The sequence below is a fragment of the Brachyhypopomus gauderio genome, chromosome 9 (assembly GCF_052324685.1).
Source record: "Brachyhypopomus gauderio isolate BG-103 chromosome 9, BGAUD_0.2, whole genome shotgun sequence".
Classification (NCBI taxonomy): domain Eukaryota; kingdom Metazoa; phylum Chordata; class Actinopteri; order Gymnotiformes; family Hypopomidae; genus Brachyhypopomus; species Brachyhypopomus gauderio.
In genome coordinates, this window is record NC_135219.1 from 20324107 (window position 1) to 20458419 (window position 134313).

Below are 134313 nucleotides of genomic sequence, written 5' to 3' on the forward strand. Positions count from 1 at the left end.
ACTCAGTCTATGTGAAACGAATGAACGTGAATGACTATATACTCTCAGCATGATGATGGATACATACATACATACATACATAACATGCCTTACATACATTACATACATACATTGAGAACATATTCTCATCTACAACTAAGGCAGGGCTTTGTAGATGCATGTCTGGAATAGCCAGGAGTAAAAGGGTCCTAGCACTGCTTGGCTAAGCATGGTGGCTTCCACAGATCAAACCAGATGCCTTCTTCAAACTAGACACCATAGCAGAGAGATGATAAATGCTTGAGAAGAAAAATGATCCATTATACTATTACTGCACAGGCTTGAGGAGCATATAGCCCAGATCTTGTTTTTATTTTGTCATTATCAAGTAATTCAGTGTCTTAGCATCGAACTGGAGGTCAAATCGAAATGCCTTTTGAGGGCCATGGACTTTCATGTAATTCATATTACCTCACATAATTTTCTGTGAACCCATACCAGGAGAAGAAACATATCTTCACCTCTACCTCACCAAAACACCAGTGCCCCTCAACCTAAGGACCCTGTAAAGCAGGTTGTGAGTTGTGTTATGTGATAGGCTGCTCTGTTGAAAGCTCATTAACCCTAACCGCTCTATTCGCAACACACGCTGCTCTGGCGGCCACATCTGAGCCGGCGGTCTTGAAGTCATTAGACTCTTATTCAAATGACTGGACTGCCCCCGCAGCTCAAAGCTTCCCTCTGCCAACACACACGACAGCCTGCTAGTGAAATTAACAGAACTCTGTTGATCTGAACTCACTCTTTCTCACCTCTTATTGAGGCAGAGAGCAGCTTAACTTCTCAGTGTGCCAGCATTCTGACATGCCTCGCGCTTGTTAAGTATGGCAGGTACACGATGGTCTATTTATTTTTATTTTTGGGGTGGAGATGGTGGTGGAAGGGGTGTTCCTTCATATTTTAAGTAAACCTTTATTGCAAAAGTTTGTAATTTACACATTTACACATTTCTTAGGCCTAAGTGTAATACATTTTCAGGATATGTAATAAACCATATCACAGTTTGTGAAATCAGCTTTCTATCTGGATCTGGATGCAAAATGTTTGTAAACAATTTTCAAAATTTACATTTGAGTATACATGTGAACATGTTGTTGACTCCAGAGGTTCCCTTGTAGTTAACAATATGATTAAGACCATGTGTTATGTTCAAGTCTACATGCCCCAATGCCACGAATAACAGGTTAAAAATAGTGGCCCCAGAATTGAGGCCAGCTGGGGGGCTGCCATTGTATTCTTCCTCCCCGCACTCTTCCTCACAGAACACTGCCCGTTAACTGCCACTTTTGTAATAATTTTCTTGGATTATTTAATTTTATTATTGTATTTTATAGAAGTGTGTGGTACCTCACAGGACTTTTTTTAACTGAATGGAATTCTTAGCGCTTCCGAGATCGAGATGCCTCTGGACTGAATCAAGAACAGTTTGCTCAGAACTGTTTCCAACAATCTAGCAGAAGAACATCTTGTAATGTTTATATACTGTATATATTATATATATTTTCATGTACACACTGGTTCTTCCTATTAAATCAGAATAGAATAGAATTCAACTTTATTGCCATTGCACATGTCGCAAGTACAAAGCAACGACATGCAGTTTGCAACCACCCAAAAATATAAATATCTATATTAGAAATGTACAGTAGCTTGAGTGTGCTGTGACTAAGTATCATAATATACAGATTATGAATGTACTGACTATGAACAGGTTATAAATATGAAAGGTATAAACAGAGTATAATAAATAATATAAGTATGTACTTTACACAGTATACAATAGTGGGCAGTATATACAACAGATGAAAGAGCCGGTAAGTGGTGTTTAAGTCTGTGTGTTATAGGTGTATGTTACAGTCCATTGTTATTGTTCAGATATCAGCAGGCAGAGTTCAGGAGTCTGACAGCTGTGGGAATTAAGCTGTTCTGGTACCTGGTGGTCTTAGTCTAGAGGCTCCTGTAGCGCCTCCTACAGGGCAGGAGAGTCTGTGGTGATTTTCCCAGCCCTTTTCAGACAGCACTTCCTGTAGATGTCCTCTATGACAGGAAGTGGTGCCATATGACAGGAAGAGGGGATGACTGAACTGAAGTTTATGAACTATGAACTAAGTCTATGAACAGCATCTTGACGGAGGATTATCGAGGTGTGAGAGGACAGAGGACAGTGCTATGGGCACTGCATCCTCAGTGCTCTTTTTCTGGCAGTATGTAAATTAGTGGGGATCCAGTGTGAGGAGATGTAGGCTTTGAGGTGTGCTAGGACCAGCCGCTCAAAGCACTTCGTGAAGAAGGGGGCCACCGGGTGGTAGTCACTGAGTCTTGACGGGTTAGAGGTTTTGGGTATCGGGACAATGGAGGTGGTTTTGAAACAGCTTAGTACCACAGCATGAGCCAAGGTCAGGCTGAATATGTAAAGAAGCACTTTACACAAAGTACACACACACACACATACACACACACACACATATAAAATCCACACACATAAAACCATAAAATGTATATATATAGAATGTGTGTGAGTGTGTGTTAACTTTTTTCTGAGGAGTGTGTGTGTGTGTGTGTGTGTGTGTGTGTGTGTGTGTGTGTGTGTGTGTGGCCCTAAGGATTGGTTACAAATGTAGTCATTTGTGTAAATCTATAACATGCAAACTCTTTTCCTGTCTCGTCATTTCAAACATGCTTTCCTGTTTTTGTTTATGGTTTTGTTTGACTTTGGCTCTGTGAGAGAAGAAGGGATGGAAATGTTTTGGCTGAAGGGGAAAATAACCTCCTCCTTAGCAGAGAGCTGGCCTGAAGACCCTAAACCAGCAGAACTTCACCTGCTCTCCTAAAGCAGACCTTTCTAAGGAGGAGTTTATTACCCCGTTGAACTCCCCACATCACCCCCTACTTTATGGAGTTACATATTGTATGCTTTCAAACTTTCAGTTTGGAATGACGTCGTCAGTGAGTCGGTATAGATCTGTGTGCAATTTGCAAGGACAAAACAGACACAGAAGACCAGACATTTGAGTAATTTCACCCATGTTTCTCCCTCTTCCTGATCCCAAATTAGTTCTGCAGTATTTTGCATCTAATTGAACTACTTACAAATATATACTCTGAAAGACCGAATGTCTCTCGTTTACTACAAGGCTAAATCACAGAATATTGTTTGTTTTGGTAATCATTGACAATAATTAGAGTTACTATCTCGTAATAATGAGATATCAAGTCAAAATTATGAGAAGGTAAGTCATAATTATGAGATACTAAATAATGCTATGAGATACTAAGAAATGCTGACTTACTATCTTGTAATAATGGCCTAGCACACCAGTACATCAAAGCAAGTTATGATGTACATACATAATAACGTGATTGTATAGATATATTTAACATGAACCTGATATGTTGTTTGCATACCTGATATGTTGTTTGTCAGCATGTGTTGAAGTGATATATTGTCCTCTGTAACACAAATGATGTAAAACAGAATATTTTAATCCTTGCATGATCTGAAGCTAGAAGACAAAATTTATGTTGTTTTTCCCATCTTGCAAATGCTGAGAGTTGAACTGTAAATGCTTGACCCTGTTTCAAAATGATAAAACTGCATTGGGACTGATGACAAGCGTTTAAACATTGAGAGTAACAGTTTTATTATTCCTGGATTATAGTGACAAACTGTATGAATGCAGCTTTCTTAAGTGTTGAAGTGATATTTGATTTCATAGTTCACAATATTGTGATACATTGTGGTCGGTGGTGACAGACTTCAGTTCCATAATGGTTTTAAAATAGGGTTGTTGAAGTATACAGTGCTGTTTTTGTTTTTCTCCAGTAAACATCTGTGTGTGTGTGTGTGTGTGTGTGTGTGTGTGTGTGTGTGTGTGTGTGTGTGTGTGTGTGTGTGTGTGTGTGTGTTGATCTGTATCAGTGAATCCAGAGCGTTTGCATCATTTCAGAAAGTCTTGAATTTTTAAAGACTCCATATACAAACCGCATAAGTCAAAGAGGCTTGATTGGCTTTTCATTCTCTGATGTGTGAACATCACGTGCTTGATGGTCAGAATTATTTCTTTAATATATTACCACAATTTATATAATCCACGGTTTCATGAGCCAAACGTGGCTGTCTGTCAACTTGAACTAGAGTCTGTGTCCAATTTCCATCATGGAATGTGATCACATTCTTCTTGCCATATCTTTGTGTGCTCTGTAATCCGCATCTGCACATCTACTAATGGGTATTAGCGACTGATCGCTTGTATCTGTCTTCTGCACAACAGTGGATAGTGACCTGTGGAATGCCAAGGAGACGTCAGTTGGCCGGGGCCACAGATCGGAGTGATAGGAGTCTCGGCAAACGTGCTATTAGCGATTCTGCGGAAGATCAAGGTGTCTGTCCTGGCCTATCCAGACATTTGTTAGCAATTAGGTCAGGACATAGGACTGGTGGAAAGAAACATATGCACTCTTTCTCCCCTCCCTCCTCTCCAACTCTCCCTCCCTTTTCCTCTGTTCTCCTCCCACAGAGGAACATACACTCCCTCTGCCCTTTATGTCTCTCCACACCACACATGGTTACTGGGCTACTTCTGGTCTTCAAGGGAAGACGTAACATGTTCCAGAGGGGCTTCTCCATATAAACCGCCTGTAACATGTAGCGTGCCTGTCGTCTTCCCGTGGTCTTTGACTTTGGCTGACTCTGTGAACTGTTTTTTTTTTTTTGATTATGCTGAAGTGCTCAGGGCACTTGCTCCAAATATAAACAAACCTTCAAGTTGCAAGAATGCTGAAGCAAACAGCTGGATTTTAATCAAAGGGACTGCTGCAACTGTATTTTTAGACAGATGACAAAGGACCTGTAAAGTGACACCTCAAAACAGCCTGTTTTTCACCATCCCTGCCAAAGCATCTTTATACAGACAGCATGAAAGGTAAAGAAAGTCTCTCTTGGTTGAAATGTACTTAAAAAATATGTCCTGTTGTGTCACTGCAAAACCACATCTATTACTTCAAACTCTTTAAACGTCTGCTCACACTCACAAACCTGCATACAGCTTGCTTTAAAGACCGCACCTCTCACCGTGCAGGGAAAACCAGGCTTTGTTGATCTTGGATGGGAGACGGTCTTTCCTTGCCTTTAAGAGAGACTTCACCATTGAACCTCCCCGTTTTCCACACAAACACATTTGCTTTTGCGTTTCAAAAACGGATCTTACATTAATGCGAGTCATAGGGTAATATTTTGGATCCAGGTTTTTCCCTAACATTACTTGAAATGGGAAAATGGCCTATGGATTTTGAATTAGAAATTAAACTAAACAAGTGAACCCTTTTGAGAGGCAGCAAACGGACTTTGCTGAGATGTTTAGGTATTTATTTGAAATCTTGCAGGCAGGGGGCCTGTTTTGTTTTCTCGAGCCCACACACCACAGAGTGCCAGCAGAGGTGTGAGTCCTGCACTGTTGCACGCCCCCCCCTCCCCCAGACAACAGGTGCTGCCCGGTTCTCCCAGACACCTGGTGCGAGGGCTGCAAAGCAGGCCTGCCCTAGGGAGAATGCTTCAGTAAAAGAGGTGATCAGTTTGGGCCTGACGGGACATATTTGACAAATAGGGAAACCATGTGGGTCGTGTGTAGTGTCGTTTACACGCGTCGGAGGGAAGCGCGAATGTGTGTGTGTGTGTGTGTGTGTGTGTGTGTGTGTGTGTGTTTATGTGCACGGGTGAGTGCATGCACTGTATATTTGCACAGGTGTGTGTGTGTTATTGTATAGAATAACTTTTTAAAGAGCGTTATTGCATAGTTTGATGGCACTGGAAACAATTAATTTTATATAGGCCTACTTTTAAATGTCAGCATAGAAGTCTGTGTGCGACTACTAACATAAAGCATATACTCCTGGAGTGTGAAAGGAAGATCAAAGCACACTGACGTGTCTATCCTTCAGCTGAGGCCCTCTAGATTAGGGTTTCATTCTTTTGAATGTCACCACAAATTCCTCTTTATGTCTGGATGAGTTGTTTGTCAACTCTTGATTGCATTTGTTTTTTGTTATTTGTGGTCAGGCATCATTGTGCGGTTCTGGAATCTGTGTAAAAAAATTTTCCTTCCTGCCACAGACAAACTAGACAAACAACTGTCCGTTTTGCCGTGTATCATACTTGCTGGTTTGGAGATTTGCCGTAGTAGCTCATCTCAGACGAATATTTAGACTCATACAGATGACAGGCCTGGCAGATGAGCTGTTCTTTATTAGATTTGATCACTTTTGAGGGAATCCCAGGATGCCTTTAGCCAGACCCAGTGCATGAGAAACGGTCAGCACCTAACCTCTGACATCCTCAAGGTTTGTGGATCCCTGGGTCTTTGCTGGTTTTATGTCCCTGTGCTGTGCAACCTGCAGTTCAAAATAACATTTTGTGATTGCTTTAAACAAAAGGGCTGTATTGCATTCAAATATTAGCTTTCTGTCAAAATATTATACATATATACTTTTATTTATTGAAATGAAGAACTTGGAGAGAGAGGGCTCCAGATTTGATGGTAACATGCTATGATTATATAAACTGTCCCATTAAAGTGGTTCGTTATGGTCCTTGAACACTGAAGTAATCCAGAAAATGTGAACTGAAATGAATAAGCAAAGAAACATTAAAACATTTGACTTTTTGTTTTGTTTTTTGTCAAGTTTTATTTGAGACATTTGCCTTTTTCCTAATTCTTTTTTATACACCTCCACTGAGTTCTTTCTTAAAGAAAACAGTTTACCTGTGGTTCCTGTAAAGACATTACCATGGGCCATCTCGTATGGGTAGAGTTCTTCACTCAGCACTCTTCTGAGGTAAGCTGAAGGAAGCAGGTATGAAAACCACCACTTCTGATGTTCTTACTGTGGTGTTTGGGCAGAGCACAAGCCCTCATGTTTATTCAGAAGTGGGCTGTGCACCATAAAACATCTGGCTGAGGAGACAAATGACCTTCACTGCTCCCCACCACCTTCACCTGAGAATTCAACCGCCAAGGTTTCGACGTTTTGCCGTCTACATACCGGCTTGTGTATTGTGCCTGTGTCTGTATACTACACTGTTAGCGTACTGTATACTACACTGTTAGCGTACTGTATACTACACTGTTAGCGTACTGTGTACTGTACTGATCCTTTTCCATCCTTTGCAGCTGTCCTCTTTTTGTCCACAATGGCCAATTTCATCAAAGTCCTTACGGGTCAAAGGTCATGTTTTATGGACCAGAGCTAGACACATGGTGTTGTAACTCCATGTCTCTTTCCACTGAATTAGTCTCTGATCCGATATATAGGTTTCACACGTACGTCTCAAGAGCTTGACGATAAGATCAGTAATGCTGCTCCAGGAACCCATAGAAGTGTACAAGTCTTCATGGGCTGCATTACTGAATTCAGAAAGTAAGTATTACAACAGTGCTAAAACATTTCGATGCTCAACCCAAACTTCCCCGGATCCAGCATATCTCAGGAGTAAACAGTTTACCTTCAAACAGATTATAGTGTTCTACCTCGGCGTGTCCTTCGGTATGTTGGCCCGTTCCCTAGTACACGAACCTGTTCCAGTGCTTCAGACATGGTTCTGTTCAGTGGGCAGAAAGCTGAATGTGTTCACTTTCCTGCTGACTCACCGCACCGGTTACACTCTGGTAAATTCACCTTATGCTTCTCCGACTTCAGCAAACCCTTCGAAAACTTTCCATGTTTTGCACTTCACTGGGTGCCCTTTCCATCTAACTAAACATCCTGCCACCTTTGGTACGGAGTTTTGGGCGGTGCTTCTACGTGTCCGACCTTGGCGCTCAGCTTCTTGGCGGACACCAGAGACATGTTCTTGCGGACAGGATGGCAGTCACCCAGACCAGAGGCTCCTTCGCCTGTTCCTCCAGCGTAGGCTGGTGTTGCCTACAGCGCTGCTGGGCCATCTCAGGTCTGGCCGTTTCTCCAAGGCACCTGTGTAGCTGTGGAGAAAAACTGCAGTCATTTCCTGCACTTTGAGCAGTCTGGTTCCAGGAGGCATCACTGCTGCACACCCACGGCTGTCCTGCCAACCGTGCCTCTCTGCACCCCAGCATACAAACAAGTCTGGAAAATAGTTCCATCAGCTGAATTTAATATATGCAGAAGGTGACTAAGGAAATCTCCTCAGAAAAACAAGACTGCTGGACTGAATGCATGTTTGCTGCTGTTGGTGGAAAATAAGAAACCCGGTTTCTCTACAAGGCACTGCATTAATATCAAATGAAGGCCTTTAAAAATGGTTCTCGACCGGAAAAGGGTAGCTTGCTCCCTTCAGGTGGGTGGAGAAGTCCTGCCTCAAGTGGGGGAGTTTAAGTATCTCGGGATCTTGTTCACGAGTGAGGGAAGAATGGAGCGTGAGATCGACAGACGGATTGGTGCAGCTTCCGCAGTAATGCGGTCGCTGTACCGGTCCGTTGTCGTGAAGAAGGAGCTGAGCCAAAAGGCGAAGCTCTCGATTTACCGGTCGATTTATGTTCCTACTCTCACCTATGGTCACGAGCTTTGGGTAATGACCGAAAGAACGAGATCGCGGATACAAGCGGCCGAAATGAGTTTCCTCCGCAGAGTGGCTAGGCGCACCCTTAGAGATAGGGTGAGAAGCGCGGTCACTCGGGAGGAGCTCGGAGTAGAACCGCTGCTCCTCCACATCGAGAGGAGTCAGTTGAGGTGGCTTGGGCACCTGTTTCGGATGCCCCCTGGGCGCCTTCCTAGGGAGGTGTTCCAGGCACGTCCCCCGGGGAGGAGGCCCCGAGGGAGACCCAGGACACGTTGGCGAGACTATGTCTCTCGACTGGCCTGGGAACGTCTCGGTGTTCCACCCGAGGAGCTGGCTGAGGTGTCTGGGGAGAGGGAGGTTTGGGTTTCCCTGCTCAGACTGCTACCTCCGCGACCCGGCTCCGGATAAGCGGTAGATAATGGATGGATGGAATGGATGGGCCTTTAAAACAGTAATGTTGAAAAAGCATAAGAATAAATTGGTGTTGGTGATAGTTATATTATGAATGATATAAAGGGATTGTTGTTAGATGTTTCAATCAGGTTCCATAAGGCCAGTCTTTGGTATTTGTTGGAATGTGCCTTGGACTAACTCACTCAGTGTAACAGGATCCAGAGGCTTTGCTGTTCTAGCTTGTAATGTGTTCGAATAATAAGCCTAACTGTGCTATTTCTCTTCTCGTGGGGTTTTTCATCTGACAACCCACTCAGGTTATTCTAATGCTTGTTTGTCCCCACCCCCAAGAAGAGATGTTATTCCGAGGAGTCGGTTAAACTCCAAGTAACACACTCCCCTCTGTGATTTCTTGTAATTGTATTAGTGCAAGTTATATGCCAACAATGACCTCACGTTTGCAAATGATCCCGATTCAAATGGTTTGTGTCATGGAGGGCAGAAGGGGCAGGAATGGGAGAGTTGTGCATTTCAACTTACACTTTGTGATTTATGGCTTCAGTGACTGGTTGGGTGGTGCTCCTTTGGACTGGTTTATATTTCATACTGTTGATTGTAATGAGTGAACACATAATTCATCCCGTGCTGATTCCCTCTCTTCCAGAGAGCTATTGTGGCTACGAGAATCAGCTCTTCAAAGGTAGGATCTTCCAATTCTTTAACCTTTTTGCATTTTTCTCATTTTTCTGGACTCCACTGGGCTATTAGTTAGAATGAATGCTGAAACTGATCCATCTGGCCTGCTTCGAAATGTCTCATTAAAGCCAGCGATTTTTACATGTTAATAATTCTGTGCTCTTGTTCCACTGGGGAGAAGGAAAGAGAGCATTTAATGAGTCACGAAGGGAAAATGGGGTTTTCACCACCAATAATGAGCAATCATTTCATCTGTTCATGCTGTTATTCACCTACAACGCTGTACACCCTCACAGATGAGACTCATTCATCTTATGTGTTCACAGAGGAGGAGTTGCCCGGAGAAGAGGAGGAGACACCTCCCTTCAGAGGTCAGAGACACTCGCTTCCTCAACCTGTTTCTGAGTTCTCACTATTACAAATGGCCGTACCTGGAACCACTACCGCCGATAACAGCTTAAGGAGGACAGAGCTGCACACACCCCGTGTGCACGAGTCAACATACATTTGCGGTCGCAGCACTGTTTATGCACCAGACCCGTTGCCTGTGCTCCAAATATCTCAGGGCTTGTGCAACACTGTTTGAAACCAGTGCTGTGCGAACTCTAATAAGCTTCATTTGACTTAGCAAAGTTTTGGGCATGTTAACTCTGAGCGGAACAGGAACCTAAAGCATGTCTCTTTCAGATGTGCTTGAGTGTTGGTAAAAAATCATTTGTCCTGGTTTGTACGTGCACACTGTGTGCACGTGCTTATCTAATTCTCAGAGTAACAGTGATAACCATAGGTAAGATTTTGTCGTTTATCCTATATTGATATTGATATGACCAGTATGTTAATATGAGTGCAGAGATCGCCATGGAATGTTGGACCTATAGAGTGTTCTGCGGTGAACGTGGGTTTGGGTTTGTGTCTGCAGGTAGGAACCGGGGAGGCTGTGCGAAGTGTCAGCAGGTTTGCTCCCTCCGGCTGGCTGTCAGGGTTCTCTATGGATTCTTCGCCTTCATCATCATCACTGTGGCAGTCCTGGCCTCCATGGGTGAGTTTACACCACCCTAAATCAGATCAGCTACCAGACCAGGTCATGACGATGGGCTTCGCCATTGGATTTCGCAGTGTTTTCCGTATGGTCTTTAAATTCACGTTGAAGGTCAAAAGAATGAAGGAAAACATCCTTCCTGCATTTGAAAACTCACGCTGGGGCCATTGAGTGAGAACTCATACCATCCATCCTACACAGCCTCCGCCAAACAGCATGTTTATGAACATAATCATTTCCAGACTCATTCACAGAAGCAGACCAGCTTTTGAAAAGAGTTCCTCAGCCACAGTGAAAAGTCTCATAACGACATGCAGTTCACGTGGTCAGAGCCTCCCACGTTTGACATGCTTGACTCCACCGTGTGCAACACTAAACACAACACTAACCCATGTGATTATAAACAGCATGAGCCAAAATGAGCCGGTCCCTGTGCTGAGGAGTCCGGTGTGCTAGATAATCACCATTGATCACCCCGGGAAGCTGTCTCACCATATTACCTGTCTGCCACCGCAGAGCTCACAAACGGTTCTCTGCAGACATTGCTTGGATTTCACCATATCACAGGATTATTGAGCAATAAATCCATGCTTACAGATATACAGACAAGAGTGTCGGAGGTGCACATAGAGGCGAAATAACCCCCCAGTTCGCTCAGATGACTACAGTGCCAACTTTGTGGCAGCGCAGATTTTTACTAGCAGGACAGGAAACTGCCTCATATTATATTAGCTTGCAAAACAGCTACACTGTAGCCAAGCAAGCAGAGAACAAAAGAACTTTAAAGGCCAGATTGAGAAATTACAAAAATATTTACTGTCAAAGCTAAATAAAACCCAAGGTCATGAGTCAGAAGCATATATACCATGGCACATGCATCTGTTGCATAATTCATGCTACCCCAGACCTTCAGCCTTCCAACTACAATCAAATAAGGAACAAGATTTTCCAAAAACAAGATGTTTAATTAATAATCTGTGTGTTTTTGTAACCACAGTAACTTTTATTATTGGCACCAGAGAAATATTTACTGTAGACTGTCATTATGAATCATTATAAATCTGTTAAATTTGCTAAAGCCATGTTCAGCACTTTACAGAAATAAAACATTACAGGTTTAAATGTTATTCAATTTAAACACATGTAATGTTTATGATTTCAATGAAGCAGAGATCTATAATGGGCTTTATTACTCCTAAAATGTAGTTTCAGTTTGGGTTTCCATAAAGGAAACATAAACCAGATCACCACTGGTCTCTTAGGAAAATATATCACAGCTTTATTTACCATTCTGCTTCATTTTTTGTTGAGTGAAGAATCTTGCTAGTAATAAAACTCCATGTCTTTTATTTCTTCAGTTTGCAATGAAGATGTGTCTGCAATGCTTTTTGAACACGATTTCGTAATCACTGAAATCTGTGATTAATGATTTTAATTTTTTTTGCCTGTAGTTTTTAGGAAAGTTGACAGCTTATCGGAAGAGGAATTGTTATTTCATAAAAAGATTGCCAGGGTCCAGGAGAGTGTACAAGGTAAGCCTGCAATACTTTGCAAGACCGAAAATGTCAATTCCCAAGGGGAACATCTTCCCCTGAAGCATTGCCTTTGTTTTAAATAGGTCTTCTGGGTTGAGCAAGATTGTTTTTCTAATCCCATGATTTACCTCCCAGAGTGGGTCTTGTCCTCAGAGACTAATAACTTAAGAATAATTGTCTTGTGAAACAGCTGCAACAGCGTACGCTTCTCGGTGTGTGGAGACTCAGCTGTTCTGGGCTCGCTGATGCTTCATCTGGTCGGCGCCTTTCGAATTTTGCTTTCTTTTTGTGCAGATCTCAACGCTGCAAGCAACTGCACGGAGTGCTATCATCTGACACATTTCCGTGAGGAGATCGCCAGACTGAAAAGGGAATTTGAGGACATACAAAAGATGGTACTGGGCCAAGAGCAGTTGTTGGACCAGAGCTCACAGTCTCAGAAGACCCTATCACAGTCGAATAGCAGAATCATGAGAGACGTCCAGGCTTATGGGGTTTCCATCAAACGAATTAACCAGTCTCTCGAACAGTATCTTGGTCAAGTAAACGGATGGCAGGTTGTGATCAACGAGACTGATCAGGGCATGAAATCCCTGATCCAGGATCAGTATGATCTGAAAGGTACAATGCAGCAGGTGAACACAACAGTGGCGCTTAGCGCCGTGTGGATAGACGCTCTTCGGAGGAAGACCGAAGAAGATACGTTGGTGCTGCAGAAAATGTCGTCAGACTGGCAGAACTACAGCAGGACGCTGAGCGGGCTGAAGTCCAACTCCAGCGCGGCCACCCAGACCATGCGAAGCATCCAGACTGGCATCGCCGCCACCCACCAGAGGATCAGCATGAGCTCGGACATGGTCCACGATCTCACCCTGCAGGTCATCAACCTGCAGATGCAGCTGGACAACGTGTCCTCCTTCATCGACGAGCATGAGGAGAACATGCACGACCACCGGTACCACTCCAGGTACTACGAAAACAGGACCGGGGAGAGGTTCGTGACACTGGACACGAGAATGAGCTCCATCGAGCTGGAGATCGACACCATCGCCTCCAGCATTAACGCCACAGTCAGCCACGTTCAGAGCATGTACAAGTACATCAACATGGAGAGCTCCTCTTGCCAGTCCAAGCTGGGCAGCCACACCGAGAACTTGCAGAACTTGAACAGCACCGTTTTGCTTCTCTTAAACCTTGCCGATTCTCTGAGGACACAGTACATGCTGCTGAGCGTGCGACTCGACGTTGACGTGAGGAACCTTTCTATGGTGATGGAGGAACTGAAGCTGGTGGACACCAGGCACTCCCAGCTGATCCAGAACTTCACCATATTAAAAGGTAGCAGGTTCTATCATTAAATTAGTCCTCCACAGCAAACAGTGTGGTAAACTAAACTGAATTTAACCAAGTTCTGTGATCTTCTATTGCCTTGCAGGAGCTCCAGGTCCACCGGGTCCAAAAGGGAACAGAGGTGAAGCAGGATCCACAGGACCTGCGGGGTCCAAAGGGATCAAGGGAGACCGGGGAAATTCAGGACCACCTGGGCCTATAGGGTCTAAGGGCATTATGGGACCTAAAGGAGCTCAAGGGGAATCTGGACCTTCTGGAAGCAAAGGGAGTCAAGGATTAAAAGGAGCCAAAGGGTCTTTAGGACAACCAGGACCTCGTGGTGAGAAGGGACAGAAAGGCGACATGGGAGTTGCAGGCAAGGATGGATTACCTGGCCCTAAAGGACCTCCAGGAATCCAAGGGCAAGCAGGACTCCCTGGTGTCCATGGGCTTGCTGGACCTAGAGGGAAGCCTGGTCCTGTTGGGCCGCCCGGTCCTGTTGGGCCGCCTGGCCCACCTGGACCTCCAGGGAATTACACTCTGCGATAAGAAACCATTTATACCAGTCTGTCTTTGTATGTTTTTGAAATCATACAAATACTTAATCTTATGGCTGTTCCCTCAATACCAACATTACTGGAAATGTTCACTAAGTATGGATAGTGGAAGTGAACTATGATCTCATTCAGAGTTTGATTTAGGGAACTCACCAGAGTTTACGTACCTGAAAACTGAGCAGTACCCGAACCATCACCAATCAAGGAGGTTCACCTCAAAGTAGCTCTCATGAGACAGATAATAATCCCACTTTATGCTGACCCCATGTTCCTCAGGCTTTAAACTGCACACATTCTCCCAGCACCATGCAGGCCACGCCATGGCCCATTGCCATAGCATTGTGTTTTCGTCTTAAGAGAAACAGCTGATTATTTTTCCTAAAGAATCAACTCATATCGTGATAAGAAATCTGAAGGAACTTTAATGTTTGTCTTTCTATCTTTTTGGGAGTTTTTTTTCTTTTCTTTCTTCTATTTTTTCAAAGAAAATCATTGTTGTATATTCTCCATAGTTTATCCAGAGCAGGAACTCTGAATAAGAAATAAGATGAGAAACATGAGATTGTGAAATTTTAGGAATCCTGGATATTTTCAGTGACTAAAGTATTCTGGATCAAACTTCACAATGCAGCGCACACATTAGGAAAAGCACAAGTGAATGGAGAGATGTAGCAGACTTTGGCAGTTAGAATTGTAGCAAGGTCCGTATGTACAGAGCATAACTGTTGTTGGCTCTTTGTCACTGAATGGTACATCCATATTATGCTCTAGACTGAATGTAAACGTTTTGTTTATACGTCTGGTTTTCTCATGCGTATTCCTGTTAATCGTTTGTATAGCATTCTTGAGGGATAAACATCTAGTGTTATCACATTATATTCTTTGTGCAACATTAGACAAAGGTTTTATAGGAATTTTATTGAGGAAAAAAAGCAATTTTTATACTATATTGGAAGAAAAAGTATTTGATACCATGCATTATGTAAATAGCTCATATTATTGCTCTAAGTACTGACACTCAAGTGTCTTCTGTGCTTTTTCAGATATGACGTGACACTGAGCTCCGTCTGCTCTTGACAGAAATCAAAGGATCTGGTAGTGTGTTGAGCTCATTTGAAACTTCTGAATCTAACTGAAAACAGTAATCATACTCATAGCTCATAGCTCTTCCTAAACACTCCCGAGGTATGCTCATCCAATTAAACACCTTTTATTAAAGGCAAGCATGCAAAATAATTCATAAGATAATGTTTTGCTCACTTCTAATCAACGCCATAAACGTTCCGTCTCCTCCTTCAACTAGAGCATGTGTTTTACTTCATACAAACTCAGCACATTTGTAGCAGACTAGCAGTTGCGTGCTGAGAAACAGACCCCAAGTTAAGCCACAGCAAAAAGGAAAGGAGACATTCTTTCTGCTTTTAATGTCAAACGGTGTGGCATGATGCCCCTTGAACTGCAGATTAAGGTTTGGTTTTCATATTGAACGGATGACAGTGTTAGTACTTGGGTGTATGCTCTGTCCATGGATGTATAACAACCTGAGGAAACGATTGTTTTGAACTAATACCATGTGTAAACATATATCAACATTACATCACCTGTGCAAGAGGCAGGGAGTTCGCAACATGTGTCCATCAGTCTATAAAGTGCACAGCGACTCAAAAATGATCCTTTTACCAACCTGCAGCTAAATCTGCAGTCTTGAAAAAACACCTCATAACGTTTAGTGACAGCAGTTTGGCAGTGAGCATTCTAACCCTTCCATCTACCACTTTACTGTAGTTGTCGTTCGCAATGGGGCCTGTACGTTTGGTGTAACTGTGAATTTGGGTCTGTCGATTTTTCGGCATTCCCACAAAATGCGCAATCTGGCTGGCATGAGGCTACCATGGAGTTTGGTGTGTAACCTCTGCATGGTCAAAAGCCTCCCAACCAGTTCCCACAAGTTTGTTTACAATGACTCAAGTTTAAACACCTTCAGTAAAGTTTCCATGACGGTTATTTCAACCAGCCAGATCAATTGTGGGAATAGCTTCATTACAATGTGTGATGGGGTTTTTTTTTGTTTGTTTGTTTTGGTCAACCCTCACCCTCATTTAATGACTTTTAAAGGAACTTGGATTTGGTCGTAATTACGTGCTGGCTGTGAAAACAGCATGCGGATTGTTTCAGCCATTTATGAGCTCACTACTGGTGCTTTCTCTCACCCTCTGTCTCTGCACACAGGACAAAAAATAAGAAAGAAAACAAAACTGTGTAGTTCTGCAGCTGGTAGTCAGACCACAGAGGACCAGGCCACGATATTCGGCCCTGCATCAAAGGAAAACATCGTAGCTTCAGGGATAGACCAACAATGTCAGTCACATGTTCAGATTTACTCAAGAACATTTGGAATGGTGAATAATAATGACACTAAGACAAGCTAAATTCTGAGACTGGCTGCCTGAAGCAAAGCCTAGCTGTGGTTCACAAACCTCACTCCCATGGCCACGCTCCACGGGAGACCGAGCAGTGTGTCTGCAGTAACGGACTCCATCACTGGAGAACTGTGTTGTAGCTAAGGGCTGCTTAGATCCAAAACAAGAAAATCAGAAAGCTATCACCATATTTCTATTGAAATTGCCATACCTGCCAGGATAAACTACACCAGATGGTGAGCTAGGCCCTGGGTCCAGGCGGAACATATTTTGGGCATATATCTGAAGATGAGAGTTTTTTATAAAGCTCTTATGGCACCTTCAGATTTTCCATCTGCACTGATGAACAATTTTAAAATCCATCTGCCACAATGTAGCTATATTTTTAAATCCACCCAAAGTACAAAGAAGGCAAATTTACTTACTTAGATGTACGCTTACAATCATACAAGCATGTTTTAAAAATTCTGCTAATCAGTGGTCAAGTTGTCACAGTTACTAAGGCTTACTAAATGCTAGCATGTAATCATCACCTGTGTCAGCTGAATGTCAGTACTGTTGCATCTTATTTTGGTCTTTCAAATGCAGACAGTTGTATATAAACACTTATACACATCAAAGATATAGAGGGAGAAAAAAACAGAAGCTCAAAGCAGCATGTTGCGATAATGAGTTGAGAAACTGGACCACATCAAGAACAGATGAAAACAGTTAAACGAGGTCTAGCCATGGCCAAAAGAAAGGTCAGTCAAGATGTAGACATTAAAACAATGAGAGAAAGTATAACTAGGAAGGTTTCAGGATTTGTGTGTGTGTGTGTGTGTGTGTGTGTGTGCATGCGTGCGTGTGTGTCTGTGCGTGTTTGTGCTTGCATGTGTACGCATGCGTGCGTGTATGTGTGCGTGTGTGTGCGTGTGTGCATGGGTGTGTGTGTGGCACTTTGCACCTCATTTTCCTTCCTCGGGCAGTTTCTCCTTCTCTGAAATATGGATTCATATTTTTTAAATTTTCCTTTAAATGCTGTGACTAGCACACATTTCTTCTTTTCACCATAACTGGGATGTCTCACCTTGGACTTCAAGAGTTATAAATTTTCTTGTTCTGTTTCACAGATGTACAACACTCATAAACCCACATATACACACACGTAAACCATGTGTGTGTGTGTGTGTGTGTTTATCGATAACAACCAGAAGAGTGCTGGCTGAGCAGTCCTAGAGATCTTGTGGTATTTTGTTGGCCATGTCACCACAGAACTGATAAACAGCCAATGTTTTTATTTGATTTCTCACCCTGATCAAACATGGGACACATATGACTCCCGACAGATTGATTTCCCTGCACCATCACCATCTCAAGGTTCCATTTTACAGAACATTCATTTTCATATGCGCAACCTCCATTTATATGCCAGTGGCCGGTTAAATTAATAACAGAAACATCCTCTCCTAGTTATCACGTAACCTTGCTTGCGTTCTAACTCTAAGATGTTAACCCTTAGACGACCTGCCCTTGATTGAACACTGATTTAGTCATTCTTATTGCAGGCTGAAATTACATCACTTTATTCCAGACTGAACCATGACGGTACCAGAGAACCCAACAGCACAATACAGCTGTACAAACAGGCAGCCCCTGAGAATGTCTTCAGGTGCCCACATCGTTATTAGCAGTTATATTCCACTACACCAGCATTCACTCTCTCTTCATTCTGGGTCTGGGCTGAGGGCAGCGTCACATCTGGCATCTGTGCAAGGTCAGAATCCAGACCCTGACAACACCTTGAGACGCTGTAAAATATCCCGTTCAGCACAGCAGTCCGTTTTGAGGTAGAGCTCGGGGACCTGTAAGAACGTGCAAGACGGGGCCTTCTCAAACTAAGAAAGCAAACTTTTATCAAACACATATTAAACACTTACGAGATACTGAAAAACATGAAGGCAAAAGTGTTGGCAGGATGGGAATATGTATCATGGTCAGAAAGTTTAGCTTCTTCTGTTTGACGACTGTACCATTCTTTGGTATCATGCATGTTATTAAATGAGTCTAAATGCAAACAAACGATTAAACAAACTGAATTGCATAACTTGGTGTGATATTATTTGTAGTATGACAAACATGTTTGTACCCATTACTGTATTTCTCACCCACACACAAAATTCAGAGCTCTAGATTAGTTCCATAAGCAATATTTATGTGGTTGCCAACATATATGCATGACCATGAACCTCTTTGAAATCCTTATGAAATAATCTTGAACTCATTCAGGAAAACAGGACATGATTAGAATGGTTCTAATTAATCGTCTAACATCAAATTATGCCCACAGCGGCATTCTATCAAAGCACCAGAAGCTTCGGTATCATTGCAGAGACGACATGCCCTATAAACATACGCTGAGACACTAGCCACCAGAAAATACTGCTGCCATGGAGTTTATTTCTTATGAACCCACCCGCTGCAGCACAAGAGACTGAGTGGAGACAGCAGAGGCGTTTTAAATGGTCAGGAGCCCCTTAGCCAAACCCTCCCAGCGCAATTAGAGAAGAATGGAAGTGTGGGAGCAAACAGAGGGGCCTGGCCGGCTCAGCCTTTCTGCTGAGTTCATTATCTGCGGTTGCATGAGAGGAATTGGGGGGGGGGGGGGGGGGGGGGGGGGGAATTACAGGACATGACTGGCAACCCTAGCTAACAGGCTCCAGATGGTGGGGCAGCACTGGGGAAGAGGGGCGAGGTGGTGTTACTACAGCTGCAGGTGGAGAAAATGGTATTTTGTTAATATTGTTTTAAAGCTGAAGGTTTTGAAAACACCAAGAACCCCATGAGAGTGGGATGAGATGGCAACGGATTGGCTGTGAAGAAAAGAAATGAGACCCATGAGAAATGTAAAGAGCAAGAGACGAACGCAAGCGCCACCAACCACAGGCGGGTCGACTAGGATTCGTTAAAATTCCATCCAAAAATAACTTTTGCTGATGGGACGTTACCATGTCCATGTAGTACATATAACAGGTGGACAAGCAGAATTACTGGCTGTGGATTCCGTGAGCTCAGATTGGAGAGGGTGGAGGTATTGCTTTTAGTTTGCACCTGACCCGTGTTTATTCTGGCTTAAAATGCACGAAAGACAACAAAATCCAACTGAAGACGTGGAAGAGGCGTGTTGGCTAAAACACATAAGCCACATTCTTACAGTCTGTATTAAAAGGTCATGTGGTGAACATGCTGAGAGTCTTAAATCTTACTGATAACACTTTCTGGTGTCAAGGCCCAACTATAGATGAGCTCAATCTAGTGTGTATCAAACACTTAAAATTTATAAACTATGCCTCAATGCACTGATGCATCTAAATGTTCTGGAAACTGGCAAACCACTCCAGTAAAGAGTCCTAAACTCCTGAAGTCCTGAAGTGAAAAAGGGAACAAGAATGCAATTCAAACAGAGACTGGCCGGCAGTCAAAATCCAACCTTCATCAAGCCCTCTATGAAAAGCATTATACTGTATGTTTGTTTTGATTAACGACTATATAACACTGTCTGTGCAGTTTGGAGGAATAATCCAGTTTTACACTTTACACTACCCAACCTGAAATAAGTTTCCAGCTAAAGGAATCTGGTAGGAACGTACTGCTTTACATATCTGCATATTTGCTATAAAAATAAGGGCAAGCTCTCTTAGGAATGCTTCCTAACATCTGTTCAGTTGTCATCATTTCAACGAGGCTGCAGGTTTTCAAGAGATGTTGGAAAGTTGCCCTTTGAGTGGAAACACAGATGCATGAAATATTGTGAATTAGCATATCTGTATGTATACGGTCTTGAGGCTGTTCTCTGCAGATATAACAGTCACATATAGCTCCTCTCCAATATGAACACCCTGCAGGAATACGTATCATCAAAAACATATGGCAGTGCACACTTCATACAGTTAGTCCACTTGAATTGTCTTGCACAGACCTTTCACCCATATATAAAGCTCTTATGGCACCTTGATACAGAAGCACTCCCATGTTCTTTTGTTATTCAGCAATGGAACCATAGTAAAACTGCTTTATTTCACAATGTATAAAAATAAATCAGCTTATTTGGTATTTTGAGAATTGTCTCCATGCTACAGAGATTTCACTAACGCCTCTTTGTGACAATTTCACAACCACAGACAGGGGCTGGATTTCTTATTGGCCAGCCCAAATAATGCTGCTGTTTTAATTAAGCTGCACATCTGACAGCTCATATTTGCATCAGGCTGAGAGATGGAGACATGAATGTTTACTCATTTAAAATGCTGACGCTGAGGGCCTCAGTTCATACAATATTGTGCACAAATACGCAAGCTCTCTATTTGACAAACAAGTGAAGAGCTATTGTGGCATTGTGAAATTCCCCTATACTTACATACTTATACTTACTTATGTTTATACTTACATATATACTTATACTTATATACATATCTGAATCAGATAAATCATTAAACTCCCATGATTTCAGAAAGAGGCATGATGCCTCTGAAATTTACCCCAGCCTGACTGAGATTCAGAGTCACATGACCTGTGTGTATCATGGCTCGAATGAACCGTGACACTAGGGGGTGTTTTTGGATGGCAGGAGCGCAACATGTCACAGGAATTGATGTGCTCTCTCTGGTGCGATCCACATGTTTTCCCCTGTGTGATCCACATGGTGCGATCCACATGTTTTCCTGTTTGCAACCCATGGCTGACCCGTTTCACACATATTTATGAGACAAAGCCTACACGAAGATTATTTTTTTGCCCTCCTTAAAATTACCTGTACATGTTTCAATGCCAACAAGACCTGTTTTTATTAAACATGATTAAATCACGTCTCAGACATTACTTTCTATTCTTTCAGGACACAAAACGCAGAAATGATCCACGTAAACCTTCACCTTACTTAGTTTTATTGATTTACTACAAGAAAAACAACAGGATTTACTGTAAAGATGGAAAACATGTATCAGGATGATGAATAGTAATCAAGCCAATATCTCATGCCCCTGCAGAAAGCTGCCTTCATACCTCAGTGCTGAAGGACGTAATGGTGCCAGCTGGCCCGGACTGAGAGCCTCACTGTTGATCCGCTATAATCGCTGTGTCACGGGCCTCTCGCGTGAGTCAGCAGGGTGACGAATGCTGACAGTAAATGCAGTACGAAGTCTACTAATAACATTGCGATTGGGAATTGTGAAATCCATCATTCAAGACCAGAGGTTTTCAGCTCTTGGGGATCTTCTGCCCTTACGCAGTTTCAGGTTTGCTCTGCTTCCAACATGACCGATCCAGCTGATTACAAGCCCTTTGTGAGCTGGATCAGATATGTTGGGGTAGAGAAACCTGAAACCATGCAGTGCAGACCGAACAGGCTGGAGTTGACCTCCTGCTCAAGAGAGCCTCATATATAAAGTTTTGAATATGGGATAGTCTCCAACAGCCCGTTTCTTTGTTTGGGGTTGTATCTCACAGCCCTTCCCCTTTAGTGCAGGCGCTGTACCATTGGCTCCATGTGCACCATACTTCCTTACATTGCAGGGAAGCTTCTGCCTGCATCATTTTCATGGCTTTATTTGCTTTTGTTAGAGCCTCCAACCAGAGAGAGACCACAGTCCAGAGGCCTGTCCTAGTTTATGTGGCACTTTGCGTGCCTCGCCATCCTGCACTGGTGTTCCTTGGCATTCCTATAAATTTAATATGTTCCTGAATATGTGTGTGGTCCTCCACAGAGCATGCAAAGCTGTAAGGTGAGGCACATCTGACCAAGGTTGGTGTGTGTTTCTGCTGCTAAAGAGACCTTGGGTGCTTGTCTTTTTCTAAACAAGAAGTTAATGGACCAGTGGGGTGTGGTTGGGCCACCGTGTGGAATCTCTGCACCACTGTAAAGCAGAAGGCCTGACTGACCCTAACAGCATGTGCTTTACAGATTGGTTTGCAGGCTGGACATTTCAGTTGATAGACGCCAACATTCAAAGACCATAACATTCACTAACATTAAAGGGCATTTTGTTCAGTTATCAGTTATCTTGAGGGGGGAAAATGTAAAAGGAAAAAAAAAAGTTTGCCAGAAATGCAAACATGCCACTTTTATTTATTTATTTATCTATTTTTGGTGAAGAGCTCCAGTCTAATAACTCTGTAATATCACAACAATCACCATCAGCTTTCCAGTCAACTGATGTTTACTACATACAAAATCCTGCTGCTTGAGATGCTGGTTAAAAGAGCGATGTGTTTGGAGAAGGCTCTTAGGACCAAGATAGCTGGGTCATGTCATGGGCTTGGCAGTGACAGAATCTTTCCTATAAACACGAGCAATCCACCCAGACAGGACATCTGAGGTGGCAGGATGATGGTCATAGTTTCCAGACTGGCCTTGAGTGCTGCCAGACACCTCCTGCTTCAGGACAACTCCTGTCCGTCCTGTCAGCACCACAACAAATGCTGCAGTATTCCAGCTATTTTGGCTGAATTACACTCTAAATTGGACTGTCACAGAAACTGGTTCACATGTCCAGTTGTTTCTGGTTCAAAAACAAGTAGCCTACTCATATTTCATCATTGTAAATTGTTGAATTTTCGGTGTAATGTAGGGAGTGGGGGATGTTCGGGTGAATAACAACTGTTTAAAACTTTATAAACTGAGTATGAGCACACATCTAAACTCCGAAACGAATTACATAATTAAATATAAACCCAGATTTAGACATGGTCCTTGCTTGTTTTTGAACTAAATGGCTATCGTGGCGGTCCATTTAAGTTTGAAATAAGATTTTATTGTATGAATAAACTGCGCGGTAACTAGCTAGCACAGGCTTAATAAATTAAAAGATATCCACTGACGGTCAGAAAAAGCGGTTGTGCGCCGAAATGTCCGATATGTGCAGAACGTGGCTGACACCTGGTGGTGTGCAGAGATATCGCAGGATCAGAAGATCTGGAAGTGTCAAGTTCTTCCTCTACTCTTCACGGAGTGGCCCAACATACAGTACTACAAAGAATAGTAGTACTGTCAATTATTTTAAAACCAAAACTTAATACAATAGAAAAGGCAATGTGCAAACATACGTGGCCAGTAAAGCCTGATAATGATTCTGGGCAATTTTAAGTTAAATCAAAGTTCAGATTTAATCTCGAATTCCTTTTTGACTAAAAGTTTTGCAGTTACCAGTGTTCCGAGTTGGGTTTTGTTTGCACGTTATCACAAATGCCCAAAGTGTGTGGTTTACTGCCTTCCACTGCCTATTTAATACCACGATAACGTTTTACTGAGATCCACTTTTTTATGAAACTGGCCCGGTGTCTGCACCGCTGTGAAAGTTAACTGAAATGTAAGTGTAACTGTCAGGTCAGATATGGCCTTCGTTTTTCCCACTTAATCTGTCTTTATTTGCTGATATTCCGATTTTAGAAAGCCCCAGCTGTGAACAAAGTTGTTCGAATATATATAAAAGACAGTAATTTAATGAACTATCTAGACTAACTAACAGAGAAAATGCTTAAGATGCATCTGGTGACAAAACAGACAGGAACAGAGCCTGAGGTAAAACTGAGGCAAAAAAGAATAGCCTCGTCTTTTACAAGTGGCACGTTGGGACTAAATATAATATCTATGCTGAACATGCAAGTTTAGTCTATTACTTTGATTAACGCACCACAGCCATACATTACTTACCCAGTTTCAAATCACACCATACAATCTAGTATTTTGTTAGGGTAGCTTACTAAAGTTACAGTGCAGACTATCTACAATTTGTCCTGCCATTCTGAAGTGTCCAAGCATGGTGCACAGCAGCATGAAGCAGGTCGGTTTGCTTAGCGATATTACACGAACCAAATAACGTAACACCTTTTAGCTATTTTATTTTCCATGAAATCTCGCTAAAGCAAATAACACTATAACACTACCTGGCTCGTATAATACATGTGAACACAAGTTGATTTAATATTAAAACGGTTACAAAACAAACATGCTAAATGTTCTTCCATGTGTGGATTACACGCTTCCACCTGAGGGCCAAATTTCCTAAATGTCAGTCTTCAATGCTGCAGTCTCTTTCAAGGACACGTTAGCTAATCTATCTTCCCATCATAACTGAAGGAATTATCTTGCTGCAGCAGCTACTAAGACCCAGCTCCCAACCAACAAAACATGATATATAATGTATTTGCATCAAATTCTAAAAGAAAATGGAATCTCCAACAAATTTATTGGGCTGAGAATACAAGATGTTTTATATACTGACGCAAAGTGCTTGTATTAGCATCTTGCTTTCATACCCAACAAGAAATCCAATTATACAGGCTAGGCCAAGGTTGCCAACACTATTAGGCTATATGAAGAAGCCAGCCAGTCTGATCTAAAAACCTGGAAATGGTGAAACAGGATCATTTCAAGGAATAAAAAGGAGAAAAAAAAGTTTTGCGGAGACTAAATTCAGATGTATAAACAGCATCTTAATGTATGAACAGCCCCATATCTCCTCAGCAGATGCACCTTGATATGCAATTCAACCAATGTTACTTTAGGTCAGTTTACTTTTAGGAAAGCAAGACAATCCAGTCCTGTCATTATTGGCACAAGTACAGGTTTAAAAGTATAGTGAGCGAGTTCCTTTATTGCAACCAACAGGAGTGCACACTATAGCATTCCTCTGAGCATGTGCAGTGTCCAGGACTGTGTAATTGTGGGGAAAACTGTTGACCGCCCCTGGCAGGTCCCTTTTTCCGGTTACATGAAGTCATCTGAATCATAACCATCCTGTGAAAAGATCAGTCAAGTACAATAGCACATTGGCTAAAACGAATAATGTTTTGGTGTTAAATATATGTATAAATATATCATGTATTTGGATAATTATGTATAAAATCCAGAAATGGTGAAGGAACAGAAAGTGCTACCTCGTTTGTGGTCATGTTGTCACTCTTCATAAGTGATGAGTAACTCCTATAATACAAACAACCATTTCAGTGGCACATTTGATTAAAAAGCATTACACTGACATTACGTAGACAAACAAGTGAATGCTTATTTTCAGATCACCGATACCTCATATAAATCATGTGATAAAATTCCATCTGCATTAACAGGTTAGCCTTGAAGTAAGAATACCTTAAGTCCTCAAGGTCTTTTTTCCTCTTCATTTCATCTTTTTCCTTTTTTTTCATTTCTTGTATCTGAGCCTTTTTCTCATTCCTCTCCTCTCTGTCTCGTGACTCTTTCTCAGCTGCAAGGTCAGGATATCGCTCATCTTTCGTCTTTTCCAATCGATTGACGACTTCGTTTATTTTCTTTTCTACTGCCACAATTTTGACCTGTCAATTATATGTGAGCCATCGTAAATTAATACATAAACCATCTTAAATTAAAATTTTTACTATTTTTTACTATAAATCTTTACTATTTCTACTGCAGTCACATTCTTGGTTAAGATCTAAATGTACCTCTTTCTGGCGATGAAAACCTATCTGGCCGACTTCCATGTCTCCAGTTTTCTTCAAGTTGCCCCATGGAGTGTAAACAACATTTATGTTGTTCATTTTACACCCTGTCAGTGCCAGTGCAATTGTCCATTAAATGAAGCCACAATATGTTCAAACACAGCTTGGTGTTCACGCTCTCCGATAAGCATTACCTTGAATGCTATTATTCTTAACTAGCTGGGCACAGTCGATCAAGACCTCTTTTGGTATGTCATCTATCGTCTTCCCCTATACGAAGGGAAACGAACAAGCCTTGTTAAAATGCTTTGGTCAGTGGAACAATAAGCCGATGGTGATAAAAATAATTATATGTGATAAACAGAATCCCTACCTTGGGCATTCTAAGGTAAACATGGGCAGAGGAGAGTTTATCCACATGAAACCTAAAGTTTAAGATTTGTGAAAGAATTGATTATTGCAACTTTTGAGCACCTTGTGCCCCTTTTGTCAGTCAGTCACATAACTACAGTGAGCCAAACCTGTCAAGTCTCCCGATTTGGCCAGGAAACTAGCGTATATTACCCCTCTTTCCCGTCGTCCTCCCGTATTAATATTTTCCCGTATTGTAATATAATATATATATATTTAAAGCATTCAAGTGCCTCTCTAAACTGAATTATGTCGCTAGTCTCGCGAGAATGGCAACCTGCAGTAGCTCGAGTGTCAGTTCTCGCGAGATTAGCGCTGACAGCGGGAACAACAAACGAATGTAACGAGAGAGAGAGAGATGGCGTTCCTACCAAAAAGTGAAGACTTTGTGTAAAATATAAGGGGTCCTGGACCTTGGGTGGGCTGGTGGGAATGCTCGCAGCAACGAGCAGAAATGTTCCCTTATTTTTAAATCAAAAACTTGGCAGGTATGCAGTGAGCAGTACAGTCACAGAGTACAAATCCATGGGTTACATGGGGTACTCATTGCTGGCCCGTAAATGCACAATCTAGTGGTTATAATTCTGCTATTGGAGAGCTATTCAAATCACAGGTTGAGTTCCAGTTCCTATAGATCTGCCACCTTCTCAATCCCTTGGGATTATGGCAATGCCAAAGTGACCATCAAGTTTGATTAACTATTTGAATAAGTAGACCATCATTAACGTTCAGTTTACCGGTGATGACCCAAAATTCAAGACTAGATTTGTATTTAAGGGCTGGAGCCAGGTACTGTGGTTCCAGATTCTCCTTACCAAATATCCTCAGGCCACCCGTACTTTATGAGATCTTCATCTGTTAAGAAAAGATGCAAATAATATTAGCTATGTCTGTTGGAGGATGTTCATACGAAACTATGTGCGAGTGAACGAGCACTTACTTTCATATTTATCTTTGCCCATGTAGATGGTATAGGGCGGTGTGATGACTGCAAAACATGAAATAACACCACCATTACTTAAAAAACTAAACAAAAATGTCAGATACTTAAATGAATTTAACCAACTATAAAAACATATATAGATTGGTAGACACATTTTGTGAAATTTGTGGATTTATCGAGATTTTTGTTTAATATGCGTCATTAAACCTAACTATAGCTGGCTATCAGACTGCATACGACAGGGTTAGTAAACCAATGTACATGTTTTAATGCATTTTATTAAGTTGGCTGGCTATAATAATATGTCAGTTAGCAAGATGCTACATTTAACGTTTGAAATGAACATTGGCTCACCGGCGCTGGTGAAGTAGAAGACCATTTTCTCCGCTTCTGGGGAAAATGTTCTCCTGGTCTAACAAAACGGATCTGATCGCAGGAAATATGTTTTAGAGATACGCATCCAACATCATATTACTTCGTCAGCTAACGTTGCAGGTTCGGTGTTTTCATGCGCTATGATCGAAACGGGTCACTCGTCAACATGGTGACACGAGCTGGGGCGAAAGCGGCAAAGGCGGAAGACTTTTCGGACACGACGTCATACAAATGCGCCGGTGTTTTTCTTTTTGTCGCATAAATAAATCGAAAGTATTGTTTATTGAAGATTCAAGTTAAAACGTAAACGTTAAAACACTGAAATAAAATAATATTATTGTAAAATAATAGTGTGTATTTTTTTCTTAGTAGGCATTCTAATTGTTTTTTTTTTCGATTTTTAACGTTTTTTTCACGAGCTTAGCAGCTGAATCAAATAATTAACGTAGCCAACCTACTCTTTATGGTGGGTAACGGGTTTCTTATCAGAAACCGTTTTCTTTGGTTGTTTTGATGCTTACTATTCACATGTTATTCTCAGATATAAACGTAAAGAGCACTAACGCGAATGAGACGTCTAAGACGTGCTTTGTTGACTTGAGAAATGCATCATGTTTGTCCAACTTTAACAGTGGATCTTAATCATGCTCATGACCAGGGCTCTCAAGTCTCACGCATTGAGCGTGTGACACGCGCATTTGACCGTCTTCACACGCTCACACGCCACACTTCCGATTTCACACGGCGAGAAAAAAAATCTAGTTTATTTACCTCCGATCCATATCTATGTCGCCCTCCACTGGCGATCGATCGCGATATACAAACTCCCATCCCGCTCAACAACTTACGTTCGCCACCCCCCCCCCCCCCCCCCCCCACCCCCCGTCAACAACTCTCACACTCTGACATGAATCCAAAACTTGAGAGCCCTGCTCATGACACTCACCGCCATGACACAATTTCAACTAATTTATTGAAATTATTTATTGTATTCAATATGAATACAAACCGGGGCGGACTGGGGAGAAAAAGTGGCCAGGGAGTTCCTGACAGACTGGCCCACTATATTATATATATATTACAAAGCCATATAGTGGCACATCAAAATAACTAACAAACTTAAAAACTTGACCCTGAGAAAGTATAGGGGGAAAACAACTGGAAAGCTATTGAAACCTACATTGTTCACTCAGTGAGTAACCTCTGCAGCTTTTCTTTATTTCTCTCAGCTTTTCAGTGCCACCTTTACGTTTCATAGTTTGTTTAGACCAGAGGTACCCACACCTTTTCAGCTTGTGAGCTACTTATACGATGACCAAGTCAAAATGATCTACCTACTATAAAAATGCAAAACAAATGTATTTCTTCTATATTATAATTATTATATTATTTAAGTTATTATTACTATTTAATAGTATTACTATTTAATAGTGTATTAAACCAAGGACAAAATCAAGGTCCAGGACCCCTTATATTTTACACGAAGTCTTCACTTTTGGTAGAAACGCCTTCTCTCTCGTTACATTCATCCATCTCTGATTAATTTTTCGGGTTTGTTGTTCCCGCTGTCAGCGCTAATCTCGCGAGAACTGACACTCGGCTACTGCAGGTTGCCACTCTCGCGAGACTAGCGACATAATTCATTTTGGAGAGGCACTTGAATGCTTTAAAAAAATTATTACATTATATATATATTATATATTATATCATAATGATTGTAACATGGTCAAGTCAAGTCAAATTTATTTATATAGCGCTTTTTACAACACATTTTGTCACAAAGCAGCTTTACAATTGTATGGATCCAAATCCCTAATGAGCCAGCCAGAGGCAACAGTGGCGAGGAAAAACTCCCTATGATGGTGGGGATTAGGAAGAAACCTCGGGAGGACCAAGACTCAAAAGGGAACCCATCCTCCATTGGGCGGCCCGTTAGCAGAAGTCTGTGTTTATAATCCAAATGTAGTTCTATAGTTATAGTTGTAGTTCTAATTCCAGGCCAAGTAGTCACAGTCTCTTCAGTGCAGATGGTGAACCTCTGGTAGGAGTTGGTATCAGCACGTCCTCTGTGGCAATGGCACATCCAAACAAAATTAAAAAGTTCATAAAATGTGTTTCTTATTATTATTATTATTATTATTAAATGCCATAATATTATTTATAATCTTTCTAGGGCACAGGTTTGTTTACTAACCTTTCTGTAACGTACTAATCAGGCAGACAAGGATCCAAGTGCAGATAATAGCCGTCTTTATTGAAACAATGATCACAGAGCTATCAAACAGGTCAGTTACTCCGTTCAAGGTGTGTTGTGGAGGAGTGTTGTAATCGTGGTCAGGACAGTCCAGGGTCACACCGGTGAGACAGAAGCCAGGAGGTACAGAGGGACTAGGCGGGGGACGAGGTCTAGGAGGAGAGCAGAGGTTGGTACACAGGGAGGCAGTAACATGGAGAGAACGCTTGGTACGTGGCATGGCACCAATACTTCACAACCCTGAAGAGTGAGGGGGAAGCTTAAATAGATGCGAAGGGGAGGCGTGATGAGCGGCAGGTGAACTCTTGGACGCTGCTCTCATGGCTCCTGCAGTGCTCATGGTTCTCATTTCAGGCCAAGTAGTCAGAGTCCCTTCAGTGCAGATGGTGAACCTCTGGTAGGAGTTGGTATCAGCACGTCCTCTGCGGCAATGGCACATCCAACCCGGGTATCAGCACATCCACTGGCAACCCAGACCATCTCCTAGGCGCTTGTATGGAATCGTCTTGGGTAGAAGCATGCAAGAAAAGATATAAAATGCTAGTTGAGTATGTGAACATCAATCTAAACAACCGTTTATTTAAACATACATAGCTCACGTGCCAGTGATTAGCATGAGTCTCCGGCAAGCTAATCATGGTGTGTACATGGTGTATTGTCATTGAATTTCAGTGAATAAAACAAAAATGAATAAGTTCATAAAATGTGTTTATTATTATTATTATTATTATTATTCAATGTCATAATATTATTTATAATCTCTCTAGGGCACAGGTTCGTTTACTAACCTTTCATTTCAGCGCTTAAACCATTTTTGCCATATGCTCTTCTTTCTCGTCTCCTTTCCTCGGTCTGCAGAGCTATGACTCTCTGGGTTGCTTCTGCCGGGGCAGGACGAGAGTTCTGCTGTATTAGCTGAGCTTTTGTCTTGGTCCTTTTGGACGCTGCTCTCCTGGCTCCTGCAGTGCTCATGGTTCGTCTTCTTCCAACTCTTCCACCATCGTCCCAGCGTTCTCTTCCAAGAGCCCTCAGGTTTTCCATCTTTTTTAACTTCCATCTTTTTTATCGTACTAACCATCATTTGCTCCACCTTCAGGAGGTATAAAACCTTCTCTCTTGTCAACTCTTCTTGCTCTCTCTTCCTTTCATCCCTCATCCTATTCCTTTCTTGCTCTATTTCCCACTTCATCTTATCCACCTCTTTCCGACATTTCACCAGTGTTTTTCTCTCCTTCTCCCGCTCTTGCTGCCTCACCTTCTCTCTTTCTTCAAGCTCCCTCTTTATCTTTTCATTCTCCTTCATCTTTTCCACTTGTTTGTCCAACTTTTGCCGAAGTTCTTCTATTTCCCTCAGCCTTGCCTTTTCATTTTCTTGGTACAAGTAGATCTCCTGCCTAAGTTTGATCTTCTCCAGCTCCTCCCTCGTTGTGTACTCAGCCATCTTTCCGATCTCTTTTATACACTCCTCCTCCATTAGCTTCCTGTCCTTTTCAATGACCCTCTTTTCATCCTCCATCCATCCATCCTCATGTCTGTCCTTCATTTCTTCTCTCTTTTTTGTCCACTTCCTTTCTATCTTCTCGAATTTACTGACCAACTCTCTGGTTTTTATTTTCTCTGTCATTATTTCATTTGTGGCTTTGTTTATCATGGATATCATATTCTCAACTCTCATATTGAACACCTCCTCCTGTTCACTTAGCATCTGTGTGTCCTCCTTTGTTTGTTCCTGTCCACTTCTTCTCAGATTTTCACTTTCCATTGCATTCTTTATACTGCAGTCCATCTTCTTTCTTATCCCACTCTCCACTGTCCACTACTGTATTAATTGGTTGAATGTTCAGCTGTGATGCTGTACAATGTTTCCTCTTTCTCAACAAATATCTTACTGGTGTGGACTACCTTGCCTTACGGCCTTATATACGTTCGGTTATGTTGTGTTATGTCGTTACTATAGAAACGGAATTCTACTAATTAACAACGTCATGTATTGTGACGTCATTTAGATTCTTCAATTCATAACGTCTAAGTAAAAAAATTAAAAACATAGGCCTACTGTGGTTATAGAATTTTATTACGCATATTACTAAAAATATTATTTCAGTAATAAAGTTATTCCCTTTAATAATAAGTTCATTATTATACATTTATTTTTTTAAAGAAAAAATATGCAGAAGTACCGCAATAAACCGCAGCATGAATGAATTTACATTTGAGACTGTTCGTATCCCTGATAGCACATATACGTCTCCAATACCCGTCTGGAAAAGGTCGTAACATCTTAAATGCGTCTGTTCCATTTGGATTGATCTTACAACGGTCTTATTATCATCGTGTTGCAGACGTCTACGCATATACGTCTTCCTTACATCTTCACCCGATCTGCAATTTGACAGCTAGCACACTTACATCTCCAATACATCTGGAAAAGGTCGTAACATCGTGTTCCATTTTAAATTGAACCACGCCGCCGACTTTCGTAGTGTAGCAGCGAAACACCACAACAAGAATCTCCGTGGCGAATTTAAAAAGCTAGCGCGAGCTAACCAGTTAACGGACGCTCAATGGTTTTGTGAGCTATAGCCGATGACACCGACTACTCTGACCTGTTCACCGTTTACAAAAGTAAGTAACTTTGCTAACTGGCTAACATTTACTGTCTGTGGCCAAATTTCCTGAAGAACACTAGCGTTCGTTTTTAGGAGCAGTTTTTATATTCATAGCTAGAAATGTGTCAATTCATACTAACAAATACAATATGAATTTAGCATTAACTGGCTGCCGTTTACCGCTATATCACAAATGTAATTCACGAGCTAACTCACTAACAACGTTAGCGTCACTGTTAGCATACTGCCTCGAGAATGGTTATCGCCGGCTAGCCATTAACCTAGCCTCATTTTAGCTTTGGCTAACGCTAGGAAACATACTCATGGAAACACACTTGGCTTGTCTTGGCCTGTTGTGAATAAGTTTGAACAGCCGTGAATACAAATATGCAGATTCAATTGAGGCACTAAAGGGCCAAAAGGATCAAAATTAATTGTATTGGCAAAATGATTTAGATCATAGAACTAAATCACATGCTGAGATTAGCTTTGTGTGTGTGGTCTTTCATGTAAGGTTTTCAGTATTCCAGTATTTGGCCAGTAGCATCTTCATCACCTCTGCTGATACATCCAACTAGTGCAGAATCATCAGAAAACTTCTGGAGGTGGCAGGTCTCTGTGCAGTAGTTGAAATCAGTGATGTAGAGGGTGAAGAGGAAGGGAGACAGAACAGTTCCTTGTGGGGCTCCTGTGTTGCTGACCACTCTGTCTGACACACAGTGCTGCAGATTGCAGACTACCTGACTGTGGTCTGCCAGTCAGGTAGTCAACAACCAAAGATGATTAAATATATAAAAGTTCATTATCTAGAATGGCATATATTAAATCTTGAGATCTTGAGGCAGACAAACTGATATGACAGAAGTATATGATCAAACTGTTTATATCTCTCCCATAAATATTCTGGATCCCTCTCAAAATACAGCTATAAACAAGATTATCACAAGTAGCATATGACAATTGACTCCAAACATTTCCTGGTATAATAATAATAATAATAAACATTTTATTTAAAAGCGCCTTTCAAGCCACCCAAGGTCACTCACTGTACATAAAGCAAAAATATAAAACAATACAAAAAGATTAAAGTAAAAGAAATAAACATCAGCAAAAATAAGTAATGGAACAGAAGCTCAAGTAGGATATGCTAATTGAAATAGGTGAGTCTTAAGGCCAATTTTAAACATGGACAACGACGCACAGGCACGGAGCTCTGGTGGACGGCCATTCCACAGCTTGGGACCAGCAACACTGAACGCCCTATCCCCAACAGTACGCATCTTAGAAAACAGAATTTTAAGTAGATTTGTGTCCGAGGAGCGTAGAGTACGAACTGGAGAGTAAACATGGAGTAAACTACATAAATAGGGAGGAGCAGTGCCATGTATGGATTTATATACCAGTATCAACAACTTATACTGTATTCGATACTGCACAGGAAGCCAGTATAGGTGTTTCAATATAGGAGTAATATGAGCCCAAGATTTCGAGTGCGTCAAGACTCTCGCAGCTGAATTTTGCACAGCTTGCAAGTGATTCAGTACTCGAGCTGGTAGACCATACAAAATAGCATTGCAATAATCGATTCTGGATGTTACAAATGAGTGAATAACTTTTTCAGCAGCTGTAGTAGAGAGGAAAGGGCGAATCTTCGCAATGCCCCTTAGATGGAAAAAAGCTGTCTTGCATAGATGTTTAATATGAGGTTCAAAAGACATGGCAGAGTCGAAATTAACACCCAAGTTTCTGATCTGACTTGATAGTGAGACAGAAAGATTTGGGACAGAGAAGACAGCACCAGCAAATTATTTCATAATTGCTTGTGTAGATATTAACATAACCTCGGACTTGCTCATGTTCAGGCTCAGGAAATTCTCCTTCATCCATACCTGAACATCAGTCAAGCAGTCACTCAAAATAGATGGCGAGGGATTAAGAGTTGGTTTGGTACATAAATAAATCTGAACATCATCAGCATAGCAGTGAAATTGCAATCCATGCCTCCTAATGATATCGCCAAGGGGAAGTAAATACAGTCACGGTCACGGTACTGATCCAGAATGCAGCAGCAAGGCTTGTCTTCAATCTACCCAAGTTCACTCGTGTCACTCCACTGCTGCGCTCCCTTCACTGGCTTCCCATGGCTGCTCGCATACAGTTTAAAATTCTGATGCTTGCCTACAAAGCCAAAAATGGACCAGCTCCTTCATACCTTATGGCAATGGTCAAGAGTCGATCTGCACCTCGAGCCCTTCGCGCTTCAAGTACGGCTCGGCTTGACCCGCCATCCCTCAAGATTCATGGAAGACACGCGACAAGATGCTTCTCTGTCCTGGCTCCCAGATGGTGGAACAAACTTCCACTGGCTATCCGAACAGCGAACTCTCTCACGGTTTTCAAACGCAGACTGAAGACCCATCTCTTTGTAAAGCACTTATAAGCACTAATCTACTGAAGCATTGGTATAAATCATAATTGCGCTTTATCTCTGGGAACACTTGCTAATGTAGTCTTGTAGGTATTTCAGTCTTGCTAGGTAGTGCTCTATGTCTAATCTTATATTTTGTTGTCTTCTTTCTAGGTATCAGCACTGGCAACTGTTTATGGCAGTGCTTGAGCTCGTGTAGTTTGGACTTAAACCTGTTTATACTAGATAGAGATGCATATTCTGACTAAACACTTTGCACTTTTGTAAGTCGCTCTGGATAAGAGCGTCTGCTAAATGCCGTAAATGTAAAATGTAAAATTTGGAGAGCTGTATGGCCCTAAATTTGTCTCCTACAATGTTCACAATTTAGTGCATCTTGCACAAGATGTAAAAAACCATGGTGCTCTCGACAGCTTCAGTGCTTTCCAATATGAAAACAACCTGAATAAAATTAAAAAGCTCATTAGGAAACCTAGCTGTCCTCTGAGTCAGATTGTAAAGAGACTATCAGAGAAACCATGGAGTGACAGCATGGAGAAAAAGACAAGGGTGACAAAAGAACATACCTCTGGTCCTCTTTCACCACCTTCCTGTGGTGCAACACAGTACAAAGAACTGGCAACCTCACTCTTCACTGTCAAACTTGACCAAGCCAACAGTCAACTTTATTTGAGAGGAAAAGTTGTCAAGGTTAAAAATATTGTGTCTTACAGGAATGAAGTATATGTTGCATACAGTACATTTGAGCAGCATGAACCATTCTTTCAATATCCACTGTCATCATCGACATTTGGCATACATTTGGTCCATGGACAGACAAGAATGATAAATTACTGCAAAGTAAATCAAATAGAGGGGAAGGCCTTTGTTATTCCATACAAAGACAAATTTGTGTCAATTCCACTTTTGCATGCAAAAAAGCAGTAAATCGCCCTTCAGAACTTGGAATCATATGTTATATATATATTTTTGCAGATAGTACTGCAAGCTACACATCAAAAGGTTCTGATATGTTCTAAAATACTAATATACTTTTAGTATTTTGTGATCAACAATGAGATCAAAAATAATTTATTAGATCATAAATCTAATTTTCGTATTACCTAATTTTATGCCGCAATATCTGATAATGAAAAATGTTGTTATAGATAATCATTATAACTAGGGATGCAAATGATTAATCGACTTTCGATTAATTGTCGATTAAGACGTTACTCGATCAAAATGTATTAATCACGATTAATCATTAGAGAGCGCTCCTGTATTAACTTGAACAGAGCGTAAGAACGAGAGGTGAACACGTGTCGCGAAAGACCAGAGTGGAAAACAAAATGAAGCGGGCGAAAAGACGTGCGGTGTGGGACCATTTTGAAGCGTGTTCGGGAAACGAGGCAGAAACTGCGTAATCCAGAAAATCCCAAGGAGGGAAACTTTATTTTCCACGCAACTCAAACAATAGCACTGTTCTCTTCCCCTCCCCTGGCGCGCGCAGGCGCCGCTCTCCCAGTGTCACTTAAAGGGCCAAGTGCCTGTCTGTTAGGGAACTCGCTGCGAGGAGTAGTAGTCGCTACAATTTCAACATTGTTAATTTAGGCAAAGAAGTCAAATGTTCTGTGTGTAATGCGGTATTGAAGTACAACAGTTCCACTAGCTCACTCAATTATCATTTGAACACCATGCTTGCAGCTGTCCTGCATATCACCAGTGCACCTGGTCAACCTAAAATCACAGCTACACTGGGAAGGCGAGCGTTTTCGAAGCTCGCTACAAAAAATACGAGTGAGCTAAAAACAAAGCTATCTACTGCTACTACTGTAGCCCTTACAACAGATTATTGGACGGCTCTAACAACAGAAAGTTACATTACTGTGACGTGCCACTACACTGACGAGAACTGGCAGCTAAAATCTGCAGTGCTGATTACGACGAACATGTCGGGTAGACACACCGCTGACAGTTTAACTGACAAGCTCAATGATGTTGTGGAAACTTGGGCACTCTCCGGTCGCGTTACAGCATGTGTTCACTACAAAGCTAGAAACATTGTCCAAACATGGGCTCAATAATATTCTGTTTGGCTCTCTATTTAATTTCTTCTTTTTTTTAAACATTTTTTTAAATGTTTAATGTTTCAAATTGAACTGAGCCAGTCCTTAATTTATTCCTTTTTTAAAATGAATGTATTTTGTTATACCATAAAAATTTCCTCATGCATAATTACTTGAGCAATATATAATATAATACAATATCATTATCATAATATAATATATACTTTTTGAACAAAGTGTTTTAACTACACTGCTCAAAAAAATAAAGGGAACACTTAAACAACACAATGTAACTCCAAGTCATCCACACTTCGTGTTCAGATAGGAAGCAACACTGATTGTGAATCAATTTCAACTGCTCTTGTGCAAATGGAACAGACAATAGGTAGAAATGAGAGATTTTCAACTGATTTCAAAGATTTTTATTAATTGAGATCTAGGATGTGTTATTTTAGTGTTCCCTTAATTTTTTTGAGCAGTATATTTAGCTGATATTTTTAAAAGCCCTATTGAAACACTGAAATTCAGGTGAAAAACCCCGCTTATCGATTAATCGAAAGTCAATCGATAAGATCAGTCAACTAACGATTAATGAATTAATCGATAATTTGCATCCCTAATTATAACAAATGATGTTATAGATAATCATTATTCTTGATGCGCTACATGTCATGGTACAGAGGGCCCATACCGTGAGATGTAGAGCATCAAGAATAATGATTATCTACAGCAGGGGTCGGCAACCTTTGAGACACGGAGTGCCAACTTTAACATGTCTAGTCAATGAGTGTGCCGAGTGGCGAACGTAACTTGTTGAGCGGGGGGGACATAAAAATCTCTGTCTGAGATTTTTTGCTGATGCTGGTCCAGCGTGACGCGTGCCATAGGTTGCCGACCCCTGATCTACAGTATAACATCCATTTTTTTAAATTAAAACATTGATTTCAAGCTTTTGAATGGTTGTCTAGATGGAAGATTATTTATTTAGGTATTATCCGACAGAACACATTTAATTTTCGGGTCTGGGGTCTGGCTTCACAGTACAGCTTACAATGTACCTCATAGTGGAGTTTGTTAAGGAGGGGCAAACTGGACCAGTGGCAAAGTCCTGGTATATGGATGGGTTCTCCTGGTGGCCTCCCTATAAAGATCAAAGCCGACTTTTAAAAAGTGTTAAAAAAGCTGAGGTTCCCCAGCCAGATAAAGGGTGGAAAAAACACAGTGTGCGAATCCTTTATGAATCAGGTAATAAAGACATGCATATGTTAACATATACAATACAAAATATTATTAGTGTCATGTGGTCCTGCCTCCCCCCTGTCAGTCTTGTCTTTTGTTTTGTTCTCTGTGTGTTTGAGTGTCTTTTATTTTGACATTCCTAGTTGTCTCCTAGTTTCACACCCCTGCTGTGTTCTCTGCCCCTCGTTATCACTGTCAGGTGTGCCTTGTTGTGTCTAGGGCTGTTGCGATAACCGCAGTATAGCAATACCGCGCTATTGACGAGAAAATCGCAACGTACGGGAATTAACCGCAACAACCGCAATATTTGTGTTTTTTCCCATGCGAAAGTGCCTGTGCAAGAGTTAAAGTCATTTTCCCATCAACCCCCTGTTATCATCCGGTGCAGCTGATCAACAATCCGTCTCCTTTTTTCAAAGATGGAAACTACGGCAGATGCTCTGGTCAAAAAACAAAACGCGACTTCGCCGGTTTGGGAGCATTTCGGGTTCAAGTCAAATCCACGCAGATCCACTCGCCTGGTGGCGCGTCAATGAGGCTACATGTGCTACATTTGTGCAACAAGCACACCATCAGAGCGAGTTTTTAGTACTGCCGGGAATATTGTTAGCCCTTTCCGCTCCTCACTGAAACCACATAAGGTGAATATGTTGGTTTTCTTAGCGCGCAACAGGGACGTGACAACTCAGGTTTAAGCTGAGACGTTATTCTTCTGGTTAAGGAAAGATTTCGTTTAGAGATGGAACAATAGATCGGACATGGATCGGAATCGGCCGATATTTAATAAAAAATAAAAGATCGGGATCGGCGATATCTCTCCATTTTGACCGATCTCGTTAAACAAATTCATAACCGCTTCATAACCGCAGCTTGATGAAGAGTCAAGAATTACATCATTAGTCTTGTGTAATACCTTATCTGACCACTAGACAGAGACATACTGTATTATACTTTCATCTTCAACAGAACACACGAGAACAAGTCAATCATTTTACCGCATGTGCTGACAAAAATGTCGTGTGTCTGGCAGTTTTTTACAATAAGTAACACGGACTCGTCCGTGGCATTTTGTAATACGTGCAAGAGTAAGGTATCTCGTGGTGGATTGAAGAAGGCAGCATTTAACACAACTAATTTAATTCGGCACTTAAGAGTGCACCATGCCGCTTTATATAGCGAGTTTGAGCGAACAGCAAATGAAGCGCGAGCGTCTTCTAGCAAAAAACAAATAACCCAGCGAACTGTGCAGACTACATTTGACCGGTACGAAAAGTACAGCAGCAACAGCCAAAAGGCCAAATCAATAACAGCTAAAATGATAGAATTTATAGCGCTAGATAATCAGCCCTTCTCAGTTGTGGATGACGTGGGATTCCGACGTTTAATATCCCACCTGGATCCACGATATGATATTCCCAGTCGGAAATACTTTTCAGATATTGCTCTTCCAGAGCTGTATCAAGTGGTTTACGGCCACATAGACCAACTTATGAAAAGTAATATCACATCACTGAGTTTCACAAGTGATATATGGAGTTCCGACGTCAGCCCCTCCTGCATGTTAAGCTTAACAGCGCAGTGGATTGATGCAGACTTTGAGCTACGTAGCGTCGTTCTGCATGCACGTGAGTTCACAGGTTCTCACACAGCTAGTGCTCTGATGGCAGAGTTCGACAGCATGTTCCAAATGTGGTCAATTCCAAAAAATAAAATACATGTTATCTTGAGAGACAATGCACGAAACATCACAAAAGCAATGCACGATGCTGAACTGCCGAGTTTGCCCTGCATGGCACATTCAATACAGCTAGTAGTGAATGAAGGGATTTTGTCACAACGCAGCATCAGTGATATTGTGGCAACTGGAAGACGGATTGTTGGCCACTTCAAACACTCATCTTTGGCTTATTCACGCCTTCAGAGTATACAAACTCGGCTGAACCAACCGGTCAAAAAGCTTCAACAGGATGTTCCGACAAGATGGAACAGCACCTATTATATGTTACAGAGTCTATTGGAACAAAAACATGTGTTGGGTGCTTACGGAGTTGAATATGATTTACCGGCCACTTTCACCACCAGTCAGTGGGGGGTTATTGAAAACATTGTGTCGTTACTCTCACCATTCGAAGAACTAACTAAAGAAATTAGTGCTTCCACCGCTACAGCTGCCGACGTGATACCCGCAATCGGAGCTTTAAAACGTTTTTTACAGAGTAGTTCTGAAAAGGATCACGGTGTAAAAACATCAAAAGCTACCCTTTTGGAAGCAACCGAACAGCGGTTCAGCACCATAGAGGCAGAGAGGCTGTACAGTGTGGCTACACTCCTAGACCCGAGGTGAGATGGGGAAATAGCTATTTAAATAGTATTTTTAATACACTATGCTTTTTATGCCTGAGTATAACATACACAGAAACGTTTTAATATAAAGTATAAAGTATATATAAAGTTTCCGCACCATAATGCACCGGCTTATATTAACTTCACTCTGGTCATTAGATTATTGTCGTCAGAAACTGTGACGTACATGAAATGAGCCACTAGTTCATTGTAGTCATTAAACTGTTGTTTTTATTGATTGAGGGAAATGAGGGTTAAATAAGTAAACAGAAAATTGTAAATAAAACACATAATAACGTACACAGTACATCGACATAACGAGCGCACGTACGGTGCGTGTTACGTAATGTTCTATACGGATTTTAGAACTCACAAGAATTATAAAACGCAACACAGATTTTTGAGAAAATGTAAAGGCTTTTAGGTTCGTATTATAGTGCGGAAAATAATACAATCAACATTTTTCATTAGTCAGATTTAACGTTTACCTTGTGTTATTTTTAAATGTCAGATACAAGGACCGGTATTTCTCCGCTGAATTAAAATCAAGGGTAAGGGATGAGCTCATGGATGTGTTGAGTGCACAGACAACCCAGTGTTCCGGTGAAGAAATGCCAGGACCCAGTCAGGACAACACTGAGAGACCAACAGAAACACCACGAAGGCCGTCATTATCTACATTTTACAACGCAATGCTGGAGGAAAGCAGAGAGGTCAGAGAGAACAACAGTCCGATAGCATCCCAAGTGCGTTGCTATCTTTCAGAGGCTACGATTCCGCGGAGTGCGCAACCATTTTCGTATTGGAAAATTAATAAAGAGCGTTTCCCTGCACTTGCCGAAGTCGCACGTGATTTCCTCTCCGCACCCTGCACAAGCGTGGACAGTGAGCGTTTGTTTAGCGCTGCTTCAAACATTTTGACCGAAAAGAGGAACAGATTATCCACGGATAAGGCTGAAATGTTACTCTTTATAAAGCGTAATTTGCCTTTATATTTAAGCATTACGAAGCATTAAGCATAAGCATTATGCAAACTTAAGCATTAAGTATTTTTTTTTATTTTTTTATAAGTGTTCAATAACGGCAGTTTTGACCGCATTATAATTATTTTAGCACTTTAATGATTGCAGTCTTGGCAATATTTGATTGATTGTTAATTTTTTATAAGATTTGGTATGTTTATGTAGATAAGTTGTAGTTTATTTGGATGGTTTGTTTATAATGGTAATAAATATGTTTCAACCATGCTTCATTGTTTGCTTATGGTAATATGGTAATACTGGTATTTAGCCCCGCCCAGCATCGGGATCGGGATCGGATCGGCAGATCTCACTGAAAGGAAATCGGAAATCGGGATCGGCCTCAAAAAGGCAGATCGGTGCATCTCTAATTTCGTTTTATTGATTTATTTATTAAATTCTCTTTTTGTGTTTAAAATCTCGTTTTAAATATTTACCCTACACTTTTAAGAAAGCGAAAGAGCATGGGTTCTTACTGCATCTCATTTGACTTCTGTGTTCTCTATTTGACAATAAACACATATTTAACTGCTCTTAAAACTGTGTCTTCTTTGCAATTTAAAAACAATAAGAACCCCTTTACAATAAAAACAATAAAACAATTATATAGCTCTAAAATTAAGATTTTAGACGACAAATTACGCATATCGCGTCATACCGCATATCGCGGTGTTGAGCCACCATAAATAACCGCAGGGGAAATTCTTTCACCGCGACAGCCCTAGTTGTGTCCCTTGTTTAGTTGGTATATTTAAGTCCTGTGTTTGGTCTTTGTGGTTGTGGGTTATTGAACGTTCTAAGTTGTACGTCATCAGTAGTAAGTTGTGAGAGATATGTTCTGGTTGTAAGTTCTGGTTTGTTGTTTATGATTTTTGTAGTACATGCTCTTTGTGTCTTTTCATGTTTAGCCGTTCTTGTCACCTCAGTTCTTTGTAATAGTATGTGTTTTTGTGTTAGTTATTTTGATTAAAGCTCCAAATCTGCAACTGCGTCCTACCTGCCCAGCCAATCTGTTACAATTAGGACATAATCATAGCATGACAGATGGTTCTTTTTCATGGCTGTCATTATTTCCCCCCCCAGAATCATTTGATAAGGTTTTTTCTAAATGGAAAAAGTCGTGCTATACATCAGATGTTAACTCTGACACAGAGGTTCTAGGAAAGAGGTCAGCTGTGCATTCTGTACAATTAATGTTTTAAAACAGTTCTGTGATAGAATCAGTTATTAACATACTTTTACTTGTAGAAGAAAAGTATACTCTTCATCGGACGAAGATGAAACACCACCTATGAAGAAAACAAATTCCTTCTGCCCCAAGACCCCCAGCCCCACCACAGACATGTAGACAGTCTGGACCAACATATAATGGTACTGCATTTAACTTCACAATATGAATCACAGATTTCAAATGGGCATGACATGCAAGAGATATGCAACAACATACTAAATATGACTGCTTTAATGTATATATCATTGCCATTTATCCAAAATAATATGGTGCCTTGAAATGAGGGGGGACTGGGTTAAAAAGAGTTCTAATTTCAACATAGTGAAACCGAAATGTAAGTCTGGAATGTGTACTTTAATTACATCTGATTTGTTTGAGATCATTTTAACTGTGGAGCAACAACTACGTAAGGTCTCAAACTTAATTTTTTTTGCATCCTCAGCATTGGGCAGCACCTTCCAGTCAGGAGCAAGAGCAGAGCAAGAGGGGTGCAACAAACCATCAGATGTTCATGGTATAATGCAGGATGTATTTAAATAAATACTACAGCATCTATAGCACAAACCATTAGATGTTCATGGTATAATGCAGGATGTATTTAAATAAATACTACAGCGTCTATAGCACATGGCCAAATGAACAATCATTTAAACAATTTCCTGTAATTATAAAAAGCACAATATAAACATATATAAAAACAATATATTTTAACATTATATTTAGGAAGTCCACTTTCTCCATGGGAACACTCAGGCCATCATATGTCACAGAGTAAGTTTCATAAAATGTTACAAAGGGTTTGTTACGGTCCTTTGTGCAAGATAGCTCGTTCTAAAAGGACGCAACATAAATAACCAAAACATCACACAGCAAGGTTCATTCATACATGGTTCTTTTATCTTATTTGTGTTGTAATGTCCATATTCCATTTTCCAAGTACAATCATACAACATCATACAAATGAAATAACTTATGGAGACAACATCGAACGGGCTCGTGCCAAAATAACAACCAGAACAAGCTAAAGCCCTCCCCCGCTTTAACTACCCTAAACCAAAAGAAATAAACAAAAACACAATTCAATCGTCCCTAACTCCCTATTCTCTCACAAAACAGGAGAAAACGACGATTAAAATAAATAGGCACTTACCCAAACCAAAAATACAAATGAAACAACTACTTAGAAAAGAACATGGCCCCACAAGGTCTGATATGTCTGTAATAACTCATAAGGCGCATTAAAACACCTAAGCAGCTCTTAGTGCCTCGAGTATGGAGTAGCTATATCTCGAGTCAGCAGTAAACGTACAAACACAAATCAGAAACCAGAGACCCACTCTACACAGCCTTGGCAATGTAACATCTCGTAAGGTGCGCTAAAACACCTATCTAGCTCTCAACGACCGTAGTAGGGAGTAATATCTCAAATCGGCAGTAATATCTCGTAAGGTGCGTTAAAACACCTTTCTAACTCTCAACAACCGTAGTAGGGAGTAATATCTCAAATCGGCATTAACCCGAACATACACAAAACCACAATTCAAAACCCCACTGTAATGCATTGGTTAAAGAGGACCGCGTGGTGAACTGTCAAACAATACACCACGGGCCACCATACGAAAGGCACAGACTCTTTAAAAAGGGGAACCAATTACAAAACAGCCAATCCCGTTGTTCCGTCATCAGCAGCACCTGTCTTCCATTTCGTCTCCAAACTCGCCCTGCAGTGGAAAACCTGCAAAAGAACACGCTAGCACACAACAAGCACTCCAGGCACGTAACATGGTTAAATGTTAAATGCGTTTCAAAAGTTGTTGTCATTGTTCCTTTCCATTTCATGTTCTATCTCTCCATCTGTAACCCTTATTCCCTAACTATCTACCAACCTATCTATAACTCTAACCATCTATCTACCTATTAATCTACCTACATCTCTCTTTCTATCTATAACCATTGTGTCCTATCTATCTATCTATCTATCTATCTATCTATCTATCTATCTATCTATCTATCTATCTATCTATCTATCTATCTATCTATTTCTCTATCTCTATATCTCTATCTATATATCTCTATATCTATATATCTCTATTTCCATCTATCTCTATCTCTATATCTCTGCGTCTATCTCTATCTAGCTCTATCTCTATCTCTCTCTCATTTCCATGTTAACAGCACCTACACCACAACAAGGGCAAACAAGGTGGAACATGCCCAATACGTACACATGGCCATCTCACAAGATAAGGCCAGGATGTTCTTCATCATACAAATGGTGAGTTTACCTTAAACTTTACAAGCCATATACACACATGCACCTCCTTGTATCTATGCTTACTGTCTGTTTTATCAGCTCCATTTTGGAGCATGTTATAGTTTGTATAGATATTTGTCAGTATGTATAAATAAACACTCATATTTACAATCTGGATTACTAAAATTAATGTTTATTTAAACCTTGTACTGTAAACAGCACCCACTGCACAACAGGGAACCTCAAGGCGGTTCATCAATAATCAGTGCACATGTAAGTTTGGTCTTTTAAGACAAAGTAGTTTATAAATTGCTTACAATGAGTAAAAGGATAACTTCTATCTTATTTTTGCAGCTGTAGACAGAACAGTGTTAGAGGCAGTGAGAGAGATGGACCTGAAGATTACTTACCTCACATCACTTGTTGAGTCTCTTGTGGGTGGCCGGCGAATTTTGCCCCCACAACAGGTCCAGGATGAGGAGGAAAGTTTTCCCACTAAATTCAATGGAGGCCCTAGAAGATTTAGAGAAAAGACTGTTAGACAATGGACTGAAGCAGAGGATGGTAAGTTCATTTATAGATGATTTCCCATTACAGTTTTTCTCAGTCGATTTGGTTCATTTCTCAGATCAGAATTGAAATTCTCAAAACTGTTCATTCAGTCTCCACATCTCCTTGTCACTTGTGCACATCATAATTGCATTTCTCATTGTGTTTCACATTTTACAAATGCTTTTGTACATTTTGCAAATGGACATAGACAATTGTCTGTTGTTTTTTACATTATCAATTGCTTATGTTATGTACAATATTTTAAATCGTGTACTCAGCTCCAGCTCAAACTGTACGACTAAATCGCAGGGTTTAATCGCAGAGAGTCGGCTCGTGGAGCTGCTTCAACAGTGCGATACTCTCACGAGGAGCGATTTGAATTTATTTCTTACATGCAGTTTAATGTATTCAGGGTAATACAGCTGATAAATGTGTAGCCCTTATGCGTCTTTAAGGATAGTAATAGGCCTAATATTCTACATTTTGACACACAGCTGCCGCAGTGAAGAACCCGGCGCTACCAGCTCCCACGGAAGCAGAGGCCGAAAAATGCCTAAGAGTGTCACGCTACGGTCCCCGAACCCTTCCTTTGGGGCGTGTGTTAATGTTGTCTGCGTCTATTCGTCTGCGTCTGTGTACCTCCGTGGGTGTGGGTGCGTCTTGTCATTATCCGTCTCACCTGTGGCTCGTCTCGTCATCACGTGGGGTTGATGTGGTCTGTCTATTTAATGTGCGTTCGCGCAGTGTCTTGTGCTCGTCGTTGTCTATGTTGGAGTCTGCACGTTGTGTGTGCTTGTTTTCTGTGCGCTAAACAAAGCGCTTGACACGTAATAATAAAAGTGACGTCTGTCGCAACAAGGACTCTGTGTCTTGTCCGTCTGCCGCCGCCCAGCGTCACAGAACGACGAGCCGTCAGAGACACAACAAGCCATGCCAGGCTACACCACCCGGCCAAAGAAGGGCAAGAAGCCCAGCAAGCGCCGCCATGCCTCTGCTCCTGCCCAACACCGCGCGGCCACCGTAACTCCCGAACTGATGGAGCAGGACCCGTTATGCAGCATCATGCTGCTTCGGTCTCGGGAGGCCAAGACGGTGGAAATGGCGGAGTATTTCCGCCAGACCGCGGTGCGGATGTGGAAGGAGCGACACCCCTGTCCCACCAGAGACCTCTCGCCCCTGAGGGTAGGCTCCCTCGAACTCTGCTCCACAGAGAAGACTCCTGAGAGCGAGTTCGAGGGGGAGGAATCGGAGGGCGAGGAGGAAGAGGAAGATCAGGCTCCCTCGGTTTGTTCCGCCTCCACCGTGGACTACGGTGAGGAGGAGGACTACCCTCCATCCGTTTGCTACGCCCCCATGGTGGACTATGGTGGGGGAGAGGGGAACGAGGAGGACTACCCTCCATCCGAGTGCTCCGCACCTGCCGTGGGCTACGGTGAGGAGGAAGAGGAGGAAGACTACGATTACCCTCCGTCCGAGTGCTCCGCACCTGCCGTGGTCTACGGGGAGGAAGAGGAGGAGGAAGACGACGAATACCCTCCGTCAGACTGCTCCGCACCAGCCGTGGGCTACGACGAGGAGGTGGAGGAGTTAGAGTCGGAGGAGGAAGGCAGTCCGCCTCCCTCTGAGTGTTCCGCTGGGACTGTAAAGGGGAGGTGGACACCAGAGACGGTCCCATCCTCCGATCGTTCCGGAGGAGAGAGGATGGACTGCTCCCGGGGTGGCAGCCCGGAGCAGTCCATGGAGTGGGACCAAGGAGAAGAGGAGGAGGAGATGGAGACCGCAGGGGATCTCCCAGGCGGTCCGCTCGGGGCGTCTACCGGTCGCGCAGCACCCGGCAGGTTCGCCGATCGCGCAGCACCCGGCAGGTTCGCCGATCGCGCAGCACCCGGCCCGTCCGCCGGTCGCGCAGCACCCGGCACGTCCGCCGGTCGCGCAGCACCCGGCACGTCCGCCGGTCGCGCTGCACCCAGCGGAGGGTCCGCAGCAAAGACCGGAGGAGGACCGTCCGCTGCAGCACCGGCAGCTCCCGATCTCTCTCCCCTTATCGCTCTACTCCTGGCGCGTAGTCTGGCGCCTGTTTCATGTTTGTGTATGCCAGTGTTCGTAAGTCTTCCCATTTGTGTGCCTAACCCGTTTTTCCCTTTCGTTCCACTATGTGTAAGTGTACCTGTGTGTGTGTGTTAGGGGTGCACGATATGGACTAGAATTACGATGTGCGATAACATTGTTGGATATCCCGATATCGATGTGAACCACGATAAATTAAGATTAAAATACAGAGATGTAGTGTCTCTCTGAACAGCAGCACGTTAATTAGTTTTTTTTTTACTGTGTAATGAATCCAGAATAATTCCAAATATTTTGCAGGTTCATGGACGTAGTTTTGATTTCACAAGTGGGGGGGACACAACCTGGGGTGGCGAACTGTTAAGCGGGGGGGTGCTGCATGATCCTAGTGCTAGATTTGTCGCTATTTGGATATTGGTTTTTTTACCGTTAAAAAGTGGGGGGGACATGACTTTGTCACTACTTAAATATTTGGTTTTAACTGTAAAAACTGGGGGGGACCAAAACCGGCTTTTGAAAAAGTGGGGGGGACATGTCCCCCCCGTACCCCCCCAAAACTACGTCCGTGTGCAGGTTTATTCAACAATAGATTCAATCTAGGTTTATACTTTCACGAGTGACCGTAGCGCGACTCCGCACACCTCGCGTAAACCTCCGCGAACGACGGAAGCGTTTAATCATGCCATGTCACATTCTTTGCAGTGTTGTCCGAAACGATATGTAGGCCTAGTAGTATAGAAAAAACACCCCTCAAATACAGGGGAATGAACATTTACCTGACCAATTTTAATGTTGCTTTGTGTATCAGGTTTGAAAAGTGCTGGAATTTAGGCTAAAGTACTTGAAATTGTAACTACTTCGTTTCACAACAAATATCTGTCTGACTGAACAGTTCTCTTAATTACATTAACAAATACGAGCCTCTTGTAATTCCAGGACGAAACATGAAAGAACGTGAAGACGTTAAGATTGGGCGTTTTGAAAATAAACAACCATTAAATAATGTGATTAAAAAAAATTAAAAAATAAAAATTATTTCAAATCATTTAGAGTATATGTATAAATATTTAACTCAATTAAGTTTAACGAGCTGGGAATTATTGAAATGGACCTTGAAAGTGACGTACAAGTGCTTTAATTCCACCTTGTATAGGTGTATGAACCCGGCAAACATGACTGTTCTCATTGCGCTGAGACGCGGCGCGCGCGAACTTACAAAATTCGAGAGGTGCACGACCTCGTGAATTGACAGCGCGCGAGACCATCGCACACGGGCGAAGCCACCGTGATTACGTTATTTTCGCCTTGCGGACCCTCGCGCTGCATCAAGTGTAAACCAGACTTAAACCAAATCGCGTGTCTGATGAGCGCGTTCACCTCACTCTGCCTCTTGCCTACTTACGTCACGTGATCATAGTCTGCAGCGCGAATAGCTCCCTCTATTGCTGGACGAGGATAATGCAATTTGAGTTTGCTGTTATTCAAGGAGTTATCGTGGCTCTTTCGATGTGTTTATCGTGAAACTTCACATCGCGATAACGATAAAAATACGATTCATCGTGCAGCCCTAGTGTGTGTTTGTGAATGTCCCGTTAAATGTGTCTAACGTGTTTTCCCCCGTCTTCCCAGGGAGGGTGTTCTAGACTGTGTGTGGCGGACTCTCTGCCGAGGGCGGTCATCTCCCAGACGCAGGACTGGGCGCTTCAGATCCGCCCATTGACGTGGGTTCGGGGCACTCAGTCCTGTTGGCACCCCGGGACGGGTAGTGCCCTTGGTGGGGGCGTCTGTCACGCTACGGTCCCCGAACCCTTCCTTTGGGGCGTGTGTTAATGTTGTCTGCGTCTATTCGTCTGCGTCTGTGTACCTCCGTGGGTGTGGGTGCGTCTTGTCATTATCCGTCTCACCTGTGGCTCGTCTCGTCATCACGTGGGGTTGATGTGGTCTGTCTATTTAATGTGCGTTCGCGCAGTGTCTTGTGCTCGTCGTTGTCTATGTTGGAGTCTGCACGTTGTGTGTGCTTGTTTTCTGTGCGCTAAACAAAGCGCTTGACACGTAATAATAAAAGTGACGTCTGTCGCAACAAGGACTCTGTGTCTCGTCCGTCTGCCGCCGCCCAGCGTCACAAAGAGACTACCTCTGCCTGGCACCAGCAAGACGCTAATCTTTTTAATTTGTTAATTACACGTTTGTTGCATATTGTTGATTTTCTGTTAAATAAACATTTTAAAGGAAAATCCCTTTCACTTAATTTTGTTTTGGGGTAATAGTATTAATATTATTTAATTACATAAAATAATATATCATAATTTTTCCAGTGTAGATTTCTGTTTGAGTCTTTAGGCTTCTTAATGGCTCATACGTACTCGCTGTTTGTGTATTACATAGCTTTAACTTAGGGAGGAAGAAGAATATAAAATCTAGCTTTAAATGTAATTTAATCTAAGAAGGTTTGACTTTAAATGCCGCATTCAGGTATTTTCAGATGCTGCATTTTAGCTATACTGTACATATAAGTCTGGAATGCAGCGTATGAACGTCATTTTGGCATCCAAGCCTGCCGTTTAAAAGATGTACTGCAGATAAATAAACGCTGTATTAATAGTCTAGTAGAGATCTCATAAGCGTCTCCAAGACGCAGGCGCGATCATGACGCAACCAGATGGGTTTGGAATGCAGCTGCTGAAGGTCTTTCACGATCCACCAGAGACGTATCAGAGACGTATTGCCGATGAGCACACGCTCTATTAAATACATATTCCAGACGAACTGTGTTACATCCAGCAGACGTCTCTGAGACGTATATGTGCTATCACTGTTATAGGAGGAGTAACTACAGAGTAGGAATCAACCCCAATAATCCCCAAGGACACAGTTATAGGAAGAATAACTACAGAGTAGGAATCATCCCCAAGGACACAGTTATAGGAGGAACAACTACAGAGTAGGAATAATCCCCAAGGACACAGTTATAGGAGGAATAACTACAGAGTAGGAATAATCCCCAAGGACACAGTTATAGGAGGAATAACTACAGAGTAGGAATAATCCCCAAGGACAGTTATAAGAGGAACAACTACAGAGTAGGAATAATCCCCAAGGACACAGTTATAGGAGGAATAACTACAGAGTAGGAATAATCCACAAGGACACAGTTATAGGAGGAATAACTACAGAGTAGGAATAATCCCCAAGGACACAGTTATAGGAGGAATAACTACAGAGTAGGAATAATCCCCAAGGACAGTTATAAGAGGAACAACTACAGAGTAGGAATAATCCCCAAGGACACAGTTATAGGAGGAATAACTACAGAGTAGGAATAATCCACAAGGACACAGTTATAGGAGGAATAACTACAGCGTAGGAATAATCCCCAAGGACACAGTTATAGAAGGAATAACTACAGAGCCACTGTATATGCTGAATAGGAAAGAAGATGGGCTTTTTGTCACCATATAATCTGTTCTACTTGTGGCAAGAAATCTTAAAGGCATTTTATTTTATTTTTAAATGACCCCTTACCTTCAAGTCCAACAGACAGCATTGTTTATCTCACGGTGGTGGTCTTCAGTCTTGTTAGTATGTGATACCTGGTTTCTAAGAGGTTAAGTGATTTTGTTACAGATGTCATGTGGTAGTAAGCGGAGTGGAGTTTTATGCAGGTCAAATCCAATGGTTTAATCAGATTACCAGAAAAAAAAATCCAAAACAGAGTCCAGGTCAAAAGCCAAAAACGAGCAATTAGGCAGATTACGCAGACGGGGCAAGGTGAAACACAACAACAGGAAGAGCAAGCTAAGATCAGTAACCATAACAACCAGATACAAAGACACCCAGAATGAATTAAAATGGCTTAGAAACACTGGGCAAAATCTGAGCGAGCATTAAACAGCAGACACTGGTGGGTTTAAATAGACCAACATGTTAAGAAAACTAGACACGGGTGATGATAATAAACAGAAGATTAGGAACAAATGGGGATTATGGGGAATGTAGTCCTCTTGAGATGGGCTGGAAGAACTCATTTCACCAGGACCAGGATAAACTCAATACAATGTAGTCTTTCCCCAGATGTGGCTATACTCAGTTGAAGTCATTAGAGGATAGTAATAATTTGCAATTGGCAGAAACCAGTATTCACATTTCCATAAAAACATTTTTACCAACCAAATGACTGCCAGTCACTTCAACTGATCATGTGCTGGATGAAGGCAGTGGTATCCTTGTGTGTATTGTTGCTTATAAACCAATCACCAATCTCTCAGGGGAATAAAGTCATTCGTCATACTGAAGCCACAGTCTCTCATGATGTTTGGTACAATATACAGTAATAAATAAATAAAAATAAACTACTATGTATGAATGAATGAATGAATGAATGTTCGATTTATATAGCACCTTTCCAAACTCCCAAGGCGCTTTACAATTTAACACAGGTACAAGTCACAGACAACCAATTACACACACACCAGGGAGAAGCGGCAGCCAATTGCACACAGCGTACTCTCTACCGGGATCCACAGCCCCCTGGGGGACTGAATGGGGTGCAGGAAGGGGAGAGAGGACAGACCCTAGTGACAGAGCACCATCCACCACTGGGCATACAAGCAAACAATGCACACTATGGTACTATGATTCTTCCTTCTATTCATTTAGTAGCACTTTGCTTGTGTGTGTGTGTGTGTGTGTGTGTGTGTGTGGTTTGTAAAAAAAAAAAAAAACACTTAAAAAAACACTGGGGCATCTTGCTAATAAGTGACTTTGGTGACTTTGCAGAATAAAAGTCCTGACCTCGGACTTAGTTCTGTCTTTCGTTTATCGATGAATCGGTATAATGCAGTTTGACTGGACCACTGCTGTTCCCATTCAAAAAGTCATTTCTCAGTTTCTTCAAATATTTATACAATCGCTGATGGGCCATTGAATAAGAAACACATTTCAAAATACAACTTAACATCAAAGATGACTAATCGTGGACTCGCATGTTCGTGTTGAGACAAAATAACTACACACAGAAGGTCTACAAGCCCCAGCATGAGGGTGATGTGCAGGAGGGGTGAGAGTTTCATCAGCCTGCAGCATCTGCGGAAAACACCGGCAACACGTGGGCCGATGGAAACAAACACACTGATCTTCAGTTAGCGAAATGTTAAATCTATCAACGAGAGACCAACACCAGCACCAAAAAAAACTCGTCTTGTAGCAATCGCTAAGGATGTGGCGTCTTTACCTTGTGGCGATTTCATGTTCAGATCTCTCGCGTTTCTCTCCATGAGTCCTGACGGTAGTTCCGATCAGGGGCGATTTTAGGATCTGGTCTTTAGGGGTGCCCAGCCCCCAGTGCTCACAGAGGCACAATACCAAAGTATTGCGCAGGTGCAGAGCAAGGTTTTTGCATAATATAATATTTAAAAAATGTGTTGAGCCAGGGGGTGCTGAGCAACTTCACGGTGGTGCTCTAGCACCACTAAAAATACCATAGCCTCGCCCCTGGTTCCGATGAAGCTGCCTCCATTGCTGGACGTGGCCCGTCGTATCTGGGGCCACAAAAACCCACCGCTCGTCCCCACGGGCGTCTTCCGTGGACTAAACACTTTCGTGGACCTGTGCGTGTTTGTCTGGCTCCGATAGGCATGGCGAAAAACGGCGGACAGTCTCATGATGTGTTCGCCAAGGACGGAGAAAGTTTCTCCTCGCTCGTGTGAGCAGCTGGGGTGCTGGACGGGAGCGAGCATGAGCGCGCTCATGCGTGGCATTCGGACTGTAATTACGCTGAGAGTCATTTACATAGTATATTAGCACTAAATGTGTTATCATAACGACTGTGAATAAGCATTTTATATCACCCTTTATATCTATGCAATATATTATATATCACGACTCTCATGTTGTTTTAATCTCTCATGTACGATCAATGTAACTAAGGTGGATAAATGACTTCGTCTAATTCTAAATGCGGATATAGATAAAAAACAGTAACAACGGCAAAATCAATAACCTTCTAAACACATGCTCTTTTATACTTTATGTGTATAATGTATATGTTATGTATAATGCATTCGTTGAATCTGGTGCTTTGCTGTCTATCATAATTAGTATATTAGCTGCAAATCCAATGTAAATATGAAAAGTATAGGAAAAACGGTTATGGTTCGGTTTCATTTAAACTTTTGGTAACAAAATGTTCACATCACCTATTTAACTTATATGAAGAGTATATATTTTTTTGTTAAATAAATCATTGGTCGGAATCAAACCCACACCAAGTTTAGGCTATAACTACAACAATACGATCAGCTATAAAATAATAATTTTACTTGCAGGAAATCAAGGTGAGGAAATGGCTGTAAAGTACGTGTGTGTGTTTGGGCTAGACTAGATGACTAAACTAGATCTATAAAACCTTTCCAATGCACATGTCAAAATTTGTGTTCTTATAAATGCACGTGATTTTCAAAGAAAGGTGACCCAATAATACAAGAATAGAGTTTTTAGAATGAACATTTTCTCGGACTAGAGCACGGGAACTATATTTTACACAGGGCTAGTTATTTCTGAATCTGAAACAAATATATAGTTTGCCACAATGCATCATATACCAAAATAGTACATCATGCTGGATTACAAAAACAACACAAAAAAGAACAAAATGGCCTACTGAATAACCAAAAATCATAGTGGTATTAGTAATGGTAACTCCAGAAAATGTGTCAAAAGACTCCATTTGTATATAATTTCACAGATAACAAAAGATACGACCTGCTATATCATTGATTTCCCAACTGCAACTGTGTTCCACGTTTAAATTTTTAAATGTTTTTATTTTATTTTTTGGAGGGGGGGAGTGGAATCATTGAGACAAACGTCTTACAACGATGCGAAGGAGCAGTGTATTGATTTCCTTTGATTAGATTAGTTTCCTCTTTCTTTATGTATCACCACCACAGAGACTGTGTTTGAAATAGCCTACTACATACTACTGGCGTACAGCTTGGGCCCCAAATCAGTATCCAGTATGCAGTATGCGACTAAACATTTCGGTAGATGAGAGAACATAAGCGTTTGGCGCCCTCTGCTGGCACATTTAGAATTACATGAGTGTATTATCCTAATCTCGTTAATGTTTTGTTTTCAACTGATGCAATATTTTTCACTTGTGACCAGCAGAGGGCGGTAATACCAATCTTTCCACAAGGTTGTATTGCTTTTAGGTTTCGATATAACTGATTTAGACAGCAAGATATTCATTGAAATATGTTCGCTGTTTGCCTAAAGTAGTGTGCACCATTAACCTTTTAAACTCTTAATAAACCAACCCAATTTTAAATTTTATTTCCAAAGGAAAAGCTTTTGAGTGCGGATTTGCACACCTGTCGAGTTTTTTATTTTAAAATGAGGTAAATTTTCCGCTGGTTGCTGCGAGCATTCCCTCCAGCCCAATCAAGGTCCAGGACCCCTTATATTTTACACGAAGTCTTCACTTTTGGTAGAAACGCCTTCTCTCTCGTTACATTCATCCATCTCTGATTAGTTTTTCGGGTTTGTTGTTCCCGCTGTCAGCGCTAATCTCGCGAGAACTGACACTCGGCTACTGCAGGTTGCCATTCTCGCGAGACTAGCGACATAATTCATTTTGGAGAGGCACTTGAATGCTTTAAAAAAAATATTACATTATATATATATATATTATATATTATATCATAATGATTGTAACATGGTCAAGTCAAGTCAAATTTATTTATATAGCGCTTTTTACAACACATTTTGTCACAAAGCAGCTTTACAATTGTATGGATCCAAATCCCTAATGAGCCAGCCAGAGGCAACAGTGGCGAGGAAAAACTCCCTATGATGGTGGGGATTAGGAAGAAACCTCGGGAGGACCAAGACTCAAAAGGGAACCCATCCTCCATTGGGCGCCCTGTTAGCAGAAGTCTGTATTTATAATCCAAATGTAGTTCTATAGTTATAGTTGTAGTTCTAATTCCAGGCCAAGTAGTCACAGTCTCTTCAGTGCAGATGGTGAACCTCTGGTAGGAGTTGGCATCAGCACATCCTCTGTGGCAATGGCACATCCAAACAAAATTAAAAAGTTCATAAAATGTGTTTCTTATTATTATTATTATTAAATTCCATAATATTATTTATAATCTTTCTAGGGCACAGGTTTGTTTACTAACCTTTCTGTAACGTACTAATCAGGCAGACAAGGATCCAAGTGCGGATAATAGCCGTCTTTATTGAAACAATGATCACAGAGCTATCAAACAGGTCAGTTACTCCGTTCAAGGTGTGTTGTGCAGGAGTGTTGTAATCGTGGTCAGGACAGTCCAGGGTCACACCGGTGAGACAGAAGCCAGGAGGTACAGAGGGACTAGGCGGGGGACGAGGTCAAGGAGGAGAGCAGAGGTTGGTACACAGGGAGGCAGTAACACAGAGAGAACGCTTGGTACGTGGCATGGCACCAATACTTCACAACCCTGAAGAGTGAGGGGGAAGCTTAAATAGATGCGAAGGGGAGGCACGATGAGCGGCAGGTGAACTCTTGGACGATGTTCTCATGGCTCCTGCAGTGCTCATGGTTCTCATTCCAGGCCAAGTAGTCACAGTCCCTTCAGTGCAGATGGTGAACCTCTGGTAGGAGTTGGTATCAGCACGTCCTCTGCGGCAATGGCACATCCAACCCGGGTATCAGCACATCCACTGGCAACCCAGACCATCTCCTAGGCGCTTGTATGGAATCGTCTTGGGTGGAAGCATGCAAGAAAAGATATAAAATACTAGTTGAGTATGTGAACATCAATTTAAACAACCGTTTATTTAAACATACATAGCCTACAGGGTTGCCAACTCTCACGCATTGAGCGTGAGACACACGTATTTGACCGTCTTCACACGCTCTCACGCCACACAACCGATTTCTCACACCAAAAAAAATATCTAGTTTATTTACCTCTGATCCACATCTATGATTCAACGAGTTACTAGTTCGCTCTGGCGCCAACCACTGGCGATCGATCGATCGCGATATAATACTTAATTTGTGTCCATTTTACTCCACCCCGGTAACAATTTACACTCGCCACATCCTCCAGGTTCAAATCTCACTCCAAGCGAACTTGAATAAGTTCATAAAATGTGTTTATTATTATTATGAAATGCCATAATATTATTTATAATCTCTCTAGGGCACAGGTTCGTTTACTAACCTTTCATTTCAGCGCTTAAACCATTTTTGCCATATGCTCTTCTTTCTCGTCTCCTTTCCTCGGTCTGCAGAGCTATGACTCTCTGGGTTGCTTCTGCCGGGGCAGGACGAGAGTTCTGCTGTATTAGCTGAGCTTTTGTCTTGGTCCTTTTGGACGCTGCTCTCCTGGCTCCTGCAGTGCTCATGGTTCGTCTTCTTCCAACTCTTCCACCATCGTCCCAGCGTTCTCTTCCAAGAGCCCTCAGGTTTTCCATCTTTTTTAACTTCCATCTTTTTTATCGTACTAACCATCATTTGCTCCACCTTCAGGAGGTGTAAAACCTTCTCTCTTGTCAACTCTTCTTGCTCTCTCTTCCTTTCATCCCTCATCCTATTCCTTTCTTGCTCTATTTCCCACTTCATCTTATCCACCTCTTTCCGACATTTCACCAGTGTTTTTCTCTCCTTCTCCCGCTCTTGCTGCCTCACCTTCTCTCTTTCTTCAAGCTCCCTATTTATCTTTTCATTCTCCTTCATCTTTTCCACTTGTTTGTCCAACTTTTGCCGAAGTTCTTCTATTTCCCTCAGCCTTGCCTTTTCATTTTCTTGGTACAAGTAGATCTCCTGCCTAAGCTTGATCTTCTCCAGCTCCTCCCTCGTTGTGTACTCAGCCATCTTTCCGATCTCTTTTATACACTCCTCCTCTAGCTTCCTGTCCTTTTCAATGACCCTCTTTTCATCCTCCATCCATCCATCCTCATGTCTGTCCTTCATTTCTTCTCTCTTTTTTGTCCACTTCCTTTCTATCTTCTCGAATTTACTGACCAACTCTCTGGTTTTTATTTTCTCTGTCATTATTTCATTTGTGGCTTTGTTTATCATGGATATCATATTCTCAACTCTCATATTGAACACCTCCTCCTGTTCACTTAGCATCTGTGTGTCCTCCTTTGTTTGTTCCTGTCCACTTCTCAGATTTTCACTTTCCATTGCATTCTTTATACTGCAGTCCATCTTCTTTCTGATCCCACTCTCCACTGTCCACTACTGTATTAATTGGTTGAATGTTCAGCTGTGATGCTGTACAATGTTTCCTCTTTCTCAACAAATATCTTACTGGTGTGGACTACCTTGCCTTACGGCCTTATATACGTTCGGTTATGTTGTGTTATGTCGTTACTATAGAAACGGAATTCTACTAATTAACAACGTCATGTATTGTGACGTAATTTAGATTATTCAATTCATAACGTCTAACTGTGCGTTCACACCGAAAGCGATAAAATCGCTCTCCGTCGCCGAGTCGCCAGCATCGCGTCGCGTGGGGGCGTGTCCAACATCACGCTGGCATGCAGCACGTGACAGATATGCAAATCACGTTTTTAAAGCAGGACGCAGTATTTATTTTAATCTATTGATTACAGGACACACGATTATAAAGGAGTGCGTGTATAAAACAATAGTGTGTGTATAAAACACATATAGTATATAAACCTAAAATGTTTATGTATTTTTTTTATTTTTACCCCAGACCCGAAGATCAAACAGGAATTTAAAAAATCATAACCAATAATAGGGTATACGCTAATTTATTGCAGATGTTTTTTAACAAATGAACAGTATTCCCTCCAAAAATAAACATCGTAAAGTGCGGGACATCCAGAGACAGCCTTTTGCAATCGGAACAAATAATCAGTAGGAACCAAAGTCAGAGGTGCGGTTTCGGAGGAGGGTGCAAACATACTTTCTGATTTGTAGTCGCCGCCGCGCGTCACTGCTCATTTGCATAAAGTTGAGCCAAGCTCAACTTGTTCGCGTCGCTCGAATCGCTCACTTCGCGTCGCGCCGCGCCGCGTCGCGTCGCTGGGTGTCGCTCACTCTCTTTTTTTTTTTTTTTTTTTTTTTTTTTTTATTGGCAATATTCAAATACAATACAGGTATACAAAACAGGTATACAAACATGAGAACAAACGACCAGGGGTGTTAATTAAACAAAAACATGTAAATAGGTACATATAGAAATTGTCCTTTGAGCCTTTTCATTCGTAGAGTCTGATATTGATTTCACATATAATTCCACATCTTTGATAAAGTGAGGAAAACATGGTGTTTTATTAGCAAATTTGCATTTATGAATATAAAATTTAGCAAAAAGAATAAGCAAATTTATTATAAAAAAACATTTTGCATCCTTTCTGGGGAAACTATAGAAGCAAAATAAGACATTTTCCCAGCATAAGGTGAAATTCCTTAAAATGTGGTTATTAATAAATTTACTAAACTCCTTCCAAAACCTTTGTGTGAAGGAGCAAAGCCAAAAAAGATGTGTTACAGATTCTGGAGGGCCATCACAAAAACTGCAATTAATATTTATGTCTTTTTTAAATTTTGTCATATAGTGCTTAGCAGGGTAGATTTTATGGAGAATTTTAAAAGACACTTCCTTCACCTTGTTTACAATTAAATATTTATTAGGGATCAACCAAACCATTCTCCAGTGGATATCTGGGACATAACGGTTCCAATAGAATGTTATATATGGACGAGATATGATAATTTCTTGGAATAGCCTGCGTATTCCCTTATTACTCTTCTCGTTCTCCTGTGAAAAGCAGATTTTCCCTATAGGGGATTCAGATAGGTCAGGGAGACTGAGTGGAACAGACAGAGTATAATTAGTGTTTTTCAACAGCATTAAAGTGCCCGAGGGTATCGCATCAATTACCATGGAGAATTCCTGGAGACTAACTGGAAAATTATATAATGAGCAGAATTCACTGTAATTGAGTAAACGTCCTTCCTTATTAACAAGTTGAGCCACTAGTAGGATTCCATTTTGAAGCCAAGCCTCAAAGAAAAGTGACTTGTTTTTAAACAAAATATCTCTGTTGTTCCAGATAATGTATTTGTGTGGGGAGAAGTTGTGTTTATAAATGAGGGTCCACGCTAGGAGTACCTGCTTATGGAAAGAGGAGAGTTTTACAGGAAGTTTCTCAACATTGTAACTACAGTTAAAAATGAAGTTAAGGCCACCAACACGCAGGAAAACATGATATGGTATAAGGTTCCAGATAGAAGTCGGGTTCTTAAAGAAGTGTTTAGCCCAATTAATTTTGAAAGCGTGATTGAGGGTAGAGAAATCCAGAAAATTAAGACCACCTGAATCATAGTTATTCATAACAACAGTTTTTCTAATATAATGTGTACGGTTTTTCCATATAAAATTAAAGAGCATGCAATCAATATCTTTAGCAATTTTGTTATCTAAGTGTAAGGAGAGAGCAGCATATGTTAATCGAGATAATCCTTCAGCTTTAGTGATCAATACTCTACCTTTAAGAGATAAGTCCCTCTGCAGCCACTGGTTTAGTTTATTTTTGGTTTTCTGTATAATTGGTGTAAAGTTTGAAGAGCACCTTAAATTTTGGTCTTTAGAGACTAAAATTCCTAAATAAGAAACTTCTTGTTTAACAGGGATGTTGCAAATAATATTTGCTGGGCTATCTTTAATTGCCAGCAATTCGCACTTGTTCAAATTTAGACATAAACCAGAGGCCTTGGAAAAGGCACTAATCATATCTAAGGCGAGAGGGATCTGGTTTGCATTCCTTAAAAAGATTGTGGTGTCATCAGCCAATTGACTGATTAGAAGCTCTTTATCGGCTATAGTGATTCCTTGTACAGCACTATTGGAGACATGAGTTGCAAGAATTTGTGAACAAAGTAAGAATAAATATGGTGAAATGGGACATCCTTGGCGAATACCTAGTTTCAGGTCAAATCTAGGGGTGGAGCCATATGGCATTTTGATAGAACTATTACTATTGGAGTATAATGTTTTGATAGTGTTACAGAAGAAGGGACCAAAACCAAATTTTTCCAGAGATTGAAAAATGAATTGATGTTCAATTGTATCAAATGCCTTATAGAAGTCCAGCAAGAGAATAAAACTATCATCAGGCAACAAATATGAGTAATCGAGTAGGTCTAGAACTAGTCTGATATTGTTAGAGATGTGCCTATTCCTCATAAAGCCTGACTGTGTCTCATCAATAATTGTGTCCAAAACCTCTGTAATTCTGTTAGTAAGTATTAAAGCTAAAATCTTATAATCATTATTGAGTAAACATATAGGTCTCCAATTATCAATAGAGAGTAAATCTTTGTTAGGTTTCGGAATGAGCGTTATTAGACCTTGAGTCAGGGTAGGAGGAAGAGTGTTATTCTCTATACTTTCTAGAAAAACCTGCAGGAGAAAAGGAGCTATATGATTAGAGAATGATTGATAAAACTCAGCAGATAAACCATCTGTGCCGGGAGATTTATTGGCCTTCAATGCATTTATGCATTTAGAGATTTCCTCCATGGTCAAAGGGCTGTCACAATAGTTTTTATCGTCTACATTAATAGTTTTTAAATTTTGAATATTGTTAAGAAATGGTACAGAAATCTCTTCATTATATTTCGAGCTGTATAAGTCAGAGTAAAATTTTGCACAAAATGTAGCAATCATGGACGTAGTTTTGATTTCACAAGTGGGGGGGACACAACCTGGGGTGGCGAACTGTTAAGCGGGGGGGGGGGGGGGGGGGTGCTGCATGATCCTAGTGCTAGATTTGTCGCTATTTGGATATTGGTTTTTTTACCGTTAAAAAGTGGGGGGGACATGACTTTGTCACTACTTAAATATTTGGTTTTAACTGTAAAAACTGGGGGGACCAAAACCGGCTTTTGAAAAAGTGGGGGGGACATGTCCCCCCCGTCCCCCCCCAAAACTACGTCCGTGGTAGCAATTTGTCTAGGATTGTTGGAGATAGTGTCATTAATGTTTAGTTGATAAATAGAGTTTGATTTTGATCTGTATTTTTCAAGCCTGAAAAAGTAAGCAGAGTTTTGCTCTCCCTCCTCTAACCATCGTTTCCTAGATCTAATGAAGGCGCCTTCAGCCTTATGTTTATATAAGACATCCAGTTTGTTTTGAAGTTCGATTAGATTCAACTTATCTTCCTCCATTATTTCTTCTGGGGATTTACGGTAATAAGAGGTAATCTTACTTATAATATCTGCTTCTTCAGCTTTCCTCAGTTTAGAAATTCGGCTCCCATATTGTCTTAAGAATTTTCCGGTTTCAAACTTGAAGAGTTCCCAATTGCTGCAGAAGGACCCCTCCTTGATAGCCTTATTCCAATAATATATAATCAATTTATTAATTTGAACCTTCACCATATCATGCTTTAGCAAGGAATTATTTAGTTTCCAGTAAGAACATTTATAATGTGTGTTATCAGGAGCACAAATTTGGATGGTAATGTGAATAGCTCTATGATCCGTAAGAGGGGTGGCCAGAACATTAACAGCTATATTGTCTTTATTAACATAATTAGAGATAAGCCAAAAATCTATACGGGATTGCCTAGATCCTGTTTTATTGCTCCATGTAAAGATTTTGGCATCTGGGGATTTTTCTCTCCAAATATCAACAACACTGAATTTCTCCATAAAATTTTTTAAGTTGGCACTGTATGAGGTTTGTTGCCTTGGAGGCACTCTATCGATCGTATCATCTAAGGCAATGTTAAAGTCCCCGCCAATTATAAGGATTGAGTCTGGGTATCTAGAAAGCCATAAAGTAATTCTTTCTTCTAAAGACTCAAATAGTTTGTCATTTTCAGTTTTATTATTGTAACCATATATATTAATTAGAATAAAGGTATTGTGATGGCAACCAATTACTGAGCATATGTAGTGTCCTAGGGTGTCGCAGTCAGAGTGTAATATAGCTCCAGAGAAATTATTTTTAAATGTGGCAACACCCGCGGAGCGCTCAGAACCATGAGACAACCAGATTTCATTTCCCCATTGAGATTTCCAGAAATTATTGTCTGCAGAAGTGGAATGACTCTCTTGAAAGAAACAAAAGTCAGTTTTAAGTTGTTTAGCAAATAAGAATAATGCTTTGCGTTTACAGGTTTGTCTTAAACCCCTGGCGTTAAGAGAAACTAATGAAAGAGACAAAGTTACTAGTGAAAATTAACAAAGAGAACAAGTAATAAGTCTTTAAAGCTAAGGCTGTGTTCACAGAACAGGGAAAAAGGGGACCGGGTGCTGCACACTTTAAGAAATCGAGCAGTGAGTAACCAGACTAAATAGCCAACAAGGTAAGTATTTTTTTTTTTTTTTAAACAGAATGATATAATAACTAAGGGCAGATATAAATTGTTAAAAGAGAATCAAAAGTGTAGTCAAAAGTATAGACCAGGTTCATTGTGTAAATAAGTTCACAGAATTGTTATCTTTAAAGCTAAAGAGAATGCTTATTGAGGAGGTAGGACTTCTGCTCCGCTGATAAAACCGCGACCTCCAATGAAATAGGCTGGCTTACCCTCCTTGCGGGCTTTATCTATCATGGGCCATAGTTTATTGCGTTGTTCCCTGTCCTCCTTAGATAAGTCCTCAGTGAATCTCAGGTGGTTGTCCTTCAGGTAGGATGATGTCTTGGCAGCTTTCCATGTTGCATCTCTGAGGACTCTAGAGGTGAACTGAATGATGATTCCTCTGGGTTTGGTGCTTCCTGGTCGCTTGGCTCCAAGTCGGTGAACTGTATCGATGGCCTCGGTCAGCTTATGTTTATGTTCTGGCAAAACTGACTGGCAAATGTCTATCACTTTTCTTCGCACATCTTCTTTCTCCATTTCCTCAGCTCCTTGTAGTCTGAGATTCCATCTCCTGGAGTATCTTTCCAACTCAGCTAACCTCTGCTGACAGTTATATACCCGCCCTTCCTCTCTTGTTACTTTTTTTTCCAGGTCCTTCACTTTTCCCTTCACCTCCTTCACTTCAGCGCAGACAAAGTCAATAGTTTTTTTGAGACCCTCAATCCTTAGCGTATTCTCTTTCACCATGCTCTCGATGTTATCAGATCTGGTGTTTATTAGCGCAGACAGACTGGATATTATCTCGTTAGTGGCAGACGGATTAGGGCAGCTGCGTTCGTACATCATCTTCTTAGGAGCTGGAGATTTCAGAGGTGTAACAGGGAGGTCAGGAAAGTTGTCAACTTCCTCGTCATTCATTGTCAGTGTTATCGGAGATGCCGCGTAGTCGTGGCAGCTATCAAATAACGCGTTACCGGTTGTAGCATTGGCCTCATTGGCATTCTCTGATGCGGATCTGGATTTGGAGGTTTCTAGCCCTCTTTTTGCTCCCTTCTGGTTGGGCATTCTGCTGTAATTGTTGTGTCTGTTATCTTTTAAAGAGCTATTTGTGCCAGCGATCAAATAGTCAGGGTTATACCGCGTTTCATGAACTTTTTTGTGCAGACCTCGGTAGAAAGCGTCTACTCACTCCGCCATCTTGCACGGATCCCCTGTCGCTCACTCTCATTGAAAATGAATGACTTCCGGTCGCCGTGTCGCTCTCGTCGCTTTCGGTGTGAACGCACAGTCAGTAAAAAAATTAAAAACATAGGCCTACTGTGGTTATAGAATTTTAGTACGCATATTACTAAAAATATTATTTCAGTAATAAAGTTATTCCCTTTAATAATAAGTTCATTATTATACATTTATTTTTTTAAAGAAAAAATATGCAGAAGTACCGCAATAAACCGCAGCATGAATGAATTTACATTTGAGACTGTTCGTATCCCTGATAGCACATATAATGGGTCCAGATCCCTAATGAGCAAGCCAGAGGCAGAAGTCTGTATTTATAATCCAAATGTAGTTCTATAGTTATAGTTCTCATTCCAGGCCAAGTGGTCACAGTCTCTTCAGTGCAGATGGTGAACCTCTGGTAGGAGTTGGTATCAGCACGTCCTCTGCGGCAATGGCACATCCAACCCAGGTATCAGCACATCCACTGGCAACCCAGACCATCTCCTAGGCGCTTGTATGGAATCGTCTTGGGTAGAAGCATGCAAGAAAAGGTATAAAATACTAGTTGAGTATGTGAACATCAATTTAAACAACCGCTTATTTAAACATAAATAGCTCACGTGCCAGCGATTAGCATGAGGCTCCGGCAAGCTAATCATGGTGTGTACATGGTGTATTGTCATTGAATTTCAGTGAATAAAACAAAAATGAATGAGTCCGCGGCCGCGCTCAGCAGGTTAGTCTGACTGGAACGGGGGAGGTAATAACACCGTTAAACAGCAGCGTGACTACGGGCCGGGGCCGCAGTGCGCGGCAATGGCTCCTCCACGGGCCGAGTTAAACCACCAGCGGCCCACTAACCCATCGGCCCACCGGGGAAATGTATGCCAGTCCGCCCCCGAATACAAATAATCCAACACGTGAATAGTTGATACGCGGATCAGGGCCCTGGTTCTGTAAGGAAAAAGAAATCTAAAGGTGAATAACTTAATGTATCAACTTAATGTTTTTCAGGGAGACTGTGGGAAAGCAGGAGTAAGGAGGCCTCAGTGGCCTTGAGGAGAACAAGGGGCCTATTCAGTGCAGGATGTGTAGCAAGCAGTTTTTAGATAACCAGGCAGACAGGCTAGGAGAGAGGAGCAGGTGAATTTCCATGGAGAGCAGCCAGGATTGGGGAGTTATCGAAACTTAGAGACAAGGAGTATGAAAGGGAGGACATCGCCCAGCACGGGAGGCTTTTCGCTTGGACACTGCTGAGATCCACTTGGGTTAGGTAGATTCCTAGGCAACTAGCACCAGTGCACTGATGAGTTTGTACCACGTGTATTTTGACTATTTTATACTCATTTATATTTAATTTATTAATTAATTTTATTTTATTAATTAATCTAAAAGAGCTTTTGGTGTCAAGACTTTGTTTGGGCCACTCAGTCAAAACCAGTCGGTTCATCGGGGCGGTGTTGGGGCCCGTCTGGGTCCGGAGAAGAAAATCCCAACAAATTGGTAGCAGAGGATGGTTTTTGGCTGGAGTCGAAGTCTGCAATTAGGACGAGAGAGGAGGTCAATCCGTCCGTGAGGTGACTGAACTAAACCGCGCGGTCTGTCAAAGGTAATGAGCCATTCTCTCCTATTGGCTGATGTTACTACGTCATAGGCTAAATTAAAGTTCAGTCACTGAATGGTCGAGGCGAAATACTCTCTGTAAATTTAGTATTGAAATTGTATACGTGTTACAAACTCGATTTATAGACAGGATTGCGCTTCGACTCATAAAGTCGATAGGAGGACGCCCTGTTACTGCAGTAAACGGTTAAAGCGCTTGCGAGCACGACGATAAGGTGATAAAGTTTACTGAATTAATTCTGGGGTATTAAAGCGCTAGCGAGTACAACGAAAAAGTGGTCAAATTTACTGAATTAAATTTAAGCAAAAGTAGATTGGAAGTAGTTTAAAAATCGGAGTTACATCATGGATAATATTAAGGGTTTGGAGGATTATTTGGTTGATACTATGGAGAAACGTGCTGTGCCGAAAATGAGGTCGGACACGGTGGTGTATGTAAAAAAATGTTTTGAGAAGATGCGATCCGAAGGGTTGTGGCCAGACCCGGACGATCGTGGCGTGTGTCAGGTTGATTGGGAGCACATCGAGAAGCATTGGGTCACACAAGTCAATAAAGAGAAAAAAAGATTAGAGGCTAGCGGACCTTTAACTAAGCAAAAGCGCAAAAGCCAGCTGGAAGAAGCTGAAACGTATTTGTCGTATGTGAGAACATTTCGGAAAATATGTCAGAAGACTAACGATAAAGAACGAGTTGAAACCAAAACAACAGAACCCCCAGTGCCCCCTCCCAATGCAGCGATGATAGCGCCTGCGTCTGTGGGAGAAATGAGTGACGTCGATGTGGACGGGGTTTCTGCACGTCCAAAATCAGTGAGAGAGCGTGAATGTGAAGAGGGGAGACAAGTGATTAAAGTTGTCAGTGATGTGGCTATGGATAAAATGGAGGATAGACTGACGAGGCTTGAAGACTGTGTGGGCGAGAAAACTAGAGAAACCGAGTTAGATAATACATTGCAAAGAATTGAACGGCATATGGCTGAGAGTTTGAGTCTGAGTGGCCTCACCCGATTAGAACAGACGTTGGACAGAGCGGAGAGAGTGTTCTGTGATGTGGAGAAAGCCATAAGGCATGTGAGACAGTTAGAGAAATGCGCTGTGGATGATAAAAGGAGAGATAGAGGTGTGTCTGACTGCAGAAATAAACTGATTGTGACTGGAAAAAATTTAGAATGGGAAATGGAGAGTGGCGAGGGTGGGGCGAGCAGACGAGTAAAAACTCCCCCTCCAGAGAGGAGCGAAGTGGGAGATGAATGTCTTAACCTGACCGACTCCGAGCAATGGGTGAGGGTGTACACAGCTGGGGATAGGTTGGGTTTGGGAGATATAAAGACATTGTTTAAAGCTATGGGAGTTTTGAATATACTGTCCACAGCCCACGAGGCCCCGTTCGGTAGAATAAGAAGTGCTTTGTGGGGACAGCTGAGATTGCAGAATCAGGACACGTTTGACACGGCAGCCTTGTCAGGGGTCAAACCTAAAGAAGATGAAGACCCGATGTCGTACTTAGACAGGTGCAAAGAGACCTGGCAAGCTAAAACTGGCGTTAGGCATGATAAATCAATCCCAGTGCGGGCTATGTACAGAGCAGCGGTCGTGGCGAGTTTATCTGAGGGAGTGCAAACGAAACTGAAAGATGTGGTCGCGCTGGCTCAAAAGCAAGAATATGAGTGGGAAGCTACAATTACACACCATATGAAGCGTGAGGCAGAGAAGGGCGAGAACACCGATAAGTTGATGAAAGATGCATTACTCAAGTTGTTAAAAGATAAGGATAATTCAAAGCCTAAAAAGCCATTGGTGTCAAAGGAAGACACTTCTGTACAGGTAGCGGCCGTAGAGCCGCCCGCACAATCAGTGATGCAACCCATACAACCCATAATGCAACCTTATGTTATGCCACAACAGGTCAACAGCTGGGCGGTGCAACCACAGCCCGGGTACTACACCCAGACAGGCCCATACCGAGGCAGAGGCAGGGCCAAAGGTAGGTTCAGGGGAGGCAGAGTAGGGAACTTCCAAACCACACAAGGCAACGGCTGTTTTGGTTGTGGCCAGATGGGCCACTGGGCAAGAGACTCCCCGATGACGCAGCAGCAACAGCCAATGCAGTACCAGCAACCAATGCAGTATCAGCAGCAGCAACCAATGCAGTACCAGCAACCAACGCAGTACCAGCAGCCAATACAATACCAGCAACCAATGCAGTACCAGCAACCAACACAGTACCAGCAGCCAATACAATACCAGCAACAAATACCCCAAAATTTAAATTACCCGCAGAAACCCGCCCTCACTCAAGGACAACAGGTTGTGCCTCCTGGAATGCAGTACATGCCAGCGCCACCTGGTGGCCAATGAAGCTGCCCGATGTCCGGTTCCCCCACATGCAGTGAACCAGTTGTATGTCTATTGGTAGAGGAGGGGCCAGTGGAGTTTTTAGTCGACACGGGAGCCACCACGTCAGTCTTAACAGACAGGAAGTGGAAAGGCTACTTGTTGAAAATGTCACTATCCACTACTGGATTTCAGGGAAAAACCACACTGCAGCCACTGACTGTGCCCTTAAAGGTGTCAGTGGGCTCAGGCCCACAGGTCGAGCACACATTTTTATTTTCAGAACAACGCCCAAGCAATCTGTTAGGTAGAGATTTATTATGTCAATTTTCAGCTATTATTGAATTGAATGCACACCGAGTGAAGGTAAATTAGCTGTCTCTGTCACTAACCACGATGAGCACCTCAGAATACTCAACAAGCAGCAGACGGCCGAGCTCACATTTACTGGGCTACATTACAACACCCTGAGGAACAAGCAACTGCTAAAAATTTGCTTTACACGTTCAATTTATGGAAACCATGGTTTATGTCAATTCAGAGTATGACACCACCAATAGACAGTACACACTGCACTTTTAATTATGTAAGAGGGGAAGATGGGGTTTATGGACAGCTGTGGAATAACATTGAAGGTCAATTACAGAATATAATTTGTGAGTCAAGGATTGTTGGACCTGAAGGTGTGGCTGCACTAGTTGTGTTAACAGGAGAGCAGATGACGTATTGGAGAAACCCGGACCAGCAGGATTCACTACCACATGTCTCACTGTTGGTCTCGGCTGGACACGAACCTCGTGAGCTGGGTCCCATGCTGGCCACTGCCATTAAAGAACAGTTTCGCCCAACCTGTCTGCCAGGGGTAGAGGGTACGTCGGATGGTAAGTACTGGAGAGTCGCATGTGACACCAGTGACTTGGCGTACTTCTGTAAGCAGCCCCTGTCAGCCACACACGGCAGAGCACTGTTGGATCACCCCCAGGCCAAGGAACAACTAGAGACGGTCCCAGACAACTTGTGGACCACAACAAAGGTAGGTGTAGGATGTGCATCACACCACATGGCTCCTATTAGGTTAAAGCCAGGCGAAGCAATCATTAATCAGCCACAGTACCGAATCAAGCCAGAAGCCATGGCAGGTATTACAGAAACTATTGAAGATTTGATTAAAGGTGGAGTTCTGAAACCCACAACGTCACCATGGAACACGCCCATATTACCTGTAAAAAAAAACCTGGAAAAGATGAGTACCGTATGGTGCATGACTTGAGGCGCATTAATGATGTCACTGTAACTGAGAACATACCAGTACTTGACCCCTATCGATCTTTGCAGAACCTGTCGACTGAACACTGCAGCTTTTCATGTATTGATTTAGCTAATGCTTTCTTTTCTATACCAATAGATGAGAATGTGCAAGACATTTTTGCTTTCACTTTCAAAGGCCAGCAGTACACATACAACAGGCTACCTCAAGGTTACAAAGATTAGACTGGAGAACTGCGGGGTAGCCAATGCCTCATACAGAGGATGTGATTTGTACATATGCTGGACCTATCACGTTAATGCGGCCTGTCAAGGAAGGGGAAGTTTCTATAGCGCAGACTGGTGCCCTGGTTGGGGGTCAGTGATAAAGTACTCTGGGAGATGGAAGCCGACATTAGGAGATAAGAAGGGTAACCCGTCCACGACCTCTCTGAGGAAATGGTGGGACGGTGTGTCGTTTCAGCGAGATTATCACATGTCCCAAAATCCAGTAACTTTGTCTGTCAAATGGAATGGACAGATATGGGGTAATAACAGACCGCTGTACTTCACCCTGGGGGTGGAACAATCAGGACGTGACATATGGGGAATAATTAAGATCAGCTATTTAGCCAAAGCCAAGCCGCTCAGCCCAGCAAAACCAGAGGCAGAAATAGAAGAGGTGGAACATTCAGCAGACAAATTCACTCTAACCACAGACTTTACTAAATTATCATCACAACAGTTAATAGAATTAGCAACCGGTTACAGTGGCTCCAACTTGTGGTTGTCATGGCTAGAACAAAACAGTAGAGAAAATGGGTTAGAAGGTTGTGTGTGGCCTGTGCAGCGGCCCGACCCGCGTTGATGACCTCACCAGCCCCGCTGAATCCTGAAACAGATCCAGTAGGATATCAGTGCATGTTGAATTTAACTAAGGTGAAAAGTATTACGACCCCAAATTGTTCCAGGCTGGACAGTATTTTTCCGTACGTCAAAAATTTGCTCCTTTCGTGCTAGTGAAACTTACCGGGCAGTGCCAATGTTATAACTTGACCGAGAAAGACACAATCATGAGTGTGGGAGAAATAGAGCCTGACTGGTGCAACGCCACAACGAAGGTGCCGGGGATAGGGAGAGTAGCCCGGGCAGGGATCTGGTGGTATTGCGGAGGGCATACTCTGTTGGCATTAATACCAGTAAAAGCTAGAGGAATCTGTGCCATGGTTAGACTAATCACACCAATAACAATGATAGGGCTGAGGGAAATCACACCGCAACCAGTCACAGCCCAAGGGAGAAAGAAGCGTGATACCTTTGATTTGTCCATAGGATCCCCAACGTACATCGACTCCATAGGAGTGCCTCGGGGGGTTCCCAATGAATACAAGCTAGTTGATCAAATAGCCACGGGCTTTGAGAACATTCCAATCATATCAGCCTTATTTCCAGTAACACCGAACAAGAATGTAGATAGGATCAACTTTGTCCATTACAATGTACTGAGATTAACCAACCTAACGAGAGACGCAATAGAGGGGCTGAGCGAACAACTGAGAGCTACCTCACTGATGGTCGTACAAAACAGAATGGCTCTAGACATGCTCCTGATGGAAAAAGGGGGTGTATGTTTTATGTTTGGCGACAACTGTTGTACTTTTATTCCCAATAACACGGCGCCGGATGGGTCGGTGACCAGAGCCCTGGACGGCCTGAAGGCGTTATCTAAGGAGATGCAGGAGGCCTCAGGTATCAGTAACCCCATGGAGGAGTGGTTCACGAAGGTGTTTGGGAAATGGAAAGCACTAATTATGTCCTTGTTCATGTCTGTAGCAGTGTTTACTGCAATTGTTGTTATTTGTGGATGTTGTTGTATACCGTGTATCAGATCTCTCGCCCAAAGGTTGATCACAGCCACGATAGAGAAGGGGGACACGAAGAACCCACCGCCACTGATGACGGCAGATGATGATGACCAATCATCCGAAGAAGACCATTCTGTGTGAAAAACTTGTTGTTTTTTCTTAATTATGCTTGCTTTGTAGGTATTGGCAGCGTCTACGACTGATGAAGAATGAAGACGCACCACACATTAGAGCACAACCAACAGCACATGAAAGTCAATCCACTAGTTTAAGAAGTAATTTGCATGACACATGGGCACATTAATAGCACGGGTCGAGGTGATCTCCCACCAGGCGGGACCTGGGCCTCGTGGACTACGTCAAGTCACGAGACCGTGGGAGATGAAGGGGGGCATCTCCAAATAGTCTGAAAGGTCTCGGCCGCACGACTGGGGAGTGATCCAGAACCCACAAATCACGTAAAAGGACACATAGACATTGTACTAACTGAAACAGTCACACTATGAATGTATACACATACAGGGATTTTTATGATTGTCTTTCTTTAAAGAAGTGCACTGGGCTAGATAAAATTTTGTATTAGACTAGAGTTAGACCAATGTTTTGGTCTACAAGGGGGAATGTAAGGAAAAAGAAATTTAAAGGTGAATAACTTAATGTATCAACTTAATGTTTTTCAGGGAGACTGTGGGAAAGCAGGAGTAAGGAGGCCTCAGTGGCCTTGAGGAGAACAGAAGGGGCCTATTCAGTGCAGGATGTGTAGCAAGCAGTTTTTAGATAACCAGGCAGACAGGCTAGGAGAGAGGAGCAGGTGAATTTCCATGGAGAGCAGCCAGGATTGGGGAGTTATCGAAACTTAGAGACAAGGAGTATGAAAGGGAGGACATCGCCCAGCACGGGAGGCTTTTCGCTTGGACACTGCTGAGATCCACTTGGGTTAGGTAGATTCCTAGGCAACTAGCACCAGTGCACTGATGAGTTTGTACCACGTGTATTTTGACTATTTTATACTCATTTATATTCCATATAAATTAATCTAAAAGAACTTTTGGTGTCAAGACTTTGTTTGGGCCACTCAGTCAAAACCAGTCGGTTCATCGGGGTGGTGTTGGGGCCCGTCTGGGTACGGAGAAGAAAATCCCAACAGTTCCCAAATACATCGTTGTGAGAGTGAGTGGGGTCAGTGTGATACTCTTACCATTAACAATTCTCTATGTCTTAATACTTCTTGAAAACCAGACCTTGATCTGGAGCAGGTATTGTGAAGGGCAGTGTGTCCCCAGAAACGGAGAAGAAAGCTATTCTGAATATATGTTCTTAAGTATCCATCACTGAAAGATAGGCATTACATTTGGATAGATTAAAATGTGCAGTGAAACAGAATGATGCAGTAGCACCATGATTTTGTTAATTACTCTATTTCAAACCATAACACACTGCTGATATAAAAGAACAAACTAGATTTATATTTTCGGTACCTCATGTGGTACCTAGATAGTGTGAGAAGACACTGGTTCATATTTCTACTCCTGTAATTCACATTCTGTTTTTTGTGCATTTCTTCCCTCAATGAAGAGGGAAGCTTAAAATATCCTGCAGAATTCTAAGAGCAAGAATGTGTGCAGCATTGCTACAATACTGCAACCCTCAAATGCAAGACAAATAAGAACTATTCATGTTCTTTTTAATCATGATCATTTTAATTTGTACACCATTATTTCAGATGGAGTGTTATCGACTTGTATCAAGGAGTTTTTACATCCCGCATACAAACGTCCATGACATAGACCACCGACTTACACAGAAGTTGATCAGAATCAGAAACCTCATTATCTTTCTACTCAACCATACTAAACTTGAGAACATTGAAATGGATTTTCAGGTAGCAGGATGTCAGAGGCGGGATGGGTGCCAAATTAATTTTCAACTTAACTTTTTTTGACAAGGATGTACCTGAAATTAATTTCTCGTCTATTCACTAATCCTCACATAAACAGTTCTATAAAGAACGCTACAAATTGTAATTGTTTATTTTATAAACACGAGATTGTTTATATCGCATCACACGTAACTTTGTGTTACATTTACCTTTGGGCCCACACACCGCAAAGTGGCTGGTAGTCTAAACATGACACTATACACATTACAACAGAGTGGGATTTTGGACATACCGTATATTGATAAAAGTAACACAGGAAGTGAATAAACATCAGCTGACGTAAAAAAGCAGCACGTGGCTGACGTCATTTCCGCCCATCCCTCCCCCCCCGCGTCTGAGAACGTTGCATTTGGCGCGCGGTTCAAAACAAACCCTCAAACCGCGGGTAAGAGGGCTCGAGACGGGTTCGGGAGTCCTGATAGTTGACACCCAGAAGAACAAACAAAGTATAAAGATTATTTATTCCGGTGAGTGCCTTATGTTTAGCAAGGATTATTTCTGGCTTTTCTGATTTATCATCGACACGTCTGAAGGATGTTAATTGTTGACATTCGCGCGCTTAATTGTCTCGAGACCAGTGCTAGGTAACTCGGTAGCAAGATGGCTACTCATTTATTAGCCAAGTGTTAATCGTAGGCTGAAGTCCTGTTATCTAAAGTGTTTTATATAGCGGTTTGGTTTTACATACTTATTTGAGGAAATTATCAGTGTGTACATGTCGAGGTATAAAATAAAAAATGAAATAGTCAGCTGTCTAGCTAGCTAAGCAACATGTCTAGCTAAGTGGGACTACTTAAAAGGTAAGAAATAGCTGACCTAGGTTAGTTTTACACAGAATGAACATTTGTAGTTCACTTTTATTTGTGCAACCGACTCAACAAGTCTTCAAAAACTTGTCAAAGATCTTGCTGGATGGTCATCTTAATCTAAATCCAGCTCGCTAATTTTATACTTTCCTATTTCAGATCACACAAAATGTCCAATTGTACAGCAAAGAAAAGAAAGCACTGTTCCCCTGATTCTGGAAGGTATGTGCAAGTGAAAAGTAATGCTATTGTGCATGTGTGCTTTGTATTTTACATTCCCGTTTAAAATGAAACATGTTCTCCCAGTAACCCAGCTAAGAAGAAACCAATGAGACAGGAGAATTATACAAGGAGAACATCATCTCGACAAAAGGAGAATTTGCAATCCCCACTTGAATCACCTGAAAGGACCCGTGCATCATCACGGTCTCCCAGAACACCCAGAAAGATGCCAAGGATGTCCGCATTGGAATCCCCTCCTAAAAAAGCCTCACCTTTGAAACCCACAGTGGTAGCAGGGTCTTTTTACAGCAAACAGAAGCCCCTTTATCTCACACCCATTGAAAGAAAGGTGTTGAAGGAAACCAAATCACCTCCCTCCAAACCCAGCAATGGCCAGTCCTCACACTCTGTGACTGCAAGGAGGCCCATCAAATCTAAGACACCTAAAAACAAGCTTAATGCAAGTGGCAAAAACTCTGCCTTAAAAGACTACTTTGCATCCAAGACGAACACTAGCAGTTCTTCCAGAACACAGGAGGACCCGTCCATGAAGGTGGTTGATGACAAACCACACGGCTCCGTCATCTTTGGCAGTTTAAAGTCCAAAAGCAAGTTCCGGGTCATTGTGGGTGCTGCCTTCTTCAGCACTGGAAAAAAGCCCACTTCGATGTACAAAGTGCACACGCAGAAGACGAAACCCAAACAACCCGCAAGCGTGCAGAAGCCCACCACCCAGAAAACTGAAACGAAGACAGAAACAGCTGTAACGCTGAAGGATCGTTCCCCAGTGCGACACGCCGTCTTTGTGAACAAAGCAAGATCGGCTTCTAGTTTGCCCCCTGTAGTTGACCATGATGCTGCTGAGTGCAGTGAACAGATTCCGTCAAGCCCTTCTGACCCTAATGTCCTTCTGACATACGGCATTACAAAAGAATTAAGAGTCCTTGTACGGAAATCGGTGTCTCCTGTAAAATCCTGTGGCTCCAGCACTGATAACCATGTAAGTTCCAAGTTATGTTTATTAAACATTTGTTTTTTTCTTGTCATTTTTTAAAAATGCCATATTTGTTTCAATATCTAAAATATATTTTTGTAGGGCTTGTCCAAATGTCCAGCTTCTGACACACAATTCAACTGGAATGAAATTAGCCCCCCAGGCCAGGACAACTGTTCAGACAATGGTAAATAGGTGTGTGTGTGTGTGTGTGTGTGTGTGTGTGTGTTCATTCATGAGGTAATCTATGCGTCTTCCTGTTTTCTCAGAAATGTCAGAACTGTACCCAATCTTTGGGACCAAAAGGTAAAATCCATTTCTTGCATATTGTTTAGACTTAGAACTAGACAACTGATTTTTTCGTTATCGTCCTGAGCAGTCCATCATTGAAGAAAATAAGGACACATTTTATTTACATTTTGTTTCCTGTTTTAGGCTTCAGAAGAAAGGTGGCCTTCCGTCCCCGTTGAACTGCAGCACGCCATCCGCCCTCAATGACACCCCAGCTCTCTTGGCCAAAGAGAGGAGTGCTCGCAGGAGGAAGGAGCTGAAGAAACAGTGTGATGATCAGCTCATTATTGTGAGTAGTGGAGACTGTAAGGTGCATGGCCCTGAACCCGCCCCCAGCCATGGGGCTGCTGTACAGACTGACGGGGGAATTGTTTCCTACGCAGGATGCTGGGCAGAAGCAGTTCGGTGCCACCACGTGCAGCTCCTGTGGCATGCTGTACAGTGCAGACAGCCCAGAGGACAACTTCCAGCACACACAATTCCACCAGCGCTTCCTGGACACCATCAAGTTTGTGGTGAGGGCGTGATCTCCCTATAGCCACTCCCATCTCCTTCCCTGCTTAATACTGATTTATAATATATTCCTCTTTTTCTTTTCTGGTCTATGAAGGGCTGGAAGAAGGAGAGAGTTGTAGGTGAATTCTGGGATGGGAAGATCATCCTCGTCCTTCCCGACGACCCTAAATATGCGACTAAAAAGGTGCCTGGCTGTCCTTTGATATTTCACGTGTCCGTGTTGAGAGTGGCTTTCTGTGGAGTGGGTTAATTAGGATTAGCTCGTGCGTTAGTACGTGACCATGGATCTGCTGTTTCAGGCGGAGGACGTGAGGCGTATTGCAGATAGTGAGCTGGGCTTCCAGCAGGTCTCTCTCAGTAGCTCCAACACTGCCAAAACCTTTCTGTTCATCAATAGCGATAAGATGGTCGTGGGTTGCCTGGTGGCTGAGCCCATAAGACAGGTGAGCTTCCTCTTGATGAATAAAAAATATAATAGTTATAATTGTATTATTGTTTAAATTAAAGTTCATTTATTGAATTTGACACCGAGTTTTCATAAATTGGCATCTGCTTCTTGTGAATATTGAGTTATGAAAATTACATAAATTATGAAGTCAGTTCATGTGAAGAATAAGTTTCTACTTAAATAGCTACTGTATTTGTTTTGGTTGTTTCTCAACAAGGTCACTGAACAGCTGGTTATTTCTTGTTGTTGGCCAGGCTTTCAGAGTTCTGGACCAGCCCGAGAAGCCAAAGGACTTGACCAAGGAGGACTTCATGGAACGCCACCGAACCTGGTGCTGCTCCACTGTGCCAGAGCGAGCCATCTGTGGAGTGAGTCGTATCTGGGTCTTCAGCCTGATGAGAAGGAAGGGCATTGCCACCTGCCTTCTAGACACAGTGAGGTGCGTTTGATGTACACCGACGTGTGCACACATACATGTACAAAGCAGGAGCAGGTTAACTGAATGGGCCATCTTTGTTTTTATGCAGGAATACATTCATGTATGGATGTCACCTAACAAAAGAAGAAATTGCCTTCTCTGATCCCACCCCGGATGGAAAGCTGTTTGCAACTAAGTATTGTGGAACACCAACATTTTTGGTGTATAACTTCGTGGGCTAAGATTGGCAGTTTTGGACTCATGCTTTAATGTCCGTTGGCATTTTCAAATGCTTTTTAGACAGCAGCTACTTGCTACTTATTTTTAAACCCATTATGTTCAGTACTTTAGGCTAGGGTTCCTGGTACATGTTGAGTCCAGTCAGTCTCCACCAACTCAAGGGATGTTGGTAGACCGATTTGATTAAATTTACTCACATTAGTTGTTTCAAGAAAACCTGTTCCTTCAAAAAAAATATTCTGGTTGTAACTACTCATTAAGTGAGATGTTTTACATTTTATTAGCCAACTTATTTTAATGTTTTGAGTTTAACCTGCTTGCAGGTGTTTGACATGTTAATGATGCAGTTTAAACTGAAATATTCCCTGACTATTGAATAGCCAATGTTAAAGGCTGTGTTTATGAATTACACATTAAATATTGCTGTTATGGGCATTGCGTCTTTGTCCGTCCGTTCACATAGGGTTGCAAACTAAAGTGAATAAAAGCCTTAAACTATTTGAATGGCAGATATTGGTTCAAAACAGACTGTAAAATGCATAGGAAATCTCAATTGTAACGAACATGATTTGATATACAAAACTTTAATTAGAATTTAACAAGAAACATCTATATCCAGACAAAACAACAGTCAGAAATCCCAACTAGTTATCACAAATTGTGAACTTCCAGTTGGGTACAGTGTTGATGTGAACTTTGTATTGTTGCATATAATGAACTGCAATATTACTAATAAGGAAGAAATTTACAGCACAAATACAGACAGTACAATAAAAAAGATTAAAGTCCAAAAAGACTCACTGCTTCAGCGATGAGACGTTAATCTATCACTATGACTTCACTGGTGTTGTCACTGAGCTGACTATTGAACTCTAGTGCTTGAACAATGTGTGTAGCTGAAGGTCTTCTGGAAGGATCCTCTTCCGTGCAGAGACAGAAAAGCTCTACCATCCTCTGGTACTCACCACTGAGACTGGCCGTGTCCAGGGGAGGCCGTGTGCCCAGCTTCTCATAATAGGCATCTTCATCAAAGTTATCCTCATCAAAAGAGTCATCTAGGAGAAAAAGTTTTTGAACATTTGAAAAAATGCAGGAACCAATCTAACCGATCCGTTCATTTCTCAGTTCTTTACCACTACTATATTTTTGGCATCTTCTTGAAACTTAAATTATGAACACTTTGGTTCGGTCATGTTCAGTTAAAATTTAAGTGGTAAAAGGTATAGACTAAAAATTGGTATTCTGGACAATACAATGTCTATTACCATCACCCTCACAGTCCAGCATCTCCAGGTGGGGTGCAGATAAAGTCATCATCTCCCAAATAGTGAGTCCATATGCAAATATATCAGCTCTGTCTGTGATTATTCCGTCCTCCAGGGCCTCTTTGGGATTCCATGGTTCTGTTCCAATGTACCGGGCCTTTGGGTCGGTCACTAAAGAGATTGGGGTTTATTTAGAATTAGGAATCAGTATTATTAATATTACTTAGGCAATTAGAATAGTATTGAGTATTACTTTGACAATACATAGAAGAAAGATATTTAAGACAGTACAAGTAACCAGAACCCTTGATGCTTACCCTGCATATTCTCATCCAGCTGAAGTGACACACCAACATCACATATTTTGATGGTTTCAAAGTATCCCATAATGACTACGTTACATGATTTCATATCTCCATGTAAAAGCTTTTTCTCACAGTGCAGGTACTGAAAAAACAGAAACGGGTATTTACCACCAGCAAGGGGTTTCCTTTCTTTTTATGTATTGCTAAAATACCTCAACTGCAAAATTGTTTAAAATGAACAACTCAAAAACAACGAGAGGGGGCAGGATGAGATGAGAACGTCCTGTACCTGTAAGCCACGGGCTACGTGAAGGGCAACTTTCTCAATAATAGAAGCTGGAAACGCCCGTAATCCCATCTCTCTCCTCCTCTCGATCAGGTCATTGAGAGACTGCTCTCCACCATACTCCATAGCCAAGCATTTAGAGCCATCATTTGCTGTAGTGAAGGCTCTGAAACCTGGTGTTCAGAAATCACAACTCTTTTTGTACCTTTTATTTATTATTTTTTGCTTTTTTATTTTATAAAAAGTTTAGTACTGGCCAAATTAATTGGCATCGGTAAGGCATAAGTATAATTACCAACAATGTTGGGATGCTGTAGTTCTTTTAAAATCTTTGCCTCTTCGGACAGTCGCTTCTCATAGATGTTTGTTTTTGCACACTTGCTGTTGATTTTCTTTATGGCCCAAGGTGAATGAATGTGATTGTGACTTCCATTTCTGAAAGTAAATTTGACAGAGTCAGGCTACACACAGCCATCAACACTATAGCATTTATTCACATGAAAACACCACTGTAGATGTTAAAACATTGTATTATACCTATTCATGAGATACACGTTAACTCCAGTACCACAGCCGAGCTTCTTCATGAATGGAGATAGTGGGATAGTGACTGGGGTTCCACAAGCACTTCCTGCAAAGACCCAAGAGAACATTCTTTAGGAACCAGTACCACTTTTAGTGCCCAACACATACTATAGCACAGAGCAAGATTTTTTATATATATATATATATATATATATATATATATATATATATATATATATATATATATGATTATGACTGATTCACTATTAATTCACGATACTATTGTGCCTTAGGCGGCTTATCTAACGGAAAGATTTGGTCACAAGACCCCAGATGACAAACTAGCAAGCTGGATAGGTTTAGCTTTAACCTAATTAACTTAACACACCGCTAATGTTCACAGTTGTCGACTCAAGACGAGAATAATATTAACCTCACCCGGACTCTTGGCTTTAGCCGGTTTGAGTGGAGTTTTGAAAGCGTCCGGTGTTTTCCTCACGGCCTCCATTTGACGGTCTGAAAAAAACAAACTAACGTAGATGCCGACGAATGCGCTGTTGCTGAACCGTATTTGAGAAAATTATGATCTTTTTAATTTTAAAAATCGTTGAACAAACACATAAGCCAGAATGTCGGTTGCTAGTTAGCTTATTTAGGCGAAATAAAATATAGTTTAGACTAGCTACAAACCTGTGTTCCAGCAGGTCTCGCGCAGCTGTTCAGAAATGCGTCTTTCAAATTTTACCGGTCTATCGGTTGGTACTGCGGAACTACGGAACACCCAATGCATCAAACACCTAACGCGTTTCGAAAATTAGCATGAGCGATATATTCGTGGATGTTTTCCAGGGAAATGCAGATTTGTCCTTGTCATAGTTAAAGGGCAACATCTAAGATATTGGTTCTGGCGTTTACAAGTGTGTCGGTAAAACAGTGAGTGTTTTGTATATAGACCCACTGTTTGAATTAATGACCGAGGGTAACTGTTTTGTTAAGATCAGCCGACCAGTGTCCGCTAGGTGGCGCTTTATCACCACAGGAACTCTGCCTGCTGAGCTGTATAGTAGCAGTATACTATACACTTAGTGTATACTGGTGTGGGCTCGATCAGTACCATGACAGAGTGGAGAAAGGAAAAAGATGCCGACCGTGGCTAAAATCTGATTCTGTTTCTGCTCCAACAGCTTCTCGTAAATTTCCAGCAGGATCATAATAGGAAATAATCTCATTTTCAGACTTGCGTCTAGTGACCCTGCACCCCAGTTTTTGCACAAGCATAGTCTGTAGCTAAAAACACTAATGAAACATTGTCTTTATATGTCAGATGTCAATCAGACTTTAGTCTTTTAAGAGTTTTCTTAGTTACATGTCTTACTTGTAATCGCAGAACACTAATTTCTACATCTAAGGAAATAAGGTGGTGGACGGCCTTTGCATCAGGACCATACTTTTTCAGCACTGTGCCCTATTTTATGGCAGGAAGTGAAGGATTTCTGAAGCCACGGTTTGCTTCGTGCATGCTGAGCTGAGGAAACGTCGGACTGATGTTTTACTGCTGCTACAGGATCATGCGTTTTGATGTAGCTTTCCATACCCAGTTTGCAATCCTCTCAGAAGTTCTCTCTGCTGGACTCCTGCCACAGATGTGAGCAGCACATAGACTGACATTGTTCAGATGCTTTTGCCGGAATACACATTTTGAAGAGAAATAGAACATATTTCCTGCATTGAATTCAGACATTATCGTATTATTCGGTTTCCAATCCAGATTATTCTCCCATCCATCAGAGCTACAACCTCATAGGACAAGCAGGCAGCTTTGTTTATGTCTAACACCCATATGCTCATTTTGGCATATGGACTATAGGATTGCACACAAAATCAAAGCTTCTAGCAGCTTAAGTTTTGATCAAGCGGAAAAGCATGCATCCTAAAGACAACCCAATTTCACCTTGGTCAAAATGGTCCTTTAATGGGAGACTGTCCTATATTTGCCCAAAAAAAACAATACACAGAAGTGGCTCCCTGACGTTTGACTCCTCGTCATTTGGGCGTCTAACTACCTCGATGGTTTTGTGTGTGTGTGTGTGTGTGTGTGTGTGTGTGTGTGTGTTGGAAGAGTGGAGTGAGTGACTTCCAGATATGTTTGTACCCAATGACCTTGCAAGACCATGATCTGTCCTTGACAAAACTGTTGCTATTCCCATACGAAAGAGCTGTATGCTACATAGCTATGTAGCAGCTGAATTTATTTCACTTCCCAGTAGTCTCTGGTAGTAATCCCAATAAAATCCCCAATAGCTCCTGGTACATTGTTTATTTACAAAATAGGTCAAGTAGCTTAGGTGTCTAAAGAATAAATGTGTGAAGCAACTTGCATTCCAGCCTCTACAGTAGAAATGAGCTAGAAAAGGAAATTAAACTATGAAAACAGGCACCCCACACTGCCATCAGTGACCTGTGACAGTGATGAGCTGAACATGCTTTAACACAAAACTGGCATTAAATGACTTTAACTGTCAAGAATATGTTAATATTTTATGGTCCTAGGATGTTTTTCTAAGTAACACTGAGGCTAACTTTTCTTTTAATTAATTTTTCATGTGTTTGGCTTCAAGGCCTTTTGCCATTTTGGCTATGCTAAACAAACCTTTCATAATGTGACCTGAGCAAAACAATTGTCATAAAAAACAAAACAAAAGTCCCTTTTATTGAGCTCTTACACACTAGGTCAAAAGCTCCAGCTGCAGACAGCAGTTGGTAGAGTAGAGCTGAAGCTTGAATTTAAGGATGTGGTGACAGTTAACCTGTGGGATTAGGCACTGCACATGTGCAATGTGAAAAGAACAGCAACGGAAATAATGCAGGACATCAAAACAAAGATGTTACTAGACAAGAGTTGATTTCATTCACTCTGGTTTTCAGTAAGATTTAAATCATATGTTTGATGCGTGAAGTTTGAATGTTTCACATGGGTTCTCCGCTGTGACAAACGTACCTCTATTTTACAACAACTCTCAGGTACTTACTTACAACTTACAACTCTGAGGTATTTACTGAGTAAATACACATTTTATTGATATGGTGCACTATTCTCCTTTCTACGTGACATTGACAGTAATTTTGCCATTTCTCTTGGCTTCTGAAATGGAAATGTTAGTTTTTTCATTAGCCTGTAATCACGTTGAGGATGTTCCCCATTTCCCAAATTAAAGCATTTCACAGGGACTTTGTACGTGTTTCTGTTCAGCTAAAATGCTGATTAGACCTGTGTTTACTGCTTGTGTCTCACTGCTTACAGGCACACCAGATAAGCAAATCGACTGTGTGAGTGTTCAGATGAAAGTGAGGTTTAAGAACGGCTTGAAAGCACTAATAATTCATATATACACTCTTTTAATCATGAAGACATCCCTTTGCACAGAACATAGTAAATTCCTTTAGAGGTTTTACCATTTGGAAAGGCTTGCAGTGCAGTTCCTCATGATCCCAGATGTTTTCTAACGTTCGTTGTCTGTAACCGCTAAGCTGTACAAACTGAGGTTAATACATGCAGCAACGACAATGACTTCAACATAAATGATAACATCATCTTTTAGCCCCAGGGTAGATCTTTCAAAGTCAATCTGCATTGCTTCCCTGTTAAGTGAACTGTATCACTATCATCTATTGGCAAATAAAAACCATTCATCAATGACAGGCCAACCCAGGATAGCTTATCTTATACTGTATAAATACCATACCATTAAAGCTGACATCAAGCATTACCATTGACAATGTATTTTTTATTACTTTGCACAACTTTACATTTAAATAACAATTATTTTTATATATTTTAAACTGATCTTGAAATATAGACACTACATGCAAAATATAGTTAAAAAAGGAACTCTGGTAAAATTTCAAATCCAGTACATTTCCTTATTTCATATATGTACCATATGTATTACAGTAAATCAGAATTTTCAATTTGTTATTTTGTAAATTAGAGGGTTGTTTCATTAGATTGGATCAGTTGGTTGCCTTATAAGGCTCTGGAAAAAAAACTGATGATTCAACACATCTTTAAAGCAGTAGAGTTTTCAGCCAATATACAAACAAAGAAACATTTTTTAAAAAATACTTTCATTAAAACCACTTTTAAGAAAGCGAGAAAAAGGCAAACATTTCTCGTTCATACTGTCAGTCTATGACAATACTTTAACCTGGCATGCAGCTCTCACACGGGACACCCCCCATTAAGGACTCTGCACCTCCATGTTGTCAAGTAAAGTGTCTTTTTTGAAGAACTTCAAAGTGCGAACTGATCTCCACACGTCGACGTAATTCTCACTTAAAGACCCCTTCGCAGGTTCACTGTCTGATGAAAACGCGGACCTTTCTAATTCTATGGACTCTGCGACTTTGTCCTCATGCTCGGGCCCAAGGCCATTGGCATGAACAGTGCTAGTCAGGTGGCCATTGGGAAATCCGTTCAGGTCTCCATCAGGTTTGGGAGGCGGATCCACGTACGGCTCTCCTGCCGGTCCATCGTCCTTGGCTGCTTCATCCATATCCTGATACTTGAGTTTCTTGTTTGTCTCATAGTACTTAACCACACAGTAGGTGATGGAGCCAACTGTGTTGACAACCACCCCAGCCACAAACAGGTTGGTGGGCTCCACGTCACTGAAGGCCAGCATGCCCACGGTGATGGTAGCGATGCTTTTCACGACACCCACAAAGCTCGTGGTCACCGCCGAATTGATGTACGTGCAGTGCAGCGTGGTGAAGTTCATAGCGCAGCCAATGAAAATGCAGGAGCAGAAGATACCAGTGATGAAGGGATTCTTCCAGCCCTCGTATGTCCACATGTCAATGGCGTCCATGCTCACAAAGGAGCAAATCAGTAGCACAGGGGAGGCCACTACCGCAATGGTGTATTGAGCTGTTAGGGGGCCGTATTCACTTTCAGCACTGGTCTTCTGGATGAGCACCAGGTAGGATGCATGGATAATTACAGCTAAAATGCCAGTTACGTAACCAAAAGGGTCACCTGTCAGGTCTCCTGCACCTGTGGACATGAAAAAAGAATAAATATCAGTACAGACAAAAGGGGGGGTTTGTGGGTGTTTCAACACCCCCACTTTTGCTGAGACACGATTCCCCCCTCCCCGCCCCCCCTCACTTTTGTCAGATTAGAACTATGCTAAAATATGATTAAAACTATGCTAAAATATGCTACGCGTGCTATTACATCCCAGAACACCCTCACTTTTGAAAAGCTTGATACACCCATGTTTCATATTATGGTAATATGAACCGATATAGCTTAATGATATATATATATATATATATATATATATATATATATATATATATATATATATATAAACATACATTTTGATAGAACTGCAACTGGACAAAAGTTAACTTTAACATCAAGCTGATTCAATTAAATAAAGCTTGTGTTATTAAGGTTGCCCCATACAGTTAATCACGTTACTGGAGATGGCATTATGTGTCAAAGAAAACGGACACATTTTAATCATATATTAATTTTAATGGGTGTAAAACCCAAGATGAAAAGATTTTGCGGGTAACAAGACTATTGAAGGCACTGGTGCATTTTCCAGGTGACAGGGACGTTTTTACCTGCCAAGGCTGCGCCTCCGGTTGTGATGAGAACCGCCACCACGACCCCGACAGACGGAACCCCGTTCCTCAAAACACAAACCCCAATTCCCAACGTAACCAGAGGCAGACATCGTTTAAAAACCACATACATGGGCAAACTCAGTCCTCTCAACGACCACAGGGTCAGCGTAGATTGTAACGTCGCTAAAATACACACGCTCGCAAAAACTTTGGCTAACTGAAAGCTGAAAGGAGGTATATCTACTTTGCCCAGTCTTCTCAACACCTCCAGCGTAATGGCCGCGGTCCCGCTGGTCAGGCACTGGATCAAAGTCAGGTATGTGAAATGATAAGTTGTTATTAGAAATTTCAACAGAATATTCAACGATCCCGAGAAAATTCCGTGAGCGATAGCCACTGTAATGCCCAGCAGCCGTCCCTTGCAAACTTCCATGGTTTCTCTAAATTTCTTTCACGTGTGCCAAACCCGACTATAATAATATGAATATTATCCTCTGTGGTCCAGGTGCGTATCCGTGTCTCTATGTCCAAGTTGCCGAACTGACCTTACGATAGCAAACACTCCGAAACCTCCAACCGTAAATGTCCTTGGTATCAGTAACAATTAAAAACTCAGTTCATGAATGAAGACAGGGATGTTCCTGATGGTCCTCCTATATCACATTTGTATTGCCCACCCTGTGTGAGAAGAGGGAACTCTGCAGGAGATTCACCAGCTGCGTCCTGCTCTGCGTAACGGGGACGCCGGAGTCTGCGCTGGACTTACTGAAATGAATGCGACATTGGCCGCTGCTCCGACTGTATCTGTGACTGTACACTATAAGCTGATTGCTTGGGACTCCATTGCAGCCAATCCTCTTAATTTGATGTATTTCTTTCACTTTTCCCCTCCTGAAGTAGCTTTCATATGTATCTGTATCAGCTTGTTATCTGAAACGGATGCTTGGGATGCTTTTTACATTTTTTTGATCAATTCCATTTTCGATGTTTCTCATTTAGCATTGTATCAACTCAGTGGAAGGTAGAAATAAAATAAATTATGATCTAAATGTATTACATGTAATATTAGTAATGTGTGTGTGTAGAGCGAGGCGCAAAATTCTGGAGCAAGAGGCAGTGACAGCTTCTTTTTAAGGTTTTTATTATTTTTTTATTTATTATAACTTGACACCTCCCCACACACACACACACACACACACACACACACACACACACACACACACACACACTGCGTTCAAGTAGTGTGTATCCTTCCCCTACACCAGTGAGTACTCACACATTTACACAAACAGGATGCTTTGCCCAGAGGTCCTTCATCAGGTCTGAAAGTGCTGCAGGATAAATCTCAAACACACACACAGCTCACACAAACCTTAAACACACACACACACACACACACACACACACACACACACACACACACAGCTCACAAAATCGGACCTTGATGAACAAAAGATTCAAGTAGAAAATCTTTACTGGTATACAGTGTACTTCATTGAGAACAAGATATGTCAATGGAATACAAGATCATCAATTCGTTGAGGACTGGATTCAAAATACCACAGAGAATCAACAGAAAAAAATAAAAATGTATGAATTTCACCACAGTCATTCATAATATGACTCAGTGGTGTGCATGGTCCCCACGTGCCTGTATGCAGTCCTGACGTCTGGGCATGCTCCTGATGACAACCAGATGGTGTCCAGGGGGAACTCCTCCCAGTCTTGAATCAGGACATCAGTGAGCTCCAGGACAGTCCGTGTCAGATGCACTGATGCGTAACGTCCCACAGATTCTCAGTAGGATTCAGGTCAGGGGGATGTATTGTACGGGCCAGTAAATGGCATCAGTGCCTTCGCTGTCCAGAACCTGCCAACCCACACTGGCCAAATGAGGCCAGGCTTTTTCTGTCCGTGGAGGAACCCAAGGCCCACCGCACCAGCATAAGATCTGACAACGACTTTGAAGACTTCATCCTGGTACCTAACAGCAGCCAGAGTACCATCACATGCGACCATCACTGACCCACCACAAAACTACCCATGCTGCATGATGTTGCAGGCACAGTGTCTCCAGACCCCTTCACATCTGCCACACGCTTGTGTGCGGAGCTGCCTGCTCTCATCTGTGAAGAGGACGGGGTGCCAATGGCAGTCAGGCTTCTAACAGTTTGGGCAGAAACATGCACACCTGCTGGAGGTCATATCCTAGGTCTGTGGCAGTTCCTCTCCTGTTCCTCCTCGCACACAGGAGCAGACATTGGTCCTGCCGGGTTGATGTCCTTCCACAGCCCTGTCCAGCTCTCCTTGTATAATGTCCTGGTATCTCCTTCATGCTCCATGTTGGGAGACACAGTAAATCTTGTTGTGAGTTCACGTACGTCTGTGGCGTCCTGAACGAGCAGGACCACCTGTGCAACCTAAGTGGGCTGCCGAAAATCGTTTCATGCTACCAGCAATGACCAGGACACTAGCGAAATGCAAAACTACAGTACCTGCAGAACCGCTGCCTTCACATTCATTTGTACCAAAGCAGGGGAAGTGGATTCATAATAGCTTTTGTCCCCTAACTGACCTGTCTGACATTTCTGAAACATAACTGAGTTTTATACTATGACGGATAAGTATATGCAAATATGCACACACACACACACGCACGCACACACACACACACACACACACACACACACACACACACACACACACACACACACACACACACACACACACACACACACACACACACACACACACACACACACACACACAGAAGGGGAGAAAGAGAATCTTTAAATATTGTTTTTAAATCAAATTTCATGTGCCTTTTTGTGCCATTTTTGCCTGTGTGGGGGAGGCAGAATATCTTTATTACATTATCATTTTATTGGCTAAGAATCATGGAATCAGGAGCATTCAGAACGTGACGGTAAACAAAGCTTTATTCAGCGCTTCCGAGACATTAACAACATTTCAGCATAAGTTATGGAACCGGTAAATGAATTAACATTTTCGAGAATTAGTTTTAAACAAATTTTACACAAGCGTGTGTAGGCACTCAATTGCCACAACAAACCCACTCAGGTTTGAACACCAACTTTTTCAGTTTCCGTTTTGCCACTCCGTGGCAGAGAGCGATTTCGGGACCCGTTATCCGCAATGAGATTACATCGGCATCCAGATTGTGGGGGGTTCTGAAGACACGCTCATCGAACCCTCCTTTAAAAGCATCATTAGGGTAGAGCACAGAGGGGTCTTGGCAAACTCCGTGTCGGTGAGTGAAACGAATCGTCCCGGCCACCCCTACCGCAGTGCGGTGATTAAATCCTCTACGACGGGCCTGGCTGAGGTGCGACCAGGCATGGAGGAGTGTAGATCTTTACAGTCTCATCCCAAGAGCAATCCACCACCTGCAGTAAACAAACACACCACCAGACCGCATTAGACTATTAAATTCATTTAGAATAAATCACAAGGAACCAGGAACCAAGCGGCGGTCCAACAGCACTCAATTAGACGTTTACATTGCCGTGAAAACATGTTTGCCGCCCTAAACTTGTACGATGAGCTCTCGCAGGGACAGAAAGGAGATATTTGATTAAGCAGGATCTTTTCAAAAATAATTGTAAGGAAAATAAACATGAACTCAAAATAATGATGATAATACAGAAAACAAAACTGACACTAATAAAAGAAACTGTAAAAAAAAAAAAAAGAAATACAACAAAAAACATCCCATTAAGGTATTTCTGTTAAGTGACTAAATTATTCCCTAAAAGTGCACATCACACTGCAACATGACCGTAGAAGGGAGGCCAAACGCCGAAAAGGCCATGCAGTCCCCGACTGGTCTTCTCAGAGACAACTGGCCATGGGTGACACATGGCACAATTTGGGTTTAAACCCGAATCGTAGTTTAAACCTGGAAGCATCCCAGCAAGCTCGATGCCTTTGAATGTCCATGCGGAGGTTCGCGTGTTTGTTCGGACTCCCTATGCTGTAAATGTAAGCATATGCTGCAGAGACCATTTCATGGATCAAGGACCGTCACGGTAGACTACAAAAATCCAACCTCAGTTTTACTGTACTGCCCCTTTACTTTAAAAGGGCTCTGGGCTTTCATGCGCTGAATCAAGGAAAAAACCTTTGCTGGATGAAACGGACAATAATGTGTTTGGCTTAATATGCTGCATGTAGGATTACATCAGTGAACAAAGCCCCTAGTATGTTGAGCCTATTTGTTTTGAAGCATCAAAGAACGTGGAGTTTTCAAGGGGAAACTACAGTTCTGCACGGCTCACGTATTCTGATGACACCGATTTGGGTCGTGTTCCCATCGCTGACAGCAACAAACAAGCAACAAGTCATTTCAAGCAGGGAAATAACCGCCATTTTAATCTCTTGCCCATGAAAATATGTCGTTCTGTTCTGGATTTTGCTATTAAGAAGCAGCAGGATGAAAATGTTGATCGAGTTAAAAACCTGAACATCACTTTTTAAATCACCAAACGAATGACAACAAAAACAATTAGTCCTGTTCTTGTATAAATTTCCCTTTCAAATGACCAACCGAATGCGGTTTCCTTTTTACATATGCAAATGATGCAACAGTGCATATAAGACAATGTGGAAGAGAGGGGGGGGGGGGGTGGCTGTAGCCAGACTTGGGTAGTGAAGTCAGACCAAAGATATAGAGCCGAGAGCACTTTCACCGCTGTCGCTCGCTGGCCCCTCTGCCGGAGGAAGGAGGGGAGCTCATTATTCCTGAGTAAAGAAAGAGCGCTGACCAACACGGCTGCCTGGACACGAGCCCATGATTCACTCACTGGAGGGTAAAACGCCCTCCATTAATTACTTCACTACACAAGTGAGACGGAGCACCACGGAGATGCCAGTGGAGGAGGGGGGTGGTGGTGATGATGATGATGATGATGAGAGTAATGACGCACGAGAGAGGGTGTGGACGGGTGGCCAGCAGGTAACAGAAAGAGAGGGTGAGGGGTGGGTGTGAGTGGTGGGGGGTGGGGTGTGAGGGGTGGGGTCTGCTCCTCCTTAAGGAGCTGCTGGGATATGATTACACTGTGTGGAGGGTGCAGGATGCTTGCAGCGATGCAGCTGTTGAGTGTAAAGCGGTCCATGTCACACCCTAATAAAAGGTGCTTAAGAGCCCGGCGTAACAGTTCGGCGGTGGGCTGGAGGGGCGTCGGGTGGGTGTTGGGAAACTGGGAGGAATCTGTGCTGTTGCCACACTCGTTGGAGCGAGTGTTATATTGTGCGCGAGTACCTGTACAACGCTGTAGTACTGTGATATAAGCGGGAGCGAGAATATGGATGTAGGAGTGTGTTTGTGTCTGTGAAAAGAGACACTGCCCTGTGCCACTGTCAGAGGGAGGGAGGGAGTGTGTGTGTGGCACCGAGCTGAGGGAGTACAATACGTAGAGGCACTTACACTACACTATAAACTCAGTCTGTACTGAACAGCCCACGCCATGAAGAGCTGCCAACAGCTGTGCTTTCAAATGTGGCTCTAACAATAACACACACACACACACACACACACACACACACACACACACACACACACACACACACACACACACACACACACACACACACACACACACACACACACACACACACACACACACACACACACACACACACACACACACACACACACACACACTTCCAAGCCATCATGCAGCACTGTGATGCTACAGGCATAAGGTATACTTTTAGACCACAACACAAAGCTTATAGAGTGCAATGTTTAATACAGAGTGTAATACCAACATATTCCAGTCCCACAGCTGGAAATACAGGTAAATATGTCTGCAATTTGTAGCACATTGCCAGACTGAATTCTGAAGTGATACTAAGGAGTCTGTGCAGGGTTAGCAGCGTGCTCTCAGAGTGCTGCCCCAATCCAACAGGAGCTGATGTGTGTGTGTGTGAGCTGATGTGTGTGTGTGTGAGCTGATGAGTGTGAGCTTCCCCACTTCAGCCCGCCTCATTGAGCGCTCACACCCCCCCCCCAAGCTTCCTCTCAATCAGTGTGAGTGCTGGTGTCAGGCGGAGCCTTCTCCCCAGAGGCCGGCCCCCTGTTTCCTGGCCCCGCCCCCTGTATCCCAGACTGCTCTGTCTGCGGGACGCCTCGTCTCGACCTGGGTGCGTCTGCTGCCAGCCAAAGACACTTCAGACTCATCAAGCAACCGGTGTGTGTGTGTGTGTGTGTGTGTGTGTGTGTGTGTGTGTGTGCACATTTGTGTACATGTGGGTGACTAGCTTTTTCCAGGAATGCCAATCAGAACGTCACAGTGGGTAGAGTCTCTCGTCATTACTACTAGGCGGAGAGATTCAGAGGGCGTGATGGAAACAGTGACACAGGTCTGAAAATTAAGGATCGTTTCAACATCAACTGAAAAACAAAAAAGTTCTGACCAAGCATGTTCTAGAAGACCTCAAATCAAACTGAATTCAGTCATGGATGTACTCGACCAGCTAATGTTAACTGATAGAAACTATCCGGCACAATTTGAGAAAATGAATAAAATAATAATAAAAAGTATTTTGTTGACTAATATTAGACATTATTGCCGTAAGTCAGAAGTTGCCGCAGCTGTTGTGCTTCGCCCAAACAATCTCCAGGCATTTTACCTGGTTGGGAACGTGCAGGTTGAAATCCAGACCGTACACGAACTCCGAGTGGTGCTCCACGGTCTCGAGCAGCGCCGGACTCCTGGAGTAATCCCAGAACCTGCGGGCGCAGAGCAGTACGGGGCAATCAGGCTAATTGAGTGGCTGCCTCCCCCATCCTCGCCAGCGCTGCAGCCCAAAAGCCCTGACACAGGCCCGGCTCGCCGGGCCCAACCTCATCCATCCAGCAAACCCAATTAAATCACCTCCCCGAAAAACGCTGGCCGGCCACAGGAAGACATTAGGTGAGCATTAATGCTAGCGCTGGCCCATCCAGCAGGATCAAAGCGCATTAGTTAAGAGCGTCCCGTGACGGCCACGGACGTGAGGAGGGCTGCCTTTTAAGACGAGCCTGTGGAATGAATTATGGACGTAGCAGTATTGTGGATGCAGGTCCTGGCTTCAGAAGGAATGGTGGGGATGCATTAAGAGGCCGTGCTTACAGACGACTATTCATTAGGCAAAAAAAGAGGTCAGATTGCAATTATTCAATGCATAGATTTTGTGCCAAACAGTAAATCAATCATGCAATTACATAAGGACGAGGGGGGGGACAGAATGCCTTCTTGACCCAGTGGTATGGACAGGACAGTGCAACCAATATCCTTTCCTCATTAACCCTCCAGCAATGTGATGCAACACATAATTTTCGCTCTGTAACTAATCCTATATAAACAGTCGTTTCTATTAACCTCCTACATAGCAACTGGATGTACCGGCGGTTTATTGTGATCGGAATGGGACATTTTATCTCTGGCAAACATGGAGGGCTGGTGGGTTTGAAAGAGGCCAGAACAGACCTGTGTAAGCAAACAGTGCAGTGTGTGTGACAGCAGGTGCCTCTCGCGCCCTCATGCACGTCATCCGTTTAAAAGAAAAGGGGGCTGGCCAAACACACTCAATTCACTTCACAGGAGGAGAACAAAAGATTCTCACCCGTGCACACACTCCAGTGAAAATCACTTCCGTTAATCACCTTTCAGCCGGCACGGGACAACGGGCCACAAAACTGAGTAATCGCCCGACGTCCTGGCTAAGTGCAGCGACTGGTTTGTCTGAACGCCAGCGTCTCCTGTATTAAGCAGCGGAAATCCCACAGGAACCCGATTCACCTGCCACCCCGACATATTTAACATCCCAAGTGGTGAGAATCTGAGCATAGAAGCAGTTACGTTGTAGTGAAACTGGGTTATGCTGAGATTACCAAATTCAAACGCTCAAAAGCTCCTGAAGGCCAGTACACTTCAGCTTGGGTTTTTTTTGCCAAGATCTTGGGAAAGTTCTTGATATTTTTTTTGGTCTTTAGACATTTACTGATTACTGAATAACCATTTTTGTTTTAAAAATATAGTGCTAGTACTTGCATACGTTACTGTGCAAAAGTACACCTTCATTTCTGGACTACATAAACATCCTAATCTAATAAACAACTTTAAACAATTTTCTTGTGGCATCTTATACAATGCATTTACAAAACAGACAACAACATAGTTGTTAACCCAAAGCACCTGAAATCCAATTTATTTCTAAATTTCTAACTGTAATTCTAGACCTGCACATATGTGGTGTGTTTACACAGTGACTGATTACACAGTGCTCCACCACAATGCGTTTAACACGGAGGCAGCTCTGTTCACTGGATGTGACTGTCAGGTGTGATCATTCTGAAGACCTCGGACTCCGTGTTCCTCCGTCAGCTACTCATGATTACGACTCTGTGCTCATACCATCTCCTACCTGCCCAACATAGCAGCACAGCATCCCACACCACCCTACCCCACCCCATCACCTGCACCCCATACACTTCCACACCTCCACCCTCTCTACACCCCATACACTTCCACACATCCACCCCCTCTACACCCCATACACTCTCATCCTATACTCCCCACCTTTAGTCTCCTGTCTGAAATCTGACCATTACCTCAATTGATCATAACACAGGTAATATAACCACTGTAATATAGTACTTCAACCAGCTCTTCTCTGATGGGACCAAGCTAGTTATTTACTATGTAAGAGGTAATGAGTAGGTCATCTGATAGTGACTGGTAAGCAGTCAATTCATGAGAGGTGGAGACCTTAAGTGCTAAAACATAAGTATACTTCTATAGAAGACGTCATTTGATCAGAGGACAGTGCACAGGGTCTAGTCCTATGAAAGCAAATATGCAGTAGTGCAATGTATTTTATAATTACCTACATATACATTAATAATTATCTACACTTGGACTCAGTCTTCTAAAAAAAAAATCACTGGTTACTGCACAATATTTAAATAAGTCTAGCTAGACTCATGTATATTTTGAGATTATTGTGATTCAGGTCCTAAAGTAAACTGCCTCTGCAGTGACTGGTAAGTCATCTCAGCTAGATTATGAAACATGTACAGGGTCTTTATTTGCCCTCACTATTAAATGCCATAGTCCATCTGTTACATCCCTACATCGCCTGAACGAGAGTTTCTAATTAACTGAATGAGTTCTTTCTGATCTTGAATCTGTGCCACTTCATGTCTGTGGGGGTCTCATGTGTGTTCTGTCGGTATCTGCAATAACTAAGCATTTAGCAAAAGAAAAGGCCATTTGATATGGACCTGAATTTAGCAGAATAAAATATTAAAAAATTTAAAAATAATATGAAGTATGATGATATATGAAGTATAATGATGATATAAAGTATATTCTTACTAGGTTTTACTGCAATAAAGCATTTCCAATAAATAATTGTCAGCATGGATGGGGTGTCCATACACATTTACTTGGGTATTTGAATATATATGAACTTGAGTTTATGAAGAAACCCTAAAGACACAAACCTGACTAGCCAGGATCATAAACCCAAACTTCTACATGTCCCCCATGGCAATGACTACTGCGCTATGGCCAAATCATGCTACTTTAAAAGGACGGTCATTGCATTAATTGAGTCTAGAGCTACATTACTGGCCTCTTTCCAGGGACTTGAGGGCCAGAGTTCCGGGTAGAGATTAAGCCATTTTGGAATGAATTGCACCGTCACTACGGACTGTCCACTCGAGATGCTCCTGTGCTAGCAATTAACTACTCGCCATTAGGGAAGGAACCATTGCTTTAATTTTTATAGGAAAAAGAAACACCCCCCGATGAACTACGCAAACTTTCAGTTCTTCCCGACAGTGATTATAGAGGCACTCAGCCTAATCCTTATAAATATATAAAGACATTTCTGATGGTGATTTCCTCTGATGTCGCAGTCTGCAAAAACAACATCTAAATGTACGAGTGTCCCACCTGGAGCTCGGTTGGGAGGGGAGGGGCACAGGTGGGAAGACCTTTGTCTGTAAGCCCATGCCCACATGTCTGTGCCAGAAAAAAACCACTGGAACTTTGATTTCAAGTAACATCTTCCCACAGGGCAATGAGTCAGATGTGTCCAGGGGGAAGAGCAGTGGAGGGAGGGAGAGACTCCTGGCCGTACACCCCCCCCCACTAGGACCAACAACTGCTTATGGATGGAGCATAAGGCAGTGAACCCCAAACAAAACGCCTACACCTATTATCTCATAATCGTTACAATCTGGTATAATATTTATACCAGTTATTGCAGTCAATACACAATAATTGTGATTGCCCATTTTATATTTGCATAATATTATGAAATAAGTATAAAAGCACAACAAGACGTATCATACTTGAGCAACTACATGCATTTAAAAACTGAAACATTTATATTCAAAGGAAAGATTTCAGGTGGCGTCTCTGGATAACACTAGCGCGTTTAAGAACACTTTAAAACAAGAGGAAAGTGAGTCTAAATATCCGTCATCAACCCAGCGCCCACCTGAAGGCATTATTGCAGGGTGTCATTTCATTCGTGCACACGTCTCTACCAGCTGCACATGGTACAGAGGAGACGCTGGGAAAAACTATGGCAGCCAGTAACAGGGGGTGGAGCGAGTGAAACATCTGCTTTGCGTTTATACACGAAGAAACATTTACTGTTTGTATACTCATCCACTTTATTTTAAGGTTAAAGACTGAAGTGAAGCAAGTGGAGGGTACTTAGCCAATCACCACCAGACCTTCCAAAGTAGGACTGGGCAGTATTAAAATTCTCCACCCAGACTGAGATTATACCCTGTTGTGCAGTAATATGGCGGATTATAAAATGAACCACCTACAACTGTATACGATGCACAAAAAACAGAGGAAGAACACAGAAATACATTTTAGATTTAAATAAGAGAGGAATGTAGGAGCAAGGTGTTTACAATTGATGATGCAAAGATAGCGTCTAAAAAGACCCTAGTTCGCTAGTTATTAAGTTGGTTTTCTAGACTGCAAAATCTCAAGCATTCTCTGGAAATATGGTACTGATTTGGGCTTTTCTGACATTTAGTCATAACCATTTTCAGTCCAATTAAGCTTCCTGAGTATCCTCTCTCAACCTTGGAAGCCACCATCAACACTGTTTTGTTTAGGGAGATATGGAAGTGTGGATCGTAATGGGTCAAGAATGCATACAGGAGAGTCTGGCAAGCACAGCAATCTCCAACCCAAACTCAAACACCCCAAAGGCCTTTCTTGGGCCACTTTCAGTACTTCAGATCATTACTTCAGGCCTAAAATGTTTCTCCAAGATTTCATCAATAAACCGATTGCATTTGCAGCCAGAACAAAACACGATTTCTCTCAGGAAGCACTGGAAAATCTATTTCTCTCCCTGCACACAAGTCTGCCTTGGTATACACATTCAGATATATATGCAACAGTCTGACTGCAGAAAGTCAATGTCTTCCAGTTGCTAATGACAGAGTAGCCCAAAACCAAGAATTGTCCCACAATAGGCCATCTTCAACAAACTAGCACTGAACACAAACCAAGATCTTTATGACAATCTCAATCCCATAAAATGAGATCAATTGAGTGGCCAAAGCAGTAAACTTGTAAAAACCACAGGACCCAAAATGATTTGTAAGAAGAACTGATATCACTGCAACTGAGGAGAAGTGGAGCTTAGCAGCTGTGAATTCTGAGGTAATATCCATGACTACTTTATTTAGGATTATCTTCTTTACACAAAGATTAGCCTCACAGGAACTATAAACACATTTTCACATTTCATATTCTTAAACACAGTCTGGGCCCTCAACAAAGTAAGTAAACCAGTCAACCCTGAAATTAGATCTATGTGTTTTACAAACCTCACTGGACAGGGAAGATCTTGATCACCATCTCAATCTTCCCAGCACCTGGTCTCCTCATTAAACCACACACTTTTATATGGGTACTCAGCATTACTCAGCAATCCAAGTACATGGTCTGAGTAGGCAAATGTCAGGAAAGCTTATCTTCTACAGAGATCACGGTTCACTGCTTCTGGGTAGTTAAGAAGGAAGCTGAGAACAAGGCCTAAGGAGATGAAAGTTTTCATTGCACGTACGTGATGAACACCATCTTATTTCCATATGAAAATCCCATCTCCATATCTCCAGTGCTGTATGTTTTTTCTTCGGTTTCCTCTGAGAATCAGTGTGGGTTGATAAAGAGATTTTTTTTTTCTTTGTAATTGTCTTAAGGAACGGAAGGAACACCCACGACATTGAGGAAAAACTCAAGAAATCAAGACATGAACTACGGTGCATAAGAACAAAGAGCTATGAAGAAAAAGCGTCACCAGAAGTGTCAGCACGCGTGGCGTCTGAAGGGGATGTGCAGTTGGCTGTGTACTACTGGTCTTACCTGACTGTGTACTACTGGTCTTACCTGACTGTGAAGTCATACGAGCATGATGCCAGCAGTGTCTTGTAAAACGGGGAGAACTAGAGGAAAACATTAAAACATACAAAACAGAAATGAAAATTACTAGTGCAGCAGACAGGAGGATCTCCTGCAAACACACAGCAGGATCCTTCCTTAACGGATACTAGAAACTGCAGAGTGCTGTGATGGGCAGTGAATATTATTGTGGTATTAATATTACATTATTAGGGGTCCAAGCACTGAAGGTGCTGGAACCCTATTGTATTTGTTCTGATTATTATTATTATTATTCTTTTTCTCCGCTAAAACGCGTTGTGCAGCCTAAACCGTAGCACCTACAGACTTCTCCTTTGGCCAACTTGTAGTACTCCTCTCCGCTACTCAGGCGCAACACGCCGGCCCGATCCGACCATAGGTGGCGCTATAGAGCGCAAAAAATTGTCACGCCTACACCGTATGTCATAAACAAAAAATTCCAATTGCATCTGATCAGTCTTCTTCCATTCTACAAAAAATACATTTGAACCCATAAGCTCCGCCCCTTACATGTCGAGCTAATTTGCATAATATGCAAATTTGCACACATTTTTGAGCGCGTACTAGTCCCTGGATTTTTCACATACATGCACATATGTGGCATCAAAACGTTCAGAAGAGTCTGAACTTTAATTATTATGGAGCCAAAGTGCACATTTCTGCACATGGGCGTGGCCACATGCATCACAAGTCAAGCGTAGAAAATTCCTTCGCCAAAAATGCACATATTCTGCTATATCTCAGGCATTCTTTCACGTATTCATACCAAATTTCACATACATGTACCTATTGGGTGTCTAGACCTGCACATGCATTTTGGCAGACATGCACACCTAGGTGGCGCTATAACGGCCAAAAAACTCTCCTGCCCACACCGATTGGCCAAATAACTCCAAACTTGGTACGCATCATCTATATGCACCTATGACACAGGTCCTTGATCTGCACCATCATATGTCCAATATGGCCACCGCTATCGACCAATCAGTTTTCAGTACACCTTTCACAAGCTTTGCATATGCCAATTTTTTTTCTGCCTTAAAACGCGTTGTGCAGCCTAAACCGTAAGACCTACAGACTTCTCCTTTGGCCAACTTGTAGTACTCCTCTCCGCTACTCAGGCGCAACACGCCAGCCCGATCCGACCATAGGTGGCGCTATAGCGCACAAAAACGCATGAAAAAGTTTAAACTGGTGTTTCTCCTAAACCGTATGTCCTAGAGACAAAATGTAAACTTCACCTGATCAGGCATGTGCTCATCTAAAAAAAGTTCCATTGAAGCCATATGCTCCGCCCCTTACATGTCGAGCTAATTTGCATAATATGCAAATTTGCTCACATTTTTGAGCGCGTACTAGTCCCTGGATTTTTCACATATATGCACATATGTGGTATCCAGGCGCTCACAAGAGTCTGAACTTTAATTGTTATGGAGCCAAAGTGCACATTTCTGCACATGGGCTTGGCCACATGCATCACAAGTCAAGCGTAGAAAATTCCTTCGCCAAAAATCCACATATTCTGCTGTATCTCAGGCATACTTTCATGTATTCACTCCAAATTTCACACACATGTACCTATTGGGTGTCTAGACCGGCACATACATTTTGGCAGACATGCACACCTAGGTGGCGCTATAACAGCCAAAAAACTCTCCTGCCCACACCGATTGGCCAAATAACTCCAAACTTGGTATGCATCATCTATATGCACCTATGACACAGGTCCTTGACCTGCACCATCATATGTCCAATATGGCCGCCGCTATCGACCAATCAGCTTTCAGTTCACATTTCACAAGCTTATCATATGCCAATCAACATGAAACTCACATATTATGTTCATCTACACACCCTCTAAGACATACTCAAGTATGACGGGAATTGCACCACTAGGTGGCGCTATACTAGAATTTCCTGAATTACCCCTACATCTTTCTTACACATGCACACACATGCAATGGCCTACCTATAGGTTTCATATACACATTGCTTCACCCATACCTACCCAGTGATTACACACACATGCTTACGCATCTAGGCGTGCCAGATGGTGCCCATACCCTGCGCTTGGACCCCGTAATTGCCGCTTGCGGCTATATTTATTATTATATAATTGTGGTAAATGCTTTGAAATCACTGGTTAAAAAGCATTTGCTGTTTGAGTTCACTGTTGAGTTGTTCTTAATTAAGAACATTTGAGTGCTCAGCTGCTAATTAGAGGTTCCCCCAGGAACGGACAGTTGAATTCTGTACATTACCAGGCTAAAGTAACACGCTGAGAACTTCAAAACAAAGCCCACTGAAAGCACCAGGAGATTATTGATCAAGCCGTTTTCTCGCCAGGAGTTTTACTATGATCGCTTACAGACAGCTCAATTTAGTAATTACTTTACCAACACGATCCTTATAACATTTTATCCCCTTTCAAGAACAGTTTTTAATTTTCCAGTGGCTGGTGTGCACAGCTGCAGATCACTAGAACACATATAGTGGATGTGGCAATAGGAACATGTTTTGGTCTGTTGTTCTACAAACTGCTTCATCTTGTGGCTGGAACAGCCTGCTTCAAATCACGCCACCGCCGAGCAGGATTGGGCTCAGGGCTGTGGACTTGGCCACACTGACATATCGGATTTCTTTTGTCTGGGCCACTTTTTTTTTCTTGAATTATTCTTGCATTCTGGGTCATTTTGCTTTCTTGATCAGCAGAGCATGACCCAGGCTCAGCTTTGAGCTTTATGTTACAGATAGCCTCTCTGAATATAAAAATTCATAGATCCCAAATTCATCGATCCCTCAATGACTGCAAGCCATCCAGGTCGCAGGGCTGCAGAATAGCACCTCATCTTAAGGAGCCATTAAGAGTCATTCTCCTAGATGTTCACATGCTTTTCCACATCTTCACAGCTTTTTAAAAAATTTCATTTGTTTAATATAAATATGCAAATTACCTATCGTGTGTTAGCATGGGTGCCTTAATTTATTATTTTGATTCAAGTACAGTTCACATGGCAATTCAAAGTCCATTCATGCAGAAGTCCAGATAATTCAAAAGGTAACGACAACTAAATAACCAACTAAATTGATTTTACAGTTTGATTTCAAATGGCTAAGGGCTGCGTTTGGTATCACATACGTCCAGAGTCCCTTCTCTAGATGGAGGGTCATGGAAAATTAAACGAGTCACATCACTGTCAGGGAAGCTGGAGGGTTATTGTTCAGGACAGAATGGTGTGGGACAAGTTAATTTACTGAATATGGGTGAAGACTACAACTGACATATGCAATATTGATGAGCATCATGAATGAGCGTGGCTGTGACAGTCACACTGAACACGAACCCAGCAGTAATATAATTAGCCTGCAGTATACGATCTTATACCCGTTCCATGCAAAAGAGGGTCGAGTTTGTGACTCATCGTGATGACTGCAGCCGTAAGATCTCTCTCTGCTGTTGCTCCTCTACACCACGGAAGGTGAATGTTGGGACTGGGTGACTGCTGGATGTGCCCGGGGCGGTGTGTGGTGTGTGTGGTGCGTGCGGCTGTGTTTCTGTCCTCTGCTGAGTCACTGGCAGCACGTAGGCGGGGCACGGTTCTCTCCTGCTGACCGCCGGCCAAGCGGATGCACCGGCCCGCCAACCCAATTAGGTGGAGTTCTGATCCAGAGTCCTAAATCCAGAACGGTCGCAGCGCGGGGCGGGTAAAGGCGAGGTCACGACCCCGGGGTTGGGGGTGGGGGTCTTTGTGTCTGAAACAGGTGACACGCATGCGCACGAACGGCAACCTGCACGCCATCCACCGAGTGACTTCAATTATCGTCTCTTTGATGTTTTACGTTTAAAGCCGTTTGAGATTCTTTGAGATGCGCCCGAGACCAGAAGGAGATCAGGGAGATGTGCTTAAACTCCAGACGGGGAGGGAGAGGTGAGGTGGCGTGTGTGAACTTGCCTTCACCCTCCGGATGGCATAGGAGTGGTCGAGCGTCCGCGCCACGGGCTGCTGGGGGCTCCGCAGGTCCCACACGCACAAGCTGCAGTCGACGGACCCCGTCACCACGACACTCTGAGGGGAAGACACACGAGGCCTCAGAGGACCAGAGGCCTGCATGCTTGGGAACTTTCAGCTAACACAAGCACAGAGTCAACTGAAAATGGCAGCTGTGGGGAACTATCGCTGTCAAAAATTATTTTATGACATATCTTCACATATCTACAAACTCCTATTCACTTTGTCAACTCATGGTCAGGGAGTGCTATGATTTCACCTCTATGGGCATAGAACAAGTCACAGTTATGCTGCTTTTCAGTCATGGTTTAGTTTTCTAATTCATTTTCTCCAGTTGAGTGAAGCCTCAAACACAGAATCTCAGAGTTACCTGATCGTATTTACACCAATCACAGCTGAGGATCTCCGCCTTGTGGGCTGGAATGGCCAACTGACAGGATCCCGCCTTCACGTCCCACACTCGCAGCGTCCCGTCTCCTAGCAACACATACACGTTGTGAACGCGAGCGCTTTTGCGTAGGCAGTGTTCTTCCTGGAACGCTAGCGCTCTGCGCAGTCCGCACGAGCCATGAGGCTCGTTTCCAGGACCACTTCCCCGTGAATGGACCTGAAACGGCAGCACTGCCAACGGAATGAGTCAGCAATTAGCATTAGCCATAGCTACACAGAATTTCAACAAGGAGCCCGTTTTCCACCTTGTTCCCCACTTCTGTCCCTTTCCCTCGTCTCTCTCTTTCTCTCTCTCTCTCTCTCCACAGTAACCATCCTGCTGGCAGTTTACCTCACCAACAGAAGAAGCTCAACAGAAGGGGATCTGCTCCATACACTCTATAATTTAACACCACATTTGACCTCCAGCAGCCAGCAGCGAGTGACTTGGTCCAGCCGTTCATCGCCCAACGCACGCGTCCATGGCAACCTGCAGCATCAGCACCATTCATGTCCCAGTGAAACAGAGCCAGGAACTCACCACATAAGAGATGTATAATACTGGAGCGAACCCCTGGGTACAAACCAGGCTCCAATTCAGGACTACACTGTGCATCAATGCTTTCCTGAAGAATGTCCTTCTTCCGCACTGATGTCAGCTCCAGAAGACTCACATGGCCCCTCTCGGACTTTCATATTAGTGTATCCCCACTTACAAGAGCAGTTGGCACTAGTGTATAGTCGAGTATGACAGCCCTACACCCTCTACATGGGAGACAAATCTCTACTTCGTAAAGTTAGGCCCAGAGCTGTTAAAATATGCTTTGCTCTTTGACGATTCGATAGTTCATCACTTAACCCTCCTATTATGTGCATCCTTTTCAAACAGCCGTACTGTTTAGGGTCACTTTAACCCTGGTGCATGTTTAATTGTTCAAAAGATGTCTGAAACCAAAAAAATCCTAACAAACAGTGTGAATATTTAATTACTAACTACATTACTAATTATTCTATCAATATTTAGTGCAATGGTGTTCCTTACTTGTAACATGTAATGGTTCAATTAGGATCGTTTTTCATAAAAATGTGAAAATTTCCATGTTCAAACTATGATATCAAACACACACAACACTCTCATACACTTATACACACACACTCACACACATACACACACACATACACACACAAAAACACACATACACACAAACACACACACACACAAACACACACACACACAAACACACACACACACAAACACACACACACACACACACACACACACACACATACACACACACACACACACACACACAAACACACATACACACAAACACACTCTCATACACACACACACATACACAGACACACATACACACACAGACACACACACACACACACACACACACACAAACATACACACACAAACACATACACTCTCATACACACATACACACACACACACATACACACACATACACACACACACACACACACACACACACACACATATACATACACACAAACACATACACAAACACACACTCTCATACACACACACACAAACACAAACACACACACACAAACACACACACAAACACACACACAAACACACACACAAACACACACACAGACACTCAAACACACACTCAAACACACACTCAAACACACACAAACACACACTCAAACACACACTCAAACACACATACACACATACACACACACACACACACACACACACACACAAACACACACACACACACAAACACACACAAACACACACAAACACACATACACACAAACACACATACACACAAACACACATACACACAAACACACAAACACACACACAAACACACACAAACACACATACACACAAACACACATACACACAAACACACACACACTCTCATATACACACACACACACACACACACACACACATACATACACACAAACACACACACAAACACATACACAAACACACTCTCATACACACACACACACACACACAAACACAAACACACACTCAAACACACACTCAAACACACACACACACTCAAACACACACTCAAACACACAAACAAACACACACAAACACACACAAACACACACACAAACACACACACAAACACACACAAACACACACACAATTGTACACACACACATACACACACACACACATACACACACACACACATACACACACAAATAAAAAAAATAAAAATAAAAAATTTTAAAAAAGGGTCAAAAATTTAAAAAAGGGTCAAATTGACCCGAACAGTATCTATGTGATATAAACATGCAGGGGGTGGTTGCAAATAACTGACATAAATTATTTTCATATAATATGTTGATTACACTAATTAACCCAAGCAGAAGAAGTTTCATACAGAAAAAATTATTTTAAATAGTTTTCCTACATCTTCAAACTTTGAAACGGGTCAAATTGACCCACAACACGATAGGAGGGTTAAAACATATGACTTTGATTTACTTAATTAACTCTTAATTTGGAGGTAATTCGGAGCTTGATGACTATGTGGTGTTCCTGTCACTCAGCGCCGTAGCTGTGGAACACCTCTAGGAGACCAAAGCTTTGGCCTGTAGTCGAGACACATGGAACCCTTTGTGGATTCTCGTGCACAGTTTCACAGTATCCTAACATGCAACAATTTTTACAGTACGATCTACAACACAGCATACATCTTAAAACTAAAAATCTGAACTTGGAGTATGTCAGCTGATATTTGACCATTTATGGTTGGGAGTTCTCCTCTGGATCTGCAGACACAGCACCATCATTTGAAAAAGATCACTGAGAAACAGGCCTGGCGCTGACCAAATTAACCAAGAATGTGAACAATGAGCCACAGAGTCTCGTCAGACAGCACGTGTGGAGCTGGACCACGCAAGCCCCCGGGAAAGAGACGGGGGGGGGGGGGGGGGGACTTCCAGTGCGGCTGCGGTGCCGTCGACGTGATGCGTAACACGCACTTTTAATTTGCAGCTCACTGCTGGGCATCGTGGCAGTGGAACTTTAAATTGCGGTAAAATGGATCTCTCGTCGATATGGCCTCTTCCAGACCACGCTGAGCATTGTCCTGTAAAGCTTGGCAGCCTGAAGAGACGGGGTCTGTACTGCAGGCATGCGGGGGTGGGGGGCGCGGGACCAATAGCAGCACCAAGAAAAAGCTGACGAAGACCCTCACTCAAGACTATGGGACAAAGAGTGCACTCAGGAGGAAAATTAATCTCTTATCTCCCAAATGTCACTTCCTTCTCCTTTATTTTATTTTTTTAGGAACGTATGCAGTTTCATTTGACATTTGACCCGTTCGTTGCTTTGAAAATCTAGAAAAATATTTTTAAATGTCTCAACTAGCCAACCGATTCTGGCCATGTGAAAGTGATCCCAGTCACAATGGTACCGTGTTTATATGTTCTGTACAAGTTCTGTTAAGTAATAAAAATTAAACAAAAATTTAACTAAACTAACAGAATTAAACACAGGTGAATATGGGAAACATCAATTAAGGACAATATGTAAATTGTTAGTTGAAACTGCCATACAAACACTCTGGGTATTTCTAATAAAATATACACAAACCATATATGCAAAATCACATATGACGACCAGCATATAGTTTGTAGTGTTTTCAGTCATACAAGCTTTTCTCTTTTTTAGGTATCAGTCAGTTCATTTAACAAATTATGGACCAATTTGCAAGACATTTGTACGTCTATTTGTGAATACTGGGTTAAATATGTCATGGCAGTAACATAATTCCTGGTGGCAATAGGAGGTCATACAGTTAAACCGTTTAAGAAATTATGCAAAGAGAGGATGTGTGGATCAATATTGCAAACCAATATTTTCTCTCAGCATAAGCAGAAAGCACGTTTCCACTATTATGCAATTTGAAACCCATCAATAAACCAGTTCAGCTGCGTGGTTATGCTATCACTTTACTTATCAAATACCCAAAAGACACTCGCTCTCCAGAAATTAATACTGAGCCTCGCACACAGGGACTGCTGGGTAAGAAGACCCGGTGAAGGTCCCTTCTGTGTGAACGTGCAGAACTGTCTCGACGGCCGCTCCGACGCCTCCGTGCCGTTGGCCGCTCTGCTGACGCTGCGTTTCACAAACGATTTCTCCCGCCCCTCTCCCCCTGCAGTTATCAAATTTAGCGTGGATTCGGCGTCCCGTATCGATTTTCAGCCACTTCTCATTACGGGCTTGCTTATGCCTTGGGTGTCACCGTTTAATAGCAAAGTGCCTGGGCTCTCCATCACGATGACGCAGCGCTGCAGGGGCCGAGCCTCCCCGCGGAGGGCCAGTCTGGGCCGGACACGGCGAGCGTGAGTGAGGAGGCCCAAGTGGGTGAAGGCAGTACTGTGTTGATGCCACAGTCTAACCCCCGAGGCTCTGACTGGGCAGTTCCGGTCTTTCAGAAACACAAGCAAACCAATAATTTCTTAATTACTCGTCCCGTTCCCAGTGCGTTAGCCTACGCAGGGGCAAAATGGAAAACGACCAGATGGAGCGTAGACGCAAAGTGTTTGGTGACCTAATCAGGTTTTGTCTTCTAACCATTAACCTCTTGTCCCAAACGGGCAACCGTCAGAATAAATCAAAGCTGAATTACAGCCTCGCCACCAGCTCCACTTCAGTGACCAGCGCTGAGGGCTTCATTTCCAAACCACTGGTGTACGGCGTGGCCGTTTTGGGGCTCTGGTTTGTTTAGAGAGTGGCAGGGCTGCGAGCTGCAGGTTCACTGCAGCAGGTTCAGTGCGAGCTGGAGTTGATGGAACAGAGGAGCTCCGGGCACTGGGGGGTGAGCTGATAAGATCTGAACAGGAGCAGCTGGGAGCTGATGAACTCTGATGAACCCTGATGACAGAGCCTGGTGCAGAAGGGGCAGCACACGCAGCGAACAGGACGGACCCGTGACGGTTAGGAGGTACGAGTACGTGCAAGCACACACACACACACACACACACACACACACACACACACACTCACACACACACACACACACACACACACACACACACACACACACACACATTCATTTAATCAGTCACTCACTTATTTTGTCCCTCTCCTGCTTAAAGGGGACATTTTCTAACTCTAAGCACCACAAGCATAAGCTTGGATATATTATGAACTGGAAGACCTACTTCATTTCACCAACAACAAAGCCACTATTGTGAAACCACCATTGGAAACATTCTTTAAAACTGCCACGATATGACAACAATACCCTAAACTGTCAAAGCTCTTTTTTTTCTCTACCAGACTGAATTTGAAAATTAAACTCAAAAACATGGTGATAAGTCATCACTGTCCTCTTGTGGTAAATTACAGTACTACTACAGACCAAATATAGAGAGTTGAATACGCTGCTATTTACATGTTTGAATTGTTCTGTACACATCTGAAAAGTGTACTCACCCTCTTTAAGCTTTGTTTTAGTAGTATTTGGATTAGTATTTAGTATTATAATCTAAATATCTAAAAAAATTATAATAATTTTACATTTTAAAACATTTACCAACTCTGAACAATGCATGTCAGGATATGAATTAAGATTATATCTTCTAATAACCCTAGATTCATCAGAATGAGAGTGTGCATAGCCTCTGGGACCCTGGTGTACCCGGCACCTTTTCTAGGTGAGCTATTATACAAAACCTCTCAACTTTCTTCCACATAAAGTACACAACAAGCCTACAACCACGTACATGCTATGTCTAACACGTATGCAAGACACGTGGCTGTGTGGCGGGTGCAGATACCTGACGTCGAGGCGAAGCAGGCCGGGATGTGGGGGGACCAGATGGTGCTGTAGAGAACCCCCTCGTGGCCCAGAAGAGTGGCCACAGACTGACAGCGCTCAGGATCCCACTGTGGGAAAAGCAGCCTTAACTCCACATGTACTCGGGTTTGTCCATATAGCGCAGGAATGCATCTGCGTATTGGCCGAGGCCAGTAAAGCTCGTGCTTTAAGGAATGAGCAGCGGTTTGGAGTTAAACCGAGCTGGAGTTTCAGTCTGTTTTGAATTAAATCTGGCTGTTGTCCAGTGGAAGTGTATATGCATGTTCGTTCCACTCCTTACATCCAAAATATAGAGTTCACTTTATTGAAACAGGCTAAAAATGTAAAATGTCTCTCTAGTACAATACATTAAGCCAATTGGCCCACTACAAGAGAATCGCGGTAATTTGCTTATAAGGAATGAATATATGAACATATTTAAATGGGCCGATTCAGTGAGCAACCACTTTACAACAAAGAACATCGTAGTCCTCTCTACATTTCAGCCATAATTTACTCTAATCAACATCTGAGATCTTGGATTTCTCTCCGTCTTCTTCACAAATATGAACCTTTAGTACAAGTTCCTGCTTACCACCCTGGCCGTGTGGTCCCAGGACCCTGACACCACGAGGTTCTCCGCCCGCGTCTGGCTCCAATCCACTGCATACACCTGGAAGCAAAGGTAAGAACCGCTACAGCCGTGACGAACGCTAACGAAGAAAGGACGTGCGTTATAGACGTGGTTTTAGGTAGTAGGCGACCACTTCGCGGTTCACCTCTTGCGTGTGCCCTTTCAGGACTTGTAAAGGGCCGCGATGATTGGCTGTGTCCCAGATCTGCAGCGAGCCGTCCCCGCCTCCGGTCACCAGCACGTGTTCGTTACTCTCGCTCCACGTCACGTCAAACAGCCCGTCGTTCCAGTCGAAGCTGGAGAGAAAACATGCAGGATCCGCACAATGCACTGATCACAACATTAAAACTACTGGCAGGAGAAGGGAACGACACTGAATCCTGAATACTGAATACTGGCATCCCTGTCGAGTGGTGGGATAAATTAGGGAGCAAATGAACAGTCAGTTCTTGAAGCTGATGTGTTGGTAGCAGTAAAAATGGACATGTGAAAGGATTTGATCTCTAAAATAGAAAGTCTTGGTGGTGGTGGTGGGGGGGGGGGGGGGTCCTTAACTTCTACCACAAGGGGGCGACAGGTGGAAAAATGCTGCTCCTGGATGCCCAAGGCTCAGTGATACACATGAGAAACAAAGACTAACTCGTTTGTTCTGATCCCACAGAAGAGCTACTGTAGCACCAATTTCTGAAAAGGTAATGCCGGTGATGACAGGAAGATGTAACAACACGCAGTGCATCACAGCTGGCTGTGTATGGTACCCACACCTGACCCCTGCATTTAAGGGTATGTAAGCAACATCAGGACTGGACCATGAAACAACAGAAGGAGAAGGTGACTTGCTCCTCTCTGAGGTTTTGTGGAGTCCGTGCCCTGACATTTCAGTGCTGCTTTGGTGGCTTTAGAGGACGCAGACATAACACAAGAGAGATGGTATTAAAGTTGTAGCGGACGGTGTATATTGTTTTTGCACAGTTATAGCTACATAAGCAAAACAGACATACTGACATCACTAAAGGTTGAATGTAGGACAGGCTTTAACATTGGCCAATAAGGGGTCCACTGGTGTGTTTATGTTTTAATGTACAGTAAAGCACATAATCATATTAATTCCCATTCGTGGCAGCTGTTGGTAAGTTTCAGCTCAGGTCATCTCCAGCTAAATAAGGCTATATTGTAATACTGCATATTATAACTTCATTCTCAGATGTAACAACATGCATTCTCCATATATATCTGGACCGTTAGGTTGTAGCCTAACAAAGTATGCAAAATGTACCTGTTTAAGAGCAGCACATCATCTTCTCTCTGTTCCAGCACAAACAATGTTCCACATCCTAAAATGAACAAAAATCTAAAATCACAAAACAACATGAATGCACTTGTTCTCATGTGCAGGGTCTTCGTGCACTGCACGACCTTTCTCCGCTTTACACACACAGGCTGAATGCATCAGCTGTTTATGTTAGAATGCAATTCACAATAAATGCACGATATTTCTGTCCTCATACCCCTCGTGTTTGGGGTTTGTTACACGCTCCCTCATCTCACCTGCGATGCCGTAGTGCTGTGAGGAGGCGCAGGCGAGTCTGGTGGGGATAAACGGGGAGACCTCCACCGCGTACCCGTGTCGACCACAACACCTGAACGACTTCATGCCCCTCCACGCTCGGCCAGCCAATGCTAAAGATACAGCCTTACCTGTCAACTTCAGGTATTACATTAATTATGTAATACTGGAACACAGTTTATGAAGCACGCACGTTTCAGAAAGACATTTTGCAACATTGTGACTTCTGGTGAAGAAGTTCGCGTCTAGAGTACTTCCTTGTTTTGACAAACGGACGAGAAAGAAGAGCCACTATTGGTCCATTCGGCGACGTGCAAATATCAAACTTTCTTATTGGTTGAGATCATTTGCCAGCGAAAATTGCCTGAGATTCATAAATCATCAGTATTTGCACTTAACGCCCCGACGTTCAAATAACGTACGTTAACGAAATAGATTTTATAATGCTTTTTTTTAATAATGCGATAACTCATGTGGTTATCTCATGTATTAAAATAAGCATACATGTTCCTATTTTTGTTCCTGTACGTCATGTTAATGGTATTTCTGTATATGTATCAAGAAAAGTTAATACACCGTTTATTTTTTCTTTAAATTCTTATTGACCTATTCGTGCAAAGATTCTCAAGACAGCAAATAAGCAGTAATGCATGTACACTGGTTTACCCCTGGATGGCGCTATTGTTCAACATTTCGGAGGCGGGCGCAGCACGAGAAAGTTATTAAAATGACATAATTTTTAAATTATCACAGGATATCAAAACATCGCGTGAATTCTTCACAATTATTTGACATTCATTTTTAGCCTATATTTTAATATGAATCAATTTATTATCTGTAAGATCTCTGGTTATTTCTGACTGCAGCATGTTACATATTTCACTTTCCAGGGTTCGAAGAAAATATATAGGCCCATTTATATATGTGCATACATACACACATACACAAACGCACACACGCAACCATTGCATTTTTTGCATGGATGGCATGCTATTAAATACACGAAATATTGTGTAAAGAACGCTGCAAAGCTCCCTGAACATGTTTTTGGCATGACGCGTGAGGTTATGGGGGGATCATGTGCACCCTTGATATACGGCTGCTTCAAAGGCCCGAGGCCGGCATGAGAACCGCTCTAATGCAGATAACCGGTGGATTTATGGCCCTGCCCTGTTCCCATAGCGGTGGGCAGCAGCCCTAATCCCTATTCACTTGGAAATCCTGATACTTTTTCTTTTAGGAATTTAAGGAAGGGATTTAATGGCGTGACAGTGATTTACTAATGTAAAACTGTCCAACAGACCCCCGAATAATGGGAGTGGATTAGGGTGGCACAGAGACCCATCTTGTGCAGGAGTGACCGGCCTTGCTTACTTTCATGCTTTGTAGGCTTCAGCTCTGAGGCCCGCGTGGTTCACATTCATGGAATGAAATCGTTCCTTTACACAGATTGGTATGTCGATTTTTATTTACCTTATTTATTCATTCCCCCCCCTCAGCAGTAACGGGTGAGGCAGAGTCAGTGCGGCTGAAACATACAACCCGAGCATGGGAAAGGATTGCAATAGAAATCTGATTTATAACTCTTTAAATTCCAAAGTGGCACACATAATTGCATTTGTTTTCTCCCGTTTGTTGGTTTCCGTTGTGTGATTTAAAACCACATCAGAGCTTATTGTTTTCTTCACTTCACTGTTTTTTGCTGGAATTTGGGTTGTGTTTCAAGAAACTATTCCCTTCCCCAAATGTGGTGAGAAGGGGAGAAATTATGGGACAGGGTCTTGGAGTTCAAATAAAAAGCACTGAATTTAATTTGTGAAATCAGCATTTTTCCTTTTGCATAGAAAACGGTTACATATTACAGAGCAGGCACAGGTTTTAAAAAATATACAGTAGTGTCATTTACTGGCAAATCTGAAATACAGCATGATCACATAGTGTGCGCTGTAATGCAAATTTGCAGGTACGGTGTGGTTTTCATAGGTGGAGAGAATCCCGTCCCTCCAGACAGTAGTGATTGAAGTGCATCTTTATACCACTATACAGCTCTCTTTAGCTTCAGTATAAACTTTAGTTACACTCTTACACATGTACATATTTACAGACTGAGTCGTTAGTTCATAGATTATAACATTCACACCTCATATGATCTGGAATCGATTATCTTCAAAACCTTTGGTTTCTTTGAGAATTGTCTGGTTTAGTCAAAATAAAAGACATGATATCTGTGAGTACTTGAAAAGAGAAATTACACAGGCTCCACGGGTTAAGCGTTTACATCTCAAATGCAATATTTTAGTCACACTCTCCTGTGGAAACTGTCAAACATTCCTTGGTGCAAAGCAAGGTTAGCATGAGACAAAAAGATCATGGTATTTCTCCTTGGTGCAAACCAGGGAGACAAAACAAAACAGACAAGAGGGAGATGAGGGAACGACAGTGATGGGGTCATTTCATTAAAATGACCAATCGATCATCCCCACATCCATTGGCTATGATGAACAGACACACGATCCATACTTTTTCATCCTAAGAAGTTCCATTTGTGATACACATGCAGGCACTTGTATAGTTGATTGTGTGGAAGGGACCAAAACGCCATAACAGTGGCCAGAAATCGTCCTCGGGATTAAAAGTCCGTCCTCGAAGTGTAAAAGGCTTGTGAAAGTGTACAAGGCCAGGCCGGGTCCCACACTTAAAAAGCCCCCACTTCGGTCCCCCACGGGCGGTACGGTTTGTTGCTGCTACTGCTGGCGGAGCTGGACGTGCTCTGCTGGGATGCGGAGGAGGTGGATATGGAGGGGCTGACGGCCGAGGAGGCCGCAGAAGAAGCCGGGCCCGGGCCGAACAACTGGAACCCCCCGGGGAAGGAGAGCGGAAAGGTGCGAGCGGCTGCGGCGGCCGCGGCGGCCTGCACGGTGGCCGACAGCGACAGGAGCGAGGTGGAGAGCGGCGGCATGCAGGGCGCCACGCTGCCCGTAGGGGGCGCCCTCAGCGCCGAGTCCGCGGGCGAGAAGGAGGCGGTGAGCAGCGCCGAGCCCCGCTGCGGTACCTCCGCCAGCCTGCCGGAGGGACCGTCCGTGGCGGGCAGGCCGCTCTGCTGCAGGAAGGCGGCGGGGAGCGGGTGTAGCGCCCAGTGCTGCGGGTGGAGGGCCTGCTGGTGGTGGGCCATGGACGAGGTCATGGCGGCCGCCTCCCTCTGGGAGGCGCAGCTACTGAGGTGGGAGACCAGGCGTGCGCGAAGCGGGTCGCTGGAGTCCAGCCCCTCCACCGAGCTCAAGTACCGGGCCACTTCTGTCAGACACTCGCGGAAACCGATGCTCATGAAGTCCATAGCCAAGGAATGGACATCAAAATACCCTAAACAGAGCGAGCGAGAGTGAGAGAACACCTAAAACATGAATACCAAAAGCATATAAATACAACTTTTTATCAGAATTTGAACCCAACAGCTGATGAATGTACTAATGAATAAAGGGTGAGGGCTGCTTTGCCCGGTGCAGTCCCATGGGCCAGGGAATCTAACCCCAAACAGGCCAGGATTGTCCTGCGCTGTTTGTATATTTGTTTTGTCTCCCCAGTGCACCGATTTTTACACTCCCTGGAAAGCCCAAACAAACCCCCAACAGGGCGGCCAGTGAATGCGGCCCACTCCCCTCCCACGGATTTATGAAAGCAAACACAATCCCAGGGTCAAGTGCTTCTTTTGTCCTGCCAACGCTTTCCCACGAGTTCAATCCTTCCATTAGCATTGACTTCCACTCCTTTAATCTAGTCAAAAAGGAGCTTCTCGCTCACATTTCACAACAGAGTAAGGGCGAGAGAGAGAGAGAGAGAGAGAGAGAGAGAGAGAGAGAGAGAGAGAGAGAACAGAAGAAGGAGAAGCCAATTAAAGCCTTACCTTTCCCTCCTGTGGCCTGAAGCATCTTTAGGTGATCCACCGTCATCTGCAGTATTTCAGCTTTCTCTAGTTTAGCAGATCCCTAAGAAACGGAATCAGAAGCTATTCCATTCGTTTTTGTTTTATTCATTCTGTTTAAATTATAGGCCAATATATTTTTTATTTTATCCTTCCTTTTATTTAAGGCTGTTGTATCACATTCTAAATAGACCCACAGTTATTCGTGTTAATGATTTTGTTTAGTAGATCTACTGGCAACGACACAAATGTCATATAAACTAACCTGTTTTTCAAATGCCGTTGGCACCAGGCGTCGTAACTCAGATAGACTGTTATTTATTCTGTCCCGTCGTCTCTTCTCAATGATCTAGGATGATAAACACAGTGGCATTCACTTACAGATCTCTAAAATATTGTAAGAAGGAATGGAGCATATTAGCTACAATTAACTTACACCTCTACGTTTCTTTCTGGCCATAACCTGGGAAGTTGTAGTGGGGGAACCACATCTTATAAACGACCCGCTGCTTTGCCTGGTGTAATGAAAATCGATTAATTACTTATGTAACGATTAGTCGTATACACAGGTATTAAATGTTAAATTAATTCTAATTAATAATTCCTGATACGGATCAAATCCCAGCTGTCATTACACATCGCAATGTCAGAGGCATTAATAAACATAAAAAATGCAATAACCCATTAAACTCGATAAACGTTCCGACAGTAAACTAAAACAAACTATTTTTCACCACTGGGTTAAAACAACAACATGTATGACAGTGTTTTCCACCGAGCGCTGAGAAGATAATTAGCGCCAGGTTTGAATGTTGCCTAATGAATATATGTTGCACGGATAAGCAGCTTTGCAAACCTACCCCGAATAATTATTCTCGCTTCCCACATCGATGGTCTCGTCCATATCGCTGTCAGAAGTGGTATCCTCACAAGGCCGTTTCATGATGTCCTCGGAGGAGCGTGTGCACGCAGGTAGTCCTAGCTTGTGACTTTACAAATCCCTCTGAACTTCTTTCCCACGAACCGTTGGAGCCTGAGTCGCAGATGCAGAGGAGAGTTGACGCCCACCTCCCGCTCAGGAACACCCACAGTAGAGAACCGCCGAACTGAAGTCTCAGGCTCCGTCCAGAGGGCTGTCCAAGTTCTCCAGACAAATGACTCTGCCCGGCTTCAGAGCTTGTGCGTAACACCCACGATCGCCTTAAAGCGTGACACGCACACACACACGCGCACACACACACACACACACACACACACACACACACACACACACACACACACACACACACACACAAAAGCTCACGAGCGAATCAGCATGAAAAAAACGTAAAAGCGTTTTTGGACTGCAATTATGTAGTGGTTATTTTTAAAGTGTCTGGGCATAGAAATGTACCTTTAATTCCTAATTTTAATAAACACAGATTTACACATGTTTTTAAATAAAGAAATAAACATGCATATAAAACACCTGACAACACAAACATAGATAGATAGATAGATAGATAGATAGATAGATAGATAGATAGATAGATAGATAGATAGATAGATAGATAGATAGATAGATAGATGCTGTATATGATGACACTAGCAAACAAAGTCTGATCGGAGTCGGAGGATTACAGGAGTAAACATCAAAAACACCAAAGAACCTGCGTGTACTCAGAATGTCAGCACCGCTATTTTTTGGCTAGTAATGTTCTCTCGTGCGTTGCTCAAACTCATGCTAACATACTTATTGGCTTATGTGAAGTAACTTAATATGGATTTACAATTACATGACCATGCGTATAAGTTTATTTTCTGCTTTTACTGAACTTAATATGTCTGAAACATGCATAGACACATGCTCTCTCTCTCTCTCTCTCTCTCTCTCTCTCTCTCTCTCTCTCTCTCTCTCTCTCTCTCTTCTGTCTGTCTATGTGTATGAGAGAGAGAGAGAGAGAGAGAGAGAGAGAGAGTGGTGGACTCCAGTTCCAGTAATGACTTTCCTGGGTTGAACAGTGAAGACAGCACATTGTTTGGGTGCCCCCCCACCCCCCTCCGTCATGTGCCTTCACCCTGCGTAGCACAGTCTCCCAGGCAGCTGGCCAGCACGATAGCTCGTTCCCACAGCTCGGTGTGCTTCACTGAAACCCAATCAGCATGTGAGAGACGGCCGGGCACACAGGGAGGGCCGGCCAGGCCCGCGGAGCCACTACCACCGGGAGCTCGGCGCTGGCCAAGAGGCACCACAGCCACCACCTCCACCCACAACACCAACACCCCCCCCCCCCCCCCCCCCCCCCACCTCTAGCGCTTACTGCCTTATTCTTCACCTTGTTTGTTTGTTGCGTGCTCAACTGCGCTAGCATGATGGAGAACCGTGGCGATGCCCGGCTACTGTCGCCGAGCCGGGGCAGGTCGTGACCTTTCTCACATTCATTTCTTGAGCGGAGAGTTGTTCGACTGTTTATTGCTTTTTTTTCCTCTCAGCGAATAGAAAGTTCCAGAACTCGAAGGCTATAAATTAAAAAAACTCCAATTAAGAACCTTTGCAATTACTCGGACAGTGAAGGTTCATCAGCACCCACGGGTTTTGAATAACAATAACAAAAGTAAATCTACTCTTTCTTTCATTCTCTCTCTCCCTCTCTCTCTCTGTCTATCTCTCTCTCTCTCTCTCCCCACACGTGATAAAGTGTGTTTCCCCTTCTGTCATTACAGTGGCCCGACGAGGCCTTCACGGCTCCGCATTTCACGGGTGCTGAACAGTCCCTGTGTGTCTGCTGCCCTGGCCTGTGTCCGGCCTCCTGGTCAGACAGCTCCAATCAGCCTGTCAGCAGCCTCTCATAGCCCAGCGAGGACTTCTTCTCTCTCCCAGGTGTGTGGCCACACGGGCTAATTAAAGCCGGCCGACTGCCTTCACACACCCCGGACTTTCCCCTGTTTCCCCCTGCTGACGGACACGGCCTCCTAAAGAGTTTTTTTTTTTAGGTATGAAGTTATGACACTGCTGCCCGGAGATAAGGCTTTGTGTAGGTCTTAAGTAATTCTAAAATACATCATGAGTCACTGGCTCGGTTAGTTAATGCTACGTATGACAGGTGTGTATAGAGAGCTCTTCAAGCGTGTTGAGATCTATTTTGGGCAGCCGGGCCCTGCTCAAAGGTGCGCTAATTTTACTTTAATCTGAGAAAGGCAACACGGCTTTGCAGAGAGCCCCCTGTTATCTGCTTGTTTTCGTGCCCCATCCTTGGATCACAGTACACATGAGGCGCTCTAATCAGCACGACTGCTCAGAGCGGACCGGAACTCGCCCACCAACGTGTCTCACGTGGGGGGGGGGGGGGGGGGTGGTCTGAGGTTGCTGTTTGAGAGCATGCAAATGTTTCTGCACACTCCTCCTGTTCCTGGCCTGCGGGGCTTGTCAGGAATAGGTAACGTGTGGGGCACGTGGAGCGTGTGGGGTGTGCGGGCCGTGCGGGACATTTGGGCCGTACTGGACTTGCTGGCATGTGGGCGTGTGGTCGTGCAGCTCTGCCCTGCACCAGCGAGAGAGGTCTGGCCCTGCCGCACCACACTATCAGTGGTTCCCAAGGCTGCCCAGTCTGGGAAAAGCTGTGTGGACCTGTTCCAAAGTCAGCATTACATGCATTATTGTTTTTACCCTCCCCAAGTCCCAAGCACACAATGAAAACAACAGCGACGGCCACAGTCTCAAGCCCTCCTCCTCACACAAGGCTGCCCTTAGTCACTCGTGAGCTGCCGCTTTCAAACCCAGTTAACTGCTTCATGGCAACCCAAGCGTTGCCAAGGCATCCTTGGCCCGGTCTCTTTCTGTGAACGTGGAAATGAACGGTGGGGAACATGCCTGCAATAAAATAAAAAGAAATGTAAAAGACTTTGAAGCCAGAATCATATTTTTCTGAGATTTATTTTTGAGCATTTATGACATGTTGAGGCATTAAAAGTTTCTTTTAACGAGGCAATATTTCAATATTTGTGGTAAATTCACAGAGCGATATCAATCAAGAAAGACCCGAGGTGGTTCTGTCCCGTTGTGAAAAGCACCACTCTTCGCAGATTTCATTGAACAAAAGTAAAACCTTCTAACTGTTGTTTCAGTTGCTAACAAAAACAACAACCTAGTGCTGAATAAACAGTCCCCGTGTTTCCTTACTGCAGCCTGCTCCATCAGAGATCAACAGGCGTCTGCTTGTTTTCCTAGCGAGTGAGAGAATCACAATGGCGCAGGCCAATACACCCCACGCCCCTTGACTCCAGAGGCAAATTATAGGCCCTTTATTGGTGTTTAAGGTCACAGAGAGACAAGCAAGTGCATCCTATATCAGGAAGCCCTGAGCGTCTCAGGAGTGAAATATTTGGCGTTGAGTCGGAGCTGCGGTCGCGAGTCGGATATCCTGGGAAGCGGGTACGCTGCAGACGGGTTCCAGGCGCCGTGCGGCCCAGCGCCGTACAGAATGGGCCAGAATAACAGAGCCTTTTCCTGCCATTCTCCACTTCCGGGCTGGCCTGCGCCCGTAGCTTTCTACCGTCGCCACATCCGAAGTTCGCCACCCCCCCAAACACCACCCTCCTTCCCCCCCACCCCCCCGGCGACCGCCAGGCACGCTAATCCCAGCCGCTGCCGCGTGTTGCCACCGAGCGTGCCGTCCAGAGAAAGTGCAGCGGTGTGATAAAAATGAGGGAACGGGTCGAGCGTGTCAGGCATAGCCGCTCCAGCGAGCGACTGAGGCCAGAGTGAGAGAGAGATTATACAGGCAGGTGCCTCTTTTTCTACTTCCTGTCCAGAGACCTGAGTTTCCTGTTAGGCTACGTAAGCTTGAGGAAGCTTTGGGTTTCCCTTCTATGCATGCAGCTCCTATTGTCCAGGCCTCGCTCCCGCCATTGTTACACATATTTTGTTTTCACTGTGGCACAGACCGAACACACACACACACACACACACACACACACACACACACACACACACACACACACACACACACACACACACACACACACACACACACACTTTCTACCTCAGCACCCTGAGCTAATTTGTGGATTTTCACACACAACCACGTCCAGTATTATAGCATGGGGTGAAAAGCCATATCTAAATCCTCAAAACCGTTATTTTGAAGTCAATCTTTCAGTTTTTGTGTGTCTCTCTCCTAAGCTGGCACATATTACCAGACGCACGGCAGCAGTAGTGTAATCACCCCTACCGTAACAAATACATCCATGAACTACAGTCCTGTTATGCAAGCCACCAGCGAAAGCCTCCTGGCCCAGACCTGGATCGCCGGCTGCCCCTCCCCCGCCCCCACACTACAGCTGCCGTGGACACCCACAGCCCGACGGGACTCCTGAGGTAAATATGTTAAAGCAATTAGCAGCCAAGAGAGAGGGAGTCATCAGCTGTGCCGAAAGTGACCCGACCACTGTGAAATCTCGGCCCCGGCCGGCAGGATGCAGTCTGGGAAAGAGATATACACGCGACAGCAGCCAATGAAACCAGCGGCCTCCTCTCCACCAGGCCACAAAGGACATCAAACAAAAAAAAAAAAAAAAGAGAAACTGTCGACATCTGTGCTCATCGTTAGCCTCACACCCACACCGGAGCAAAATAAAACAACACGACACTTCTCTGTAGAATTAGAGGACCGAGGCTGTTAGGGTAATCTGAGAAGTGATAAGTCAGAACTTATCAGGCTGGGAGATAAAAAGATAAGCATTTAACAGATAAAAATTGAGAAGGGAACTAGCCTGTGGTTCTATCCGCCTTTAGGGACGCTAGGTGAGTACATTTGGCTGGAATGAGGTTCTCAAACGCAGCAAAGAACACAAACACGCGTGGAACATAAACTTCCAGCAAAAACGAACGCAAAGCGCGATCGTTTATCTGAGGGCAAGGTGAAGTGGCATTCTCACGAGATCGGCACGTGTTCGTCCGCCTCCCGTCTTTCACGCGAGAAACCCAAACAGCCCTCAAGGAAAAACACGGCTCGCAACCTCCAGACGGTGGCCTCAGAGGGCCTCCCGCTGGTATCCCAGACACGGGAGCTCTCCTTGGCCCCGGGGCGCTTCGTTCACCCTGAGGAGCCACAGAGTTTTTGAGCGATGCAGGAAGTCGCTTCATGGCAAGGGACCTATATCAGGGCAAGACAGCACCACATCACTGTTGTCACAGCCCTGTGGTACACAAGCCATCAGCCTTCTGTGTATTGTTGTGTATTGCTTTGTATTGCTGTAAGGAGGCAAACCCACCATGCTGCTATCACACAGAATTGTGCCAACAAGCAGAATGCACAGGCAGGCCAATGTGTGTGTTCTCACTGTACAGTGGCTAGTGGTGGGCGGGGTCAGAACCGTGTGGTGTTCCTGGCTGTGGGCAGTGTACAGCTCTCTATACGTTCTTTCAATATCAATCTGATGTGTGTATATCATGTTCTAAAACTGCAATTTGTGCCTGCCAGCAAAAATCTTGAACTTGGCTTAAATTGAATTATTTTAGATTCATGTGTTTTCAGATCAGTGTTTGGTGGACCAGACTGTGGAGGCAGGAATTATATTTTCCTTTTTTTTTTTTGCTTTTTGCAATTTATTTTACATAAATTGTTTTATTTTTCATATTCTGTTTGCACTTAATTAAGTTAAGGAATAATTTAGAGTTGTGTGTCAAAGAGTCATGATCCAGGAATTAAATTAGTTACCATTAGTATTAGAATTATTAGACCATCAGACAGAAACTTGGCACAAGCATTGTACAGTTATACACATCATTTATTGTACAGTTATACACATCCTTTACATTGTATCAATTGTACAGTTATACACATCCTTTACATGGTATCCACTGTACAGTCATAAACATTCTTTACATTGTATCCATTATACAGTCATAAACATTCTTTACATTGTATCCACTGTACAGTCATACACATCCTTTATAATCCTTCTGCACTTCTATTTATGACACTTTATTGATTCTGATATTCGAACAAAATTAATATGATACAACTCATTAATATAAGCCCTGAGTTAACAAGAAATACAGTGTTGAATTACTATGATTATCTAAAATAACACCTCCGAATAACACTTTTGGAATAATGTTGTGTGTATTAACAAACCCAAGATTCTGCTATATATGGCGTGAGATACGTTGGTGGTAGTGAGATGGTCTGGAGATGCTTTTCGTCTTCCTCAGGGTCTGGGCCACAGTTATTGGAACCATAAATTCTGCTTCCTACGTGAATCCAGCAGGAGAGTCTGTGCTCATGGGTATGTGGACGTTCATGAGGCAAGACAGCAATCCAAAGCACATGAGTAAGTCCTCCTCCGAAAAGCTTAAAAGAAACAAAACTATAAAATGAATGTCAGAAAAGTGAAATGGGCACTGTAAGACTCAAAACTCTTGCTTGGTCTACCTCAAATCCTCAAGAATCTGAGAACATTTAATGTGACAAATATTTAAAAACAGAGGAACAGGAGCAAATCCATCTCAAGGCTCTTTCTATCCGACGCTGCGCCCTATCAGTGGTGTGAACAGGTGGAGGGCTGCAGCAGACACATGCTTGACCCTCTGGACCTCTGGACCTCTGGGGCTGCTTCTCACGCGGCACTGATCAGGCCAAGGGAGAACGTGACAACAGCAGGGTCAGCCGGTGTTATCAGGCCCGGAGGAGGACAAGATCTGGCAGGCGGCCGCCGGCAGGGCCCAGATCAGTGACACGGCGATGGCCAAAGCTGGGTGGCCTAGCCCACGGGAACCACGGCCGCGGCTATGGTGGTCCAGGCCTGGAAAATACCTGTCATCGGCAGGGCCAAGATCAGCTGCAGGAATCTCCCCACGTTCACACCAGGGATGAGATGGAGGGAGAGGTGTCCACGACGACTCCCAGACGTAGCGCCCCTTGGCAGCCTGCGGGTTACTGTCCCATATCGGAGCGGAGGACTGCCTAAAAAACAACACCGTTCTTCAGTACTTTGTGCATACTCAGTACTCAGTACTCAGTACTCTGTTGACATCACATAATGGAAGCCATCCTTCAGTTCTCAGGTGGTCCCACAAACGAGCCCAAGGAATATTTCATGTGATCATACTTATGTGATCATAGTCTCAAAGCAATTTAGGCTTCCAACACTTCCAACTTTAGGCTTTTTTTTTTGGATAACGTACAGAAAGGGGGAATAAAAAAAAGTGTTTCAGATCTGAACGATTCTTGTGCGGGTGCCAGCCTTTCTCTCGCTGCTTACTTCATAAAAGGATATGGGAACTGCAGATCGGTGGGGCTATTGAACGGAGTATTTACATGGTCCCAGTGAATGAGGGGTAGTGAATAGAGGTGGAAGTGGCAGTTCATTGTTCGCCTGGGCAACAGGATGAGGCCAGTGCGCTAGGAAGAATAATGACACGCTCGGTTCTTGCCGTCGTCCCAACAGCTGCGGAGAGTTAGCGGTGGCCGGGGGGGGCGGGGGGGCGGGGGGGGGGGGGGGGGGGGGTGGGGGGGTGTGTAGGTTGGGAGACCGTGCCCGGCTGCTGCGAGGCTCGCCGCCGTTGCCTGCGGATACCAGCGGCCGCGGCTGCTATTGTGTGAGGCTGCACTCTCTCTCTTCCTGGATGTGGTGGCCCGGCTCGGTTTGGCTCCGGCGGGAACGTCTCGGGTGCACGGTGCTCCTCGGCTGGCTAGCAGAGGGAGGCAGCCCCAGAGCGGGCCAGTCGGCCGGCGGACCCACATCCCCTGGGTGTGCACGTGCTCACTGTAAGTAAGAGTGAAATCTTATTGGGTCAAGCAGGGAGCATTATCAACAGTTCCACAACAAGCATTTGCAAGTTGGCGTTGGTGGCATGTACCTGTATTCAGAATATGATTGCATATGTGAAAAAAACCCTTTACAAGAGCTGGTGAATTGACAAATTTAGTTATCGTCTTAGACTAGAACTTTCACTTCTTTAACATCATTCAGAAGTCTGTTTTTGTGTTTTGGGTGGAAATTCATGTGCCATTCGAGGACGTACGGCCGACATTACGATGGGAAGCAGGTTCTCAGCACCTTCACACCTTCTCGTCTGCCGTGGATGGGCAGATTCTCGGTGAGCGCTGTGGTTCACGATGGGCCTGCGCAGTGACGTCCATGCGGTCACGAAGTCACATCCTGCCCGCCGGGTCCTGCGTCCAACAATATCTAACGTGAAATCTAACATAACGTACTACTGCAACAAAAATATAAACTCAAACCTGTAAGCCGAAGCCCACCGCGCTCCACACTCATTGTTAGAAATGCTGTTTTTCTTTTGTGAAAATGGTTAATACGGCAGGAACTTGTATTGTCCTTAGGCATCTGGTTAACTTAAACACATCAATCAAGAGTATAATGGGTGTTTGCTAACCATGCGTTTGCCTCAACATGTGTGCCCATTTCCTGTCCCCCTGGCTGACGTAGCAGAGGTCACGGACATACATCATGTTTCGATTGCTTCGCCCTCTGCTACGCTGCAAGTCAAAATGAGTTCAAAGGCCGTCTTTTTAAAACCGGTGCAATTCCAACAAACGTTCTAATATCGTTAAGTAGATTACAGCGTACATAGCGAACTGCTAAGTGCATTATAGTAATTTTAGTGATTAAGGAGCCATTTAATCTTTCATTAGCCTCGTACTTCACAGCAAAATCCCCAGTGTTGAATGAACATCTACCGTGCTGGATAAACACGTACAGTGTTGACATAAGTCCAGCTGGGCCCAAATCAGCGCCGGTAGGGAAGTTATCAGCGGGGGTTTCACTGTGGTACCCACTTACTCTCTGATTTCCCTTTCCCATAGTTGCATACATCGAGGGCATGAAATCAACCCTGAAAAGGCAGTGAGGCACCCTGAACGTGACCCTGACCCTGACCCTAAACATGACCCTGAGCGTGTAATGCAGAATGCAGATTTGTTGCTCACACGTGTGCCCAAGCAAGATGAAATGGTAAAGAAAACTCTTCTTTTTCCCAGCGGTAAGGTTTCTTTTGTTGATGGTCAATAATGTCAGGAGCAGCATGACTGAACAGTCAAACTGAAACTAACCCAAATTTGCTCTAGGTTTTGTACTGAGATTAAATAAATTACAGCTGAAACTCTGCACACACACACACACACACACACACACACACACACACACACACACACACACACACACAGATATACAACATATACCTATATATATATATATATATATATATATATATACCTTTAACACAAGGTTGTTTCTTTTTCACATACAATTTAAAATAAAATGCTTCAGAGAATAAATTACATGATCCCTTTTACTTTAAATGTAGTAATTGCCTATGAGAGTAAGAACACTTTCCTCCCAATTACAGCAACTGCTGATTGATGTTGTAATTACTGAACATGTACTCCAAACCCCAAGACAGGACATTTTAACGCGACACAGCCAGGAAAGTGAGACGTGTCAGTCGGCGTGACCGTTTGGGAATCAAGAAGCCGAAGGTGGTGGTGCTACTGCCCCCAGATCCTCCACCGCGTGTGAATCCCGCCGGCCACAGCTAAAATCCCCCCATCCAGCCTAGAACCACTACTGAAGAAACTTTCCCCAAAACATCTCGACTGGGGCTTTGAGACCCCACAGCTGGGTGTCGAATTCAGGCTGGCGTGGTGAAGCGTGTTACCACCGTCTGACCCTGTGCACGAGTGTCTGCAAGAGGCCCCTGGGAGCCGGAGGGGGTCACGCCACGTGTCCAGACAGGGCTGGGAGGTCACAGGCAGCAGGGCTCTGAGACCTCTGGACTGCTCTGTTTGATGTGGCCCAGCACGGACTTGGCGGGATGTCTGTGAACGCTCCCAACGTCTCAGAGGGGTGACGGCAGCTGAAGACCCTGCAATTCCCTCTTATGCTTGGAGCATGCCCTTCCCTGTCCCGCACAGGAAGTGTCGGATTTGAAGGGTCCCTACACAGGCAGGATCAGGACATAAAGGGGGGTGAAGGTAACTGCTGCCTACACAATGCTTTTCTTTATGCAGACAAAAGGTTTTTGTCTTTAAATGCTGTCCACAATTAAACAACATGGTCATTGTTTATTAATCCCTGTATATTACTTTACCTACTGTATATTTCAATTATTATTTCAGTTATTACATATAAACAGCTAAGGCAATTCTGACGTTCCCATTACTATCTATATAAGACACTATGAGGCACTGAACATTTAGTTTATATTTAATTTAGGTTTCCTGTGCTTTGTTAAAGTGATCTGTTTCGGTGGCTTTTGTGGTTGTTTTTCTCTGTGTTTACGCTGACGTACACAGAAATAATGCGAAATTACCCATCAAACATCGCAGGACCTGTTTGGTCTCCTTCCGAGGAACAATGGTCGGCCGGCAACGGCGCTCTCGGGAGAGGCGGGCGGTCTGCGCCGGCGCCCGGGGAGCGGAGGGGCCGGCTGCCGTGGCGATGGCGGAGACGCTGGTGGAGGGAGGGGGAGGCACCGCCGGGCTGTTGGGGGAAATAATAGCCCCAAGGTAGGCCGCGGCAAACAGGAAGGGCGTGGGCAGGACCCGAGCGCAGCTGCCGCACCGAACGGCGTCTGTTCCCACAGCCTTTGATGTGCGGGCACACTGGTCTCCGCGAGATAAACAGTGTGGGAGCGCGGGTTTGTTTGTCTTACACATAGCTCCGTAATGAGACGCGGCCGCGCCAGACGCTGCAGGCCTGCGAGACGGCTGGATACCCCCGGCACGGGGGCGGCTGGGGGCAGACGGGGACACTGACGGGGACACCGATGGCCACGGCTAATCGATCTCTGCAAAATCAACCAGAGACCCTCATTAGCCCACGAATATCGTTTATGCGTAACTCTGCCGGTTCTGTTGGTTACAGATATCCTGTGGTTTTGGTGTGAGGAGCATTGCCGAGTTCATAGATTCAAGAGAGCAATTCATTAACAACAATAAAAAAACCATCATGATTAACAGCAAGTCTTATATTAAAGGTCATGCACAAATATTACAAAATAATTTGACAGAAAACATATTAGATTTATGGTGAGTAGTGATTTCTGAACTACTTTCAATGTTGGTGTTGGTAACTTTTTGTTAATATTATTATTATTATTATTATTATTATTATTATTATTATTACTACCAACTGTCACGGTTCCAAGCCTTTTCTCCGAGTGTGGTTGGTGAGAATACTTTTTGTCCTTTCAGACACTCCATAAAACATTACACTCACCTTGGGAATACTGAGCACCAAGAAAGGCTACGGTATCAAATGGGTGGGAGGCAGACATTCTTCTCGGGGCTAAATAAAGGCTATGAGACACACTTTCTCATGGACCCAGCGGACCCCGGGGCAGGCAGCACAGGGAGGCATGCGGACGGGCCCCGAGTCGGCACTCTGGAAAAACAGGCTCCGTGCGAGCAGGGACCCAGATCGGGTCGGTGATTACTGGGGCGCGAAAATAAACCACTGCGTAATGCGTGCTGCCCTAAGCAGAACGCGGCCCATTCATAGAATGCAGGCTGGAGACTTAGGGCCATCCCTCGTCAGGTCCTTGGCTTCTCTTTCTCAGCCAGAAACATGATGATGTCTCCTGGGTGTCTTTATCTGAGCCAGGCCCTCGGGCTCTCTGCCCCAGTGGCTCTAGGCATGGCTTACATTTAGATGTCCACTAATGCGGCTACACAGTTAAGTCACTGCCAAACAACAGTGCACGTCCCTCGCTGTCAGTTACGTCGTTTGCCGTTTGCGACTCACACAGCTACGCCGAACCAAGGCTCAGGTTCATCACTTTTCATTTTTACTATACGTCCTATACGTATCACTGATACACATGTATCAAGTACAATATATCTCTTTAAATCGTGTACCATGGCATTCAGTTTGTTGATGCAATGTCTTTAAAGCCAATAAATAATCTGAGTGATATTTAACAGCTGGGAGCGTCTACGTAGCATCTGCATAGTAGTAAAACACGGTGCTTAAACTAAGCGTCTGTTTCCTTAAGCAAGACGACTCAGCGGAATATGTGGCAGACATCTCCGTCTTTGGCACACATCACTGTCATTCTCGTGAGCTTGTGACACATTTGTGGTCTGCTAGGCAGACAATGCTTTTTTTGAGCCATTGTTCACATCTATTTATAAAGCAAGAGAGCGGTGAGAGACAAACACCCGACCAGGTCCCATAGGTATTGCTATGACCAATGTTTCAAAAGACCCAGGCGTGCCAGAAACCTCTAATTAGGCCCAAACAACTGGGAATAATGAAATATCATATTTGTTTTGACTACCTATCATGACAGTTATCATGATAAGGAAAGATATTACCTTACATGAGCTACTTATGGTCACTGGAGGAGATCACTGACATCTGAAGTCTGTAAGATATGCATCTGAGCACTGTTGCTATTGGTCTTGGAAGGCTAAATTTCTGCAATACAGCTAAATTTTAGATTCATGATTATTGTAGATTTTGCTTCATTGAACTTGAGGGCAAAGCAGGAAGAATCTGAATAGCTGCTGCAAACCAAATATTGATTTTGGGATTCAAAATGGTGTTGTTGGATTCCTTTAAATAATATAAAGCATTAAAACTGTCAGATTCAGTTAGCTACACAGTGTGACATAAAAGTCATCCAGACAGCAGTACCAGTGCGACTCACAAGTCTGAAATGTGTTATTATAATGAAATCAAAACAATTTATTAGACTTTACCATTACAGAGCAGGTTTTGGGAAACTGCTTATTTCCATATTTAAATCTTCCAATTTTAAATCTTAAGACTTTAAATTGCTAGACACATAGCATGATAGAAGTGGGTAATCCAGTCACGTTTAATGAAGCAAAGCGTGATTAGCCTATACGAGTTCATGAACTACACCGATGTCTTTCAAGACCGTACAAAACGCCGACACACTTGAAGAATGAGAGAGGACGGCTCGTTTTATGGCACAATAGGCCAAACTCGTCCGTGTGCCTCGCGATTATGCAAAGGAAGCCAGCTACTTGCACGACCGGGGCGTTTATTAGCGCAGCCTTGATCAGAGCGCGCGCATTGTGGCTGCACAACCCCACACGTCCCAAGTCTCGCGCATTCCCGGGAAGATGGACGGGGGTGTGGGAAAGACCCCGAGGTTGAACCCTCTCCCTATATCAGCTGATTTTGCTTCATGTTTAATTCTTGGTACAGTTTCCATTTGTGCAAAGGTCAGGTTTCTGGGAAAGTCCACTAGATGAGTGCGCAGAACGTTTTAATTGTACCCACGATCATGTGTGCTGCATCCCAAGTTAAACAGCATTTGTAGCTAAATATGGGCTTCAAATACAGAACCCAGATCGAGCAGGACCACCACGCAAATCTGCAGTTTTCTGCAGTTGAAATGTGTTCAAAATAGACTGATTTTGTTCAGCACTGCTTACCATTTTCATTACCAAAAGCATGAAAAATTCACACATTTTAAAGTGTGAATAAGTGCACATGACTAAGCACATATCTGAACCTGAATAAATTTTATGATAAATGGTTATTATTAAACTTTCTAAAATAACAACCGTAGACTATGAGGAGGAGGTTAGGCGCACCAGAAACGGGGGAGCTGGCAGCTTCAATGACCGTGAGAACTGCGTGGAGCTCACGAATATAATTATCCATTCAAACAAGGAGAATGTTTCAGTGTTTACACGTAGACAAAGATTTATTCCTACTACAATATTTATTTTAAGCGTAGACAATCTATATATTATCTAAGCGTAGACAACAGCCATATATTTCTGAAAGACACACGTGTGGTAAGATTTGACAAAAGATTACTAAAACACACTTTGCTTACTTACAATCAGTTTACTTTGAAGCTTCAGTGACATTTCATAGATCATAAGATCATAACCTGTTAGTAAACATCTAAGACAAGAATTGCGTCCCAAAAGCGCATCAACCAAGCAGTGAAACAATCAAAATATTTCATACTAAACTGTTTTCTCGTGACCGCACGTTTGTCTGCGGTTGGTTAATTGTGGTTAAAACCGGCCTTGGGTTTCAGGTGATTATTTAACATGTGTCACGGTGACATGATCAGGGTTGGAGAACATATGCTCAAGCCACCTGTTGAATATTTAACAGTGGGAAAGGGCACTCGGAGAAATCCCCATGGCCTCCCTTTGGGTTTCCGTGGTGACTGTTTTTGGTTATTGGACGGCACAAGGCGCCACGTCCAACACAACACAATTAGGGTGGCCGGCAGCGGAGGGGCGAGATAGCGCTGATTGTAATTACGTGTTGATCACAGCGCCTCCGCCTCCATCAACAGCCTTGTTTAAAAACAGACATCCTTCTGCATTGTTGCCATGCTGCGCAGCTCAGTGACACTGATGAGGTCATACTGGAGGTTTCTTCAGTGCGTACTGCAGAACATTATGGGTTAAACAACGAACGTTTGTTCCGTAAACAACTATATTGTTTTAGGCTGCGGATTTCAGAGCACTGTTTATTGAAAGAAAATTATGAGAAACCACAATATTTATTTGATGGTTCAAACCGTGGCAGCTATGGACCAACAAAAAAATGTCGAAAATCTGTTTCTGAATTTATTTATTTTAAATTAATTTTGTGCAGACAAAAATACTTGTCTGTTCAGTGTCTGGTTTACACACCTGTAGCTGTTGCTTTTGGCTACTTTGTCTGATTACACAATTTTAATAATTATATATATATATATTTAATATACTAATGGAGATCAGACTATAAAGAAACTTTTAATATCTTCACTCTACAGACATCTGCAAATATATCATACATAATCAAAATGAAAGATTAACTGCTCCTCACTGGGTTCATGTGTTAAGCTGTGGCATCTTAGATTTTAAGCAATGTCCTGTAGGATAACGCTGGGAATAATGGCTCAAGAGAACACTCGCTCTTGTGTGAGGAACTACAGCTAGGTTACACAATATGTGATGAGTGGCTAAAGGGTTGGTGCTATTCTTATTTGTAAGTTATCTATGAGTCTGTAATTACAGTTCTGTAGGCAAACATGAGTCACCACCGAATATATACCCCCTTTTTTCTCAAACCAAATGGCATGGGTGTTTTCCACTGAGCTTTTTTTGAGCCAATCAAACTTCGCCATGAAAGGTGACTTTCGTTTAGTGGCTGTGTCCAGTCGAGACAGGTGTAAACGATTAAGGGAGGGGTAAGCACCCAGCTACCGCCCCCTTCAGAAGGGCACTTTTTGTCCCAGGTGGCCCTAAAACACCCTGGGTGGGGGTGAGCAGGGCGGGGTGTGCTTCAGTCAGCATCCTTGTAGTGCATCTGAAGTCTGTCTCTTCCTAGAATTACCCTTTATTTCTTTCCCACAACTCTGCCACCCCTGAAAGCCATCCAGTCAGAATCAGTCTCGAGGTCAGGAAGTGACCATTGATGAGGATAAAGAAAATTGCTTCCGTAAGTTGTGGATGATAAACAGATCATGTGTCTGTAAAGTACTTCTGTTACAGTGGCTGACGAGTGAATATTCATATTAAATCATCAATTGCGTGTGCAATGATCAGCTCAATAGAAGTAAATGGATGAAGGACTCTCAGAACTTTCCCCAGGCGGAATGTTGTGGACAGATGAGGTTAATAGATGGACATGCAGCGTGTCTGCCAATCACAGGTCCTGACTTAGAGAAGCAGCTTGAGATGAAAGAAGACCTTCACAAATGCCCCGTCTCTCCGATTCCCATCATGGCTAAAAAAAGGAAGCATGAGAAGTGGTGGCTATTGGTGACCTTCATCTGGGAGGACAATGTGGGATCTCAGTATGGCAGGCCCCATGCTTTTAATTGAATTAGCATCCTGACACTGGCCTGTGGGAGAGTGAATGTGCTGTACTGTGACACAGAGAGCAGCCTTGGGCGCTCTTCCCACGTCACGGCTCCTCCACCAAACCGGAACACCTCTTGCCCACACGTTCACTGATACGGGTCATCAAATTCGAACATAAAAAAAAAAAACATTCAGTCCTATTAAACCAAACGTCACAAATCGGGAAAGTAAAATCTGGTTGCCGGAGCTTTCCACGAAAGCTGTCGGTTGAATTAGGCTAGACGCTCATGCACCGTGAGAATAAGCGCACGTGGGGCGAGAGTACACGTGGGGCGAGTGCACGTGGGGCGAGTGCACGTGGGGCGAGTGCACGTGGGGCACGGCTGGCGGTTTCCTCAAAGCGGCCGAGGTGGCCGTCTGCAGCGTGCCCCACCGTCTGGACGCTGGGTGTCTGGCGAGCTGGAGAAAGCGCCCTGATTAATCTGGACTCCGCACATTTCGCCCTCCACCTTATCTCTTATCGGAACAGGGCTGGGTCCCCCCCCTTGCAGGTTATGCAGATGAAATAATGTTGGATTGCAGTGCTGAGTTTTGGTGGGAGCCCAGGAACAAGTGACCGTGGACCAGAGTGCCTCTTCCCTGTGACTCCCCACCTCCACGCCTTTGGAATTCGAGGTATATCTAACCTAGATATCATATATCTGAAGCATTCGGTGTATTTTTAGTGGTTGGAGGCCTAAATGTTTTCAAGTGCATTCTTGGAACTTTTGCTTTAAATATTTACAACCACTTAGGGGCTAAATATGATCAGGGCCTGTGAAACATTCTCTTGTGCAAAATGATCTGATCTGAGCTCACTTGCTCAACATCATCGAGGTACAAATACTATCCGTAACACGACACAGTGCCGAGAACTTGCTGCTGTCGCGTAACGCTGTAGTACAGAAGTTTGTTTAGTACGTGTGCCTGCCAAAGATCAATTGCATCAGGGAAGACGTGGAAATAAGGCCGCCCTCCTGCGGCAGGGAGCCTTCCGGCCGCGTTAAATCAACCGTCTCATCTCCAGCACACCGTGCAAAACAGTGAGAAGGCCTTGTGGCTTGCTAAGGCTGCTCCCGGGGAGAGGAGAGCGTAATTGCATGTTGCCGAGTGAAAGATGGTTATTTGTTTTCTGAAGCAACAGGAAAGGTGGTGGGAGGGCAGTCCAACTCAAGCTTGTTTTTTGGATAATAAAAATCAACACGTGAAACCCGGTTCAGGAGCGCTGACGTGAAACGACGGCACGGTCCTTATGTGTTGTGATGACGTGAAACGACGGCACGGTCCTTATGTGTCGTGATGACGTGAAATGACAGTGCGGTCCTTATGTGTCGTGATGACGTGAAACGACGACACGGTGCTTATGTGTCATGATGACATGAAACGACGGCACGGTCCTTATGTGTCGTGATGACGTAAAACGACGGCACGGTCCTTATGTGTCGTGATGACGTGAAACGACGGCACGGTCCGTATGTGTCATGATGACGTGAAACGACGGCATGGTCCGTATGTGTCGTGATGACGTGAAACGACGGCACGGTCTGTATGTGTCGTGATGACGTGAAACGACGGCACGGTCCGTATGTGTCATGATGACGTGAAACGACGGCACGGTCCTTATGTGTCATGATGACGTGAAATGACGGCACGGTCCTTATGTGTCGTGATGATATGAAACGACGGCACGGTCCTTATGTGTCATGATGACGTGAAACGACGGCACTGTCCTTATGTGTCATGATGACGTGAAACGATGGTATGGTCCTTATGTGTCATGAAAACGTGGAATGACGGCATGGTCCTTATGTGTCATGAAGACATGAAAAGATGGCATGGTCCTTATGTGTTATGATGACGTGAAACGATGGCACGGTCCTTATGTGTCGTGATGACGTGAAACGACGGCATGGTCCTTATGTGTCGTGATGACGTGAAACGACAGCACAGTCCTTATGTGTCATGATGATGTGAAACGATGGCACGGTCCTTATGTGTCATGATGACGTGAAATGATGGCACGGTCCTTATGTGTCGTGAAAACGTGACACGACGGCATGGACCTTATGTGTCATGAAGACATGAAACGATGGCACGGTCCTTATGTGTCGTGATGACGTAAAACGACGGCAGGGTCCTTATGTGTCGTGATGACGTGAAACGACGGCATGGTCCGTATGTGTCATGATGACGTGAAACGACGGCACGGTCCGTATGTGTCGTGATGACGTGAAACGACGGCACGGTCCTTATGTGTCATGAAAACGTGAAATGACGGCATGGTCCTTATGTGTCGTGATGACGTGAAACGACAGCACAGTCCTTATGTGTCATGATGACGTGAAACGATGGCACGGTCCTTATGTGTCATGATGACGTGAAACGATGGCACGGTCCTTATGTGTCGTGAAAACGTGACACGACGGCATGGACCTTATGTGTCATGAAGACATGAAACGATGGCACGGTCCTTATGTGTCATGAAGATGTGAAGCAACGGCACAATCCTTATGTGTCGTGATGTATGCTGTGGAGTGGACAGTTCAGTGACTGAACTCACTGTGATTTAAGAAATTCCTGATGAATCAGTGTGAGCACACCACTTTGCACCAACACCTCACGTTACTGTGCGCACACTGCACACTGCAGGTGTAGAGTTAGCGCACTAACACTAGTTAGGAGATTAGTTTGTTCATATAACAGTCAAACCAGTCAACTTGCAGTTTAACAATTGCATGCTATCCGTCAAAACCCACAATAAAATAAAGTATTTTCAATTAGCATTGGGAGATGCTAAGTGCGCACCTTTGTGATTGGAACCCCTGCATTGTCTGTGTTCATTTCTATAGTCCTGGTGCAGCGTCGTGCGTTGTCTCTGCAGTCCCATGCTGACGTCAACAGCCCTGCCCTGGCCAGATAAGGCCCTGAGACTTGTAGAGCCTGCTGCTCCCACAGCCACTGCACAGCTGACCCCAAACCGTATGGAGTGTGTATGCACGAGCGTGTGTGTGTGGCAGGGTCACAGCATCATAACATCACTCACTCCTTCTGGTTGTATAGAGCTATTCTTTTTTTTTATTCATTCTGACACTTTCTCTTGCACACACATTCACACAGACACTAATTTCCTAATCTCTGTGATGTTCGGCCCACACTCTGCTATCTGTGAAGTCCCACTCACACAGCCTCTCTGTTTGATACACAACCTCTCTCCTGTCTGTCTCCCTAACTTCACACACACACACACACACACACACACACACACACACACACACACACACACACACACACACACACACACACACACACACTTTCTCTCTCTCTCTCTCTCTCTCTTT

At 43.2% G+C, this 134313-nt stretch overlaps 8 protein-coding genes and 3 long non-coding RNA genes across 22 annotated transcripts in view; 4 read left to right on the forward strand and 7 right to left on the reverse strand.

The window, feature by feature from the left end:
* The first annotated feature begins 4593 nt into the window (after nt 1-4593).
* On the forward strand, nt 4594-18624 carry scara3 (scavenger receptor class A, member 3). Of its 2 annotated transcripts, none has more exons than XM_077017824.1 (7): nt 4594-4961; nt 9627-9662; nt 9985-10029; nt 10578-10697; nt 12149-12229; nt 12527-13570; nt 13668-18624. In XM_077017824.1, exons 1-7 carry the CDS (start codon nt 4955-4957, stop codon nt 14108-14110), a joined length of 1776 nt encoding a protein of 591 aa, XP_076873939.1. In that variant the 5' UTR covers nt 4594-4954; the 3' UTR covers nt 14111-18624. The 2 variants fall into 2 exon arrangements, with proteins under 2 accessions (XP_076873939.1, XP_076873940.1); XM_077017825.1 differs by lacking the exon at nt 4594-4961 and adding an exon at nt 4977-6870.
* A 5772-nt stretch (nt 18625-24396) lies between these two features.
* Nucleotides 24397-28548, reverse strand: ccdc25 (coiled-coil domain containing 25). 2 transcript variants are annotated; one of them, XM_077017827.1, is made up of 9 exons: nt 28492-28548; nt 27343-27390; nt 27218-27257; nt 26365-26416; nt 26186-26261; nt 25995-26098; nt 25663-25865; nt 25452-25497; nt 24397-25311 (listed from the first exon to the last, which is right to left on the reverse strand). In XM_077017827.1, exons 2-9 carry the CDS (start codon nt 27362-27364, stop codon nt 25282-25284), a joined length of 573 nt encoding a protein of 190 aa, XP_076873942.1. In that variant the 5' UTR covers nt 27365-27390; nt 28492-28548; the 3' UTR covers nt 24397-25281. The 2 variants fall into 2 exon arrangements, with proteins under 2 accessions (XP_076873942.1, XP_076873941.1); XM_077017826.1 differs by lacking the exon at nt 28492-28548 and adding an exon at nt 27700-27934.
* Nucleotides 28549-29464: 916 nt separating this feature from the next.
* On the reverse strand, nt 29465-31954 carry LOC143522543 (uncharacterized). Its single transcript, XR_013133047.1, has 3 exons — nt 30763-31954; nt 29915-30479; nt 29465-29786 (listed from the first exon to the last, which is right to left on the reverse strand). It is a non-coding gene; the product is annotated as an uncharacterized LOC143522543 (long non-coding RNA).
* Nucleotides 31955-32208: 254 nt separating this feature from the next.
* LOC143523406 (uncharacterized) lies at nt 32209-49987 on the forward strand. Of its 3 annotated transcripts, none has more exons than XM_077017828.1 (8): nt 32209-32599; nt 42909-43031; nt 43334-43405; nt 45030-45166; nt 45365-45418; nt 45500-45709; nt 46192-48064; nt 48338-49987. In XM_077017828.1, exon 7 carries the CDS (start codon nt 46628-46630, stop codon nt 47879-47881), a length of 1254 nt encoding a protein of 417 aa, XP_076873943.1. In that variant the 5' UTR covers nt 32209-32599; nt 42909-43031; nt 43334-43405; nt 45030-45166; nt 45365-45418; nt 45500-45709; nt 46192-46627; the 3' UTR covers nt 47882-48064; nt 48338-49987. The 3 variants fall into 3 exon arrangements, 2 of the variants coding, with proteins under 2 accessions (XP_076873943.1, XP_076873944.1); XM_077017829.1 differs by having other exon boundaries at nt 45067-45166; XR_013133331.1 differs by lacking the exons at nt 46192-48064; nt 48338-49987 and having other exon boundaries at nt 45500-45740.
* Nucleotides 49988-55698: 5711 nt separating this feature from the next.
* On the reverse strand, nt 55699-58121 carry LOC143522544 (uncharacterized). The gene is made up of 3 exons (XR_013133048.1): nt 56974-58121; nt 55945-56509; nt 55699-55822 (listed from the first exon to the last, which is right to left on the reverse strand). It is a non-coding gene; the product is annotated as an uncharacterized LOC143522544 (long non-coding RNA).
* Nucleotides 58122-73643: 15522 nt separating this feature from the next.
* On the forward strand, nt 73644-77703 carry esco2 (establishment of sister chromatid cohesion N-acetyltransferase 2). 2 transcript variants are annotated; one of them, XM_077017830.1, is made up of 11 exons: nt 73644-73800; nt 74299-74361; nt 74446-75361; nt 75458-75542; nt 75625-75661; nt 75791-75935; nt 76030-76161; nt 76257-76346; nt 76462-76605; nt 76865-77049; nt 77138-77703. In XM_077017830.1, the coding sequence occupies exons 2-11, from the start codon at nt 74309-74311 to the stop codon at nt 77268-77270; spliced, it is 1920 nt and encodes a 639-aa protein (XP_076873945.1). In that variant the 5' UTR covers nt 73644-73800; nt 74299-74308; the 3' UTR covers nt 77271-77703. The 2 variants fall into 2 exon arrangements, with proteins under 2 accessions (XP_076873945.1, XP_076873946.1); XM_077017831.1 differs by lacking the exon at nt 73644-73800 and adding an exon at nt 73929-74133.
* Nucleotides 77704-77836: 133 nt separating this feature from the next.
* pbk (PDZ binding kinase) lies at nt 77837-80502 on the reverse strand. 4 transcript variants are annotated; one of them, XM_077017834.1, is made up of 8 exons: nt 80340-80502; nt 80088-80165; nt 79662-79755; nt 79420-79559; nt 79128-79297; nt 78851-78980; nt 78540-78704; nt 77837-78323 (listed from the first exon to the last, which is right to left on the reverse strand). In XM_077017834.1, exons 1-8 carry the CDS (start codon nt 80437-80439, stop codon nt 78088-78090), a joined length of 1113 nt encoding a protein of 370 aa, XP_076873949.1. In that variant the 5' UTR covers nt 80440-80502; the 3' UTR covers nt 77837-78087. The 4 variants fall into 4 exon arrangements, with proteins under 4 accessions (XP_076873949.1, XP_076873948.1, XP_076873951.1 ...); XM_077017833.1 differs by having other exon boundaries at nt 78534-78704; nt 80340-80492; XM_077017836.1 differs by having other exon boundaries at nt 78534-78704; nt 80088-80179; nt 80340-80362.
* Nucleotides 80503-83077: 2575 nt separating this feature from the next.
* slc35d3 (solute carrier family 35 member D3) lies at nt 83078-85798 on the reverse strand. The gene is made up of 2 exons (XM_077016248.1): nt 85284-85798; nt 83078-84702 (listed from the first exon to the last, which is right to left on the reverse strand). Exons 1-2 carry the CDS (start codon nt 85717-85719, stop codon nt 83888-83890), a joined length of 1251 nt encoding a protein of 416 aa, XP_076872363.1. The 5' UTR covers nt 85720-85798; the 3' UTR covers nt 83078-83887.
* A 2409-nt stretch (nt 85799-88207) lies between these two features.
* pex7 (peroxisomal biogenesis factor 7) lies at nt 88208-110483 on the reverse strand. Of its 3 annotated transcripts, XM_077017837.1 has the most exons (10): nt 110203-110483; nt 109931-109988; nt 108800-108950; nt 108616-108693; nt 108001-108109; nt 102140-102246; nt 101713-101826; nt 97727-97782; nt 91941-92040; nt 88208-88693 (listed from the first exon to the last, which is right to left on the reverse strand). In XM_077017837.1, exons 1-10 carry the CDS (start codon nt 110306-110308, stop codon nt 88613-88615), a joined length of 960 nt encoding a protein of 319 aa, XP_076873952.1. In that variant the 5' UTR covers nt 110309-110483; the 3' UTR covers nt 88208-88612. The 3 variants fall into 3 exon arrangements, with proteins under 3 accessions (XP_076873952.1, XP_076873953.1, XP_076873954.1); XM_077017838.1 differs by lacking the exon at nt 97727-97782; XM_077017839.1 differs by lacking the exon at nt 91941-92040.
* A 1519-nt stretch (nt 110484-112002) lies between these two features.
* On the reverse strand, nt 112003-115359 carry hey2 (hes-related family bHLH transcription factor with YRPW motif 2). Its single transcript, XM_077017840.1, has 5 exons — nt 115001-115359; nt 114577-114655; nt 114406-114489; nt 114123-114204; nt 112003-113581 (listed from the first exon to the last, which is right to left on the reverse strand). Exons 1-5 carry the CDS (start codon nt 115081-115083, stop codon nt 112917-112919), a joined length of 993 nt encoding a protein of 330 aa, XP_076873955.1. The 5' UTR covers nt 115084-115359; the 3' UTR covers nt 112003-112916.
* Nucleotides 115360-131186: 15827 nt separating this feature from the next.
* Nucleotides 131187-134313, forward strand: part of LOC143522546 (uncharacterized) — a 3931-nt gene continuing 804 nt past the window's right edge. Inside the window, exons 1-2 of one of the 2 annotated variants that reach the window (XR_013133049.1) lie at nt 131187-131611; nt 133825-134313. The exon at nt 133825-134313 is cut by the window's right edge and continues 804 nt beyond it. This is a non-coding gene — a long non-coding RNA (uncharacterized LOC143522546). Of the gene's footprint in view, nt 131612-133322; nt 133566-133824 lie in introns of those variants that run through there. The other variant, XR_013133050.1, reaches the window with a different exon arrangement.

Bases quoted from the DNA above. Each gene is read 5' to 3' on its own strand.
- scara3 (XM_077017824.1), top strand. The intron at 12,230-12,526 runs GTAAGCCTGCAA...CTTTTTGTGCAG, and splicing joins GGTCCAGGAGAGTGTACAAG to ATCTCAACGCTGCAAGCAAC. The intron at 13,571-13,667 runs GTAGCAGGTTCT...ATTGCCTTGCAG, and splicing joins GAACTTCACCATATTAAAAG to GAGCTCCAGGTCCACCGGGT.
- LOC143523406 (XM_077017828.1), top strand. From the start codon at position 46,628: ATGCCAGGCTACACCACCCGGCCAAAGAAGGGCAAGAAGCCCAGCAAG.
- ccdc25 (XM_077017826.1), bottom strand. From the start codon at position 27,724: ATGGTCTTCTACTTCACCAGCGCCG. The intron at 27,258-27,342 runs GTAAGTGCTCGT...TTTTCTTAACAG, and splicing joins GGGCAAAGATAAATATGAAA to ATGAAGATCTCATAAAGTAC. The intron at 25,312-25,451 runs GTAGCACTTTCT...ATCTTTTCACAG, and splicing joins ACAACATGACCACAAACGAG to GATGGTTATGATTCAGATGA.
- hey2 (XM_077017840.1), bottom strand. From the start codon at position 115,083: ATGAAACGGCCTTGTGAGGATACCACTTCTGACAGCGATATGGACGAG. The intron at 114,656-115,000 runs GTAGGTTTGCAA...TCATTACACCAG, and splicing joins AGCGAGAATAATTATTCGGG to GCAAAGCAGCGGGTCGTTTA. The intron at 114,490-114,576 runs GTAAGTTAATTG...TTATCATCCTAG, and splicing joins CCAGAAAGAAACGTAGAGGT to ATCATTGAGAAGAGACGACG.
- pbk (XM_077017833.1), bottom strand. From the start codon at position 80,439: ATGCATTGGGTGTTCCGTAGTTCCGCAGTACCAACCGATAGACCGGTA. The intron at 78,981-79,127 runs GTACAGGACGTT...CTGTTTTTTCAG, and splicing joins ACGTAGCCCGTGGCTTACAG to TACCTGCACTGTGAGAAAAA. The intron at 78,324-78,533 runs GTAATAGACATT...TTTTTCTCCTAG, and splicing joins GCTGGACTGTGAGGGTGATG to ATGACTCTTTTGATGAGGAT.
- pex7 (XM_077017837.1), bottom strand. From the start codon at position 110,308: ATGAAGTCGTTCAGGTGTTGTGGTCGACACGGGTACGCGGTGGAGGTC. The intron at 109,989-110,202 runs GTGAGATGAGGG...TGTTCATTTTAG, and splicing joins ACAGCACTACGGCATCGCAG to GATGTGGAACATTGTTTGTG. The intron at 101,827-102,139 runs GTAACTCTGAGA...TCTTCCCCTCAG, and splicing joins ATTGGTGTAAATACGATCAG to AGTGTCGTGGTGACGGGGTC.
- slc35d3 (XM_077016248.1), bottom strand. From the start codon at position 85,719: ATGGAAGTTTGCAAGGGACGGCTGCTGGGCATTACAGTGGCTATCGCT. The intron at 84,703-85,283 runs GTAAAAACGTCC...TCATGTCCACAG, and splicing joins CGGAGGCGCAGCCTTGGCAG to GTGCAGGAGACCTGACAGGT.
- esco2 (XM_077017830.1), top strand. From the start codon at position 74,309: ATGTCCAATTGTACAGCAAAGAAAAGAAAGCACTGTTCCCCTGATTCT. The intron at 75,662-75,790 runs GTAAAATCCATT...TTCCTGTTTTAG, and splicing joins CCAATCTTTGGGACCAAAAG to GCTTCAGAAGAAAGGTGGCC. The intron at 77,050-77,137 runs GTGCGTTTGATG...GTTTTTATGCAG, and splicing joins TGCCTTCTAGACACAGTGAG to GAATACATTCATGTATGGAT.